Here is a 144,179-nt window from a genome sequence, read left to right on the forward strand (position 1 = left end):
CAAACAAAACTTTTGATAATTGGTATTTCCTGCTTATCTGCTGGCACGCGTCATTACGGAGTAAGAGCGAAGACTGGTACGCTCGGCGTCAGAATAATGGGTTCAAGAAGGGTGACATGTCTTCTTGTAAACTGATAGCTTGTGAACTGTTACGTAAGAAATTCCGGTTGAACGTGTCGTAATAGTACATATATAAGAATAAGTAGTATATCCAAAACACTACTATCCACCAGAGCCAAAATGATGTGAATGTAATAAGCTATAAAAGGTCATCTTACTGTCTTCAACAATGAACAAACACCATGTCTATCAGTTACCTACACAAGGTCCCGATATTACAAAAATGTGATACAATTCAAATGAGAAAACTAACGGGTTGATTTACGATTCAATTAACGAAAACAAATAAGACAGACAACCCCCTTAATTACAAGCTTCTGACTTGGGGCAGTCACATAAAGACATAATGAATGTGCCCGGGTTATACTTGTTTGTGGCCGCTCAACTCTACTCTAACCAGGGACAGCAGTGTTTCATAAGTCTGTCTGAAATAGCTTGACTCATAAGATTGACACAAAGCACAAACAACGAATAAAATTAAATGAATACTAAAGACACAAAGGGTAGTTCTAAGAGTTCTCACAGTTACTGAAAGCTAGTTCAAAGCCAATTACAATTTATGAATAAATCATGTTCTCTCGGGAGAAAAAGAGGATGTTTGGCTATATAAAATATGAAAACAACACTTTATATATGCGTCCGAAGCGCTGAAATAACCTTCTTCAGGAACGCACAACGCTGTATATTTAAAAGCCAATGATGTATTTGAAGAGCTTTAAGACCAAAAAGGACCTAGAAATAATAGCCATATCCCTCTAAGGTAAACTTTATCTCGAGGAGTTGAAACCTAAGAGACCAGAACTTGTTTCAAATTAAACACTGCATGTATTGATGAGAACCTAAAATGTTATGTTCTGTCTTTGATATTTTAAAAAGACTAACAACCAAGATCTCGTAGAAAGATATTCCACTTCTACGATTTAATATCGGAATGACAAGTTTTATCGGATTTTTTTTTTAAATGGACAAAAACTTTTGTGTTATTAATGTCGCAATACCAAGGAGATGCCTCGTTATGTGATCAACAAGCTGAATGTAATAATAATTATTAAAAACGAAGCAGGATGTAGCAATACATGCATCATGCTTTTAAGTTGTATTTGCCCCTTAAAATAATACTGGTTAAGAGATTGTTGCAATTATCGAGCCATTAGGCGAGGTTAATATGGCACAAGAATTTATTGCATGCCACTTAGGTACCGACCATTTATCGTTTGTATGAATGTTGGGGGCAGAAGTTTTGTCTTTGGACAAACAGGCTTTTCGACTTTTATAAAACTTCATTGTTGGATAACCAACAATTTATCTATTATTTAATTTAATTAGTGATTTTATAAATATTTGAAAAAATAAATCGTACTTATCTATTAATTTAAAAACCAATTTTGAACTTTGAAAATCTAAAAAAAAAAAAAAGAAAAAAATTCAAATACGTATTTGAAATATTGAGGCCCAATCAAACTCCAAAATAAAATAATTCACATCTGTATAAGGACTGTTTAACTCCTGCATTTGTGAACTGTTGTAAATAATATCATACAGAACCAAAAATTAAGCGCTCTAGAAATAACTCATTTGCTAAAAAAAATTAAAATCGTATTCATTTCTTAAACCTCTTTTATTCTGAAAGACTTCACTTTCGCACCAATAGGAGGATTAGAGTGCAAATATTTATCTCGATACTGCAAATCAGTAAAGTTGCCCGGATGTAAACCAAACTTTGTTCTTTATATGTAGGACACACATCTCCTAATCATATCACTGCCTCCGCCGAATTTCACAGCTTGTATCGTGCATTCTTGCGACGAAACATTCATTTCGAAGTCTGTATACACATATAATGGCATCTCTACATTGACACATAATACTATATTCATCACTGATTCAATCTTATGATCCAAAACGATAAATGTGTTTCCGTGTTGCTGTCTCAGGTTTGTGTCAACGTAAAGCAATCTGGATCCAAGTCTAGGTTTGATCAGGTGATTGTGAATTGTCTTAATGGTACTGCTTAAAAGGCGTGAAATTGTTCTGCGATGAACATTCCATCGTCAAGCATTTACATTCTTGGACTCCCTGACCGCAATAGCAAAATTCCATATAGCAGAGTAATACATAATATATAGTGATACGTCATTTGGATTCTAACACCGCAATAAAGTCAATCCGTTTCATAAAACCTGATGTTAATAGATTAAAAACTATCAACATGACCTTGATTTGCTCATGAACATCGTTTCATATATATATATATATATATATGTAGGCGCTCCACAGGCATTGTTCCAAATCATGAAAATGTTGCGGTTGACTGCATGCCAAGATTTAGCATTCAAAATCTTTCTACAGATACTAAATAATAAGCAATGATTTCCCTTTTTGAATTCAGTTTTTGTAAAAAAATAAAATATACATTGTTGCATAGTTATCATGTTGCGTTTCTTTGGTTTTTTTTAAGTTACTCAATCATCCAGAATTTTAATAACATTCATAAAATCTGAATGTGTTGTTCAGGATTTTATCGACCAAGGTTTTAATGTACATGTACCAAGCTTTTGAAGTTGTTATCAGCAATCAAGACAAGGGCGTCCTCCGACCTCTAAAAAAACGTTTGTAGTTTGAACCGACGTAGGATAAACGATTATCGATTTGTATTGTTCTTGATGTTGCCATAATGTATGCAAATAAGCTGGATTACTTCAACATTGTTTGACTGCCTAAAATCGTCGAAATATTTATTTTTATAGAAAATTATGCGTTTGGAAATATTCTTAATTTAAAAAAAAACAGAACACCGTATTCAATTGTTATCCTAAATACAAATATCATATAGTTTCGAAATTCGATTTTTTAAATCTTTTTCTGAATGTGAATTCGCGAAATTGGTATTTGAATAATATTTCTTTTTACTGTCTTATATCGATAGCTGCCAATGTTTCATCATACTTACAATTTAAAAAAGATCTTGAAACTAAATACGGATACAGAACTTAACATTAATTCAATGCTTACAGCAGTACTTATTATTTTTGAATGTTCAACTTCCTTTGCAGATCATTCATTACACGCGGTCACAGATAAAATTGCTACACTCTATGCACTACATTATTACATCAAATTATTTAGCAGGCGAACGGAATATATAGTACAGAAATGGAATAGGAGCCCATATCCACTGTGATGTCGGAATAAAAATCATATTATACATTTTGACCGGAGTACCCTGATTTCAACATTATTTACCATTCTGATCCTCGTCTTTTTTTCACAGGAGATAAGGGCTCATGTCCCCTGTCACTTTAACCAATCGAATTTCATGATTACAGATATAAGAAGATGCCTTGGCTCACGCCGAACAGCAAGATATAAAGGGCCCCAAAAATGACTAGTGTAAAACCATTCAAACAGGAAAACCAACGGTCTAATCTATATAAAAAACGAGAAACGAGAAACACTTATGAACCACATCAACAAACGACAACCACTGAACCTCATGTTCCTGAATTAGGACATGTGCAATCAATGCAGCAGGTTTAAACATTTTAATAGGCACCAACCTTCACCCTAACCTGAAACAATAGTGTAACATCACAACATAGAAAGACACATTATAAAATATCAATTGAAATGGCTTAACTCAATCAAAAAACATACTTAAAAAAACAAGTGAACATACACTGAACGCATAAATTTGATCTATGACACAATGTAAATACAAAATTAATAAAAAATGGGGTGAGATGTAAAACAATATCAGAAAGTCAACCATAACCTTGGACAAAATAGCCGAGATATTTCAATCCAGTTCAATACTGACGCGTATGCAACAATCCAGTTTATTCATGACACGATACATGTAGCTTAGTTAGAAGAATTGCCTTCCTATATATTACATGTATGTTTTCCCTTAAAATAAACTCATAACATTCATGTTACATAAACACTATAGAACCATTTGAAAACATCAAACATCAGTTCATGGCGTATTATAATGTTTTTATAGCAACCCAAACAAACATCAACATATTACATTTTCTATTCTAAAATACTAGAGAACAATTCATTTGATAAATGTGTGGACAAGAAAATAGATAATATGACATCTATGATATAACATATGACGACTTTAACAGTTAACTTAGGTATGATGCAAACGAACTGAAGTTTGCTCACCTGTATCAAGAACCATTTGAGCCAATAATAGTAACATTCATCAATTATCAGAATGACAACATACTTATTTTAACTTCATATTAATTTTTATCACATTTTACAAGCTTCAATAAGATTTTACATTGAATGAAATCTATCTTACTTAAAAAAACTGTCTCTAAGTCTTTCTACTTTAATTTAGGTTGTGTTATATATCAATATGTACATGTACGTCTTCCTTTTCATTGTCAAGATTCAATTAAACGCATCTTTTGTAATCACCATGTAATAACTTAAGATCTTTTATCACTTTACAGATCGAGAAATGATACAAAAGGAGCAATCAAAAGATGTCGAAGAAGGGGAGACAATACAATGAGCAAAAATGACGACGAAAAGTCAACACTTCATTGAAATAAAACAACGAGCAACACGAATCCTACCAAAAACTAGGTTTTTGGTGAAGCGGGCATACAATGATGTTCTCCAGAACTCCATGCGTCGCTTTAGTCACCCCACATGTTACTCATGTATGCATCCGATGAGAAACAAAACAAAACAATTCTGCATTTTATTTTAAACTGTAAAGGTACATTGTTCACTGTGAAACCCTGTGAGCAATTCATTGCATTCAGACCACAAGTGTGTAAGCATTTTACAGATACCTGGAATACTTCTAATGTTTGGATGTACATGTATATAAGCAGAAGATATCGTTTGGTACACAGCTTACAAATTAGTCAAAATGGAAACTTTTTTTGTTATAAGCCTTTGTGCTCTGTTTACTGACACTTTAAGTTTTACAATAAGTTCCGAGGCAGAAACAATGCTTACTTGTTCAAAATATCATTTTGGAAAAACTTATTCGGTTGGAGCATAAGATGGAAATTTTTAATGAGAAGATGAAAATATGGGAAGATTCAATTTCAACAAAGTTATCACAATTTGAAGATAAAATGGACTCAAACGACGAAACACTAAACATTTCAAAATACAGATCAATAACAAAGTTGCCATTTTTGAGGAACAGATGAGTAATATGTCCCAATCGTTGACGTCTAACGCGCAGCAACTTAAGGAAGCTGAACAAACAAGAGATAGTGAATTTAAATCAATGCAGACTACTATCTTGCGGGATCAAGAACAGTTCAATAATTCTTTCAATAATATTGTTGAACACTTCCAAACTATTTCCAATGAGACATTTCGAGACTTGATTGTACAACAGCGAGAAGGTAAGATTTATTTTTAATTCACGATTTGCAGGTCTTTATTTTATTTTGATATTAATAGATATAAGAAGATGTGGTATGAGTGCCAGTGAGACAACTCTCCATCCAAGTCAAAATGTGTAAAAGTAAACCATTATAGGTCAAAGTGCGGCCTTCAACACGGAGCCTTGGCTCTAACCGAACAGCAAGCTATAAAGGGCCCCAAAAATGACTAGTGTAAAACCATTCAAACAGGAAAACCAACAGTCTAATGAATATAAAAAACGAAAATGAAATAATCTTGCAAAATTTGACAGTATTTGTTGAATTTCTTAATTTATTGATACATATTTTCTTCTTTCTCTTTCATCTTTAAGTAAACTACATTGTATATAATTATGGTATATATTTAAATAGTAGTTGGAACAAATAACTAAGAATTCAATTAACGCGTGTGTTAACAAGACTCCAATGAACCCTCATTATCATGATTATAACTGATTGAAGGACATACAAATTAAAAATATTTGTTGCTGTCTAAAGGACCTCGTCCCTTTTTAAGACTCTGTCACAGTTAACCAAGTTTGCGACTCTTGACGTTACACTACATGCAGGCTCTATTGCGCCAGACATTTTCTCTTGCGACATCAAAACTTATCAGAAAGATTCTCATCCTTAGCTATTTGGCATAATTATAAACATTCTATATTGTGAAAAATAAAAGATTCCATCGATTTTCCTTCATTGTTTTAAACTATTAGTTAGTAACTGTATTTTTTCTTCTCAAAACAGATTTTAGCAAGATGATGGCGAATAATGACGTCATTGCTTTCTCAGCATACCGATCCGCATCGCAATCTTTATCTTCTGGTACAATTGTGCATTTCGACAAAGTATGGACAAATATAGGAAATGGATATAATTCAAATACTGGAGTATTTACAGCGCCACGATCCGGTCTTTATCATTTCACATCTGTAGTGGTGTCAGAAAGCAATACATTATACATTCGTTTATTTCACAACGGCTCTATAAAGTTTTCGAGTCTGATGCATACAAGTTATGATACTGGATCGTTTGACGTTTTGCTTAGCTTGGAAAAGAGAGATACTGTTTCAATGAAAAGTACTGGGAGTTATAGAATATTCAGCAATGATAACAATTATATTTCATTTTCGGGATATATCATTAAATGATATTTAAAGTTTGCTTATATTTGAAAAATGGAATTGTTTTATAAATATACAATTTGGTTTCTTTGAATTGGTATAATTCAGAAGTATGTATTTTGTAGAACGACATTGTACATGACACAATATAACATTATATGGAAGCATGAATATCTGTAATCATCAATATACCATTAAATGTATGCACAGGGGTCCAAGGCAATGAAGTGGTTTATAAATCACTGAATTTGTTTTTCAAAAGTATTTTTGTGCCAGTGTCGTAAATCCACACCATATTCCATATCCTAGTACACTTTGTAGCCACAATGATAAATTTGCCTTTCTTTTACTCATTCGTGTAGGCTCTATAAAATCAGTAAAAAAATCAAATATCTAAATTGAAAAATAAAATCTAATCAGTAAGATTATTCAACAAAAAGTGCAGTTTTGGAGTTCAAAACCAAAAAACCAAATATTAAAAAAATGCACTATTGGAACTTGTATTATTTAAGGAGTTAACTTTGCCAGAATATGTAAACCAATTTTTTTTCTATATCAATAAACTTTGACATCTTTGATGTCGGAATTTTGAAACTAAAAATTGTCCTGTCTTGAAAAAATATAGTAATGAAATATTCGATTACAAACACAAATAATAAAATTATGTTTTTCTTTTCTGTACCGATTTAATGCATTGACTTAATAAAAACAAAGATACGTATACACAATCAAATTTTTAGCTTTCATAACCGCCTTTACTGCTTATCCACTAAGGCAAGCACGCAGCATTTTGGAGTAAGAGCAAAAACTGGTCCGTTCGGAGTCAGAATAATTTGTTCGAGAAGGGCGACATGTCTTCTTGCAGACTGATAGCTTATGAATTAGTATGCTAGAAATTCGGCTCAATGTGACGGTCTAGTACATGTATAGATATAAGGAGAATTTCCAATGAGACATTTTTCTACCATAATCCAAATGATGTGAATGTAAGTATTAAAATCAGTCACAGTACGGCCTTCAACAATGGGCAAAACCCATGCCCTTTATCAGCTACATTATGATTCCGACATGACAAATGTTAAACAATTGAAAACAAACAGCCTGATTTATTACAAAACAACAAAGGAAAAAAAGATAAACAGACGGCAACAAACGACAACCACTAAATTACAAGATTCTGACTTTGGGCAGGCACCTACCTACCTTCCTAGTCCTTGTTAATCCCGGAGGCACATAGGGCAAGCTTGTTTCCGGAACCAGATGCCGTTTTATGAGTAGGGGATGCTACGCCCTAGCTCAACCTCCAACCTGGTCGACCAGGGTTATTTGCTTATGGTTTTCTATCCAACAGATAGATGCCTTCTAAGGCTAACGAGTCTGATCTACCCGTTAATTTTGATTTAAGAGTGTTCTTTTTTTTAAGAAAATTGCCTCAATCTGGCTGCGACTTTCTCCTGGCCGACTATTTGACCCATCGTTGAGAAGGCACATAGACATAAAGAATGTGCCTTGGTAAAACATGTTTACAGCATATCATAAGAATAAAATGTAAAACACGGTTGGTAAAAACTTGAATCATTAGATAGACACAAAGCATAAACAACGACTTACATAAATTTAAAAGACACAAAGGACACATCTAAGAGAACTCGCAGTTACTGAAAGCTAGTCTAAAGCCATTACAACTAATAAATGAATCATATTATCTCGTGAGAAAAAGAGACTGGTTGGCTGTATAAGAGACTATGTTTTATTCAGTTGAAACACTGTATGATCAGAAGCTGAAACGTTATGTCCTGTCTTTGCTGTAAAAAAGAATAATAATCACAGTAATAGGGACTCATAGACATTGATGATATTTGATTTCTACGCTTTGGTATCGGAATAACAGTTTTGATCGGAAGTTTTTCAAAGGACAAACACTTATGTTTTATTTAGTCTGCAGTACCAAGATGATGCCTTGTTATGTGGTCAACAAGCTGAATATAAACATTACTGATTAAAAAAAAGCCAAAAGAATCATGTAGCAATATGTTTCTAAGTTATCTTGCCCACCCCTTTTTTCCCCAAAAAGAGAGGCTGATACATTTCCCGAATCAGTAATCGAGGTTAATTTGAAACAAGAAATTAAGACAAATTCCACATAGATACCGACCATATATCTTTTGTGCGTGTGTGAAAGGGGTCAGGGCATGAGCTTTGTCTTTGGAAAACAGGTTTTTCGACTTTAATAAAAACAAACTATTTTTCAATAGGGGCAGAAGGGTTTTAAATTTAATATCTATTTATTTTCAAAAATCTTCATGCCAAAACATAAGATGACTTCTATAATTCTATCGAATATTTTCCCTTACGAAACTCACCAATGACAAGCAGTTTATAACTTATTTTAGTTGACTTTAAGATCTGTACTTTCACCTGAACGGTAAAAGATAAAAAAAAAAAAAAAGGATATACAACTTGACTTCCATTTTGTCATCAGTTACAACATATTAAAATTTGTAAAGCATTGACTTGACAGTTTATAAGTAATTGCACGGCGGAAACGCAAATTAGTGTAATTTTCATATCTACCAAGGACCATAACTCCTGAACAATAAATTTAAAGTGACAATCGGAAATATCAAACTTGACTAATGACTTGATTTTTTTTCTTCGGAAAACCTTGTTAAAAATGTAAATGTGATCTTAATTTATTAGATATATAAAATTTTGAAAAAAGGAGGATTCAGGTACATGTCGAAGAGACAGTAACCCAACAACATAAAAACATTAAACGTCTATATGTCAAAATATGTCTTTGAATACTTTTTAAACGAGAATACCAAGGTGTTATTTAAAACAGTTTTTGAAGTACTAGTGGTATAAATATATCATTGAAAGTTATTTGATTTAAGATCACAAAGAACAACATGTACTTTTATTAACTAATTTCTCTCTCATCTACAGATCAAACAACTGTTAATCAATTAAACAGTTACTAGTATTTGATCTTTAGATGAGTTTCTTATTTCTCTCAAATGGAAGTTATCATGATTTTTTTTACCGTTAATATGGAATATTTGTGTTACTGATGACAGCCGATATGTTCCAATTTTTGCATCCACAATTCTGTCCTCTTTTCCTCGATTGCTAAATCACCGAAAAGTAAATTACAAAGTCCATGAGCCATGAGAAACACGACGAGTGCTACTTGTAAAGCAGGACCTGCTTAATTTATTGTTTCATCAGCACATGGGATCACCCCCACTTTTTGGTTGGATTCGTGTTGCTCAGACTTTAGTTGTCCATGTAGAGTTTTGTTGATTTTTATGTGGGCTCTGATAGATAGTTCAACTTGTCTCATTGGCAATCATGCCACATTTTTTATTTTTCATTTTTTTTTACCTTTTCGTCGTTTTTCCTTTTTTTTGCCATGGTATTGTCGGTTTTTCTTATACTTTTTTTTTTATTGTTCCTGATTGAACCTTTCTTCGTCTAATTTACGGACAGACACTACACACAGAAGCTTGTAGCGAAAAGATCCTTTGGTTGATGTCTTGAACTCAGTGAATCATAATCAGATGAAAACTTGTTTATTTATACTGAATTTCTGTAACAAATTGAAACAATATTTTTCCCAAAGGTCGTCAAAATTTGACATTGCAGATTTACTGTATGTAAGAAGATACTGATACTATTTTATTATCTTCCCCACTATTTAATTCACGAGTGTGCATGTTGTCTTTCATTTCAATTACTAGTACCCACTATTTGTTTGATTGTCTTGTCCATGTGTTGAATGCGTTACATGTATCATGTATTTGTGGAAAACACAATGGTTGGATGTACACAACATTTTCAATATACTAAAGCAGAAACGGGGTTTGCATTGCTGCTGTACGTTTTATGTGGACAGATACTGAAAAATTTAGCAAACTACATTAAAAATTAGATATATTTGATATATATACCCCGCCACATTTGAATGAAAGTCAAATATTTCCAAAATATGACCTAAAATTACTGTCATGACTTTAGCACAAACTGTTTATTTACAAAATAAAAACCTTGGATTATTTAAACTTTATTAAAGGAAAGAGGAATAACTCAATGTCATATCTGCCTGTCCCAGGTCTGGAACCTTGTCGGTTGAAAACAAAAACTTTACGACAAAAGAGATGATTTCAGCTTCCCAATTGTGAACTTTCCATTTCTATGTAGCAACATTCTAACAGCGCCTGCATACGGCGTATATATCTCCCAATTGATACGATATTCCCGGGCTTGTATTTCCTATCATGATTTCCTCGATAGAGGATTGCTGCTCACAAGGAAGCTATTAAACCAAGAGTTCCAAATGGTGAAGTTGAAATCATCCCTTCGTAAATTTTACGGACGCTATCACGAGTTGGTTGACCGTTATGGAATAACCGTTTCACAGATGATATCGGATATGTTCCTTATGTCGTAACTACAATACCCTTCCTTTTTCACGAATGTGACCTACCGAATTAAGACTATTTACCGGATTTGTAATAACATAAGCAGCACGACGGGTGCATGTGGAGCAGGATCTGCTTACCCTTCCGGAGCACCTGCGATCACCGCCAGTTTTTGGTGGCGTTCGTGTTGCTTAGTCTTTAGTTTTCTATGTTGTGTCATCTGTACTATTATTTATCTGTTTGTCTTTTAATATTTGGCCATGGCGTTGTCAGTTTGTTTTCGATCTATGAGTTTGACTGTCCCTCTGGTATCTTTCGTCCCTCCTTTGTCAATAGTTGGCGACCAAAATGTATGTCATATGATCTTAATATTTGTTGTTATTTTGGCAACCGGATGTACATGTCAGATATTAAATTTAGTCACAAAACTCAAATATACTCGGGACGATTTAGAGCTTGACATATCATATTATATAGACATCTGTCTATTGTTAAAGACTGCATGCTTACCACTAGTTAATATTTAGCGGCAATTTATGTAGTTGGTTTCCTGTCTCATTGACCCATATAACCACATCTCCTTTTATTCCTATTTAAGTTCTATTTAGGCCATGCTACTATGAAATAAGTGAAAGGGTATTATTGCCACTGAAACAACTTTTCACCAGAGACAAAATGACGGGGAAGTTAGCAACTATAGGTCACCGTACTGCCTTACAATTTAACAATGAGCAAAACCCATACCGCATAGCAAGCTATAAAAGACCACGACATGAAGAAACCACAGAACAACTACAGGCTCCTGTCTTGTGACTGTTTTGGATTAATAGCTCCCGAAACTCTAGACCTTGAGAAAGGTCATGCCAGTGTCATGCGCGCAGAAATCGGCAGCAGACGTTTATATTATACCCACATCAATTCCAAGAAAATAAATGATTTGTCATTTTATAAGTACAATTCTTTCAAATACTAGTATTATACTAATTTGTAACAGCATTGTGGGGCCTCGGTGGATGAGTGGTTTAAGTAGTCAAACTACTGTATCAATAGCTTGTCAACACTGAGGTTGTGAGTTTGAATCCCGCACGGGGCAGGTGCACTCGACTCCAATCTTAATTGACTAGGATTGTTAGTTTTCCTACCGAAGGTCGGTGGTTCTCTCTGGGCACTCTGGCTTCCTCCTCCAATAAAAACTGACCGCCACGAAATAGCACAAAAGTGTTGAAAGTGGCGTTTAACACCAATCAATCAATCAATCAATGTTAAGGCATTGGCGATGTTAATAGTGGACTTTGATATTTTTTTCTTTTTGTGCATGTTTTTTTAAATTTTTTATTCAATAGTAAAATTTAACCACCAACGGTTCGAAAACATAAATCAAGTTGTAATTAACATAAATAAAACATCTTTAATTTCTGGAACATATGTATCACAACAAAAAGTTATTTTACAGTAAATATCAATAATAAAATAATAAAACGAAGCAAAAAGAAAATATAATTGGTAGTTGTCACTGTTTAAATCGGATATTTGATTTTTTCCTTTATAGCACATGTGTCCGGTACATAACTATCAGTCGTCTGCTGACGATTTTAGCGATGTATTTTCTGAAATGAATCCGTTCTCTTCCTTAAATTGTATCGGTCCAGCTGTAGCGAATCGGATATCTTTGTAGCTTGTAGGAAATCGGTCGATAATCGGGTTACCATGAAGAACAGCCTTTTCAACTACTCTGAAATACCTTTGAAAATACTTTGGTCTGTATCCGATTCCCGTCATAATGTATAGAACCTAAAATATACAAATACTTCTAAAATCATCTGTATACCAAAGTTGTGTTTTTGTTTTTGTTTGTATAAATTGTGTCTGGTTACAGAGTTTGATGTTCTGAGAAAAAGAACAATCATTTTTTTCTCCAGGAAATGTTTTTTTTAAATTAAAAACAATTGCACTTTTAAGGGGACATTTAAACTTTAGAGTCATTTGAATATCCTCAATTATCTATGTGTTCAATATTGATTTTGTTGTTAATTTGCGTCAAACTGTACTGTTTCAGGTTTAGTCCATTCTGGATTTGTTTTTATTCTTGTTTGTGATTTTCTTCCTGGTTCTCTTGTTGTCTTCAGTGAAAGGTCTTGTCCTTGTTAGTAGTTGTCGCTGTGATAGTTTTTTGTTTCTTTTTTTACCTTATTGCTTATATGAATGGTTTCATATATTGTAGACTGGTCTTCCGGTCTTTTTTACAGATGCAAGGATCGTCTATAGCTATTCATCAAACCATCATTTTCCTAATTGATTTCAATCAAAAAGGAAAACCTTTCTAAATTTTCAGAAAATCGTAACGTAAATATAGATATATGATTTAGTTGAACGAGCTTTAGAAGCAGGAAGGAAAGCAAGGCAGGTAGCAAGTACTAGTCTTATTATTTGATATTTCAGATAAATTCAGTTCATTGTTTTTATTCTGAAATTTAACATTGACGCAAAAACGTTTATTTTTTTAATTCCAATAGTTGTCTGATTTTTTGGAGTATTGAAATATGACCATTCTAAACTTCTCCCATCCGGCAGTAAACCGATGCTAAAAAGGGCGTTTGTTTGGCTTTGCAGGATGTTTAAATATTCAGCCACATCTGGTAAGCGGAATGGGGGGGATGTTTCGAGTAAGGAGCGTGCCAAGCTCTCTGCACGTTAAAGAATACTTGCAACAACTATGTGAACGGTTAGTTGATGACATGTAGCATGTTGCAAATCAAAATTTACTTATCCAACGTCCCTGATATTTTCCAGTGGCAGTCATATTCCCATTCTTTATCCCGATCGACCAATTTGCATAACTAACCAATTGGATTTGATGGTAGTTTGTTCTCGTCCTGAACATTAGACGATATTTACATATTATATTAATAGATCAAAGATGTGTTATTTGTACGATTATAGTTAGTTGATTGCAGGATAAGTAGTGTATCATGGTCTATCATGTGTATTGTCAACGTATATTGTTTGAAGGTGACCCGGATGTAGTGTGGAAAAGATGAAAAATCCTGTAAAAACCCGGTAAGGTTTAGAGCCGCCATTGACTCTTTTATTCTTTTTTATTGTATACTAGTCTTAGCTTAATTTGTTGGCATTAACGGGCGTTAGATGTCATGCAAGTATGTTTATCCTCCAACATTTATATTTCTTCTTTGGACATTATTGATTAATATCTTTATTTTTGTTAATAGAAGGTGTTGATTAGTCTAGTTTGTTCTTCACAATGAAGAGAAAGACAAAAATAAATAATTTAGCCAACATCACGTGCATTTATGTATTTAATAGTGTTTTCCAGTAATTGAATATGTTAAGATCTTACCTCAGTGCCTAACAAACGTGGTGATGAAACCCATTCATCAAAAACAAACAGTACCGGAAACAGAATTACAGAGAGGCATACGAATGATATGTGTTTGATTGTTGATTCTTTTGTCTTTCTCTTCATTGTGAAGAACAAACTAGATGATTCCCAGTAATGAGTGCCTGAAAGGAAAATGGATACTTATTATAAAATGAAAGGAAATCTTTTAAATTTCATGTGTCCGAAGCGCTTTTCTGGATTTACGTTAATCAGGAACGCCCAAAGCCGAATATTTGAAAGCCAAGGATGTATAAGAACCGAAACGTCGGATATCAATACAAATTATAAAGCTCGGCTCCTTTTTTTTCGGTCGGGGTACGCAATCTTTAGTTTTCGGAGTTTGCAGACTGTCTGACTGTCTGTCTGTTCGTCTTTTTTTCTTTTAGACACAGTGTTGTCTATCTTGTTTTTCTTTAACTTATGGTTTTATTGTCCCTAATTTCTCCCACTTTATTAAGGTCAAGTTTACAAATAAGATAGAAAACAAAATAAACAATAAATAATATATTAACTATGTTTGCAGCTGAAATTGAAAATGAAAACGTACATTTTGTATTTTCACTTCCATAAAAGTTGAAATAATGGATATTGTTCAAATATATCGCAAATCTTTAGAATATTCAAAATAATTTCGAATACATTCTGATATTAAACTAAAGTTTACAATGTACAAATATATGTAAATGCTGATCAAAGAGTTGATTTAATATGGAGTTTCTTTTTGCATTGTATCGGTAAAAATGTCTTTTGTGATAAACGATATTAAGAACTTTGTGGTAAACAAACCTTCTCTTTAACTGATCCTTTCTGGTATTTGAGAATAATAAAAATAATATTTGAGTTTGCATTCATAAGATACGAATACATGTTAACCAAAATCTATATCTATATCTATAAATAACACTTGCAAATAAAAATCATCTTGAATTTAATCTAGAAGATATAAACACAGACATACACATCTGATACTAAACCAGAGCGAACCTAATTGAAATAAAAAGGGTACGACTTTGTGTCTGAAAAAAATAGATATTTAATATGCCAGCCACAAGCCAGGAATATCGTCAGTGGTTGTCTTACGTTATATCTCATTGTATTTGGTCTTTAGGCACTTTGATGTAGATACCAGGTCTTTGATAGTGTCTGCTGAATTTGTCACAACTTTTCTTGATTTTGTGAGATTTAAAGATAGAATTATTATATAGACTTTTTTCATATTCTTTATTTTACTTCAGGTCATTTAAATTATATCTCTATTTCCTTTTTTCTTTTTTGGGTCATCCCTCCCTATTTCTCTCTATTTCTATAGTTTAGTACAGCTTTATTCACAATTATTAATATTTTTGCCTTTTTTCTCTATTCTTTATTTTTTTTACCAATTTTTCTCTATTCAGTAAACCTCATCCAGACCCTCATGGAATATTGTCTATGAAAAACGGCATAGTTACAGAAAGAATAGGTTTCGAGATATAAGCCTTTGAAAAATTGGCGGGAAATGATTTTCTCTAGAGTTTTCATACAAGGATTTTATAAGATTTTCATAATTTGGCTTTTTGGACTATATGTAATAAAATAATGAAAAGAAAAGTAGGGGTTAGCGGGCAAAATTTTTAATGGCATTACATGGATAAAACCAGAGGATTCCGAATATCTGGCAAAGATTCAAAAGCAAGAGGAGCGAACATCCTTAACTATGTAAAAATGTTGCATTTTGCTATTCAGTTGCACTATACGTAGCGACTTTATGATGATTTCATGTTTGATTGATGACTGATTAAATTTGCGCCCTCGCAAAAAGGCTATATCGCGACAAGAGCACCTTACATAGAAATAAGAAGATGTGGTATGAGTGCCAATGAGACAACTCTCTATCCAAGTCACAATGTGTAAAAAGTAAACAATTATAGGTCAAAGTACAGTCTTCAACACGGTGCCTTGGATTACACCAAACAGCAAGCTACAAAGGTCCTCAAAATGACTTGTGAAAAGCAATTCAAACAGGAAAACCAACGGTCTAATCTATATAAAAAACGAAAAACGAGAAACACTTGAGAACCACATCAACAAACGACAACCACTGAAACAGGTTCCTGACATGTACATTTTAAGCAAATTCAAAGATGAACAAAATGTAATTTTCGTCTATCAGTCAGAATTTTTGTTTGAGACGTCAATATTACGTATAATACATTATATAGATAAAAGTCGAGAATAAAATTAAAAAAAAATATAACTTAAAGAGCTTATAAAGTCAACACAAAATATATATATTTCTTAAATCACATTTCAGAAATTATATATTAAAATTGTAGAATATAATTATTATATATTCTGAATTGGAGTAATCATGAATATCATTAAGCCTAAAGAATGTCTTTCCAACATAAAATATATACATTCTAATTTAATTTTTTTTAAATTAGTATGGGGTATAAACAAAAAATGACAGAATTTTTTTCATAGATTGAACAAATGTAGGTTACATCGTGGTTTCTTCGTAAATATAATAAGAATTGCATAGTTATATGAGTTATCTCCTCTTATAAATTAGTTCGAGGTCTTTCTTTCTTGTAGTAGTACAAAATAAAAAAAAAATAATGTATATTCCTTTAAAAAATAAACTATCTGAGTTATTTCCCCTTTTAAGGCTAAGTAAACAAAAGAATTGAATTTCATATCCTTATTAGTAAAACCAGTCATACTAATATTGCAGTAGATACAGAACGCAAACTTTCCGAGTACTAAATAAAAAGACGTATGATATCGAGAGGATATTAAAAACTCATAAGTCGAAGAGAATCTGATAACCCATTTCTAAAAACGAAAGACGACGAAAAAAACAATCAAAAGTCCAGAAGACTGAGCAATGCGAACCCAACAATTTCAGGTGCTCAGGAAGGGTAAGCAGATCCTTATAGATAGTGACACCCGTCATGTTGCTCCTGGTAAGTATACATTCGGTGATAAGTCTCATTCGATGTATTGAGAAAAAGAGGACGGGATTGTCATTCGTATAATTTTCTAAAATCAATTTCAATATTATAAATGTTTCAAATGCGTTTAAGATAAACAGACTTAGAACAGCTGAAAATATCAATAGTTATCAAAGATACATTTGTATTCATAATATAAATAAAAACGATACTACAAAAAGACAATTTTAGTGTATTGACTAGACATAATAATGATTTAGGATGAGGCATAGAATTCACCGGGAAAAATGCGAGGCTCTGCCGGGAAATTTTTCGTTTCGTGTCGAATCCTTATACTATTACTAGTATATCGTATTACGTCTATTGCATTTTTGAAAGCTGAACTTGATTGATTTATAACTTAAAGGGTTTTCGATTTTCGAATTCAACAATGTTCAAGGTGTAATAAAAAGTGGCCGTATTATATCTTCTAATTTCTTTAAAAATAGCAAAACAATTGTATAATTTAAGATGAAATGTTCTTACCTGTAACATTTGGGGGCAACTGTGGGACCACCAAATGGGATGCAGTTTGCATGAAAGACACAATGTAACTCCATACCAACGGATTGCTGTAGATGTTTGTCGGGTTATACCACCGATTGCCAATGGTCCGATAGCTATAGTACCAAACATTTCCCGCCACATTAAGAACAGCAAGAACACCGAACGTTGCAACACCCCATTCCCAACTATTTTGACGGACACCTATGATGATGTAGGCCAAACCAAATATGCTAAATAAGACAAGAGCTAAGTTAACTGCAAAAATATTTCCGTACCGTAATTCTCCCAGGGCCGGGATGTTGAACTGAGCAAGAAACACCATCAGCAACAGCACATTTGTTGGTATGGTAAAGAAATGTACATATTTTGAGAAAAATCCTTGATGGAATATGTCAAACGTATACATCTGGTGAAGTACGTCAGAAATATCCCATTGTGTCCTTGGAACTATCAGCCAATAATTTAGGATTTTTTTCAAAAAGTTATCTCCTGGAATATTGGAGAACTCTGGCTTATCCCTGTAAGCAAGTGCGTCATTGCTAGTTGGGTCACGTTTAAAGGATGCCAGGGATTCCACCATTTTTTCTGACACAAGTCTTGCCGTCGTGACATTAGTTTGTAGTTTTTGAAAATATTTTTCCATTAGTTTTTTTCTTACATTTTTGTTCCAATATCGAAGAGACACAATTTGGAAATTTATCATGTACATGCGCGTAGAAACAACGTCGTCTTTTTCAATGTCGAGTCGTGCATCGTAGAACGGTAATTGTACGTTCGGATGACGCAAGCTGTTTAATGGATGGTCATTCAATGCATTCTGAATGTATGCATGAATATATGATTCGGTCTTCTCGATTTGATCATCAGTGCCTAGATTTTCCTTTCCAACTTGTATAATCTGTATAAAGGTATACGAATTTGCCAATTCATTACCCGTTAACTCGTCTTCATAACTTTTGGACGCCATCTGTTAACGTGGAGTGCTATCCTAAAACAGCATACGAAATCATTTGAAAGTATGTTACGTTATCAGGTTTTTATACTGCAATACAAACCCCTACAGATTATCTGTCTGAAATAATAAATCGCCTACTTTAATCAAGTTTCATGGAAAGGCGATCCTTAGAAAAAAGGCGGAGTTTAACTTCAGCTTCAACAAACTACAGACAGTTTTAATTTCTATCGCAAAGACATCCACTGTTTCGGATTACGATTAAAGTGGCATCATCTTGTTTATCTATTAAGATTTAAACTATCTGTTATTTATTGCTTATATATCAAACTAATTATTAGTCACATGGGAAATCCTCCTCCTCATTCGACACCCACAAACATTTATGCGATATATGTAAACAAAGACAACCTTTCATTTAAATTAACAAGAGTGTATTGCTCAATTAAAGATTAGGAATGGCGTTATATTATCAATCTAATTAAGTCATTTGCATGCATACATGCCTTTATGGTTTGAACATAAACATCGTGATGTTTTTAAAAGTAAATGACATTCAAATGAATTATTATTAAAAAACCAATACGCATGCATAAAACGAGGATTTTGATGGGGTCCTTTATTTCTTTATTTTTTTAATCTTTTATACCATGATTTTCTATTCTTTATTTATTTTGCCCATTGTTCTCTATTCTTTATATTTTGGATCCCCATTATTCTCTTTTATTTATCATTTTTGTCTATTTTGTCTATTCCTTTTATTCAGCACTTTTTGCCAATTATTCTGTATACTATGTAAACCCCATCAAGACCCTCATAAACGTCTGTATCTATTTTATCTGTAGTAGTTTATCGTGTCATGGATCCGTTGATATTTAAACAGAAGTCGTTATTTCTACGATCTTTTCCCAGAAAAAGTACTTTTGTTTTATCCGTTTTTTGACCAAAATGAAAATTAATTTCGAACTAAATATAGACATTCTATACAGCTATGCACATTTACTACATTCTGTCGATACTGATATTTTGGCATTGTATAAGACCCTGTTTTTCTCTCATTGTTTATGACGTCTTCACACAAAATCCATTGGATGTGTACTGATTGATATTAGAGTGTTGAATACATGATTATTTTTTAGAACATACTAACCCCTTCTCGTCCAATGGAAAATCGGTATTTTCCGTTCTATTTTTCATGGACATGTCTTTCCATGCACTATACATGCTATGCATAAATGACATTCCATTGTAGATTAATTATGAAAGTGGATTCTTAATAACTGCACGAACGAAGTGTACAAGCCCCTGAGGTAATTTCCATAGGAAAGGAGCAAATGAAAAAAGAATCAGGAGTACTGTTGTTTATAAATCTCTATTTTTTTTAACAATTTATCCTTTTTTAACTCACAAAACTCTTTTGGTGTTATTTCATTCCATCTGTTTAAATGATCATTAAAAAGGATTAACATCCATTATATAAAACATCTAAACATTTAAAATGAACTCATATTAAATGGGGCGAAAGACACCAACGGGACATTCAAACTCATTTGTCGAAAATAAACTGACAACGCCATGGCAAAAAAAAAAGAGAAAAAGACCAACAGGCAAACAACAGTACACAAAACACAACATAGAAAAATAAACACTTAGCAACACGAACCCCACAAAAAACCGAAGGTGATCTCAGGTGCTCCGGAAGGTAAGCAGATCCTGCTCCGCTCTACATGTGGTACCCGTCATGTTGCTCTAGTACACACTCGGTGATAAGTCTAATTAGGTAGGTCACATTTGGGAAAAGGGAACGGGATTAATTTTGGTTACGACAATTGGAACATATCCGTTGTCATCTGTGAAACAGATATTCCATAACGGTCAACCAACTCGTGATGGCATCCATAAAATTTACGAAGGGATCATTTCAACTTCACCACTTGGAACTCTTGGTTTGATAGATTCTTTTTGAGCAGCAACGCTCTATCATGGAAATCATGATAGGAAATACAAGCCGAGGCATATCGTGTCAACTGAGAGATACATTCTCCATATGCAGGCGCTGCTGGAATATTGCTAAATAGAAATGGAAAGTTCACAATTGGGACGCTAAAATCATCTCTTTTGTGGAAACGTTTTGTTCTCAACCGACTCTCATTGTCTTTTATGCATCGGGCTTCAAAACGTCCTAAATCGTGATCATGTATTGTCTTACCTATAAGTATAATCGAATCATTCGGTGATCATTGATTAAAAGCTTTGAAGACTAATTAACTTTTTTGACGCCGAATTTTACTTATTGTGACCTGTTATAGATAATGCATACTTGTAGGTGTTTCTTGTCGTACACCAAGAAAAAACCTTAAAATATGCGTTTTCTGACTTACATACAGTCACAAAAATATAATTTTCTGCAAAGATTTGCTGGAAATTGTATTCCATTTTACCGATCAAATTATAGCGGGATATTCTTCTCTATTGCGATTAGGTATAATCACGACAAACGGTTCAATCATAAGTTGCAATACTAATAATTATTCTAGATAAAAACGTTAGTGTAATCACTGTCCAGTTCAATTACAAAAATGTTTCTTTAAATACACGAATCAAAAAATAAATGAATTGTTACGTTTTATGAAAAATACAAGTCACTTTGTAAGTCGATCATTAACTATATTAACCGTATAAAAGGGTGCCATGTTTTCTCTTGTTTCGTAACATTTTTATCTGTAGAAAATGAGAATAATATGTAATTTGATAGTGTAAAAGATAACGATATATAAATAAATGTGTAATTCGAATATGACGTGCTTCTTTCGCTTTGTAAACAACACCGTGATAAAATTCTCGATATATCTATACTTAGCGCAGACTCAGAGATGTACATAATAATGGCTGTTAAAATATACCTCTCACGTAAATCCACATGTGTCGTAACCTATGTGCAAACGCTATGTCGATTTCGCTGTGTTAAAAATTACAATTGAAAAAAACCCTACAGAACCTTTATTCTTATTCTGAGGCATAACAAAAAAATAATGCATTAGAGGTCGGAAAAATGTACAAAATCAAAATAAATTACAATTTCGCGAAATTCCATTAACGTTTTTGGCGCAGTAACGTCATTTCAAAACATGACATCATACGAATCACTGGTGTCAACGTGATGATCGTAACTGCAATTACGATCATCCCAATATGGCGGACACAAATTTAGGGAAATTTTATAAGGCCGATTTCTCCATTTTAACAGCTTATTTTCAGATTTGCATTATGTCAAGAAATAGATTTATAAGTATTGCCAACAAAGGTTTTTTCCTTCATGATGGATAAGCAACAAGAAGAACGAAAATCGAGATACAAAAAAACACGATGATGATCGTAACTTTTATTTATTTTTATCAACGATGATCGTAATTTTTACTTAAGATGATCGTAACTGTCTGTTCCAACGAAGCATTTTCTAATAAACAGAGCTGTATGGTATGCGAAAAAGTGTACATAATCAGCTTATATTGTGATAATAATGAGAGAAGATTACTGTAGGGGAGGGCAACATCCTATTGATTGGTATACGTGTAAGTGCACAATAATGGTTATGATTTTGCGAGATTTCGTACTTTTTTTTTATCTAGTTCTATATGAAATTGCATTGGGGTAAATATCTTTATAATGATTTCATATATCTTATATAAATAAGGTATTGGAGATTTCATATTAATGACCAGTTTGGTAAAATTTAAGATTTTTTTTTCAATGGAACACTTCGTAAGAATAATATTACCTTTCGAGAACCTGATATTTTTAGGGGAATTTCGGACAGATATAGGATTAAGAAGTGTAACCATATCTGTTGAATGAAAATGAAATTGAAACCTTCGATAAAATAATTCATTGATATTTTTGGCTAAAACAACTTCTTTCGACTTACTACAATAACACGTGTCATATAACAGTAAGTGTAAGGATTAAAAGGTTTGAAAAACCTGGAAACTAATATGAACGTATATACCATTTATTTCAGCTTTTCCTTCATTACATGAATAGCCTACCCGTGATAAATATAGGCTACAGTGGCGGATCCAGAAATGTTCATAAAGGAGGGGGCACTGACTGCCTAAGAGGGGCCCCGCTCCAGTCATGCTTTAGTGATTCCCTATATAATCATCCAAGTTTTCCCACAAAAAGGGCGGGGACCCTGGCCCTCCCTCTAAATCCGCCTCTGTAGTCTACCAATGTGTTTATAGTCATAGTTTGATTAAGAAAATACAAAACCAGGCAACAAGCTAAAACCGAGGTGAACACATCAAAATAATGTAGCTTCATGCCTAACATGATTACTTATTTCTAAAATATTCAGTGAAAGTTTTGGCCTGCAATCTTAAACTGTATAATGAGGATAAAATTTATATTTCCTTCATACAAACGTATTCCATTTTGAATTTTAACTAAATTACTCATAAGAAAAAAATATTGATGACATTTGCAAATAAGCCTGTCAATTCCCCCTTATGTCATTTCGTTTTGACAAATTGCAGTGCTCATTTTGTTAAGTTTCAAAATCATACTGTTTTCAGTTATACCAATATATCGTGACTTCTAAATAGAATGCTCATTTAAAGAACGAAACACATCGTAAATTGTGAGTTACGATCATCTTTATATAATAACAAGTCTGAGTTACGATCATCCATAGCCGAAGTTAACTAGACTCAAGCTGGCAGCCACTTTTAGCAGCCAATCAAGATAGCAGCCACTTTTTTCCAGCAGCCAATTTTGATGATATGTCTAAAAACCTCAAAACTACAACAGACTCGAACGTTCCAAAAATCTCAAAATCTAAGTTAAATGTAATTTAAGAGCGGAATTCGACAATTTCACGACTTGTAGTGATTCTCAAAGGATTTTTTCGTTTTAAATACCAATAATGATAGCAGCCACTTCTTTTTCGAAATTCTAGCTACCAATACGATAAATGTATTATTTTTTAACGTCTAAATGACCACAGATGTTCAGCCTTAGAAGTGAACGTTGAACAAACCAACACAAATGACGTCAGTAACTGAAAGCACTCACTAGCTTGATTTCTAAATCCGGCATATTGGTGTCAATGTGTATAGAAATATCTAGTTTCTACATAACTAATATATGTGCAGTTAGTCGCCGGTTCGATATTCTATATCCAACTAGCTGTGAGCAGTCGGTTCAATATTCAAACTTATTTGAAAATCATAAATATTGAGAGTTAAAAGGAGTGAAAAAGTACGTAGGAAATCGTTTTATGACCCCTTCAAGCTGTCGAATATAATCCCTTATGTAAGTTGCATAATTGTCTTTATGTAAAATATAGTTTTTATCAATTAAACAACATTAAAGATGTATTTTATATACAATATTTCTTAAAACAATAGAAATATAACCTAAACGCTAGAAACATTTAAAAAATATCAATAGAAATATTTATGGAAAGCCCCCACCTGTCCCAAAAAATGTATAGTAAAAACCTACAAAATTTGAACCCCAACAATTTCCGAATGGGCCTAACTCCCAAAAATTCATTTCAGTGTGGCCTTCCCCAAGTTATTACCTTTCATTTGAGCCATGTCCGGTGGCGAACTTTACCGTACAGCGCTGGCGAGGCTTACCGAAAGAATATAGAGTGTATACATATTTTTTTCCTTACCAGCAACTTTGAACCCCAACAATTTCCGAATGGGCCTAACTCCCAAAAATTCATTTCAGTGTGGCCTTCCCCAAGTTATTACCTTTCATTTGAGCCATGTCCGGTGGCGAACTTTACCGTACAGCGCTGGCGAGGCTTACCGAAAGAATATAGAGTGTATACATATTTTTTTCCTTACCAGCAACTTTGAACCCCAACAATTTCCGAATGGGCCTAACTCCCAAAAATTCATTTCAGTGTGGCCTTCCCCAAGTTATTACCTTTCATTTGAGCCATGTCCGGTGGCGAACTTTACCGTACAGCGCTGGCGAGGCTTACCGAAAGAATATAGAGTGTATACATATTTTTTTCCTTACCAGCAACTTTGAACCCCAACAATTTCCGAATGGGCCTAACTCCCAAAAATTCATTTCAGTGTGGCCTTCCCCAAGTTATTACCTTTCATTTGAGCCATGTCCGGTGGCGAACTTTACCGTACAGCGCTGGCGAGGCTTACCGAAAGAATATAGAGTGTATACATATTTTTTTCCTTACCAGCAACTTTGAACCCCAACAATTTCCGAATGGGCCTAACTCCCAAAAATGCATTTCAGTGTGGCCTTCCCCAAGTTATTACCTTTCATTTGAGCCATGTCCGGTGGCGAACTTTACCGTACAGCGCTGGCGAGGCTTACCGAAAGAATATAGAGTGTATACATATTTTTTTCCTTACCAGCAACTTTGAACCCCAACAATTTCCGAATGGGCCTAACTCCCAAAAATTCATTTCAGTGTGGCCTTCCCCAAGTTATTACCTTTCATTTGAGCCATGTCCGGTGGCGAACTTTACCGTACAGCGCTGGCGAGGCTTACCGAAAGAATATAGAGTGTATACATATTTTTTTCCTTACCAGCAACTTTGAACCCCAACAATTTCCGAATGGGCCTAACTCCCAAAAAATCATTTCAGTGTGGCCTTCCCCAAGTTATTACCTTTCATTTGAGCCATGTCCGGTGGCGAACTTTACCGTACAGCGCTGGCGAGGCTTACCGAAAGAATATAGAGTGTATACATATTTTTTTCCTTACCAGCAACTTTGAACCCCAACAATTTCCGAATGGGCCTAACTCCCAAAAATTCATTTCAGTGTGGCCTTCCCCAAGTTATTACCTTTCATTTGAGCCATGTCAGGTGGCGAACTTTACCGTACAGCGCTGGCGAGGCTTACCGAAAGAATATAGAGTGTATACATATTTTTTTCCTTACCAGCAACATTGAACCCCAACAATTTCCGAATGGGCCTAACTCCCAAAAATTCATTTCAGTGTGGCCTTCCCCAAGTTATTACCTTTCATTTGAGCCATGTCCGGTGGCGAACTTTACCGTACAGCGCTGGCGAGGCTTACCGAAAGAATATAGAGTGTATACATATTTTTTTCCTTACCAGCAACTTTGAACCCCAACAATTTCCGAATGGGCCTAACTCCCAAAAATTCATTTCAGTGTGGCCTTCCCCAAGTTATTACCTTTCATTTGAGCCATGTCCGGTGGCGAACTTTACCGTACAGCGCTGGCGAGGCTTACCGAAAGAATATAGAGTGTATACATATTTTTTTCCTTACCAGCAACTTTGAACCCCAACAATTTCCGAATGGGCCTAACTCCCAAAAATGCATTTCAGTGTGGCCTTCCCCAAGTTATTACCTTTCATTTGAGCCATGTCCGGTGGCGAACTTTACCGTACAGCGCTGGCGAGGCTTACCGAAAGAATATAGAGTGTATACATATTGTTTTCCTTACCAGCAACTTTGAACCCCAACAATTTCCGAATGGGCCTAACTCCCAAAAATTCATTTCAGTGTGGCCTTCCCCAAGTTATTACCTTTCATTTGAGCCATGTCCGGTGGCGAACTTTACCGTACAGCGCTGGCGAGGCTTACCGAAAGAATATAGAGTGTATACATATTTTTTTCCTTACCAGCAACTTTGAACCCCAACAATTTCCGAATGGGCCTAACTCCCAAAAATTCATTTCAGTGTGGCCTTCCCCAAGTTATTACCTTTCATTTGAGCCATGTCCGGTGGCGAACTTTACCGTACAGCGCTGGCGAGGCTTACCGAAAGAATATAGAGTGTATACATATTTTTTTCCTTACCAGCAACTTTGAACCCCAACAATTTCCGAATGGGCCTAACTCCCAAAAATTCATTTCAGTGTGGCCTTCCCCAAGTTATTACCTTTCATTTGAGCCATGTCCGGTGGCGAACTTTACCGTACAGCGCTGGCGAGGCTTACCGAAAGAATATAGAGTGTATACATATTTTTTTCCTTACCAGCAACTTTGAACCCCAACAATTTCCGAATGGGCCTAACTCCCAAAAATTCATTTCAGTGTGGCCTTCCCCAAGTTATTACCTTTCATTTGAGCCATGTCCGGTGGCGAACTTTACCGTACAGCGCTGGCGAGGCTTACCGAAAGAATATAGAGTGTATACATATTTTTTTCCTTACCAGCAACTTTGAACCCCAACAATTTCCGAATGGGCCTAACTCCCAAAAATTCATTTCAGTGTGGCCTTCCCCAAGTTATTACCTTTCATTTGAGCCATGTCCGGTGGCGAACTTTACCGTACAGCGCTGGCGAGGCTTACCGAAAGAATATAGAGTGTATACATATTTTTTCCTTACCAGCAACTTTGAACCCCAACAATTTCCGAATGGGCCTAACTCCCAAAAATTCATTTCAGTGTGGCCTTCCCCAAGTTATTACCTTTCATTTGAGCCATGTCCGGTGGCGAACTTTACCGTACAGCGCTGGCGAGGCTTACCGAAAGAATATAGAGTGTATACATATTTTTTTCCTTACCAGCAACTTTGAACCCCAACAATTTCCGAATGGGCCTAACTCCCAAAAATTCATTTCAGTGTGGCCTTCCCCAAGTTATTACCTTTCATTTGAGCCATGTCCGGTGGCGAACTTTACCGTACAGCGCTGGCGAGGCTTACCGAAAGAATATAGAGTGTATACATATTTTTTTCCTTACCAGCAACTTTGAACCCCAACAATTTCCGAATGGGCCTAACTCCCAAAAATTCATTTCAGTGTGGCCTTCCCCAAGTTATTACCTTCATTTGAGCTATGTCCGGTGGCGAACTTTACCGTACAGCGCTGGCGAGGCTTACCGAAAGAATATAGAGTGTATACATATTTTTTTCCTTACCAGCAACTTTGAACCCCAACAATTTCCGAATGGGCCTAACTCCCAAAAATTCATTTCAGTGTGGCCTTCCCCAAGTTATTACCTTTCATTTGAGCCATGTCCGGTGGCGAACTTTACCGTACAGCGCTGGCGAGGCTTACCGAAAGAATATAGAGTGTATACATATTTTTTTCCTTACCAGCAACTTTGAACCCCAACAATTTCCGAATGGGCCTAACTCCCAAAAAATCATTTCAGTGTGGCCTTCCCCAAGTTATTACCTTTCATTTGAGCCATGTCCGGTGGCGAACTTTACCGTACAGCGCTGGCGAGGCTTACCGAAAGAATATAGAGTGTATACATATTTTTTTCCTTACCAGCAACTTTGAACCCCAACAATTTCCGAATGGGCCTAACTCCCAAAAATTCATTTCAGTGTGGCCTTCCCCAAGTTATTACCTTTCATTTGAGCCATGTCAGGTGGCGAACTTTACCGTACAGCGCTGGCGAGGCTTACCGAAAGAATATAGAGTGTATACATATTTTTTTCCTTACCAGCAACATTGAACCCCAACAATTTCCGAATGGGCCTAACTCCCAAAAATTCATTTCAGTGTGGCCTTCCCCAAGTTATTACCTTTCATTTGAGCCATGTCCGGTGGCGAACTTTACCGTACAGCGCTGGCGAGGCTTACCGAAAGAATATAGAGTGTATACATATTTTTTTCCTTACCAGCAACTTTGAACCCCAACAATTTCCGAATGGGCCTAACTCCCAAAAATTCATTTCAGTGTGGCCTTCCCCAAGTTATTACCTTTCATTTGAGCCATGTCCGGTGGCGAACTTTACCGTACAGCGCTGGCGAGGCTTACCGAAAGAATATAGAGTGTATACATATTTTTTTCCTTACCAGCAACTTTGAACCCCAACAATTTCCGAATGGGCCTAACTCCCAAAAATGCATTTCAGTGTGGCCTTCCCCAAGTTATTACCTTTCATTTGAGCCATGTCCGGTGGCGAACTTTACCGTACAGCGCTGGCGAGGCTTACCGAAAGAATATAGAGTGTATACATATTGTTTTCCTTACCAGCAACTTTGAACCCCAACAATTTCCGAATGGGCCTAACTCCCAAAAATTCATTTCAGTGTGGCCTTCCCCAAGTTATTACCTTTTATTTGAGCCATGTCCGGTGGCGAACTTTACCGTACAGCGCTGGCGAGGCTTACCGAAAGAATATAGAGTGTATACATATTTTTTTCCTTACCAGCAACTTTGAACCCCAACAATTTCCGAATGGGCCTAACTCCCAAAAATTCATTTCAGTGTGGCCTTCCCCAAGTTATTACCTTTCATTTGAGCCATGTCCGGTGGCGAACTTTACCGTACAGCGCTGGCGAGGCTTACCGAAAGAATATAGAGTGTATACATATTTTTTTCCTTACCAGCAACTTTGAACCCCAACAATTTCCGAATGGGCCTAACTCCCAAAAATTCATTTCAGTGTGGCCTTCCCCAAGTTATTACCTTTCATTTGAGCCATGTCCGGTGGCGAACTTTACCGTACAGCGCTGGCGAGGCTTACCGAAAGAATATAGAGTGTATACATATTTTTTTCCTTACCAGCAACTTTGAACCCCAACAATTTCCGAATGGGCCTAACTCCCAAAAATTCATTTCAGTGTGGCCTTCCCCAAGTTATTACCTTTCATTTGAGCCATGTCCGGTGGCGAACTTTACCGTACAGCGCTGGCGAGGCTTACCGAAAGAATATAGAGTGTATACATATTTTTTTCCTTACCAGCAACTTTGAACCCCAACAATTTCCGAATGGGCCTAACTCCCAAAAATTCATTTCAGTGTGGCCTTCCCCAAGTTATTACCTTTCATTTGAGCCATGTCCGGTGGCGAACTTTACCGTACAGCGCTGGCGAGGCTTACCGAAAGAATATAGAGTGTATACATATTTTTTCCTTACCAGCAACTTTGAACCCCAACAATTTCCGAATGGGCCTAACTCCCAAAAATTCATTTCAGTGTGGCCTTCCCCAAGTTATTACCTTTCATTTGAGCCATGTCCGGTGGCGAACTTTACCGTACAGCGCTGGCGAGGCTTACCGAAAGAATATAGAGTGTATACATATTTTTTTCCTTACCAGCAACTTTGAACCCCAACAATTTCCGAATGGGCCTAACTCCCAAAAATTCATTTCAGTGTGGCCTTCCCCAAGTTATTACCTTTCATTTGAGCCATGTCCGGTGGCGAACTTTACCGTACAGCGCTGGCGAGGCTTACCGAAAGAATATAGAGTGTATACATATTTTTTTCCTTACCAGCAACTTTGAACCCCAACAATTTCCGAATGGGCCTAACTCCCAAAAATTCATTTCAGTGTGGCCTTCCCCAAGTTATTACCTTCATTTGAGCTATGTCCGGTGGCGAACTTTACCGTACAGCGCTGGCGAGGCTTACCGAAAGAATATAGAGTGTATACATATTTTTTTCCTTACCAGCAACTTTGAACCCCAACAATTTCCGAATGGGCCTAACTCCCAAAAATTCATTTCAGTGTGGCCTTCCCCAAGTTATTACCTTTCATTTGAGCCATGTCCGGTGGCGAACTTTACCGTACAGCGCTGGCGAGGCTTACCGAAAGAATATAGAGTGTATACATATTTTTTTCCTTAACAGCAACTTTGAACCCCAACAATTTCCGAATGGGCCTAACTCCCAAAAATTCATTTCAGTGTGGCCTTCCCCAAGTTATACCTTTCATTTGAGCCATGTCCCGTGGCGAACTTTACCGTACAGCGCTGTCGAGGCTGACCGAAAGAATGTAGGGTGTATACGAATTTTCTTCTTCTTAAAAGCAACTTTGAATCCCAAGACACAATTGAACAGTTATGTACGGCAAAAGTCGCAACAGGACATGGCACATTTGAAAGGTCACACATCAGAGCAAGGTGCAAGGAAATATACGTTTGGGGGTTAGAACCTTCCTGAGATTGAGGTTCAAAGTTACTGTTAAATTATTTGTTTACGTGTCTACCGTTCATTATTTAGGAAATCCTCAAAAGGAAATAAATGATACGAAATCAGTACAGATCTAATGAATTATTTTTCGTGGGTTTGAACCTGAAACTACTGTAAAAAGGCGACCGACAGAAGAACTGTAACAAGATGTTGCTGAACTGAAATCTTTAACGGAGCTTATCAAAACAAATCAAAAGACATTATCTGATCCTAATGAAAAGACAATCGAAATTATTGAACAACAACAAGAAATCGACGAAGACATTAAAGAAGTTGACAGATACGAGTTAGAGATACAGATTGCTATCACGAAAATTGAGAAATACTCTCAAAGAAGTACGTCTGTCAAAAATCAATCCGCATTAAACAGTCAAGCACCATATTTCATATATACACTAACCCCAGCGTAGAAGAACATACAAATCCGATAAATTTCAACTCAAAACAAACGAGCGTAAGCTAATCAGACATGTCAAATCATGACAACAAATTGCCTAAACCCAACCTACCCACTTTGGCGGAAATGTACTAGTATTGTCAACCTTATGGGATACATATTATTCTGTCGTACATGAAAATCCTTCATTGAGTGGCGTACAAATATTGCGCTATCGGAAATTGCAACTTTACGGAGAAACTATCCACTGTATATCGGGAATGCAAATTACAAGTACAAATTATAACCAAGCAATACATATTCTACACGAGAGAATTGGCCAACAACACAAAATTGTACACGCATATACATGCAAAACTTGCTAAATTTGCCGGCACCATAGCACATAATTAAAGGACTAAAATTGTTCAGTGACACGATAGAAAGTTATAAACGTGAACTATGAGGAATTGCCGATATCAAGAATAGTACGGATGCCAATTGATACCAATAATACTGAAAAAAATTCCATGCTTGGTCAGAAAAAAACATTACTCAAGTCACGGTGATGATGATATCTCAAGATTACACAAAGCAGTAAAGAAAGAAATTTGTATACGAGAGGCCACTAATGCCAATCCTGTTGAAACCGACATTATCTCAACAGCATTGTTGGTAACAGGAAATCAAAGACAAGATGAAGGTCAACAGGGTCTAAAGAAAGTACCAGCATTTGCCGTAATAATTTACAAAATAGAAATTCCACTTCGAATGAAGATAAAACCTAATCAAACCTAACATAACCAGCGAATGGAGATTTTCTAAGTACAGAAACAAAGAGCATCGCTATTCATTCTGCTCTAACAGCACCTACCAAAGTCTATCAAAATTTGCCGTAGCGCCGGAGTGATACCATGACGAAAGTGGTTTGACTAACATATCATACTTGAATGAAGGCACACAAAACTCATTTATTTCACAATAAGTGGTGAAATGGTATAGTAAGTAATCCAATTTCTGCATTTCTTCAGGAAAGAAAATTAGGTATGCAACCTGGAGAAAGCGACAATATCAGTTGAGATCGAAAGAAAAGAAAGAATTCCAATGGAAGTAATAATTGTTCCAAAAACTGCCCTACCAATACATTTGAAGAAACGTGTAAATATCAACAACTTGACCTATTTACGAGGATTACAATTTTACCACCCAGTCACAAGCGAAAAAAAGTACAATATATCTTGCTTTTCCTTTAATGTATCAAGAATTGTTCCCAACTCGTCCTCTTCCGGTTTTTCTTCTGATTCACTCTTCTCGTCAAATCTTCTTAAAATGATAGAAACTGCGCTTCTGTGTCCCGCTCGAATAGATTTAAGCTTTGTACTCATCTTCTTCTGGTCACGGTACCAATATCGTAAAGTGGTTTTACTAAAACTGCATTTGTAATAAGAAAGACGTCTAAACTGTATGAATTTGTATTGATGACTAAAGAACAAGATAACGTCATAAGTTAACGACGTTGGATATACAATAATGCCGCGTTACGTTCACGTTTTCTTCTGTGCGTGATTTCCAAAATTCTCCGGCCCATGAAAAGTGAAAATTCTTAAATTTAGAAAATAATCATAGTCTCTCCCTTTAAATAAATAACATGAAATTAACTTTAAAGTCCATCATTAACACAGTTAGCACAGTTTTTTATAGTACGGTGTCACATTTATTTCACTTTCTTTTTTTCTGGTAAGTTTCTCCCTGTAATCCAATTCCTGATATAACGTAAGCTGTTTGAACGGAGATTTTGATATTCTCATGCCTTGTAAATCATCGTAAAAGTATTTGTTTTGGTTAGTGTCTCTTGTCCACATTAAATCTGATTTGTCTGTTTCATTTACTGTCAACGGACCAGTGGTTCTTTGTTTTGTCCTTGAAGTGTCCATAATTCTAGAAATATGTTCAATGTTAATAGTATTCCTCTCTGTTTTATCCTCGGTATTGTGCGTCTCTTCTTTTTCTCCTAAATTTGTAGCACGAACGTGTGCTTTGTTGATTGAACTGGTTCTTTTGAGTGGTCCTGAGAGCAGGTATCCTAGTTTGGACTTTACTGCTGTTTGCCCCTCGCCCCTTACGATTTCATCCTCGACCATATCCCAGTATTGGTCAGCTCTAACAAGCAGTCCAATTTCAAATGATGTATCCTCAGTTACAGCGTGTGCTAATCTTAAGTTTTGCAAATACGGCAACTATTTTTGCATTTTCAATATCAGCCTTAAATGGTGCGGCGATTTTCGGTACAATCAAAACATCGACTGGTATTTCTAAGCCATAGATAGTTTGTATCTTCACTGTTGCTTTATTTAGCTGTTCAGTAGAGTTGTTCTCATTATCGTCTCCAAATCTAGATAGGGTAATTGCTTCACTTCCTGTGGTTCTTAACTCCTTTTCTCTGCTAAATGTCTTGTATACGTAATAAATGACCTTGTGGCGATTCGTCAAAAAGGATCTTTGCATCAATCGATTGTTCTTTGTAGTTTAGTGGTGCTATTGCGGTCTTCAACAAAACATTAGGGCGATCACAGTTTAAAGATGAATAAAATTGTATCAGCTTCCTCCGCGTTGTGTGTTTTTACTGTATATGTACTACTTGTACTTAAAGTTTCCTTATCATGTTCTTTGCTGCATAGGCTTGTGTGGTGACGTCTATCACATTTCTTGCAGTTTGATTTAGATTTGCAATATACTACGCGGTGTCGCCTTAAGCAATTAAAGCACAATCTATCTTCTTTTACAATTTTCATGCGGTCGTTGTGGTCTGTATATTTGGTACATTCACACGAAAAGTGGGGTTCCTTGCAATATGCGCAGCTTATTTGATAAGATTTCTGTGGTGAATTGGTATTTGGCCAGATTTCGCGCGATTTTGAGTTTGTGTAGAAAGTACATGTAGCTGTTTCAAATGTTTCTGTACTTCTACCAGACTCTTAAATTGCTAGCTCCTAAAAAATAGATCTCCTAAGATCACCGATAAACCAATCCGTCGAACCATGTTCACGAGTCAAGTATTTGCGTATTTCACTGGGCATTTTGTTGAGAATGACTGGTACTAATAACAAGCCGTACGAGTCTTGAGCTTGTTCGAGAGATTCTAGTCCACGTATGTATGTTTCTGTCCTGTCGTAGTAACCTCTTAGATGTGTAAGCATATTCTTTGGTGTGGGTATGTCTAATAGTGCTTGCATGTACGATTGAATTATCTTATGCTTTTGTTCGAATCTTTCATGTATAAGTTCAATAGCTTTGTTGTAGTTTGTGTGCGTTAGAGCAAATCCTGCAATGGTGTATGACGCTTCTCCTTTTAGTAAAGAATTTAGGTAGTTGAATTTTTGATCAACGGTTAGTGTGTTGTTGTTGTGAATTGCTGAATCAAATGAATCCCAAAAAAATTGCCATTCAAGTACGTTTCCATCAAATGTAGGTAAGTTCAATTTCGGTAGTTTAGTAAAGTTGCTGATATTGACACTTGAATTTGAACGTAAAGACGTGAAGTTGAGGCCAGTATTTTGTGAGTCATCTCTAAAGTTATATGCGGGGCCAACATTTTGAATGGGTTGCAGTGTCTCATTTTGTGGCAAAAACTTCTAGCGGCTGCATTTAAATCAGATGTTTGAACGTGAATGAATTTACGAATTTTGCGTATTTTCGTCTCTAAGTTAAATTTATACTCATCTGTGTCAAGTTTCTCTTGCTCTATATCCTCCTCCTGTGCACTTTCTAAAATGTTTTAATCCAAATCCTTAAGAATATCTTGCTTTTCCTTTAATGTATCAAGAATTGTTTCCAACTCGTCCTCTTCCGGTTTTTCTTCTGATTCACTCTTCTCGTCAACTCTTCTTAAAATTATAGATACTACGCTTCTGTGTCCCGCTCGAATAGATTTAAGCTTTGTAGTCATCTTCTTCTGGTCACAGTACCAATATCGTAAAGTGGTTTTACTAAAACTGCATATGTAATAAGAAAGAGGTCTAAACTGTATGAATTTGTATTGATGATTGAAGTACAAGATAACGTCATAAGTTTACGACGTTGGATATACAATAATGCCACGTTACGTTAACGTTCTCTTCTGTGCGTGATTTCCAACAATATCACTACTCATTGGAGCAGATTACTGGTCTTTCGTATGAGATGAAATTATTCGCGGTGACGGACCAACAGCGGAATCCAGCAGTTTAACTCACTCGAGGACTGACTGCGGAACAGTTTTTCAGAACTCACTCTGGTTTAACGGATCCGAATGGCTAACCGATAAGGAAAAGGGCCGACATGAATTTAAACGCTCACAGATAGTACCGTATTATCATCATTCGTAGAACACGAAAACAACGACGACCCAACAACGAAAGAAGTAAGTAACAGACTAAATGAAGAAGGAATTGACATTTTTATGGATAATACTCGGTTAAACACTTTATTCAAAATAATCGGAGTTATCGCCTTTATTCTAAGGTTTGTAGCCCAATGTGAAATTCCAAAATCACAGAGAAAACCCGACTAACTTATAACAAGTAAATCACAACATGCCATGGAACTATGGATAATGAACTGTCAGCAGGACAATACTCGGAAGAAATTGGCAAGCTTGAAGTCACAGACCAGCAAAAGAGTGTCGCTCGTGAACAGTTAAGACTATTTCTTGATACAACTGGAACTATTCGTTGCGGATGGGGGATTCTCAAGGCTTCATAAACAGACTGCTAGATTCTCTTATTTATAAACAAAGAGGCCACCAACTTACTCGATTGTTTGTTCTGGGTGGACATGAAATATCAGATAAGACAAACATACTGTATATCGTGCATTCGCCAGTACGCGGAGAAGGTTCTACACAAATGTATAACTTGTCAAAAAGTCAGCTAACCATACATAGCACCTAATCGAACGCCATTACCGAAAATCAGATTGACAGAAGCTCCGCCTTTTACAGACAATGGAATCGACTTTCCAGGACCCATGCACACTACGAAAAGACATTGAAATGAGAAATAAGTATGGATTTTCCTGTTAACGTGTGCTTTAAAACGTGCCTTTCATCTTGATGTAGTACCTGACCTTACAGAAGAATTATTTGTACAGTCATTTAGAAGATTTACAAGCCTTAAATCTCTTCCTCGTACAGTGATTCCCGATAATGCGTCAACATACCTAGCAGCATCCGACACCATAGAGAAACTTACAAATTCATCATTTTTGAAGGACAGGCTTGAAAAAAACGGAACCTCATTGAAGTTCAAACCACGACGCGCACATTGGTATGGAGCATTTTGAGAGCGCTATACTGTAAACCAACCTATTTTCGCGGATACCTTATTTCGCGTAAAGTACTTCCTAGCCCATTTCGCGGCGATTTAATTTCGCGATTTTCAAATTTAGTAGATGTAGTTAAATACAGAAAGATCCAAGTTTTAAATATTCGCGACAATTTATATTCGCGTTATTTTTCTACTCGCGAAAGTCGCGAAAATAAATCGCTCGCGAAAATATGTTGGTTTACAGTATTTGTTTGACAAAACGTGTTTGAGAAGGACACTTGGTAGGTCATACGTCACTATGGAGACACTTCAAACCTATCAACACACAAATTGAAGTGATTATCAATGACCGACCAATGACATAAGTTTATTTCAGAGAAACATACTAGTACTTGACAATTTTAGAACCCTTGGAAAAGGAATATCTCTAGTCATTACAAGAATTTCATCGGACTACAGGAAAAAACGAGAGACCAATCAAGACTGGTGATGTCGTGCATATTCAAAATGACAAGTTTTAAGAAACAGATGGAAACTAGCAATTGTCGAGGAACTGGTGACGGAAAATGATGGACACGTCAGATCTGCCGTAGTGCGAACTAGAACAGGACATACAAAGCGACCCATTGTTCAACTCTATCCAATTGAAGTGGATGGAAAAACTGACTTTGTACTAACTAACGATTCTATCGATCACGATAATTTTGAAAAAAAGCACATGTCGTACTTTATCAGAAAAAGAAGCATCAGTACGGGCGAATGAAAGAATTCACAAGAGGATAAATGGGCAATATAATTTGTGAAAGTTACGTAAAATTTCAGTGATATAGTATTGAGGAGTTTAAAGTTATTGTCACTTTTAACCGCAACTACACATGGACAATGTTAAAAATTATTTCATTTTTAAAAGCAATTAAGTGGTAACTGGAAAATTGATTTTTTAATTATTAGATTTATTTTCTTTTGCGCGCCCAAAGAATAACGTGAATATAGCGCGAATTACTTTCCTATGTTAATGTACTTTTGTTTGTCTTCTTGGGAACGTCAATGACGTCGGTATGGGCGGAAGTCGAAACTATATGTTATTAAATTGTTGACTAGAACGGCTGTATTTCTATGTATCTCCTATCGCCACTACACAACTCTACAAGAAGACTTATATGTTGATAATGGACTTACTAGCATGGACTCCGAATAAGCAGCAGTTAAATAGAACCATTTTCATGACAGCGTGGACATGACTATTTCTTGGCGCGCTCAGGTTATCAATTGACTGGGTCAGATTAGGTGAACGTTCGACTGTAACGCCCAGTTGTCATACCGTACATGTTACTAGTAACCACATTTAAACTATGGGGTCGCCAGAAATTCTATACGCCTAATCAAATATAACAAGTAACTAGAGGACTAAATCGTGTGTGCGGATTTGAATGTTAAACTTCTTTTTTTTCCTCTCGTGCACCTGCATGTACTTTATTCTTTTATTCTGTTTACATCCCCACTGTAAGGCCTCTGACGGACTGAGTAAGCGTAGTATCACTGTTATTGATAGCCAATGCTACAAGTTTAAAGTAAATGATTCAGTTTTATTACCAACATAAGTATTGCAGTTGTCCACACTGATTCTACTTCAATGAATCGAGAGAATTACATAAAAAGGGAGGCTTTAACTTACGGCCATGGATGTCAAACAGCAAAAAGCTCGGATATTTTGCCGGAACTGAAAAGTACTAGATACAGACAAGGAGACGAACAATAGTAAGTATGCAATGGAATACAGAATCAGATACACTCAATGCTGCCGAAACGAAACAATTAAACAAAAACACACAAATGACAAAACGTATACTTTTGCGTGATCCGTTAGGACTACTCGTATCGATCACTATTAAAGCAAACATACTTATTCCAAAAATTGGGGAAAATGATAAGCATGGGACGAGACACTACCGAAAGAAATTGAAAACTCATAGATGATGTGAAGAATGACATCTTATAGATTACTTTGAACCCTAAATGACAGAGATACTATTTTGCAAACCATGACGAGGAAACTAGCGAAATTATTCTTCACATTTTTGTTGATGCAAATTAGAAAGCATATGGAGCTTCTGTTTACTTGAGTAAAGGGACAGTGTCGACAATTGTTATTGCAAAGGACCGTGCTGCGCCTCGCCTATGAAATTAATAACGTTACCGAATTGGAACTAATGGCTGCAGTGATCAAAACACGACCCTCAAAAGATGTAATCGAAAACATAGGAATAACAAGACCAGTATTTAAGAGCGATAGTAAAAGAGTTCTACATTGGCTTATCTCATCAAAACCGTAAAAGAAGTTTCTTAAAATCGTGTAAGTGAAATTAAAGATAAAACTGAAAATTACGAATGGAAATATGAACCCACACAAATGAACCAGGCTGAACAAAAAAAAAGGCGGAATAACTGTATCGCAATATAAAGATTCGATATTATGGATAAATGGACACCAGTGGATTACGGACGATCGTGAATGGCCTACTTTGACGAGACATGTGGATATAAGCACTCATCTATCCAATTTCACAGGAACAGAGAGACACACACGACAAAAACTATACGTAGCGAATTTCACAGATCAAAGATATGTCATGGTATTGCAATTTGCATAAAGTTTTAACTGTGACTGGATACGTCTTGAAATACGCAAATAACAGTCAGAAAAAAACGACCATATCAACAATTCGCAAGATGACAGAAGCTAAAACGAATTTGAATAAAGAGGAAATTTCAAAATAGCTATGATCGTATGGATATAAGAAAAAGTTCGGACATATTTCATTGGTTCCGAAAATTAAATCACTATCGCTTGTGCAACAGTGACGTTTATATCTTGATAAAGCAGTCGGACAGACAACAACACATGTAAGAAAATCATACTGGATACCACCAATTCGACAATGTGTGAACAGGGTTTTACGCAAATGCGTACAATTAATAAAAAAAAGGTTAGCCGTAGAACAGATCGGAACCACCATCGCTACCAAATAATCGAGTAAAAGACACCTTACCAGTTTGTGCAACTGGGATAGATTTTGCAAAGCCTCTTCACAACAAGGATTCATCAAAACAACCGCGGAAGGTATACATATGTTTATTCATATGTGCATTTATACGATGTATACATTTGGAAATTGTACCTGATTTGCCATTTTAACTCTTTTATCTAAGCATTTAGATTGGCACAAACTATTTATTCCGATAACGCACCTACATTTGTAGCCGTATCAAATGAACTGCAAAGTCGGCTGAATTTGTTCATCAACTGGAAATTCATGTCGGAAGGGGCCCCGTGGTATTGCAGAAGGTGAGAAACCCTAATTGGTTTAACGAAAATGACATTAAAGAAAGCTTTTGGTAAGGCACTCGTCAGCGAACATTCTTTGACAATAATACTCACGGAGATTGAAACTATAATTCACAATATTCAACTTACTTATGTATACAATTCGTCTAAACATCAACCCAACAATGTTAGATCTGTAAATTTGCTTTCGCAAATTTTTTGTTCTTCCCTCGCTGGGATTCGAACCCATGCTACTGATATATCGTGACACCAAATCGCCTGCACTGTATCCGGCGCGCTAGACCACACGACCACCTTGGCTTCACAATAATACAGCTTTCAGTTGCAGGGTGTTTCCTTTCCTCGTCAGTTTTAATCTAGCGTCGTAATACAGTACATGATATATAAGGCATGAAGATGTTATTGTTACAGATCAGCTAAATTATCTATAGTAAAGGATCCTACAAATTAATGCAAGGTACAGTCATAGAAATAATTATATTTATAAGTACGTCTGAACAAGTGACAACTCTACAACAGATTTTCATCGGATCACCAGCAGTGATGGTGATACATGGCTGTGTACATTCTGTATATACAACTCGTCTAAACATCAACCCAACAATGTTAGATCTGTAAATTTGCTTTCGAAAATTTTTTGTTCTTCCCTCGTCGGGATATATATAAGTCTGAAAATTACACCAAACAGTGTTAGAGTTAGATTTTCTACTTACAATGTTTTGTCCGTCCCTCAGCGGGATTCGAACTCACACCTTTGATACACTACAGCACTAATCGCTTAGCCTCATGTCCAGCGCTTTAGACCACTCGACCACATCCGCTATATCTAAATATAACTTCAATAGTCGTAGTGTAACCTTGTCACGGAAGGCTAATCTAGAGATAGACATGAGACACGTGTTTTTTAAGCGTGTGTAGATGTTATATTGTTATTTTTATACACAATGTATTTTTCGTTTGTCAGCAATCTAGCTCAACAATTTTTGTATATCATATGGAATCATGATTCATTCATTATACAGTCACTAGAAATAAGTATATATCATACAAACAAGTCTAAACAAGTGACAAACCATACAACATATATGCCCACTGGATCTCAGAGTGATAGAGATAAATGGTTAATACAAATATTTATATAAGTCTGAAAATTACACCAATCAGTGTTAGAGTTAGACTTTCTACTGACAATTTTTTGTCCGTCCCTCAGCGGGATTCGAACTCACACCTTTGATACACTACAGCACCAATCGCTTAGCCTCATGTCCAGCGCTGATATATATATATATATGCAAGTCTTAATTAAAAACTACGTTCAAATCTATGATTGCGTTGGATAAAAACCGCAATTTTTATACGTGTGCATGTAAAACAAATTTCGTTGTAGAAGGGTCTAAATACAGCACAGACAACATTTTCCAAAAGACAAAAAAGTGAAAAAGAATATTTTAACAAAACGCATTTGACTAATAGTATATAATAGTATATATATCTTCAGACAAAAGATATCCCCATTGACGCCATCTCATCTTTTACATAAAAGTATAATTTCGAAAACAGAGATGCACATCGACATTCACAACGCGAATATTCAAGAACTTGACACGATCACAGAAAACAAACTACAATGTATTTGAAAGAAAAAGACTTTTACTGAGTATTGGACAATTTTGGAAAACGTTGGTCTAACGAATATCCTTCCGAATTACGTGAATACCTTTGAGCCTCCGGAAAACTTAATGGTTAAGTTAACATCGGTGATGTAGTTCAACTAGAAAATGAACCACCACAACTTTAATGGAACAATTGAAGATTTCATTAAAGGAGGAGATGGACTTATTCGTGCGGCAAAAGTAAAGACTTCTAGATCACTAGTTACCACATGCACACAATTGTGGAGTGATATCCAATAGAGCTATAGTACTAGTAACTGTTAGGGTTGAACAAAACACAATCCTTTTCAGAAATGTAGATAGTTATATACTAGTATGCCATACAAAAAAGATTCTTTGATTAATATTGCTGTATCTTAAAGTGTACTCGTACCTAACTGTTACTGTTTGAACATAATATGTTTATTGTATTATATTTTTCATATTGTACTGAATTATACAATTGCTATCATCTTGAAATTTTGTATATTATTATATTATTTTTTAAAGTTTTTATAACTTGTATCCGATCCTATTGTATATTTAGACAATAAAATTTGTTTAAACTAACTGTTAAATGAATTTTGTGAAGAAAGTTAACGTACTATTAAATTTTACAAAAAAAAAATCCATTGTTATCTTTTTTATAGAACTTTAATAGTTTTAATAATGTATCACTTTAAAATAAGCTAATGTGTTTTTAATTTTGAAGCCCCCAGAATGTCGGCAATACTGGCAAAAAGACTTAAGAACAATATGTCATTTAATTGTTCCCGTACTTTCGCATATACTATTGTAAGTCCACACTGAAATTATTTTTTGGGTAAGCCTCGCCAGCGCTGTACGGTAAAGTTCGCCACCGGACATGGCTCAAATGAAAGGTAATAACTTGGGGAAGGCAACACTGAAATGAATTTTTGGGAGTTAGGCCAATTCGGAAATTGTTGGGGTTCAAAGTTGCTGTTAAGGAAAAAAATATGTATACACCCTATATTCTTTCGGTTAACCTCGCCAGCGCTGTACGGTAAAGTTCGCCACCGGACATGGCTCAAATGAAAGGTAATAACTTGGGGAAGGCCACACTGAAATGAATTTTTGGGAGTTAGGCCCATTCGGAAATTGTTGGGGTTCAAAGTTGCTGTTAAGGAAAAAAAAATGTATACACTCTATATTCTTTCGGTAAGCCTCGCCAGCGCTGTACGGTAAAGTTCGCCACCGGACATGGCTCAAATGAAAGGTAATAACTTGGGGAAGGCCACACTGAAATGAATTTTTGGGAGTTAGGCCCATTCGGAAATTGTTGGGGTTCAAAGTTGCTGTTAAGGAAAAAAATGTATACACCCTATATTCTTTCGGTTAACCTCGCCAGCGCTGTACGGTAAAGTTCGCCACCGGACATGGCTCAAATGAAAGGTAATAACTTGGGGAAGGCCACACTGAAATGAATTTTTGGGAGTTAGGCCCATTCGGAAATTGTTGGGGTTCAAAGTTGCTGGTAAGGAAAAAAATATGTATACACTCTATATTCTTTCGGTAAGCCTCGCCAGCGCTGTACGGTAAAGTTCGCCACCGGACATGGCTCAAATGAAAGGTAATAACTTGGGGAAGGCCACACTGAAATGAATTTTTGGGAGTTAGGCCCATTCGGAAATTGTTGGGGTTCAAAGTTGCTGTTAAGGAAAAAAATGTATACACCCTATATTCTTTCGGTTAACCTCGCCAGCGCTGTACGGTAAAGTTCGCCACCGGACATGGCTCAAATGAAAGGTAATAACTTGGGGAAGGCCACACTGAAATGAATTTTTGGGAGTTAGGCCCATTCGGAAATTGTTGGGGTTCAAAGTTGCTGTTAAGGAAAAAAATGTATACACCCTATATTCTTTCGGTTAACCTCGCCAGCGCTGTACGGTAAAGTTCGCCACCGGACATGGCTCAAATGAAAGGTAATAACTTGGGGAAGGCCACACTGAAATGAATTTTTGGGAGTTAGGCCCATTCGGAAATTGTTGGGGTTCAAAGTTGCTGTTAAGGAAAAAAATATGTATACACCCTATATTCTTTCGGTTAACCTCGCCAGCGCTGTACGGTAAAGTTCGCCACCGGACATGGCTCAAATGAAAGGTAATAACTTGGGGAAGGCCACACTGAAATGAATTTTTGGGAGTTAGGCCCATTCGGAAATTGTTGGGGTTCAAAGTTGCTGTTAAGGAAAAAAATATGTATACACCCTATATTCTTTCGGTTAACCTCGCCAGCGCTGTACGGTAAAGTTCGCCACCGGACATGGCTCAAATGAAAGGTAATAACTTGGGGAAGGCCACACTGAAATGAATTTTTGGGAGTTAGGCCCATTCGGAAATTGTTGGGGTTCAAAGTTGCTGTTAAGGAAAAAAATATGTATACACCCTATATTCTTTCGGTTAACCTCGCCAGCGCTGTACGGTAAAGTTCGCCACCGGACATGGCTCAAATGAAAGGTAATAACTTGGGGAAGGCCACACTGAAATGAATTTTTGGGAGTTAGGCCCATTCGGAAATTGTTGGGGTTCAAAGTTGCTGTTAAGGAAAAAAAAATGTATACACTCTATATTCTTTCGGTAAGCCTCGCCAGCGCTGTACGGTAAAGTTCGCCACCGGACATGGCTCAAATGAAAGGTAATAACTTGGGGAAGGCCACACTGAAATGAATTTTTGGGAGTTAGGCCCATTCGGAAATTGTTGGGGTTCAAAGTTGCTGTTAAGGAAAAAAATGTATACACCCTATATTCTTTCGGTTAACCTCGCCAGCGCTGTACGGTAAAGTTCGCCACCGGACATGGCTCAAATGAAAGGTAATAACTTGGGGAAGGCCACACTGAAATGAATTTTTGGGAGTTAGGCCCATTCGGAAATTGTTGGGGTTCAAAGTTGCTGGTAAGGAAAAAAATATGTATACACTCTATATTCTTTCGGTAAGCCTCGCCAGCGCTGTACGGTAAAGTTCGCCACCGGACATGGCTCAAATGAAAGGTAATAACTTGGGGAAGGCCACACTGAAATGAATTTTTGGGAGTTAGGCCCATTCGGAAATTGTTGGGGTTCAAAGTTGCTGTTAAGGAAAAAAATGTATACACCCTATATTCTTTCGGTTAACCTCGCCAGCGCTGTACGGTAAAGTTCGCCACCGGACATGGCTCAAATGAAAGGTAATAACTTGGGGAAGGCCACACTGAAATGAATTTTTGGGAGTTAGGCCCATTCGGAAATTGTTGGGGTTCAAAGTTGCTGTTAAGGAAAAAAATGTATACACCCTATATTCTTTCGGTTAACCTCGCCAGCGCTGTACGGTAAAGTTCGCCACCGGACATGGCTCAAATGAAAGGTAATAACTTGGGGAAGGCCACACTGAAATGAATTTTTGGGAGTTAGGCCCATTCGGAAATTGTTGGGGTTCAAAGTTGCTGTTAAGGAAAAAAATATGTATACACCCTATATTCTTTCGGTTAACCTCGCCAGCGCTGTACGGTAAAGTTCGCCACCGGACATGGCTCAAATGAAAGGTAATAACTTGGGGAAGGCCACACTGAAATGAATTTTTGGGAGTTAGGCCCATTCGGAAATTGTTGGGGTTCAAAGTTGCTGTTAAGGAAAAAAATATGTATACACCCTATATTCTTTCGGTTAACCTCGCCAGCGCTGTACGGTAAAGTTCGCCACCGGACATGGCTCAAATGAAAGGTAATAACTTGGGGAAGGCCACACTGAAATGAATTTTTGGGAGTTAGGCCCATTCGGAAATTGTTGGGGTTCAAAGTTGCTGTTAAGGAAAAAAATATGTATACACCCTATATTCTTTCGGTTAACCTCGCCAGCGCTGTACGGTAAAGTTCGCCACCGGACATGGCTCAAATGAAAGGTAATAACTTGGGGAAGGCCACACTGAAATGAATTTTTGGGAGTTAGGCCCATTCGGAAATTGTTGGGGTTCAAAGTTGCTGTTAAGGAAAAAAAAATGTATACACTCTATATTCTTTCGGTAAGCCTCGCCAGCGCTGTACGGTAAAGTTCGCCACCGGACATGGCTCAAATGAAAGGTAATAACTTGGGGAAGGCCACACTGAAATGAATTTTTGGGAGTTAGGCCCATTCGGAAATTGTTGGGGTTCAAAGTTGCTGTTAAGGAAAAAAATGTATACACCCTATATTCTTTCGGTTAACCTCGCCAGCGCTGTACGGTAAAGTTCGCCACCGGACATGGCTCAAATGAAAGGTAATAACTTGGGGAAGGCCACACTGAAATGAATTTTTGGGAGTTAGGCCCATTCGGAAATTGTTGGGGTTCAAAGTTGCTGTTAAGGAAAAAAATATGTATACACCCTATATTCTTTCGGTTAACCTCGCCAGCGCTGTACGGTAAAGTTCGCCACCGGACATGGCTCAAATGAAAGGTAATAACTTGGGGAAGGCCACACTGAAATGAATTTTTGGGAGTTAGGCCCATTCGGAAATTGTTGGGGTTCAAAGTTGCTGTTAAGGAAAAAAATATGTATACACCCTATATTCTTTCGGTTAACCTCGCCAGCGCTGTACGGTAAAGTTCGCCACCGGACATGGCTCAAATGAAAGGTAATAACTTGGGGAAGGCCACACTGAAATGAATTTTTGGGAGTTAGGCCCATTCGGAAATTGTTGGGGTTCAAAGTTGCTGTTAAGGAAAAAAATATGTATACACCCTATATTCTTTCGGTTAACCTCGCCAGCGCTGTACGGTAAAGTTCGCCACCGGACATGGCTCAAATGAAAGGTAATAACTTGGGGAAGGCCACACTGAAATGAATTTTTGGGAGTTAGGCCCATTCGGAAATTGTTGGGGTTCAAAGTTGCTGTTAAGGAAAAAAAAATGTATACACTCTATATTCTTTCGGTAAGCCTCGCCAGCGCTGTACGGTAAAGTTCGCCACCGGACATGGCTCAAATGAAAGGTAATAACTTGGGGAAGGCCACACTGAAATGAATTTTTGGGAGTTAGGCCCATTCGGAAATTGTTGGGGTTCAAAGTTGCTGTTAAGGAAAAAAATGTATACACCCTATATTCTTTCGGTTAACCTCGCCAGCGCTGTACGGTAAAGTTCGCCACCGGACATGGCTCAAATGAAAGGTAATAACTTGGGGAAGGCCACACTGAAATGAATTTTTGGGAGTTAGGCCCATTCGGAAATTGTTGGGGTTCAAAGTTGCTGTTAAGGAAAAAAATATGTATACACCCTATATTCTTTCGGTTAACCTCGCCAGCGCTGTACGGTAAAGTTCGCCACCGGACATGGCTCAAATGAAAGGTAATAACTTGGGGAAGGCCACACTGAAATGAATTTTTGGGAGTTAGGCCCATTCGGAAATTGTTGGGGTTCAAAGTTGCTGTTAAGGAAAAAAATATGTATACACCCTATATTCTTTCGGTTAACCTCGCCAGCGCTGTACGGTAAAGTTCGCCACCGGACATGGCTCAAATGAAAGGTAATAACTTGGGGAAGGCCACACTGAAATGAATTTTTGGGAGTTAGGCCCATTCGGAAATTGTTGGGGTTCAAAGTTGCTGTTAAGGAAAAAAATATGTATACACCCTATATTCTTTCGGTTAACCTCGCCAGCGCTGTACGGTAAAGTTCGCCACCGGACATGGCTCAAATGAAAGGTAATAACTTGGGGAAGGCCACACTGAAATGAATTTTTGGGAGTTAGGCCCATTCGGAAATTGTTGGGGTTCAAAGTTGCTGTTAAGGAAAAAAAAATGTATACACTCTATATTCTTTCGGTAAGCCTCGCCAGCGCTGTACGGTAAAGTTCGCCACCGGACATGGCTCAAATGAAAGGTAATAACTTGGGGAAGGCCACACTGAAATGAATTTTTGGGAGTTAGGCCCATTCGGAAATTGTTGGGGTTCAAAGTTGCTGTTAAGGAAAAAAATGTATACACCCTATATTCTTTCGGTTAACCTCGCCAGCGCTGTACGGTAAAGTTCGCCACCGGACATGGCTCAAATGAAAGGTAATAACTTGGGGAAGGCCACACTGAAATGAATTTTTGGGAGTTAGGCCCATTCGGAAATTGTTGGGGTTCAAAGTTGCTGGTAAGGAAAAAAATATGTATACACTCTATATTCTTTCGGTAAGCCTCGCCAGCGCTGTACGGTAAAGTTCGCCACCGGACATGGCTCAAATGAAAGGTAATAACTTGGGGAAGGCCACACTGAAATGAATTTTTGGGAGTTAGGCCCATTCGGAAATTGTTGGGGTTCAAAGTTGCTGTTAAGGAAAAAAATGTATACACCCTATATTCTTTCGGTTAACCTCGCCAGCGCTGTACGGTAAAGTTCGCCACCGGACATGGCTCAAATGAAAGGTAATAACTTGGGGAAGGCCACACTGAAATGAATTTTTGGGAGTTAGGCCCATTCGGAAATTGTTGGGGTTCAAAGTTGCTGTTAAGGAAAAAAATGTATACACCCTATATTCTTTCGGTTAACCTCGCCAGCGCTGTACGGTAAAGTTCGCCACCGGACATGGCTCAAATGAAAGGTAATAACTTGGGGAAGGCCACACTGAAATGAATTTTTGGGAGTTAGGCCCATTCGGAAATTGTTGGGGTTCAAAGTTGCTGTTAAGGAAAAAAATATGTATACACCCTATATTCTTTCGGTTAACCTCGCCAGCGCTGTACGGTAAAGTTCGCCACCGGACATGGCTCAAATGAAAGGTAATAACTTGGGGAAGGCCACACTGAAATGAATTTTTGGGAGTTAGGCCCATTCGGAAATTGTTGGGGTTCAAAGTTGCTGTTAAGGAAAAAAATATGTATACACCCTATATTCTTTCGGTTAACCTCGCCAGCGCTGTACGGTAAAGTTCGCCACCGGACATGGCTCAAATGAAAGGTAATAACTTGGGGAAGGCCACACTGAAATGAATTTTTGGGAGTTAGGCCCATTCGGAAATTGTTGGGGTTCAAAGTTGCTGTTAAGGAAAAAAATATGTATACACCCTATATTCTTTCGGTTAACCTCGCCAGCGCTGTACGGTAAAGTTCGCCACCGGACATGGCTCAAATGAAAGGTAATAACTTGGGGAAGGCCACACTGAAATGAATTTTTGGGAGTTAGGCCCATTCGGAAATTGTTGGGGTTCAAAGTTGCTGTTAAGGAAAAAAATGTATACACCCTATATTCTTTCGGTTAACCTCGCCAGCGCTGTACGGTAAAGTTCGCCACCGGACATGGCTCAAATGAAAGGTAATAACTTGGGGAAGGCCACACTGAAATGAATTTTTGGGAGTTAGGCCCATTCGGAAATTGTTGGGGTTCAAAGTTGCTGTTAAGGAAAAAAATATGTATACACCCTATATTCTTTCGGTTAACCTCGCCAGCGCTGTACGGTAAAGTTCGCCACCGGACATGGCTCAAATGAAAGGTAATAACTTGGGGAAGGCCACACTGAAATGAATTTTTGGGAGTTAGGCCCATTCGGAAATTGTTGGGGTTCAAAGTTGCTGTTAAGGAAAAAAATATGTATACACCCTATATTCTTTCGGTTAACCTCGCCAGCGCTGTACGGTAAAGTTCGCCACCGGACATGGCTCAAATGAAAGGTAATAACTTGGGGAAGGCCACACTGAAATGAATTTTTGGGAGTTAGGCCCATTCGGAAATTGTTGGGGTTCAAAGTTGCTGTTAAGGAAAAAAATATGTATACACCCTATATTCTTTCGGTTAACCTCGCCAGCGCTGTACGGTAAAGTTCGCCACCGGACATGGCTCAAATGAAAGGTAATAACTTGGGGAAGGCCACACTGAAATGAATTTTTGGGAGTTAGGCCCATTCGGAAATTGTTGGGGTTCAAAGTTGCTGTTAAGGAAAAAAAAATGTATACACTCTATATTCTTTCGGTAAGCCTCGCCAGCGCTGTACGGTAAAGTTCGCCACCGGACATGGCTCAAATGAAAGGTAATAACTTGGGGAAGGCCACACTGAAATGAATTTTTGGGAGTTAGGCCCATTCGGAAATTGTTGGGGTTCAAAGTTGCTGTTAAGGAAAAAAATGTATACACCCTATATTCTTTCGGTTAACCTCGCCAGCGCTGTACGGTAAAGTTCGCCACCGGACATGGCTCAAATGAAAGGTAATAACTTGGGGAAGGCCACACTGAAATGAATTTTTGGGAGTTAGGCCCATTCGGAAATTGTTGGGGTTCAAAGTTGCTGTTAAGGAAAAAAATATGTATACACCCTATATTCTTTCGGTTAACCTCGCCAGCGCTGTACGGTAAAGTTCGCCACCGGACATGGCTCAAATGAAAGGTAATAACTTGGGGAAGGCCACACTGAAATGAATTTTTGGGAGTTAGGCCCATTCGGAAATTGTTGGGGTTCAAAGTTGCTGTTAAGGAAAAAAATATGTATACACCCTATATTCTTTCGGTTAACCTCGCCAGCGCTGTACGGTAAAGTTCGCCACCGGACATGGCTCAAATGAAAGGTAATAACTTGGGGAAGGCCACACTGAAATGAATTTTTGGGAGTTAGGCCCATTCGGAAATTGTTGGGGTTCAAAGTTGCTGTTAAGGAAAAAAATATGTATACACCCTATATTCTTTCGGTTAACCTCGCCAGCGCTGTACGGTAAAGTTCGCCACCGGACATGGCTCAAATGAAAGGTAATAACTTGGGGAAGGCCACACTGAAATGAATTTTTGGGAGTTAGGCCCATTCGGAAATTGTTGGGGTTCAAAGTTGCTGTTAAGGAAAAAAAAATGTATACACTCTATATTCTTTCGGTAAGCCTCGCCAGCGCTGTACGGTAAAGTTCGCCACCGGACATGGCTCAAATGAAAGGTAATAACTTGGGGAAGGCCACACTGAAATGAATTTTTGGGAGTTAGGCCCATTCGGAAATTGTTGGGGTTCAAAGTTGCTGTTAAGGAAAAAAATGTATACACCCTATATTCTTTCGGTTAACCTCGCCAGCGCTGTACGGTAAAGTTCGCCACCGGACATGGCTCAAATGAAAGGTAATAACTTGGGGAAGGCCACACTGAAATGAATTTTTGGGAGTTAGGCCCATTCGGAAATTGTTGGGGTTCAAAGTTGCTGTTAAGGAAAAAAATATGTATACACCCTATATTCTTTCGGTTAACCTCGCCAGCGCTGTACGGTAAAGTTCGCCACCGGACATGGCTCAAATGAAAGGTAATAACTTGGGGAAGGCCACACTGAAATGAATTTTTGGGAGTTAGGCCCATTCGGAAATTGTTGGGGTTCAAAGTTGCTGTTAAGGAAAAAAATATGTATACACCCTATATTCTTTCGGTTAACCTCGCCAGCGCTGTACGGTAAAGTTCGCCACCGGACATGGCTCAAATGAAAGGTAATAACTTGGGGAAGGCCACACTGAAATGAATTTTTGGGAGTTAGGCCCATTCGGAAATTGTTGGGGTTCAAAGTTGCTGTTAAGGAAAAAAATATGTATACACCCTATATTCTTTCGGTTAACCTCGCCAGCGCTGTACGGTAAAGTTCGCCACCGGACATGGCTCAAATGAAAGGTAATAACTTGGGGAAGGCCACACTGAAATGAATTTTTGGGAGTTAGGCCCATTCGGAAATTGTTGGGGTTCAAATTTTGTAGGTTTTTACTATACATTTTTTGGGACAGGTGGGGGCTTTCCATAAATATTTCTATTGATATTTTTTAAATGTTTCTAGCGTTTAGGTTATATTTCTATTGTTTTAAGAAATATTGTATATAAAATACATCTTTAATGTTGTTTAATTGATAAAAACTATATTTTACATAAAGACAATTATGCAACTTACATAAGGGATTATATTCGAGGACAACGAGAATTTACGACAGCTTGAAGGGGTCATAAAACGATTTCCTACGTACTTTTTCACTCCTTTTAACTCTCAATATTTATGATTTTCAAATAAGTTTGAATATTGAACCGACTGCTCACAGCTAGTTGGATATAGAATATCGAACCGGCGACTAACTGCACATATATTAGTTATGTAGAAACTAGATATTTCTATACACATTGACACCAATATGCCGGATTTAGAAATCAAGCTAGTGAGTGCTTTCAGTTACTGACGTCATTTGTGTTGGTTTGTTCAACGTTCACTTCTAAGGCTGAACATCTGTGGTCATTTAGACGTTAAAAAATAATACATTTATCGTATTGGTATCGAAAAAGAAGTGGCTGCTATCATTATTGGTATTTAAAACGAAAAAATCCTTTAAGAATCACTACAAGCCGCGAAATTGTCGAATTCCGCTCTTAAATTACGTTTAACTTAGATTTTGAGATTTTTGGAACGTTCGAGTCTGTTATAGTTTTTGGGTTTTTAGACATATCATCAAAATTGGCTGCTGGAAAAAAGTGGCTGCTATCTTGATTGGCTGCTAAAAGTGGCTGCCAGCTTGAGTCTAGTGGCAAAAGTCCGAAGTTACGATCATCATCGTGTTTTTTTTGTATAGCGATTTTCCTTCTTCTGGTTGTTTTTCCATCCTTTTAGAAAAATACATTCAATGGCAATGCTTATAAAGATTTATTGACATACAACATATCTAAATACAAGCTGTTAAAGTGGAGAAATCGGCCATATAAAATTTCCCTAAATTTGTGACCGCCATATTGGGATGATCGTAATTGCAGTTACGATCATCACGTTGACACCAGTGACGAATGAAAACGCCAAAGCTGAAGGTTTTTCCATTGCGTTTACCTTCTAAACTCGGATAATATTGCATTAAAATAAAGTTTTGAGGTAGGTGTTGTTTTTTTTCTATTCTATTGCATTATTCCCACATTTACTGATTTCAGCAAGTCAACATGGCGGCTCCATGGTTACAAAATGTCAACAGTGAATTTGACGGTAGCTTACGAGAAAAAAATGTAAATAAAAAATGGCAAATGTTGGGTTTGAGCATTAAAAGAATCAATCACATTTTTTCTAGCGGTTATTTAAGAAATGATTCACGAAAGCTACAGATTTATTAGATTTTGTTTACATTTATCTAACAGTGGGTAAAATAGAACAGCCACACACATGGCATACCCACCCTCGCTTCAGTTTTTTAATGACCGTATTTGTCCTATTCGAATCGAAATAATTCATGGAAGCCATAGATTTGTTGTAAATTTACACATGTCCTGGGCCGTGATATTCGTTAGTTTTATCCCTCGCTAACGCTCAGGATAAAATTCGAATATCACGGCCCAGGCCATGTGTAAATTTCCAACAAATCTATGGCTTCAATGAATTATTTCTTAATTAATCACTAACGCAAACCATGATATACGTGTAACACGGAAAAAGGATATCAATGATAGGCCATAGTACGGTTTTTAGTACAATGTGAATCAACAAGATTGTATAATTTTTTTCAATGATCCGACACAAAAAATGTGATACAATTTGGCTTGTTTTAAAAGTTTTATGAAATAGCATTATTAAATTTATTAAGTAATTACTTATATGTTTTCTGTCTATGAAGAAATAACAACAGAAATGTGGTGCACACTGAATAACCCGCGTTTTACATTTGTTATGTCGGAGCCTTTTATTTCGAAAAGACAGAAAAAATATTACATGCAGTCATTCCTTATAATTTAATTCTAAATTCCATTTTAAGGAGTAAATCATGAAAAAAACGTTGATGACGTCACGGTCACATGACAAAATTATGTCTATGAGCTGATAGACAACAAACTTTCAGATCTGTACTTTGTGTCTTTTTTGTTGTTACAGTAAGAGATTTATAAATACCCTGCCACGTCCGGTCTGTGTTTTTGTTAGATGCTTTTCTGCTTTGTATCGATCTGATGAGTTCAGCCCTTTTCAACTGATTTTTATAGTTTGTTCTTAATATGTAACACCACTGCCCAGGTCATGGGAGGGTTGAGCGCTCACAAACATGTTTAACCCCACCATATTGTTTATGTGTCTGTCCCAAGTCAGGAGCCTATAATTCAGTGGTTGTCGTTTGTTTCTGTATTTCATATTTGTTTTTCGTGTGTTGTTTTGTTCATGAATAATGCCATTAGTTTTCTCGTTTGAAATGTTTTACATTTATTATGTCGGAGCCTTTTATAGCTTGCTTAATGCGGTATGAGTTTTGCTCATTGTTGAAAGACGAACCGTGACCGATAATTGCTTACTCCTATGTCATTTAGATTCCGGTGGAGAGTTGTCTTCATTGGCAATTATACCACATCTTTCTGTTTTCATACTCGGTGGCCGAGTGGTCTAAGTAGTCGAACTACTGTATCACTTGCCAGTCAACACTGAGATTGTGAGTTCGAATCCCGCACGGGGCAGATGCACTCGACTCCAATCTAAATTGACTAGGATTGTCAGTTTTCCTACCGAAGGTCAGTGGTTCTCTCCGGGCACTCCGGCTTCTTTCACCAATAAAAACTTACCGCCACGAAATAGCACAATAGTGTTGAAAGTGCCGTTAAACACCAATCAATCAATCAATCAATAAAGCAATCCTGTTTTCATATACACATAATAATAAAATTATAATGTTTATATATGTTTTTATCATATTTTAAGTTAAATTGCATGATGTCTTGTAATGTGATATAATACACATGTACTATAAATTACGCAGTTAACTCTATGTACCTCATGTATTTCATATTTTAGATAAAACGTTCTTACCAATTTTGTACCTTTTTCAGATTTTAAAATCATTTAAAACTTGAGGAAAATAGTAATTCCTCTCCATAGATCTTGAAAATGCGAAATACTTTTAATGTAACATGTGGACACTTTTAAACGAAGCGAAATGGTCTACGAGTTTTAAAAAACAGTTTCCATCTGAAATTGATATGTTTTAATTTAGATTTGTACAGTGTAAATACAAGTTCTTATTTTCAAATTTTACTCTTAACGTATTTAAATAAACTTTTATAGTCAACTATACGGTATGTTTTTTTTTTCACTGTTATAGGCCGTATGGTTGCCTATTATTGCTTACATCCACTTCATTTGGACTTTGGTGGATAGTTGTCTCATTGGCAATCATATCACATCTCCTTATTTTTATATTAGCATAGTAAATTAAAAATAAACCAACGCATTTAGCTTTTTAATGTGGTGGCCCCTGAAAATATGATGGATAACTTGTTCACAACGTTAATCATTGCCGGATTAACAAACCGTTATGTACTTTTTTTTATAAAACCGCTCTAATTAAAAGTCAGTAGTTAACTCACCTTAGTTACTCAAGTCACGTAGTTTTGCTCCCATTACATAAACATTGGTGCAATCATTCTTCTGATAACTGTTAAGAAATGACGTCAACGGTATTGTTATCTACAACCAACCATGGCGACAATTAAGGCACAATATTATCACATCTCCTTTTTTTGTCAAACAAGCAGCTCTTCTTATGAAAACTGAATTCTAAAAAGAGAAAAATATATGAAGTTGAATGACATTGCCATATATGGGTAAAACGTATGATATCTATTCCAGATCATTTCAGTACGCTAAATAAATGCTTCTGGAATTACCTTCAGATCCTATAAAAAAAGACGGATATACTAATACTGAGGTATTGGAGACAAAATGACGTAAAACAGACATGCAACATTTCAAATCTAAGAACAAACATTATTTAACAGGTGCGATCAATGATTTGAGGTTAAAAGATTTGGGCGAACCTGATACTGTCAAAGAGCGTAGGGAGGCAAAATATTTTACCGATTTGTATGCCAAAAAAAAAAAAATAATAAATAAAGACGATTTTCCCGATTCAAGCGGGCTGGGGCCCAACTAACATCCCCTCCATTCCCCATCATTAACTCAATTTTCTGGTGATTTAACCTTGGATTTAATACCATACATAGTTCTAACACTAAAAAATTAAAGTTAAAACGTATCATTGTCATATAAAGTAAAATATGGCTATATAATTATGATAAATAAATGAGATGCGGGGTATATGCCAACGAGACAGCAACTCAACGACAAAATTAACCAAAAAAAACATATCTATAGGGCAACAACAGAAAGTGACATATAAAACATCTCGATTCTATATACCTGTAAACAAATTAAACAGACACAATCAAAGATCTACCATCAAACCAAACAACAAAAAACAAAAACTATTAAGGATGTACTTAAAATAAAATTGATACTATAAGCCCGAAGAGCATAAGTTAAGGAACAAAATAAGCTAAAAATATTGATAGGTTATGGAACTCCTTTTCGAGATATTTAATTTTTTAAAAATGGCGGGAAAAGGCTGACTCGGACTTTTACCTTATATTTCCATTGGTATTATTTGGGTCTCAAATCGAAAGAAAAGAAATCTAAAAACTGATTAAATTTTGGTAAATGATCTTTTATGATCATGAGCTATTGAAGTCTTATATAAAAAGAAAAAAATGGGTGTTATGGAGCAAAATATTTTTTTCTGTTTCGTAGGGAAAAAAACACAAGGAGTCCAAACATTTGACAAAAATTCCTGTTTTTACTCCTTGAAAATGAGAAACTCTTTTTAATAAATTTTCTCGCAACAAACATCGATTCGACTTTCTCTGAGTTTTACTTTAGTGTATCACCTGATCTGACTGTTGACTTATGAGACAAATTAAGAAAAAATTAAAAGTCAACAGTGAGAGCAGGTGTGTTTATAGGTAAAAGTTATTAAAAGGTTTATCATTTTCAAAGAAACCGTTTAGGTTCAGTCTGTGGTTAACGTTTTTAAGTCATCAATAACTTTGTCAAACCTTCCTTGAAATTCGATAAATTTTGACAGAACCCTTTTCTACGACTGAAAGCATCATAAAAAAAGCTACATTTTCCTTAAAATTTATCGTTAGGGAAAAGTATGTTTATAGCATATCATGGAATATTGCCAAATTCCACAAATCGTAATTGATGTTTGATGTCACGATCCCGCTTCCCCACCCACCATCCCCAGCTCATACGCCATTGCATAGGCATATGCTGATGATGTTTTGTTCAGATAGAATGTGAAATATAAATTATAACACTATCATATTAAGGATGTTCGCTACTCTGTTTTAAAATAACAAGCTTTTTAAAAGACTGTTATAGATTGATAGTATATAAATAAAGGAACTAAAAAGGCAGAAAAAAATGAAGGGTCTGTGTGCTTGTTTTCGAGATATAAGCCATTGAAAATTTGGCGGGAAATGATTCTCTCTAGATTTTTCATACATTTAACATTGGCCCCTTTTTTCTGTCGAAAAGTATGAAAAAATAACAAGGATTTAATAAGATTTTCAAAGATGGCATTTCAAACTATATTTAATCAAATAATGAAAAGAAAAGTAGGGGTTAGTGGGCAAAATTTTTTAATGGCACTACATGGATAAAACCAGAGGATTCCGAATATCTGGCAAAAATTCAAAAACAAGAGGAGCAAACATCCTTAAGCCACGTGTTATGAAAAAATGAATACATTTTATGAATAAAGTGTTGATAAAATGAGATTTTGAAAATAACCAGATGTCCCTGTCATACGTATCAAATCATCAAAAGAAGCATTTGAATATTACTGTAAATGAAAAAAAAAGAAAATCGAAGGAGAGACATTTTTGAAATAACAACAACATAAAAAAAACGTAAATTGTAGAATCAAACAGAAACAAGGAGACTTATTTACAACTTCAAGAGCCAAGAGGTCTTACGGCAAGAGAACATTATAAACAAACATGTTTAACCCCGCCGATTTTTGCGCCTGTCCCAAGTCAGGAGCCTCTGGCTTTTGTTAGTCTTGTATGTTTTTTAATTTTAGTTCATTTATATGTTTAGGAGTTTACTAGTATGACGTCCATTTAACTGAACTAGTACACATTTTTATTTAGGGGCCAGCTGAGGACCACCTCCGGGTGCGGGATTTTCTCGCTGCGTTGAAGACCCATTGGTGGCCTTCGGCTGTTATCTGCTCTTTGGTCGGGTTGTTGTCTCTTTGACATATTCCCCATTTCCATTCTCAATTTTATTATTAACAACTTCAATAGCCAATAAGTCTTACGGCAAGAGAACATTGCCTAATTATAAGGGAAAAAAAAGAAACTGAAAATACACACAACAAAATAAAGTAGAAAAAAATGGCAAAGAGAGAATAGAACAGAAAATAAAGATATCAAGACATCGAAGGATAGTATGTCAGTTTTGTTATAAAAGAAGACATTCATTGTGATACTTTTGAAGCACGTTCGTCCTAAAAATTATCAGTTTCCCTCTGCAGTTGTTTCACTTCGTAGGATTAAAATCAGTTTTAAAGTTTCAAACATTCTGGAATTTTCAAATGTATGGCTAAATGATTTACTCAAAGTATTTTAAATCATTTTAGATAAATTCGTGACATCAAATTTGTATTCAGTGCTAGGCCATTGCTGTTGGAGACAATTTTGACACTCAACTACAAATTTTGCATGCGTTTTTTAAATTTTGCGTGGTAGTCAATTTCCTTATAAACTTTTCGAAAAAAATACTAACAATAACCCATCAGAAGTTCAGTTTTTAGTCATTTAAAGCCTTTTTGATTTGTTGAAATGATTATATTATGCACTAATGTTGTAAAAAACGTACAAACACAAATCTAAGATACTGTGAAGTTTAGCAAAGAACCAAAGACATTTTCCAAATGTGCCTGGTGTTTAATAAATGAATTCAAGGGAAACTGATTCAACCTCTTGATGACTTTAAAAATATTCTATGGAAATTCGGATATTTTATTTATTGTTTGCTTTTATTACTTATGCCAACCGATGATCAAAGGAAAAATTGAAATATTTAACGAAGGAACTTCGAAAGTCTCTGCAAAATAAATATTTATAACATGTGAAAGAATGTTAATGCTACGGTCTCTGTTAGGAACATTTACGCATTAAACTACAAAACATGAAAAAAAGTGTACGCTTGAAACGATCCAGGTAAACTTATCAATCCTTTAAACAAACTTATTCTAAAAGGTTACCAATTCAATACTGAAATTACATCTTTGAATATTGTTTTTATTAGTATAAATAATGATTTTGTTATCAGTAATTAAAACCATACTAAATAATATTGTTATACACATATGCCCTTTCACGGTACTACAATCTGTCGATACCTATATTTTGGCATTGTACAAGGTCATCTTTTTCTCTGACTGTTAATGACGTTTTTACACTAAATATATTGGATGTTGGCTATGTACTGATTGATATTTTGTTTTAGATATGCATGATTTTTTATTAGTTGTTATTGGCTTTGAAATAGCTGTCAGTAGCTGTGAGTTCTCTAAGATCTGTACTTTGTGTCTTTTTTGTTGTTGTAAGAGATTTATAAATACCCTGCCACGTCCGATCTGTGTTTTTGTTAGATGCTTTTCTGCTTTGTATCGATCTGATGAGTTCATCCCTTTTCAACTGATTTTTAGTTTGTTCTTAATATGTAACACCACTGTTCTGATCATGGGAGGGTTGAGCGATCACAGACATGTTTAACCCCGCCACATTATGTATGTGCCTGTCCCAAGTCAGGAGCCTGTAGTTCAGTGGTGGTCATTGGTTCATGTCCGTCATATTTGTTTTACGAAAATTGTTTTGTTATAAATCAGGCCGTTAGTTTTCTCAATTAAATGATTTCATATTTTTCATGTCAGGGCCTTTTATAGCCAACTATACGGTATGGGTTTTTCTCATTGTTGAAGGCCGTTCGGTTGCCTACAATTGCTTACATCCACTCCATTTGGACTTTGGTGGATAGTTGTCTCATTGGCAATCATACCACATCTCCTTAGTTTTATATTTTGAACAACGTCAAAATCCTTATTTCTAGCGGGAAAGTTGTGTAGCGCTCATTGATACCAACGTCTACTCAATCTTAACTTTACTTACATTTTAACATTTAAATCTTTTCCAAATAATTCCTAGGAAAAGTCCAGAGAACATAATGTTCAAGCCAAAACTTGATTTTTTTCAAACACTTTCATTTTAAAAATAGCTTTAAGGGACAAAAACCATTTATTTTTCCTCAATTAAATGAATAAGACATGTACAGGTTTATTAACTATTTGTCCTGTCATTTTAAATATCTGTTGCCATTTTCATTTTTTGTGACGAACAATTCAGTTTAAACTGTAGTAAATTTTTCTTACCTTAAATCTTAATTATTCCCGAATGAATAATAGTTTTGAAGCTTATTCTCGAATATATATGCTTGAATATAAAAAAAATACCTCTATATATAGACATTTAATTTTGTTCATTAATGATATTTCACGGCAAAACAAAAATATTTCTCCTCAATCATTTATATCTATAACTATGCTGTCCGATTTTCTTAGGTCAATCTTATTTACAAACCAGTTTGTTCCAGTGTAGTACATCAGTACTATGGTAAAAAAAACTTCCGCTTATAGATATAAATTACGAACGTCCATGAACTATTATACCGATAATTAAGTCTATTATTTCCTAATATTATCACTTAAAGATTAAAAAACAAACTAATGATATCACATGAAGACCTAACACGATCCGTATCTTATGAGGGTCTGGATGGTGTTTACAGAATAGAGAATAATGGCCCAAATGTACAGAAAAATCACCCAAAATAATAAAGAGTAGAGAAAAATACGATAAAAAAATAAAGAATAGAGAATAATGGGGTGCTAGATTATAAAGAATAATGGGCAAAAAATTATAAAGAATAGAGAAAATTACCTTAGAAATATTAAAGAATGAATGAAGCCGCCCCCATCCCCATCCAGACCCTCTCCAATTATTTCCATCGGTAATGTAACATCTAAAAAAATATTTATCTATATTTAATTTGTAACGATACATGTATCTATTTCATATTTCATATACGTCAAACTGATCTAAAAAGTGGCTAGTTATTCTGTACTAGCATGTAAATATACTGGTCAAAATTTAAAATAGAAATGATAAACACGACTTAAGAAAATAAAGGTCTGGATGGCGTATTGTAACTATTCGAGCGTTTCCGGTGCGTCGTTTACTACCAGAACTTCTACAACTGGCGGTTTGGTCAGATTTGCAGCGATCAATGAACTGGACATATAAAAATAAAAAGATATGGTATAATTGCCAATGAAACAACTCTCCATCAGACATCAAATGACGTAGAAGTTAATAACTATAGGTCACTGTACGGTCTTCAACAATGAGCAAAACCCACACCACATAATAAGCTATAAAAGGCCCCGAAATGACAAATGCAAAACAATTCAATCGAGAAAACTAACGGCCTGATTTATGTACAATATAGTAAAGAGAAAGAAAGAAGGATATACAGAAATAAACGACAACCACTAAATTACAGGCTTCTGACTTGGAACAGGCACATACAGAATGTGGCGGAGTTGAACATGTTTGTTGGAGCCATCCCCTAACCTGGGACAGTGATTTGACAGTACAACATAAGAACGAACTACAAAATTTTTACCTACGTAATATATGAGGTAACAGAACCCCAGCAGTACCCCTATCAATTAAGTATTGAAGTGCACCCTCCCCCCCCCCCCCCCCCCCCCCCCCGGAGTAAAAATCAGTTGAAAATTCCTGTATTGTCGCTGTGACGTCACACTTGGAAAACCAGTATGCATGGCTATCGAAATCTTAGAAAATAACACGTAATTCGATGCACCGGATACTTGAAAGAAATGTGAAACGCTCGGCAGGTACGATTCAGTCATATATGCGATATGAAAACGGTGTGTACATCATTCGCAATAGACCAACTACAGTCCATGAATGATGTAAACTTACCACTCATACTATACACCATGCATCATGTACTTTTACATCATACACAATAGACCAACTACAGTCCATGAAAGGTGTAAACTTTCCACTCATACCATACACCATGCACCATAAACCATTACATCATACACAAAACACCATACACCATACACCATTTCACATTTCACATGCACCGTATACCATACACTCATCCCTTTCGCCTTTCGCATTTAATTTAAAAAAAAATGCCCATTCAAAATTACAATTTCAATATTAAATAAACAGCTGCGCCATAAGCGCATGATACGCCCGTCGCTTTTTCAAAGAATAAAGTTCAATAACTCCTCACTGTCATATCAGAAATTTATAAAAACTAAAGGGAGGTTGTTTTAATAGATATAAACCAGTCACCAAAGCACTTTTGAGTTATTGTTCGAAAACTGGAAAATCACCCCTTTTTGAATAAAATCCCATAACAAGGAAACGTAAAATCTAAAATTTATAAAAATCGAAAGGGAGCTCACGTCAGTAGATATAAACAATTCACCAAAGTTTCATGCAAAAAGCGTTTTTGAGTTATTGTCCGACATGTTGACGACGGACAGACAGACAGACAGACAGACAGACAGACAGACAGACAGACAGACAGACAGACAGACAGACGGACGGACGGACGGACGGACGGACGGACGGACAACAGTATATCCAATACGTCCCGTAAACGGGCGTATAAAAAGGGAAGAACATGCTTGAAATTACATTATAAAAAAAGAATATGTGATATGATTGCCCATGAGACAACTACCCACCAAAGTTCAAATTACGTTGAACAGCCTTCAACATTGAGAAAACCCCATACACTATAGTCAGCTATAAAAGGCCCCGACATGAAAAATGTAAAACAATTCAAACGAAAACACTAATGGCATAATTAAAAAAAAACCAAGCATTTTAATTTATATGAGTCGTGAACCAACGACAACCACTATATTACAGGCTTCTGACTTGGGACAGACACATTCAAAATGAGGCGGGATTAAACATATTTGTGACGGCTCAATCCTCCTTAAACCTGATACATATGGTAAACAGCACAATGATGGTTTTATAATATTCTTAGTTGTAAATACAAATAAATTGTATGTGAAATGGCAAAGGGTAATCAAACCCCAAATCTGTATTATATCATTTTCAATATCACACACCAGCAGAGCTCTTGGGATTATATTGGTCCCGGGTTGATACGGATGTGATATTGAAAAAGTCCAATGATATTCTACATATAAAATACACGAACAAATATCTCAGAAGATCAAAGAGAGATATTCAAAAACTAGATTCTGTTGACTTGTAGTAGTAACTGAACAAAGTTGAAACTTAAATATCAATTGTACGACGTATGACTTTATAATGAACCTTGTCTGGTTTTTTGAAATAGCTAAACCCAATATTTCTGATGAAACGCGGTACAGATTATCCCTGAATAAATCTTCCTTTTCTCAGAGTTCAAGTGTCACTGATTATTATCAGAAAGGACAATAGAATAGGTAGCTACAAGCTACATGTAAATACGGTCTTGATGATTCTGGAAAAAAATCACATCTGTGAATGCTGATTTAAATACCGTGCTGCTTTGTCTATTGTTATCACTTTGTTTATCATGATCTTACTGGTTTGTTAGTTGTTGCTAGGAATAATGTACTTCGTTTAATTTATTAGTCTGTTTCTTAATTGTTGTTATTGAATGTTAAGAAAAAAAAAGTTTTATTCTATCTGACGCACATAATATCGAGCTTATTAAACAAAGAACTTCTAAGTTGATGTCTGTGAGTCTTATATTTCCGCTCCCTTTTTTCTCTTTTTTTCTCTTCCATGTAGAATAAATACAAGGCAAATATTTTTACAAATAAAACCCTGTATTCTGGACGAGATTCAGCTTGATTTCATGCGTAACACTTGATTGTGGGATATGTCAGTTTTAACCCGTTCTGGTTTCCAAATATAACTATTTTATAAAAAAAAAGTTTCCAATGAAAAAGGAAAGTCGCTTCTAAATGCAAAATAATAATGTCTGTGTCTAGGCTTTCGGTATGAACACCTGGCCACCATAAAGAAAAAAAGCACCCCATAACCCATTTTGGAATGTACTTGACACCCTCCTTAGTTTGATCTCTTTGAAAAGCAACAAAAACCCCTGCAGGAATTGATTTGAATTACCTCAGAAATAGCGATTTTAGTTTATAAATTCTTACCTTAAAATATGGAACGCCGACACTGTCTTATTATGACATTTCTCATTATATGATGTTCATTTGCCATTATATGATGTCATTTTACCCTTATATGATGTGCAAATGACATTATATGATGTGCACTTATCCTTATATGATGTACACTTGTCATTATGTGATGTGAACTTGTCCTTATATGATGTACACTTGTCATTTATATGATGTGAAGTTGTCCTTATATGCTGTCCAAACACATTTATATGAGGTGCAAACATCTTTATATCATGTCCACAATTCATTAAATGATGTGCTTTTTCCATTATGTTATGTGATTGAGTCCTTATATTATGTGATGCTTTCCTTATACGATGTAGAAACGGCATTATGTGATGTACAATCACCTTTATACGATATGCAATCACCTTTATATGATGACAATTTGACATTATCTGTTGTGTAAATTATATTATATGATGTGCAAATTATATTATATGATGTGCAAATTATCTTATATGATGTGCAAATGGTCTTATATGATGTGCAAATAATCTTATATCATGTACAGATGTCTTTATATTATGTCCAAACTTCTTTATATGATGTGAACTTATCCTTATGTTATGTGCTAACATCGTTATATAGTGTGTTTCGGTTTACATCTTTATATGATGTCAGAACATCATATCATGATGTCGAAACATCATTATGATGATGTGCATTCATCGTCCTGATGGTCAATGAACATGATTACGATTAAAGCGATTACTCACTACGTCAGAACTGATTCCGATCTGCTTCTGCGGAGTAACAATTAATCAGGCTCAAATTTTTAGCTGTCGTTTGGAAAATGGTTGAGATTTAAAAAGAGATAAACCTTGGCATATTAGTACCTCGTTTTAAGATGTAAAAAATCACACCTGATATTGTTGGAAAAATGTCAAAATATATGAATTGCAACGTTTTGTTTTAATCGATTGGTCTAAATAATAAACATACGGAATCTGCAATAATGAACATACGGTTAAAATTATCAAATTTAAGAAAGAATTCTTTTATTTCATGCTCTATGCTCATTTTAACAAGGGAGGGCATTATATTTGTCAATTTCTGTACACCATAAAAAAAATAATCTATAAGAAGTTAATACTCGAATTTCTAGTATGTACATTAATGTAAAGTTTGCCTTGCTGATTATTTTAGCTGTTCGAGTTTCTCTTTATATATTCTCAAGATAGACACAAAAGAATGGGAAAAAATCGGACTTTGATAGGGTAATGGCTTATATAAGGGACCAGTCATTTGTAACCCCAAAAAAAGGGATAGGAAGAAATAAAAGGGGCCTTTAATTTCATCATTTTTTTAATGGAAAGGTGCATTCAATTTTATATAGTTATAGATTTGCGGTATAATGTTATGGCGATGTCTTCAAAATCAGTAGGCATCAATTTTTACGCCTGGATCCGCTCGCCTCAATTGTTAAAACCTGAATCCTTAGTTTCAACAATTTCACTAGCAGAAAATTTTTCATCTGAAGCTAATATCGAATGAAGGTGTGGTAAATATTAATGAGACCATAACCGGCAAATCCAAATTATTATAAGTTCGTGAAGTTGCAAACAACTTCCACACTTGAAGTTCTAGATTCACTACTGACGCAATATTTTAAACTTATAATGCATTTAGAAACTTAATACGATTTTTTTGTTATTACGAACAAAAGTATTGAAAATGTGTGTATGTGCGTTTGTATGTAATTGTCCGATGGTGGCTTTTTTTTTGGGAAGAAGGGGGGGGGGGGGGCGGGTTGAAATTTGTAGGTCTTTGGAAAAGGGGGTATTTATTGACTGTTTTTCCTTCTTCAAGGTGTAGACTTGAAAAAAAAATAAGAGAAATTCCACTGTTTCCTCACACGTCCCCACCCCAATGAAAGAAAATTACCATAATTACTACTTATTTATTTATCTTAATATTCCGATGTATTGTTACCAAAGAGATTTCTACTTACGTAGCTTTCGTTTTTGACTGGTAACCGATTTATAAATACGGACATTATAGAGTGCAAAATAACATTCCTTATCGCTTGTTATAAGTTTATTTCTTCAATACTCATAAAAATATTTTTTTTTAGATCACAGATTAATAATATATAATTTGTACCACTACAATATAATAGTTATTACGGTGAGGTTGAATTCCCGAACATTTATTCATCATCCACGAACTTGTCTCAGAAAAAAAATATATCTCTGTACATTAACATTACTTTCAGGTACAGATACGATTTTTTTCTGGGACAAGTGCTTGTGACCATCCACAAGAATTTGCGGTCATCCGATGATCATTACTTCACTACTTTGATTATATCTGTTCTTGTCTATACCAGTTTTCAAGAAAAGGTTTCTCTATAGATACGTTATCAAGATAATAGCCAATAAAACAACAAAACTCTGAAGAGCCAAAATTGCCCAAAAAGGACCTTTACTATAGAGTTTACTCAGACACATTGCACTATTTGTTTTTTTAAATCTATTATAGTTTCCAGGATAAACGCAAAATATTAAAAGCCGCTGCCGTAAATCTTCACTTTGAAAAATTCAAAATACAACTCTCTATCTGTAAGAGAACAACAGGTCTCGGTAAACAATAAATAAATGCAGTGTTTAAGTTCATTTAGACACCAATCTGATTAGATTACAGGTATTGTGTGTTCAAGCTTTGCTTACGCCGATCTGAAAACGCTCAATTCAAGACCATTGGGATTCTCTGGTTTTGTCGGATTGATCCACACCTTCAAAAATATGAAGGCTGAAATTTTATTGGCTGATGTAATATTAACCAGGACAGAAAGTAAAACGAAGTGTTGTCAGATCCTTGTAACCAAAGCTTAGACAGATGATCTGTACATTATATATTAATCATTTGTTAGACACCGACTGTAGTGTGAGTAGGAACACGTGTATTTCCTTGATGGACTTTAATAAAAAAGAACATGGTTATTTTTTTTTTAATTTCATTATTGTTTTATTTTTCCCTGATTTAGAATGGAAACAAACTATTTTCCAAAAATGTTGATATTTGCTGCTTCCCTGCTAAGCCCGCGAAATTAAGGAATAAGAGCAAAAGCTGGTCGGCTCGGAATCAGAAGAATTTGTCCGGGTAAGGTGACATGTCTTCCTTCGGAAAGTTACCTTGTGAACTAGCATGTTAAAAATCCGGCTCAGGGTGTCGGTCTAGTACAAAGCAGGGTTAATATTCATATCACATTACAGCTATTTTCCTAATGCATGTAGTTTAAAGGTTTGATTGGCTTGATTGCTTTGTTTTTATAACTGTTTGCTCATGCATTTTAATTAAGTTTTACAACTCTAATCAACAGATAGGCTGGGTTTCAGCTTGTATGATGTTATTGAATGCTTGAACACACTTTTATACAAACAAAGCAAGCAAGCCAACCAAACCTGTAAATTACATCCATCAGGAAAATAGCTGTAACATGTTCTTGTACGAATATGCATATCAATTTGCCGCTGCACATCAAGCATCCATCCATAACCATCTATATTGAAGTTGTGAAATATATGCACGAAAACATAATAAAAAGCTGAAAGCAAATGAAAAACACCGAGTTGAAGTTCATTCCATATCTCCTTTAAAGCATTTCGGATGAAAGAGATGGGCGCTCGCTGGTCGAGTGGTGTGAATAGTCGAACTACTGTATCACTTGTCTGTCGACACTTAGGTGTGTGAGTTCGAATACCGCATGTGGCAGGTAAGCTCGACTCCTATCTTAATTGACCAGAATTGTCAGTTTTCCAAACGAAGGTTGGGTGGTCTCTCTGGGAACTTCGGCTTTCCCCAACAATATAAACTCACCGCCACGAAATAGCATGAAAGTGTTGAAAGTGCATGGCGGTAAATATAAATCAATCAACAAATTAATCAATCAATCATCCATACCGGTAAAATTATGGCCTCTAAATCTATATCTTTATTCTCATAAAGTCAATGTATGACATCAGTACAGAGATAACAATAATAACTTTACAATATATACAAAACAAGAGAGAGAGAGGTTTCGAAAGTCTTTAGTCAGGAGGTATAAAAAATTTATGATATATTTCTAATTCTCTTTCCAGATCTTCTGGTATAGTTCTGTTAAGTCCTGTAATATTTTTACTCACTAAGAATTTTTTTTTAGTCAATCAAAAGTAAAGAAAATAGAAAAGGTAATAAGTTTACTCCTTGTCGAACACCATTGTCACAAGCAAGCCAAGTATTTCGAATTATAATTACTAGAAGATGCCAGCGAAAGCGCGGAACAATTGGGCAAGTGTTGAAACAAAGAGTGTGGACACAGTAAGGATTTGGACACGTTTAATGCATTTTATTCTTTTTCTTTAAAGAGACGAAAACGAGGAACATAATGCAAAAGACAGGCATCACCCCATTCATCTCTGTTGGAAAATAAAAATATCAAATACCCTAAATTGAAAAAGTGTGGCAAAGTGTGATTTTCAGTGTTTTTTTTTTCCTTTTAACTAAATAACCGTATGAACTACGTAAAATCCTTTGACATTACCGAAAAGGATCAAAATTAGTACACAATGAAAAAAATCCCATCTAATCGGATGAAAAATAAAATCCAAAACACTTCACCAGGAATCAACCCCTCTGTATCTCAGAAACCGTTGACGCCACTCCAAATCTGTTGTCATACTCAAGTTGCAGAATTTTATTAGCAATTAAAAAAATCTCCATTAAAATAAGTTGAAAATAAACAATCTGTATATACAAAATATGTGAACATTACCCAACCTGACCATTTCGCATTTCGCGGGCAGTACGTGGACTAAGCATGCGGTCTCCAAATTTGGATATTTTGGCTTTTTCTGTGGAAAAAAGATTGTTTCAAATACAAATTAAGGAAGTACAAAACACTACATGTATACGTAATATCACAAATATTTCCGACTTTGTATGGTTTTGTAGGAGTAACACTACATTATACATCTTACCATTTATATTATTCAATAACATTTTATAAAACAAACCATCTCGCCATATTATGCACGAGTAGATAATTTTATAGCTATTGTTGTGAAATATATTTAAAACTGACTGTGAGTTCAATGGTGCATTTTGCAATGAATAGTAATAAGAAGATGTGGTAGGAGAGCCAATGAGAAAACTCTCCATCCAAGTCATAATTATAAGAGTAAACAATCATAGGTCAAAGTACGACCTTCAACACGTAACATTTGCTTAACCCAAATAGCAAGCTATAAAGAGCCTCAAAGTTTGTTTTATCATATTTTCGCTACAGCCGCGAATTTCTCCAATTAGCTCCTGTATAAATTGATCTTAATCTCCCACCGAAATGTTTGAAACGTTGATTTTGTTAAATTGCATTGTCTCATTTTTCCTATTAATTGCACTCTCGCTAGCGATAGACACATATTTGAGCTGAGTTTATAGTTTACAGAAGCAGATCGGAATCAGTTATGACGTAGACAGTAATCATTCTAATCGTAATCATGTTCATTGACCATAACGACGATGAAAGCACATCATATAATGACGTTTCGACATCATATAATGAAGTAAACCAAACCACATCATATAAGATAACAAGCACATAATATAATGACACAACCACATCATGTAAAGATATTTGCACATAATATAATGGTAACTGCACATCATATAATGATATGTACACATCATATAAGTATATCTGCACATCATATAAGTATATTTGCACATCATATAAGGATCTTTGCACATAATATAAGTACATTTGCACATCATATAAGAATGTTTTCACATCATATAAGAATGTTTGCACATCTGTATTCATATCATATAAGTATATAAGCACATCATATAAGTATATATGCACATCATATAAGGATGTTTGCACATCAAATAAGGATGTTTGCACATCATATAAGGATGTTTGCACATCATATAAAGATGTTTGCACATCATATAATGACAAGTGCACATCATATAAAGGTAAATGCACATCATATAATGAAAATGGTCATAACAAGACAGTGTTGGCGTTCCATATTAAAACAAACGCAACATTGTTAAGGAAGCAAAAAGTAACGCCCCTCTAATCATTTAATGGGAACAAACAAATTCGAATGTGTCATATTCAAGCTGTAAATTTTAAGTATTTACCTTTAAACCATCAATTATTTTTCAAACTTATATATTTTGTATTCAGTCTTACTGTGAAACAATTCAATTGTAAAATTTTAATTGTGACTAGGAATTCATTACGAATCAGTTCTAGTTTTTGACCCTGCGGACACAGGGGTTTTGTTTCCATTTCGTTTGAATTAAGGGATTTCCCCTGTGTTAAATATTATATAAACAACACATAGCTGAGAGGGTAATAGAGCAGATTGTTACCACGAGAAAATATTGTCAAATGAGGCGAAGCCAAGGTTGACAATGTCTTTTCGAGGGGTAACAATCTGCTCTATCACCCTCTCAGATATGTGTTATTTAATTTATTATACTGAATGTTCTGTTATTACTGTCTATTAAATTTCAAATTCAAAGTAATAAACTATGTCGTCTTGTACATAACAATCATATTTATTAAAGCGCACACTTGAGCAAGCGTCTCCGTGAAGGGTAATAGAGTATTTGCCATGGGATAGAGTAAATTGTCTCCCTCGTATTCACCAATCAAAATCTAGCATTTTGACATGAAGTATAATAAAAGTGTTTTGTTTCCCTTTCGTTTGAATTGAGGAATTTCCCCTGTGTTAAATATAATAGCTATATATATTCTAAACTAGTTTGAGAAGTTGTAAAACGGGTGATCGTTATTTTGGATTTAGATAAATGGGTAATATATATATATATATACACGTATAAAAATTGCGGTTTTTATCCAACGCAATCATAGGTTTGAACGTTGTTTTCAATTTAGACTTGTTTATATTTTTTCGTTTGGGCTTGTATTATATTTGCCTTCGGGTTTATATGATCCGTTCATCCTAATTTGACTCCTCAAAATTCGAGAGTCAAACCTAAATTGAGGTAAATTACACGGCCTTCCAAATACTGTTTCGATTCCTAACATCACTGAAGAGACATTAATTGTCGAAATCCGGATATGGTGTACAAAAATCTTTGCACCTTTGTTTGCGGTATACCATCTTTGCCGCAAGTTTATTGTTTTCTGTTTGGTATTAAATTTTTAATTAAGATCCATTTATTACACCTTGTGATCCGTTTATTTGGCAATCGCCAATGGCAGTCAGCAGGGTTTAAGAACATTTGTTGTTCGACCTGTTAGTCAAATGCGTTTTGTTAAAATATACTTTTTCACTTTTTTGGTCTTTTGGAAAATGTTGTTTGTGCTGTATTTAGACCCCTCTAACAAGAAATTTGTTTTTGCATGCACACGTATAAAAATTGCGGTTTTTATCCAACGCAATCATAGGTTTGAACGTTGTTTTCAATTTAGACTTGTATATATATATATATATATATATATATATATATATATATATGCATGTGAAATCCTTTGGCGGTTTTCCACATAATTAATATTACCAAAAATTAACAAGTTCCGGGTCGAATCCGATACCGATACCAATAGTACCTGTTACCTAATCTGTACGTTCCGCCTAGTCAGGCGCACAACCAAACGGTGTATTTGGGATGGTCATAATCACACCTGAACTTCGTCATTATACAAGGATTCATACTTTAATTCAGTCAAGAACCCACGATGTCGCGGGTGTGTTCTAGTATTATATAAACGCCTGTCTATTGTTAAAGACTGCATGTTACCCTGTATATGTCTTTTGGATATTTTTATCTATTAGTTGCTCTCTGGTAGATGTATATCCTAAATCTCTTTATTTTCATGTTCTTTTTAATTCAGTCATTATTGAGTTTTTTGATACATTAACAAGTCTCTGATTTTAAACAAGGTGGTCATATTGGTTGGTCGACGGGGACATAATCCACAAACTTCATATAATATCCCTAAAGTTTATTAATTAAATGCAGTATATATATATATTTTTTTTAAATTCAGTCCACTGATTCCAGAAGAGAAGATATTTGAAAAATTGCAACGACTTTGGACGCTGACAGACGCCAAGTGATGGTAATAGCGCACATGGCCAAAAAGGACCGGATGAGCTGTATGAGAGAGTGAAAGTACAAATTTATTATTTTAAACATAGAAAGTTCTCAATCTCTCTGTCGGTGCGTTACGCTTGCGCGAAAAAATGTCGAAGTTTGAGCGATATTTACCCGTGAAAAGGTGAATACGTTTACACGGATTTGTCAAATTTCCGCAAACCCTATATTGACGGCTGTTCCAAATGAGAGCACAAAACGTTTTAACATTATCCAGATTGTTTTCAAAGCCATTATATCGAATAGTTTTATTCAACTCATCCCGCCATCTGCAACTTCATCCATTGATAGATTCGCTTTATGTCCAGTGGCAATTATTTCATGCATGTTCAGGACGAGAACAAATTAACAAAAAATAAGATAGGTAGGTCCTGTAAGAGGGGTCCACCAGGATGAACGAAAGGAAATTTGGACTAAAATCGGTAAATGAGGGTATATTAGATAGGGCAGACATTTATCCTCGCAAAAGGCAACCAACGGAGTTCTCAAAGTGTTGATGCAAGGGTTGGTAGCGTGCTGAGAGCGTGGTACTCACTACACCCATTCTGAATGGACGTGGCTGTGTATGTATACATCCCGCACATCAGCTCATCGACGCTTTACGATTTTTACAAAATTTCAAACTGGGAAATTTTACGTCTATGTTATCTAAAATTGCAAGTACCAGGAAAGGACTGACTTGCAGATGGTTTCTATCATCACAATACATGCATGTACTTTGTTTTATTCCACCCCTTGTTTTATATATAAAGAATGTTTCTTTCCAGGGAAAATGCACCGTGTTTTATTCAAGACTGTTTTTACATACATTAAGTGCTTTTTAATGTTTATACAAACGAATAAAGACTTCTGTAATTATATATTAATCCATTTTTTAACAAAATTCCGTTAAATTCAGGTTAACCCCAGGATTAAAACACAAGTAAACGAACAGGTGAATTACAGATAATTTGGGCAAACGTAATACCTTTTTGTTCGCGCAAATAAATGTAATACCGGTCAAAGTATAAATTTGTGCAAATGTAGACAATATTTGTGTAACAGATACTTTACTTAATATGTGTTTTAGAATCTTAAAAAATGAAAACAACACTTATAAATGTCATACGTCCGAAGCGCTTTTCCGGATTTTCCTTTATCAGGAACGCTCAAAGTCGATTACTGGTATTCGGCAGCCTAAGATGTATAAGAACCGAAACAGTTGAGCTATACTACCAAAATGGACCTAAAATAAAACGGTAAACTTCGCCTAAGTAAATTGAAACGTTAGTTTCTTAATAATTTCTAAATTTCTTACCGGACAAGGAAAGAGAGGTTTGTTATAAATCATGTCAGTACCGAAGTACTAATTATATAACTACTGAGCTGATAAGAACTGTGAAACAAATGATGATTTTTTTTCAAATCTTATGTGATCTAGATAAACTTACCACACAATCTAATTCCAAATCGAATGGTCAAGAAAAGAGATCTGGTGAATTTATAATGTGACGTCTGTTTTTTTTTTAACAATAATTACAATCTCCTATACACTAATTTCGGAAAATAACAAACATATTCAAGATTTAGTAAATAACGTTGGTTAACCTGGGCGGTATTACTGATCGTCATTGTAATATATTGTAATTGGATTATTATTATAATTATAATTTAATATTATGATTGAGAGCCATTGAGAACATTAAATACACTACAAATTAAACTACCAACGATTATAAAGGATGGCCAGGATAAACTGTATGGTTAATTGCACATATAGACATTTTTACGTTTCGCTGTAGAAACCATTTAATTTTTCCAATTTCCTATGTTGGGTTTTAATGTTTTTTCCCAATTATTAATTGAAAAGAAACTGTTTTAGTAACAATATGACTTTAAATTGATCAAAATCAAAATATTGTTATTGGATATATCCAGTAAAATGATTTGTTACACTCTATCATTGAATATGTTATCGCGTATAATACAAATATTTGCATGATAATACATAAAAAGATAATAGAAAGTACCAACTATATGGAATAGTACAACAGACCAACTAGTGCGAAAAAGACGAACGAAGAAAAACAACAACGAACCACATATCGTCCTGATAGCTAGACTTGGTCTTCCTCAAGTTCTTATAATAATTTTTTTCTACAGTAAAGATGGCCTTCAGAAATATTGTGGTGAGGTATATTCAACCAGTGGTGTGTAAGGAAAACGAACAAAGGAAAACTACAACGAATCACACAGCATCCTGATTGTTAGACTTGGTCTTTCAAAAGTTGTAACTTCCATTCTTTTTACAGTACTAAACAAGAGTGTGTCCATAGTACACGGATGCCCCACTCGCACTATCATTTTCTATGTTCGGTGGACAGTGAAATTGGGGTCAAAGCTCTAATTGGCATTAGAATTAGAAAGATCATAACATAGGGAACGTCTGTACTAAGTTTCAAGTTGATTGGACTTCAACTTCATCAAAAACTACCTTGACCAAAAACTTTAACCTGAACCGGGACAGACGGAAGAACGGACGGACGAACGGACGTACGAACGAACGGACGCACAGATCGAAAAACATTATGCCCCGCTACTGTCGTAGGTGGGGCATAAAAATGGCCTCCAGAAATATTGTGATGGGGTATATTCAACCAGCGGTCTCATTCAGAAGTGGATTCTTAAACACTCTGAAGATCTACTGCAAAACCTTCAATCACAATCTATATTTTTGTAGTATATTAATATCAAAACTTTTAATTTTTCTACGATGAACACGAACTGATTAAAAAAGAAACAAATAAACGGAGGATGTGTATCAAAATGTTGGACTTTAGATCGACAACATGTTGGTTGAGTTTCATGGATTGATATTTCAACAGACAACCGATATTCTAATTGGTACTAATTGTGCATCACTACTAGCAGACTTTTTTATACTCATTTGAAGTAGAATTCTTACAAGACCTTTTCAAAGGCAGAAAGAAAATTGACACAGATGGACGACTTTAAACTATAAATATATAGGACAAGCGATAATTTTAACGTTCAAATCGTCAATTTTATATTTCTCAGCGGTAACATAGATAGATGATTACTCGATGCCCCATCGTATGGGGTTTTCATATCTCAATTGATACATTAAGCTCGAGCATGTCACACTGTACAAACTTCATTATCAGAGGTGTGATACTGTGATCCTTACACAGAAACTGAGCTAATAGAGAAATAAAGAAGAACGATTGAAATTGACCTATTTTTTTAACGGTATTTTTAACGACCATTCTGTTAAAGAACAAATTCCTGGATATTTTGATAATACTGAACTCCCTCTTATTTGTTATATTTACAAGAAATCTACCCGGAAATTTGTGTTTAATTATAGCCAAGTCTGTAAAGATGTAAATATCAGTGAAAATACACCTACGTCATGTAATTGTAGTAAATCCGAATACACTTATGGCCCCATTTCCCATGTTATAACAGGAGACCTTAACATTGTTCGCGACCGAAAGTTAAAATCATTCCTCAGTAAAGGACCTAAATATCGTTCCCCGTCAATTATTAATTGGAATGAGTGTCGTTATATCATCCACGACTCACTTCGTGCTTACTGTTTGAAATGGATAAAACGGGAAAAGCTGACAAAAAATTTTTGGACTCTTTTTTCGATTCAGTAATGAAGATAGTTGATATACGTATACAATATTTTAAAGAACATTTTACTCTTAACAACAACCATAAAAATCCTATTTCTCGTATCAAACATAAACTAAAAGAACTAGCCAAGGAATTTGTTTTTGTCCCGGCTGATAAAGCTGCTAATAATATCATTATAGTTTGACGTAAATTTTACATTGAGGTTCTGCAAAAGGAAATCACCAATTCACCAACATTCCAACTGACTTCATTTTCAGAAAACGATATCTGTAACAAACATAAATTATTAGCTACTTCTTTACAAGCAGAACCAAATAACAATGAAAGTCCCAACTATGTACTGGCTTCCGAAGCTACACAAATCACCTTACAAATATAGATTTATTTCGTCTTCAAGCCATTGTTCCACTACCTAATTGTCTATTCTACTTACTAGTACACTTGGTACAATCAAAAACCTGATAATAAAAAGTTCAAATAAGGCCTTTGAAAATAGTAGAATTAATTACTTTTGGAGTGTCAAAAACTTGTTGGAAGTACTTGATAAATTGCATGCATATATTGGTGATTTTGAATCTGTTCAAAGTTTTGATTTTTCTACCCTATATACCACTTTGCCTCATATTCTTATTAAGAAAAATTTCACACACCTAATTAATTGGGCATTTAAAAAGTCGGAATGCGAATACATATGTTCAAACTCTTTTAGGTCATTTTTTAGTAGCAAAAAACAAAAGAACTATGTCAATTGGACATGCTTTGATACTATATCTGCCCTTGAATTTTTACTTGATAACATTTTTGTTCGCTTTGGAGATTCCGTATATCGTCAAGTTATCGGAATTCCAATGGGGACTAACCGTGCACCACTTATTGCGGACCTATTTTTGTATTGTTATGAGTTACAATTTGTGACTAAAATCAGCAAAGACCCATCGAAACAACATCTTATACAAAAATTTAACAATACTTTTAGATATTTGGATGATATATTGGCTCTCAATAATGAAGACTTCAGTATGTATACTAAAGAAATTTATCCTGTTGAACTTACTTTAGATAAAGCTAATACTAACAATAACCACTGTCCTTTATTCGATCTTGATATATATATGTCATTAACGGGAAGCTTAATACAAAAATTTATGATAAAAGAGATGATTTTTCATTTCCTATCGTTAATTATCAATTTTTAGATGGTGACGTTCCCTTGTCACCATCTTATGGTGTTTATATATCTCAACTTGTGCGATTCGCTCGTGTATGTAACAACGTATTAGATTTTAGCGAGAGAAATTTATGTATTACTGAAAAATTATTACACCAGGGTTTTCGATATCATAAACTAGTCAAAACATTTACTAAATTTATCATCGGTATAAGGACATCATTCGTAAATATAACTCAACATGCAGACATCTTATACGTTCGGGTATTTTTCATCCAATCTTTTATGGTAATATTCTTTACAAATCACAAAAACGTCAGTACTCACCTCAAAAGCTAACAGACTTATTAAGAAGGGATATAGTTACGATACTGTTGTTAGGTCATTAAAGATTGTATATTTTGGCTTTATTTTTGATTCACTTATAGGGTCTTTGCATCGGAATTAACACATTTATTCTAAAACCAGTTGTTGGCATGACACGGGTTATGTTCTTCTCATATATTTTATGACGGTATAATACTAAACCCCTAACAGGAGGGATTGTGCCTGATATTCATATGATGAAGACATAATCTTTCAATCAGTTTAATTGAGGTCTGGAGCTGGCATGTCAGTAACTGCTAGTAGTCTGTTGTTATTTATGTATTATTGTCATTTTGTTTATTTTCTTTTGTTTCCTATTCTGACATCGGACTCGGACTTCTCTTACACTGAGTTTTACTGTGCGTACTGTTGTGCGTTTGTTTTTTCTACATTGGCTAGAGGTATAGGGGGGGAGGGGGGGGAGATCTCAAAAAACATGTTTAACCCCGCCGCATTTTTGCGCCTGTCCCAAGTCAGGAGCCTCTGGCCTTTGTTAGTCTTGTATCATTTTTAATTTTAGTTTCCTGTGTATAATTTGGAGTTTAGTATGACGTCCATTATCACTGAACTAGTATGCTTATTTGTTTAGGGGCCAGCTGAAGGACGCCTACGGGTGCGAGAGTTTCTCGCTGCATTGAAGACCCATTGGTGGCCCTCAGCTGTTGTCTGCTCTATGGTCGGGTTGTTGTCTCTTTGACACATTCCCAATTTCCATTCTCAATTTTACTACATATGTCTTACAGTCACCACTACTAATTGGTTGACCGATACGATAGGTATGTGTCTCAACTCACTATATATTAATATATAGCGACATGTTTTCACAGTCCTAGATCTTTAGATACCGGAATAGTCCTATTCCCGATTGTGACATTTAATCGCATTTTGTTTGATCTTTGAATTGATTTCTTTATCGATTTATGAAGTTTGAACATCCGTAAACCTCTGTTGCCTTAAGTTCATACAAGAACATATGTCGTAAAAGTATAGTCGTAAAACATACAATAAAAACATGCACATGATACACGTTTTGAAATAGTATGATATTATTGGTTAAGATGTTACAATATGTATCATAGTAATATAAAAAAAAATGATGTTTTCTATATCGATGAAAGACAAGTGTACGCGTATCCTTGGTGGTCCTTAAGTATAACGTTAGTATAAAATTGAAATATGTTGCAATACATGATGTATTATTGTAAACAGATAAAACATGTTACTACATGTACATATACATTCAATACAGTCTTTAGTAATTTAAACTACTGTTGAAAAGCAGCTCAATACTCCTTAGAAAACGTTATCAAAATTTGACTTAAAATTTTCCCTGGTATTACATGCAGTGCAAATTGCTTAAAATATGAAAACAAAAGATGAAGAGCTGCGCCGTCGTCCTTTAAGCTCGTGTTTATGCTTTAAATAAATTTATATGATCAACTAGAAATACTGTGACCACTGCTCAAAACAAAAACCAAACAAACAAACCAAAAAAAACAACATGCACACACAGTGATTCCCATTGACACAAAACACGGATAATTTGGACCTACAAAGGCTACCATAAGTTTAACGAAGTTTGTGGTATCGATTTTTGAACGCATAAAATTCTATAACCTTCTAAAGTGTGGAAAATGGACAATTTTCGGCGATAAAAAAAAAACAAAAAACAACAAAAAACAAAAGGGAGCTTATTTCAATAGACATAAGCAAGCCACCAAAGTTTCATGAAAACTGCTCAAAGCGTTTTTGAGTTTATGTTCGAAAACTGGAAAATCTCCCCTTTTTATGCATAAAGTCCCAGTACTCCAAAAAGTAAAAAAAAATCAGAAATTTTAAAAAATCGAAGGGGAACTTACGTCAATATATATATAAGCAATTAACCAAAGTTTCATGAAAATTAATCAAAGTATCTTTGAGTTATAGTCAGAAAACTGAAAAATTACCCATTCTTTTATGAATAAAATCCAATAACTCGGAAATGTCAAATCTAAAATTTATAAAAATCTAAAAAGGAACTTACGTCAATAAATATAAACAATATACCCAAGTTTCATGAAAATTGGTGAAACGATTTTGAGCTATTTTCTGAAGTGTCAAGTTGACGACGGACGGATGGACATACGGACAACGGTATACCACAAAACGTCCCGTAAATGAGCGTATAAAAATTGGTAATACTTACTGAAAAGAATCCAAAAGAACTTAAGATGAAGTCCTACACTTATATATAGGTGGAAGTTCCCATTTCAGGAAATTACATGCAGCATCGTCATAGACAGTACAAGAAGACACGATATTGTATATGCCAGCAATAAATTGACCGAATTTCAATTTTTAATTTGTTTTAGCCATGAATATGTATGGAATATTCGTCACTGTACATTGGACAAACAATATGCGTCCAACCAATCATAACAACAATTCCAATGAGAACTATAAGGTCATCATGATTACCCAAGGTTATTTAATTTGACACCTTCAAGTAACCATTGTGATCATAAACCTATAAGAATACACTGTGACTAAAGCGTTTCCATTTTTAGAACAAAACAGACATTAACGACCACAATACATGCATAAATTAAACGTTCAATCAGCTGCATTTAGATTATTAAATTTTCTTGACATATGGGAGGGTCTTAATTGGGGGGTTCCTCATTTCTTTATTCTTTCATTTATAAACCCTTTTCCTCTATTCTTTTATTATCTTGCCTATTATTCTCTATTCTTTATCTATTTTTGCCTATTTTAGTCTATTTTTCCTTTATTCTGCACATTTTGTCCATTATTCTCTATTTTGTAAACCCCATTCAGACCCTTATTAAGACATGACATAAATTTCTATGAAATGAAATGGTTAGATATCAGCCTAATCATAACCTCTATAAAAACAATATTCCCGATGTCTTTTTGTTTTATGTCGTTAGGTTATAACCTCTTGTTGACGAAAACGTCACCTCTTCTTATATGTATACTAATTTCTAAGAAATTTAAACCGTTTACACAACTTTGAATTGTTCGTATTACTAAGGATTTTCGACCCCAGAATTTATCATATAATAGCTAACCATAGTTGTATTTAGCTAAATCTTTCGGAATTATTGGTTCTCAATGCTCGTCAAGCTCGCGTACTTTATTTTACCTTTTAACTTTTTAAATTATAGCGTCACTGATCAGTCATTTGCAGTAACTGTGGCGGATCTAGAAATTTTCATAAGTGGGGGCCCACTGAATGCCTAAGAGGGGCCCCGCTCCAGTCATGCTTCAGTGATTTCCTATATAATCAACCAGATTTTTCCCCAAAAAAGGGGGGGCGGGCCCCCTGCCCCCCCCCTAAATCCGCCTCTGATTTGTAGACGAAACGCGCGTCTGGCGTACAAACATTTAAGCCTTTTATCATTGATGAGTTTTTCAGATTATTTTATTCGTAATTTGACGTTATTAGACTTAATATCTAAACGTGCAAAAATTAATACATGAGTTTAATACATATTGTAAGCAAAAATAGATTCTGATATAAATACGATAGGTATATCGTAATTGATATTCAGCTCAGTCACCCATGTGTACTAAGTGAAATAATCAGACCAGAATTGATTAACGAAAGATCATGAATGAAACTGAATCAAATTATTGAATAAATGATGCTGCGCATGTACAACACTAACACAAAAAGTTCCAGACGGGTAAAAGTACTTCTTTTAATTAGGAAAGGATATTATTTAGAACTTCGTGACAAACGCCGTCTGCAATAGTTAATTATAGATTGATTTCTAATTAATATCTAAACAAATATTGTTTGCACCACCAGTTATATAAAACTTAATTTTATGCTTTAATACTTTTAATTGATAGGAATATTTAAGTTTTTTCCATATAGTATTCTTGGATCCATCGGTTAACAACACATAATACCTGCCCCCACATTCAAGCGACACTTTAAAGATATCATTCAACTAATTAAATCATAATGGAAGAATACATAAAATGTCTCATTGGCAACCATACTACATATTCTTATTTGTATATAACATACAATCAGATAAAATAAAACAAATATATAAATATGAATTGACTTATATTTCGCGTCTTTTGCTAACTTAGGGAGCTACCATTTGATTTTTTTTAGGGGGGGGGGGGGGGGGGGGGTAGGATGAAATTTGAAAAAAATAGGCAGGACAGGAGTTTTGAGTAAAAAAAGAGGCAGGATGAGAGTATTTGCAAAAAAAAGGCAGGATGACAATTTATGTAAAAAAAAAAAGTCAGGATAAACTGAAAAAAAAGGCAGGACTGAATAGAGGGAAAAATAAATAGGCAGGACCGAATAGAGGGAAAAATAAATAGGCAGGACCGAATAGAGTAAAAAATAAATAGGCAGGACCGAATAGAGGGAAAAATAAAAAGGCAGGACAAAATTTTTCATCCTAGCCCCCCATAAAAATCAAATGGTAGCTCCCTTACCTTCTTTTGTGGTACAATGAGTGTTTATAGCTTCAATTATTTTAACATAATCATGGCCATGATGGCATTTATCATTTAAAAAAAAATTCTACCGCACATACTATTCACATATTCTACCATGATACATATTACTGCAAACACTTTTCATATATCCTACTGATCGCACTATTCATATATCCCACTGATCGCACTATTCATATATCCTACAGATCGCACTATTCATATACTACCTAATTAATTAATTTATTTTATTTCATGATGTGATTTATTGACTGTAGCTTACTTAACTTCCAGTGGCAAATATTTCACACACAATCAGGACGAGAATAAATTAACAAATAATACAATAGGTGTTAGTCGATCAGGCCAAGATTAAGGGCGAGAAATTTTGATTGATTGATTGGTTGTTGGTTGCTTCACGTCTAGTGACAAATATTTCATGCATAGTCAAGACGAGAACAAATTAACAATACAGTAGGTGCTGTAATCAAGGCCGTCCGGGATGAAGGTCGGGCAAATTTGGATTGCCAAATAGAAATCAGTATATGTTGGATAGGGAAAAAACATTGCCTGACAACAACTCATTTACGGACCCCTCGGAGCGTTGATGCAAGGGTTCTTTAACTTACAAACAGCTTGGCACTCACCAAACACGAGGTATCAGATTAAGCGTGTCCGTTCGTGGCTGCGTATTTATAAATCCCGCATAGCCAAATGAGCGCTCCCTTTTTATACCGTTGTCCGTCCGACCCGGTCCATCGTCAACATTTTGGACAATAACTTAAAAAACGCATTAACAAATATTCATGAACTTTGGTGAATCGATTATATCTATTGACGTAAACTCCTTTTCGATTTTTATAAATTTTAGATTTACGTTGTCGAGTTATGGGATTTTATTTTTATAGTTTTCGGACAATAACTCAAAAATGCTTTTATCGGTTTTAATGAAACGTTGGTGACTGGTTTCTATCTATTAAAATAACCTCCCTTTAATATTTTTTTTTAAATATCTGAAATGACATTGAGGAGTTATGGAACTTTATTTGTTGAAAAAGCGACGGGCGTATATTGCGCTCATGGCGCAGCTCTTTATTTTTAGTATGAGTTTACCTGATTAAAGGGGTTCAAAATATGAGATAATCACTAGGCTATATTCAACGGATAATGTAGTTACAAAAATAATATTTCCGATTTACTTTTGATACCGTGTTAGTTTAAATATATTTCATAAACTAACGTATAAGTAGGGTTTCATTTTGTTTAGTTTAAGCGTCCGTGATGAAAGTATACGTAATAAAAAAAAAGAAAAAAAAGAAATCTAAAAGAAAAATATAAATCAATTGCTTTACAAAAGCAATTGTAAACGGTCTTTCCCCTTTGAAACATGATTGATGGCTATGTTTCTTTCTTTCTTTCTTTCTTTCTTTCTTTCTTTCTTTCTTTCTTTCTTTCTTTCTTTTATTTGTTCAATGAATGTCTTAACGTCTACCAGTCAATTGTTCTCATTACATGTAGAAAGAAAAAAAAGAAAGAAAAAAAAAGAGTAAAATAAAGAAACAGGTTAATGACACTCCCCTAAATATTAAGAGGGGCGGGACCCAAGTTCACATTTTCATACAAGGGTCCACATTCTTGATTTGGTTAAGTTTCTATATTTTTATTCTATTTCAGGTCCCGCGCGCGTCTCTCGCGCCAGATTGTGACGTCACGAGGCTGGTTCATATTAGCGAAAACTTAGCATATTTCTATCTTTTTAGGTGGAGATGTTGGACATGCAGACAACATGTATATCGACGGAATAACAAGTAACGTATTTCTTTTGTCACTGTAGGTGATTGATGTGTCGATCGGAGTTCACGAGCAGTGCATGCTTTTGATTTAATTGATCCTATGTACTTTTAAAACACGTTTATCGATTATTTTCATAAAATATACATTTTTCAGCAGCACTTTGTAACACAGATTTGTATTCTAATCTAGGAGTAGACATTTTATTTTAGGATTTCACTGATATTAACGGAGCTCGAAAGCGATTTTTACGGCATTGACATTTGTTTTCTCTACGAAAATTCTTGGGAGGTAGCTGCACAACGTTGTCATAGTTAGATGAAATACATGTATACCCTGGTGGCTGCAAAGTTTGGGGTCAATTAAACAAGTAGTTTTAGTGGAGAAGCGCACACAAGAATTTGGAACATGTTTTCCGAGAAGAATTGTAATAACAATATTAAAAACCAATTGTTCAGAGAACAATTGAAGGTCTTTCCACATTACATTTCTAAGTAATTGATGAGAAGCTTCTTCCAGTTTCTCAAAATTACTATTGGCGTCCAATCATAGATTTCTTCATACTGATTCAAAAAATAAATGGTTTCTATATACTTTTAAATTAAATGTTGGAGATATTTTGCTACTTCCGGTTAAGAAAATGTCATTTCCGTTCTCATATGATAGCTTTCTTTGCACTGATTCCAAAAATATATGGTTTTATGTACTTTTTCCTGAAAAATGGGAGATAATTTGCTACTTCGGGTTAAGAAAATGTCGTTTCCGGTTTCATAAGATCGCTTACTTTTCAATGACTCCGAATATATGGTTTCTACATATTTTTCTTTAAACTAAGGGAGATAATTAGCTACTTCCAGTTTCCAGAAGGTGACTTCCGGTATCATTAAAAGGTTATTGTATGCTGATTCTAAAAGTATATAGTTTCTAAGTATTTTTCCCTTAAATTACTGCAAAAATAGCTACTTCCGGTTTGCATCAGGTCACTTTCGGTTGATATTTTTCAAGGTCATGTGTCACTAAAGCCTTTGCAAAAGACACTATGGCTTTATCATGTACCAGAATGAAGTAATATTCGATTTACCTTAAATTATAACATTTTAGGGGCAATAACTCCAATAAGATATCATCGGATCGCTTCGGACTGAATACATCATTTCTTCGTCTCAACAATCCAAACAATTAGCATCAGTTCTTTTACATCTAGCTTGTATAGTATAAGATAGGATGCACACACAAGCAAAGGGCAAAATTTTGAAAATGATCTTGACCTTTGACCTTGACACCATTTTCTTTTCGGTGGACCAAGGACCTCAAATCAAGATACCCTAGGTCTCTGTTACTTATGGTTTACCAGTTACAATTACATTTCATTTATTTTGAATACAAAAGGGGAAATAACTCTCATAAGGAGTCCCCGGAACGCTTCGGTCAAAATTATTCTTAAGATCCTGAGGATATAACGAGCAAATTGGTGAAATAATTTTGTCGTAATCTTTTACGTTTGCAAAGGAGATGCGCACACAAGAAAAACAGTGTTTGGGGGATAACTCTTACAATAAAAAGTGTTTGGTTAAACAGGGTAATTTTCAAAAGAGCAATAACTGTTCGATATCATATGCAAAAAATCTAAACGACATCTTCTGAAACACCGCAAGAAAAAAATGTGGCGGAAGAAGAAAAAAAAAAAATTTCAGAGAACAATTGAAGGTTTTTCCACCCGAAACGATATATTTTGATATGAAAATATTCAAATCTGGTTTAAAATGTCATTTCTAATATCAAATGAACGCTTACTGTACGCTGATTCAAAAATATATGGTTTCCATACACTTTTGTTTGAAATAAGGAAGATAATTTGTTACTTCCGGTTTGAAAAATGTCCCTTCTAGTATCATATGATAGTTTACTTGACACTGATTCCAAAAATATATGGTTATATATACTTTTACATTAAATAAGTACAAAAAATAGCTACTTCCGATTTACACGATCATTTCCGATTGGATTTTTCAAGGCCATAAGGCTTGCAACCTAATACAAAAAGTCCCATGACTTTGAGATATATAAATTTGAAGTTAAATTAAGGGTCAAAATCTAGAACGTCAAATTTACCTATGACCTTGAGCTCAATTTCAAGGTAATCAACCAAGGACTTCCTATCAAAAGACCTTAGGTCTGAACTATGTATTGTTAATAAGTTATATTACCATACATCTTATTTTTAACATTCCAGGGGAGAAAATTCCAAGTAAATGTTACCGCACACCTTCAAAGAAAAATTTCCTATTACGACAGATCGCGACTAACAATTTAGTGAAAATATTTTGTCTACTATATATTACAGTTTCTTATGAATAGCATGCACAAACAAAATCAAAAATTTAGAACTTGACCTTTGACCCTGACCTCATTTTCTTTTTGGTGGACCCAGGACCTCAAATCAAAAGACCCTAGGTCTCTATCACTTATGGTTTATGAGTTACTATTACATTTCACCCATGTCGAATACATAAAGGGAAATAACTCTCATATGGAATCTTCAGATCTCTTCGATCAAAATTATTTTCAACAACCTGAGGATCTCAAGAGCAATTTGGTAAAATAGTTTTGTAGTAATCTTTTTTGTACGGTTGCGAAGAATTAGTCTGCACAAGAAAAACAGTGTTCGGGGAGATAACTCTTACAAAGAAAAGTGTTTGGTTAAGCAGTAAAAGTTTTAAAAGCGAAAAAAACTGTTCGATAACATATACCAAAATCTGAGCGACATCTTTTGAAACAAAAATACCCTACAAAAAAAAAATTAGGAGGAAAAAAAAAAAAAAATCAGAACAAACTCAAAAGGTCTTTCCACCTTATTATCAGAACAAAATCAATAGGTCTTTCACAGAAAAGTGGAAATACCTAATAAAAGGAACTAACATGCCAAAATAAAATTGTATTAAGGGAAATTTACATACAAATATGAATAGTAATAAAGGGGAAATAACAAACTAAAATGAATATTGTTAAGGGAAAATAATATCCAAAAATAAATAGAAATAAGGGGGAAATAACTAGTATCAAGGGGAAAATAACATTCAAAAAGAATAACAATTAGGGTAAAATAAAATACAAACATTTATAGTTATAAGCGGAAATTAACAAACTAAACTTTATTGTCGCCAGAAAATTTTTGCTGTATATTTATATATCCCATACAAAGGAAAGAATAGTCACCTTCCTTATCATGACTTTTACTGTCAGATGGGAAGAGTCAATGTAAATATATTTGTAGAGCATGTATCCATGGGGTTCACACTTGTTTGTCTGAAGCACAGACCAAAATGGTCAATAATGTTCTGAATTAACAATAATACGGAGAAACAGATTATCATTCAGTATTATATAAAACACAATTTAGCATTAAAAAATGTCACTAGATTATACAATGCATTATATGAGAAGTAAAGAATATTGAACTCTATTAAAAATTTACAAAATTTCAACGAACTAACATACAAAAATAAAATAGAATTAAGGGAAATTTACATACAAATATGAATAGTAATAAAGGGGAAATAACAAACTAAAGTGAATATTGTTAAGGGAAAATAATATTCAAAAATAAATAGTAATAAGGGGAAAATTTCTAATATCAAGAGGTAAATAACATTCAGAAAGAATAACAATTAGGGGAAAATAAAATACGGACAAAATGTCTTATCAGAAGTGTATTTGAGATGCAACTAAAAAATACTGCAAATTAGAGATATTGCTGATCAAAAATGATTATTCAAAACTAATGAAAAACCAGACGGGCTATTAAATGTTAAGGTTAAGTGGAAAATGTGGTTATTGAACATCCTTACATATTAATACCGGGTCACTTAAGTCACGGTCTAAAAGTGCATTCGCTGCACGTCACAATAAGGTAAATCTGTTAAGGGATTCTCATTGGAAAATTTTAGCTCATTCTATGAATGTATGAAGTAAGGACTTTTTAAATGTCTGATTGGGTAATATTAGGGTGCATCTATTTTAAGTGAGCGTAAGTGAGGCCGGAAAACAATCATGATACATGTAGTAGGTTATGGAAATGACAGTGAAGTGTTCAATCAAGTTGAAAGTGAAGTGTTGAATCGATATTGTAAGATCAAACGCAAAAGTGATTAAAATTAATTGAGTTTTATTCTGTTTTTTTTAATTGCGTTTGCATCAGATATAAATATGATTTTAAATTTTATAATTTAAATACGATGGATAAACATTGGTTAGTTAAAAAGGAACCATGAATCTGGAGGGTAAATGGTTTCTTTTTATCTATCCAAAGCTGATCCATTGTGTCTGTTATTTAAACCTTTGTCTATACGTCTTTTCAAAATTACAGTTCTTTCATCAATTAGACCCTTTTATCAGTGAGATCAAATAACTACCCAATTCACTTAAATGATTCACAAGAAACAACCACACATTAAAAGTATACAGGTAGCGGATACAATGATGAAAAATTATTAAAACAAATTCACACGCACTTGTATTCTGTACTGAAAAGTGGAAAGACCTAATTATCAGAACAAAATCAACAGGTCTTTCACAGAAAAGTGGAACTAACATACCAAAATAAAATAGTATTAAGAGAAATTTACATACAAATATGAATAGTTATAAAGGGGAAATAACAAACTAAAATGAATATTGTTAAGGGAAAATAATATCCAAAAATAAATAGTAATAAGGGGGAAATAACTAGTATCAAGGGGAAAATAACAAACAAACATTTATAGTTATAAGCGGAAATTAACAAACTAAACTTTATTGTCGCTAGAAAATTTTTGCTGTATATTTATACATCCCATACAAAGGAAAGGATAGTCACCTTACTTATCATGACTTTTACTGTCAGATGGGAAGAGTCAATGTAAATATATTTGTAGAGCATTTATACATGGGGTTCACACTTGTTTGTCTGAAGCACAGACCAAAATGGTCAATAATGTTCTGAATTAACTATTATACGGGGAAACAGATGCTCATTCAGTATCATATAAAACACAATTTAGCATTAAAAAATGTCACTAGATTATATAATGCATTATATGAGAAGAAAAGAATATTTAGCTCTATTCAAAATGTCTTATTAGAAGTGTATTTGAGATGCAACTAAAAAATACTGCAAATTAGAGATATTGCTGAGCAAAAATGATTATTCAAAACTAAGGAAAAAACCAGACGGGCTATTAAATGTTAAGGTTAAGTGGAAAATGTGGTTATTGAACATCCTTACATGTTAATACGGGGTCACTTAAGTCATGGTCTAAAAGTGCATTCGCTGCACGTCACAATAGGGTAAATCTGTTAAGGGATTCTCCTTGGTGAATTTTAGCTAATTCTATGAATGTATGAAGTAAGGTCTTTCTAAATGTCTGATTGGGTAATATTAGGGTGCATCTATTTTAAGTGAGCGTAAGTGAGGCCGGAAAACAATCATGATACATGTAGTAGGTTATGGAAATGACAGTGAAGTGTTCAATCAAGTTGAAAGTGAAGTGTTGAATCGATATTGTAAGATGAGTTTTGTTCCGTTTTTTTTTTAATTGCGTTTGCATCAGATATAAATATGATTTTGAATTTTATAATTTAAATACGATGGATAAACATTGGTTAGTTAAAAAGGAACCATGAATCTGGAGGGTAAATGGTTTATTTTTATCTATCCAAAGCTGATCCATTGTGTCTGTTATTTAAACCTTTGTCTATACGTCTTTTCAAAATTACAGTTCTTTCATCAATTAGACCCTTTTGTTAGTGAGATCAAATAACTACCCAATTCACTTAAATGATTCACAAGAAACAAACATAAATTAAAAGTATACAGGTAGTGGATACAACGATGAAAAAGTATTAAAACAAATTCACACGCACTTGCAGTATTCTGTACTGAAATTTCCCATCAATTATTATGCATCTGAATATTATCCGTAATTTACAAATTAAGACATATTCAAACTAATTTCTAAGTATATGTATGATATATGTTACCAAGATTTCTAGCAAGAAACCTAATTCTAGATACATTACGATTTACTCGCAAAGAGATTTGCGAATAAACATTTGTAAATATATGTATTTAAACAGATGAAATTATGAATATTATTGCAGGCTGGCCTCATGAATATTAACGCTGGCTGTTATCGACGGCTACAAATGTAGCTTCACACTAGTCATTTGACAATTAGAAAAACTCATACTGCATTGCAAGCTATAAAGGATTCGACATGACAAAAGTAAAAAAAATCAAACGACAAAACCAACGGCATGTCATTGATTTATCTACAAAACAATTATAAACGAAAAGCAAATATCATCACGGGTGTCATTCGGTATATCGAGAACAACGATCGTGAAAGAATAAGTAACGGTGTTCAAGTATTGCGATTGGATCGTGAAAGATCTAGTATAGGATCGTGAACAGAATCTTATCGAGAAGACATGTAACGCCAGTAAATTTAATTAAATCAATAATAATGATACATATTGGAAAAATAAAACTGTCTGTCAAAATGGTTCAACATTATGCTCAGTATCCGAGAAAAATCAAGGTTTAAAAGTTTTACAAAAATACAAAGGGCAAATTGCTCCTCGAAATTTCAAAGACATAAAAATGTAAACAAACATGATTATTTTTCATATTTTGGATGCATAAACTACTCTTCTTCTAAAATTACCATTCCATATTACTGTTTAAATGGTTCTTAACGTTATTCAGATTAAGTTAATCAGAAACATTAAAAGAAATGGGAATATTTGTAAAAATTTGATATTTCGGATCGTGATGATCGTAAACAAGATGGCGAAAGATTTGTTGCCACTTATTCGTCATTGCAAAAATCCACGAAACGATCAAATCATTTTTCTTAACACATGATAATATTTATTTGGAATTGTTATTGCAAAAGGTTGGATTTGCATTACCTATTCTGCTTCACTTTTGTTTGATAATAGGGCTATGATAGTTTGATTCCATTGGATCTGATAATTTGGTAATACAACATCGACTTGTTGCCTTATATCAATATAAATCCGCCTGTCCGTCCTGTATAAGTTTTATGAAAAGTCTAGATTGTCTAATCTAATTTCCTTTAATCTTTATGCACAGTAATATCAATAAAACAAAGATCCTTGTGGATTTTTGTGAAAATTGGAAAAATAACATTCATTTGTTTAAATAAAACGCAGGAAAACAAATGTCATATTCCTGACCTGTCACAGGCATTTTCCTAAAAAAAATGGTGGTTTAAACCTGGTTTTGTAGCTAGCTAAAACTTACACTTGTATGACAGTAGGTTTATGTTCCATAATATTGCCAAATTGGGGGAGCAACCCAAACAGACGTAAAGAAATGGTTGAAGACCCATTGGTGGTCTTTTGGCTGTTTTCTGATCTTTGGTCGGGTTGTTGTCTCTTTGACACATTCCCCGTTTCAATCTCAATTTTATAATTGGTTGACGTGGCCAAAACTGTGATCCAGAAGCCAAAACTGTGTAAATATGCATAGCAGACATACAACACAACTGAATTAAATATTCAAACATAATTACAATTAAATCAAACAAAGACGCCTATTAAAAATGTTTTGTTGTGTTGTAGTTATGACGATTTTTAAAATTTAGAAAATTCTGACTCTGGTTACCAGGCTAAAATGATTATGTACAGAAAACTATCATTCCCTTTCTTTTCAACAATGAAATGATCATATTTTACCAACCTTTCCTGTCTGTGTTGTACGATGTATCTTATTTAATGCAAACACTGACTGTCAGTAATAATAAAGTGATATATATATGTTGTGAGATGAAAAACTTCCTCAATCGATCAATAACTTAAATCTACTTTGACTTTATTTTATCGGGGGACTTATATTTTATTAATTACAAACATAATGTATGGTTCATTAGAATCCGTAATTTTTAATTGGCTGACAACAATCGAAAAGCACTTCAATATCATATTTTTTCCCCGTATAAAATACAACAGCTATGACACTGCACTTGCTATTCGTGACTATTTTGAATTTTTATACTTCATGTCAAAATACCAGATTTTGAGTGGTTGATACGAGGGAGTCAATTTACTCGATCCTATGGTAAATACTCTATTACCCTTCACGGAGTCGCTTGATCAAGTGTGCGCTTTATTAAATACGGATGGTTGTTATGTGCAAGACGTCATAGTTTATTACTTTGAATTTGAAATTTAATCGACAGTAATAACAGAACATTCAGTATAATAAATTAAATAACACATATCTGAGAGGTGATAGAGCAGATTGTTGCCCTTCGAAAAGACAATGTCAACCTTGGCTTCTTTTCACTAGACTCAAGCTGGCAGCCACTTTAAGCAGCCAATCAAGATAGCAGCCACTTTTTTCCAGCAGCCAATTTTGATGATATGTCTAAGAACCCAAAAACTATAACAGACTCGAACGTTCCAAAAATCTCAAAATCTAAGTTAAATGTAATTTAAGAGCGGAATTCGACAATTTCACGGCTTGTAGTGATTCTCAAAGGATTTTTTCGTTTTAAATACTAATAATGATAGCAGCCACTTTTTTTTCAAAATTCTAGCTACAAATACGATATATGTATTATTTTTTAAATGTCTAAATGACCACAGATGTTCAGCCTTAGAAGTGAACGTTAAACAAACCAACACAAATGACGTCAGTAACTGAAAGCACTCACTAGCTTGATTTCTAAATTCGGCATATTGGTGTCAATGTGTATAGAAATATCTAGTTTGTACATAACTAATATATGTGCAGTTAGCCGCCGGTTCGATATTCTATATCCAACTAGCTGTGAGCAGTCGGTTCAATATTCAAACTTATTTGAAAATCATAAAAAATTGAGAGTTAAGAGGAGTGAAAAAATACGTAGGAAATCGTTTTATGACCCCTTCAAGCTGTCGTAAATTATCGTTGTCCTCGAATATAATCCCTTATGCAAGTTGCATAATTGTCTTTATGTAAAATATAGTTTTTATCAATAAAACAACATCAAAGATGTATTTTATATACAATATTTCTTAAAACAATAGAAATATAACCTTAACGCTAGAAACATTTAAAAAATATCAATAGAAATATTTATGGAAAGCCCCCACCTGTCCCAAAAAATGTATAGTAAAAACCTACCAACTTTGAACCCCAACAATTTCCGAATGGGCATAACTCCCAAAAATTCATTTCAGTGTGGCCTTCCCCAAGTTATTACCTTTCATTTGAGGCATGTCCGGTGGCGAATTTTACCGTACAGCGCTGGCGAGGCTTACCGAAAGAATGTAGGGTGTATACATATTTTTTTCCTTAACAGCAATTTTGAACCACAACAATTTCCGAATGGGACTAACTCCTTAAAATTCATTTCAGTGTGGCCTTTCCCAAGTTATTACCTTTCATTTGAGCCATGTCCGGTGGCGAACTTTACCATACAGCGCTGGCGAGGCTAACCGAAAGAATGTAGGGTGTCTACATATTTTTTTCCTTAACAGCAACTTTGAACCCCAACAATTTCCGAATGGGCCTAACTCCCAAAAATTCATTTCAGTGTGGCCTTCCCCAATTTATTGCCTTTCATTTGAGGCATGTCCGGTGGCGAACTTTACCGTACAGCGCTGGCGAGGCTTACCGAAAGAATGTAGGGTGTATACATATTTTTTTCCTTAACAGCAACTTTGAACCCCAACAATTTCCGAATGGGCCTAACTCCTTAAAATTCATTTCAGTGTGGCCTTCCCCAATTTATTACCTTTCATTTGAGGCATGTCCGGTGGCGAACTTTACCGTACAGCGCTGGCGAGGCTTACCGAAAGAATGTAGGGTGTATACATATTTTTTTCCTTAACAGCAACTTTGAACCACAACAATTTCCGAATGGGCCTAACTCCCAAAAATTCATTTCAGTGTGGCCTTCCCCAAATTATTACCTTTCATTTGAGGCATGTCCGGTGGCGAACTTTGACGTACAGCGCTGGCGAGGCTTACCGAAAGAATGTAGGGTGTATACATATTGTTTTCCTTAACAGCAACTTTGAACCACAACAATTTCCGAATGGGACTAACTCCTTAAAATTCATTTCAGTGTGGCCTTTCCCAAGTTATTACCTTTCATTTGAGCCATGTCCGGTGGCGAACTTTACCATACAGCGCTGACGAGGCTAACCGAAAGAATGTAGGGTGTATACATATTGTTTTCCTTAACAGCAACTTTGAACCCCAACAATTTCCGAATGGGCCTAACTCCCAAAAATTCATTTCAGTGTGGCCTTCCCCAAATTATTACCTTTCATTTGAGGCATGTCCGGTGGCGAACTTTGACGTACAGCGCTGGCGAGGCTTACCGAAAGAATCTAGGGTGTATACATATTGTTTTCCTTAACAGCAACTTTGAACCCCAACAATTTCCGAATGGGCCTAACTCCCAAAAATTCATTTCAGTGTGGACTTCCCCAAGTTATTACCTTTCATTTGAGGCATAACCAGTGGCGAACTTTACCGTACAGCGCTGGCGAGGCTTACCGAAAGAATGTAGGGTGTATACATATTGTTTTCCTTAACAGCAACTTTGAACCCCAACAATTTCCGAATGGGCCTAACTCCCAAAAATTCATTTCAGTGTGGCCTTCCCCAAGTTATTACCTTTCATTTGAGGCATGTCCGGTGGCGAATTTTACCGTACAGCGCTGGCGAGGCTTACCAAAAGAATGTAGGGTGTATGCATATTTTTTTCCTTAACAGCAACTTTGAACCACAACAATTTCCGAATGGGCCTAACTCCCAAAAATTCATTTCAGTGTGGCCTTTCCCAAGTTATTACCTTTCATTTGAGCCATGTCCGGTGGCGAACTTTACCATACAGCGCTGGCGAGGCTAACCGAAAGAATGTAGGGTGTCTACATATTTTTTTCCTTAACAGCAACTTTGAACCCCAACAATTTCCGAATGGGCATAACTCCCAAAAATTCATTTCAGTGTGGCCTTTCCCAATTTATTACCTTTCATTTGAGGCATGTCCGGTGGCGAACTTTACCGTACAGCGCTGGCGAGGCTTACCGAAAGAATGTAGGGTGTATACATATTTTTTTCCTTAACAGCAACTTTGAACCCCAACAATTTCCGAATGGGCCTAACTCCCAAAAATTCATTTCAGTGTGGCCTTCCCCAAGTTATTACCTTTCATTTGAGCCATGTCCGGTGGCGAATTTTACCATACAGCGCTGGCGAGGCTAACCGAAAGAATGTAGGGTGTCTACATATTTTTTTCCTTAACAGCAACTTTGAACCCCAACAATTTCCGAAGGGGCCTAACTCCTTAAAATTCATTTCAGTGTGGCCTTCCCCAATTTATTACCTTTCATTTGAGGCATGTCCGGTGGCGAACTTTACCGTACAGCGCTGGCGAGGCTTACCGAAAGAATGTAGGGTGTATACATATTTTTTTCCTTAACAGCAACTTTGAACCCCAACAATTTCCGAATGGGCCTAACTCCCAAAAATTCATTTCAGTGTGGCCTTCCCCAAGTTATTACCTTTCATTTGAGGCATGTCCGGTGGCGAATTTTACCGTACAGCGCTAGCGAGGCTTACCGAAAGAATGTAGGGTGTATACATATTTTTTTCCTTAACTGCAACTTTGAACCACAACAATTTCCGAATAGGCCTAACTCCTTAAAATTCATTTCAGTGTGGCCTTCCCCAAGTTATTACCTTTCATTTGAGCCATGTCCGGTGGCGAACTTTACCGTACAGCGCTGGCGAGGCTTACCGAAAGAATGTAGGGTGTCTACATATTTTTTTCCTTAACAGCAACTTTGAACCCCAACAATTTCCGAATGGGCCTAACTCCCAAAAATTCATTTCAGTGTGGCCTTCCCCAATTTATTACCTTTCATTTGAGGCATGTTCGGTGGCGAACTTTACCGTACAGCGCTGGCGAGGCTTACCGAAAGAATGTAGGATGTATACATATTTTTTTCCTTAACAGCAACTTTGAACCCCAACAATTTCCGAATGGGCCTAACTCCCAAAAATTCATTTCAGTGTGGCCTTCCCCAAGTTATTACCTTTCATTTGAGGCATGTCCGGTGGCGAATTTTACCGTACAGCGCTGGCGAGGCTTACCGAAAGAATGTAGGGTGTATACATATTTTTTGCTTAAAAGCAACTTTGAACCACAACAATTTCCGAATGGGCCTAACTCCCAAAAATTCATTTCAGTGTGGCCTTTCCCAAGTTATTACCTTTCATTTGAGCCATGTCCGGTGGCGAACTTTACCATACAGCGCTGGCGAGGCTAACCGAAAGAATTTAGGGTGTCTACATATTTTTTTCCTTAACAGCAACTTTGAACCCCAACAATTTCCGAATGGGCCTAACTCCCAAAAATTCATTTCAGTGTGGCCTACCCCAATTTATTACCTTTCATTTGAGGCATGTCTGGTGGCGAACTTTACCGTACAGCGCTGGCGAGGCTTACCGAAAGAATGTAGGGTGTATACATATTTTTTCCTTAACAGCAACTTTGAACCCCAACAATTTCCGAATGGGCCTAACTCCCAAAAATTCATTTCAGTGTGGCCTTCCCCAAGTTATTACCTTTCATTTGAGGCATGTCCGGTGGCGATTTTTACCGTACAGCGCTGGCGAGGCTTACCGAAAGAATGTAGGGTGTATACATATTTTTTTCCTTAACAGCAACTTTGAACCACAACAATTTCCGAATGGGCCTAACTCCCAAAAATTCATTTCAGTGTGGCCTTTCCCAATTTATTACCTTTCATTTGAGGCATGTCTGGTGGCGAACTTTACCGTACAGCGCTGGCGAGGCTTACCGAAAGAATGTAGGGTGTATACATATTTTTTTCCTTAACAGCAACTTTGAACCACAACAATTTCCGAATGGGCCTAACTCCCAAAAATTCATTTCAGTGTGGCCTTCCCCAAGTTATTACCTTTCATTTGAGGCATGTCCGGTGGCGATTTTACCGTACAGCGCTGGCGAGGCTTACCGAAAGAATGTAGGGTGTATACATATTTTTTTCCTTAACAGCAACTTTGAACCACAACAATTTCCGAATGGGCCTAACTCCCAAAAATTCATTTCAGTGTGGCCTTTCCCAAGTTATTACCTTTCATTTGAGCCATGTCCGGTGGCGAACTTTACCATACAGCGCTGGCGAGGCTAACCGAAAGAATTTAGGGTGTCTACATATTTTTTTCCTTAACAGCAACTTTGAACCCCAACAATTTCCGAATGGGCCTAACTCCCAAAAATTCATTTCAGTGTGGCCTACCCCAATTTATTACCTTTCATTTGAGGCATGTCCGGTGGCGAACTTTACCGTACAGCGCTGGCGAGGCTTACCGAAAGAATGTAGGGTGTATACATATTTTTTCCTTAACAGCAATTTTGAACCCCAACAATTTCCGAATGGGCCTAACTCCCAAAAATTCATTTCAGTGTGGCCTTCCCCAAGTTATTACCTTTCATTTGAGGCATGTCCGGGTGGCGAATTTTACCGTACAGCGCTGGCGAGGCTTACCGAAAGAATGTAGCGTGTATACATATTTTTTTCCTTAACAGCAACTTTGAACCACAACAATTTCCGAATGGGCCTAACTCCCAAAAATTCATTTCAGTGTGGCCTTTCCCAAGTTATTACCTTTCATTTGAGCCATGTCCTGTGGCGAACTTTACCATACAGCGCTGGCGAGGCTAACCGAAAGAATGTTGGGTGTCTACATATTTTTTTCCTTAACAGCAACTTTGAACCCCAACAATTTCCGAATGGGCCTAACTCCCAAAAATTCATTTCAGTGTGGCCTTCCCCAATTTATTACCTTCATTTGAGGCATGTCCGGTGGCGAACTTTATCGTACAGCGCTGGCGAGGCTTACCGAAAGAATGTAGGGTGTATACATATTTTTTTCCTTAACAGCAACTTTGAACCCCAACAATTTCCGAATGGGCCTAACTCCCAAAAATTCATTTCAGTGTAGCCTTCCCCAAGTTATTACCTTTCATTTGAGGCATGTCCGGTGGCGAATTTTACCGTACAGCGCTGGCAAGGCTTACCGAAAGAATGTAGGGTGTATACATATTTTTTTCCTTAACAGCAACTTTTAACCACCACAATTTCCGAATGGGCCTAACTCCCAAAAATTCATTTCAGTGTGGCCTTTCCCAAGTTATTACCTTTCATTTAAGCCATGTCCGGTGGCGAACTTTACCAAACATCGATGGCGAGGCTAACCGAAAGAATGTAGGGTGTTTACATATTTTTTTCCTTAACAGCAACTTTTAACCCCAACAATTTCCGAATGGGCCTAACTCCCAAAAATTCATTTCAGTGTGGCCTTCCCCAAGTTATTACCTTTCATTTGAGGCATGTCCGGTGGCGAACTTTACCGTACAGCGCTGGCGAGGCTTACCGAAAGAATGTAGGGTGTATACATATTTTTTCCTTAACAGCAATTTTGAACCCCAACAATTTCCGAATGGGCCTAACTCCCAAAAATTCATTTCAGTGTGGCCTTCCCCAATTTATTACCTTTCATTTGAGGCATGTTCGGTGGCGAACTTTACCGTACAGCGCTGGCGAGGCTTACCGAAAGAATGTAGGATGTATACATATTTTTTTCCTTAACAGCAACTTTGAACCCCAACAATTTCCGAATGGGCCTAACTCCCAAAAATTCATTTCAGTGTGGCCTTCCCCAAGTTATTACCTTTCATTTGAGGCATGTCCGGTGGCGAATTTTACCGTACAGCGCTGGCGAGGCTTACCGAAAGAATGTAGGGTGTATACATATTTTTTGCTTAAAAGCAACTTTGAACCACAACAATTTCCGAATGGGCCTAACTCCCAAAAATTCATTTCAGTGTGGCCTTTCCCAAGTTATTACCTTTCATTTGAGCCATGTCCGGTGGCGAACTTTACCATACAGCGCTGGCGAGGCTAACCGAAAGAATTTAGGGTGTCTACATATTTTTTTCCTTAACAGCAACTTTGAACCCCAACAATTTCCGAATGGGCCTAACTCCCAAAAATTCATTTCAGTGTGGCCTACCCCAATTTATTACCTTTCATTTGAGGCATGTCTGGTGGCGAACTTTACCGTACAGCGCTGGCGAGGCTTACCGAAAGAATGTAGGGTGTATACATATTTTTTCCTTAACAGCAACTTTGAACCCCAACAATTTCCGAATGGGCCTAACTCCCAAAAATTCATTTCAGTGTGGCCTTCCCCAAGTTATTACCTTTCATTTGAGGCATGTCCGGTGGCGATTTTTACCGTACAGCGCTGGCGAGGCTTACCGAAAGAATGTAGGGTGTATACATATTTTTTTCCTTAACAGCAACTTTGAACCACAACAATTTCCGAATGGGCCTAACTCCCAAAAATTCATTTCAGTGTGGCCTTTCCCAATTTATTACCTTTCATTTGAGGCATGTCCGGTGGCGAACTTTACCGTACAGCGCTGGCGAGGCTTACCGAAAGAATGTAGGGTGTATACATATTTTTTTCCTTAACAGCAACTTTGAACCACAACAATTTCCGAATGGGCCTAACTCCCAAAAATTCATTTCAGTGTGGCCTTCCCCAAGTTATTACCTTTCATTTGAGGCATGTCCGGTGGCGATTTTACCGTACAGCGCTGGCGAGGCTTACCGAAAGAATGTAGGGTGTATACATATTTTTTTCCTTAACAGCAACTTTGAACCACAACAATTTCCGAATGGGCCTAACTCCCAAAAATTCATTTCAGTGTGGCCTTTCCCAAGTTATTACCTTTCATTTGAGCCATGTCCGGTGGCGAACTTTACCATACAGCGCTGGCGAGGCTAACCGAAAGAATTTAGGGTGTCTACATATTTTTTTCCTTAACAGCAACTTTGAACCCCAACAATTTCCGAATGGGCCTAACTCCCAAAAATTCATTTCAGTGTGGCCTACCCCAATTTATTACCTTTCATTTGAGGCATGTCCGGTGGCGAACTTTACCGTACAGCGCTGGCGAGGCTTACCGAAAGAATGTAGGGTGTATACATATTTTTTCCTTAACAGCAATTTTGAACCCCAACAATTTCCGAATGGGCCTAACTCCCAAAAATTCATTTCAGTGTGGCCTTCCCCAAGTTATTACCTTTCATTTGAGGCATGTCCGGTGGCGAATTTTACCGTACAGCGCTGGCGAGGCTTACCGAAAGAATGTAGCGTGTATACATATTTTTTTCCTTAACAGCAACTTTGAACCACAACAATTTCCGAATGGGCCTAACTCCCAAAAATTCATTTCAGTGTGGCCTTTCCCAAGTTATTACCTTTCATTTGAGCCATGTCCTGTGGCGAACTTTACCATACAGCGCTGGCGAGGCTAACCGAAAGAATGTTGGGTGTCTACATATTTTTTTCCTTAACAGCAACTTTGAACCCCAACAATTTCCGAATGGGCCTAACTCCCAAAAATTCATTTCAGTGTGGCCTTCCCCAAGTTATTACCTTTCATTTGAGGCATGTCCGGTGGCGAATTTTACCGTACAGCGCTGGCGAGGCTTACCGAAAGAATGTAGGGTGTATACATATTTTTTTCCTTAACAGCAATTTTGAACCACAACAATTTCCGAATGGGACTAACTCCTTAAAATTCATTTCAGTGTGGCCTTTCCCAAGTTATTACCTTTCATTTGAGCCATGTCCGGTGGCGAACTTTACCATACAGCGCTGGCGAGGCTAACCGAAAGAATGTAGGGTGTCTACATATTTTTTTCCTTAACAGCAACTTTGAACCCCAACAATTTCCGAATGGGCCTAACTCCCAAAAATTCATTTCAGTGTGGCCTTCCCCAATTTATTGCCTTTCATTTGAGGCATGTCCGGTGGCGAACTTTACCGTACAGCGCTGGCGAGGCTTACCGAAAGAATGTAGGGTGTATACATATTTTTTTCCTTAACAGCAACTTTGAACCCCAACAATTTCCGAATGGGCCTAACTCCTTAAAATTCATTTCAGTGTGGCCTTCCCCAATTTATTACCTTTCATTTGAGGCATGTCCGGTGGCGAACTTTACCGTACAGCGCTGGCGAGGCTTACCGAAAGAATGTAGGGTGTATACATATTTTTTTCCTTAACAGCAACTTTGAACCACAACAATTTCCGAATGGGCCTAACTCCCAAAAATTCATTTCAGTGTGGCCTTCCCCAAATTATTACCTTTCATTTGAGGCATGTCCGGTGGCGAACTTTGACGTACAGCGCTGGCGAGGCTTACCGAAAGAATGTAGGGTGTATACATATTGTTTTCCTTAACAGCAACTTTGAACCACAACAATTTCCGAATGGGACTAACTCCTTAAAATTCATTTCAGTGTGGCCTTTCCCAAGTTATTACCTTTCATTTGAGCCATGTCCGGTGGCGAACTTTACCATACAGCGCTGACGAGGCTAACCGAAAGAATGTAGGGTGTATACATATTGTTTTCCTTAACAGCAACTTTGAACCCCAACAATTTCCGAATGGGCCTAACTCCCAAAAATTCATTTCAGTGTGGCCTTCCCCAAATTATTACCTTTCATTTGAGGCATGTCCGGTGGCGAACTTTGACGTACAGCGCTGGCGAGGCTTACCGAAAGAATCTAGGGTGTATACATATTGTTTTCCTTAACAGCAACTTTGAACCCCAACAATTTCCGAATGGGCCTAACTCCCAAAAATTCATTTCAGTGTGGACTTCCCCAAGTTATTACCTTTCATTTGAGGCATAACCAGTGGCGAACTTTACCGTACAGCGCTGGCGAGGCTTACCGAAAGAATGTAGGGTGTATACATATTGTTTTCCTTAACAGCAACTTTGAACCCCAACAATTTCCGAATGGGCCTAACTCCCAAAAATTCATTTCAGTGTGGCCTTCCCCAAGTTATTACCTTTCATTTGAGGCATGTCCGGTGGCGAATTTTACCGTACAGCGCTGGCGAGGCTTACCAAAAGAATGTAGGGTGTATGCATATTTTTTTCCTTAACAGCAACTTTGAACCACAACAATTTCCGAATGGGCCTAACTCCCAAAAATTCATTTCAGTGTGGCCTTTCCCAAGTTATTACCTTTCATTTGAGCCATGTCCGGTGGCGAACTTTACCATACAGCGCTGGCGAGGCTAACCGAAAGAATGTAGGGTGTCTACATATTTTTTTCCTTAACAGCAACTTTGAACCCCAACAATTTCCGAATGGGCCTAACTCCCAAAAATTCATTTCAGTGTGGCCTTTCCCAATTTATTACCTTTCATTTGAGGCATGTCCGGTGGCGAACTTTACCGTACAGCGCTGGCGAGGCTTACCGAAAGAATGTAGGGTGTATACATATTTTTTTCCTTAACAGCAACTTTGAACCCCAACAATTTCCGAATGGGCCTAACTCCCAAAAATTCATTTCAGTGTGGCCTTCCCCAAGTTATTACCTTTCATTTGAGCCATGTCCGGTGGCGAATTTTACCATACAGCGCTGGCGAGGCTAACCGAAAGAATGTAGGGTGTCTACATATTTTTTTCCTTAACAGCAACTTTGAACCCCAACAATTTCCGAAGGGGCCTAACTCCTTAAAATTCATTTCAGTGTGGCCTTCCCCAATTTATTACCTTTCATTTGAGGCATGTCCGGTGGCGAACTTTACCGTACAGCGCTGGCGAGGCTTACCGAAAGAATGTAGGGTGTATACATATTTTTTTCCTTAACAGCAACTTTGAACCCCAACAATTTCCGAATGGGCCTAACTCCCAAAAATTCATTTCAGTGTGGCCTTCCCCAAGTTATTACCTTTCATTTGAGGCATGTCCGGTGGCGAATTTTACCGTACAGCGCTAGCGAGGCTTACCGAAAGAATGTAGGGTGTATACATATTTTTTTCCTTAACTGCAACTTTGAACCACAACAATTTCCGAATAGGCCTAACTCCTTAAAATTCATTTCAGTGTGGCCTTCCCCAATTTATTACCTTTCATTTGAGGCATGTCCGGTGGCGAACTTTACCGTACAGCGCTGGCGAGGCTTACCGAAAGAATGTAGGGTGTCTACATATTTTTTTCCTTAACAGCAACTTTGAACCCCAACAATTTCCGAATGGGCCTAACTCCCAAAAATTCATTTCAGTGTGGCCTTCCCCAATTTATTACCTTTCATTTGAGGCATGTTCGGTGGCGAACTTTACCGTACAGCGCTGGCGAGGCTTACCGAAAGAATGTAGGATGTATACATATTTTTTTCCTTAACAGCAACTTTGAACCCCAACAATTTCCGAATGGGCCTAACTCCCAAAAATTCATTTCAGTGTGGCCTTCCCCAAGTTATTACCTTTCATTTGAGGCATGTCCGGTGGCGAATTTTACCGTACAGCGCTGGCGAGGCTTACCGAAAGAATGTAGGGTGTATACATATTTTTTGCTTAAAAGCAACTTTGAACCACAACAATTTCCGAATGGGCCTAACTCCCAAAAATTCATTTCAGTGTGGCCTTTCCCAAGTTATTACCTTTCATTTGAGCCATGTCCGGTGGCGAACTTTACCATACAGCGCTGGCGAGGCTAACCGAAAGAATTTAGGGTGTCTACATATTTTTTTCCTTAACAGCAACTTTGAACCCCAACAATTTCCGAATGGGCCTAACTCCCAAAAATTCATTTCAGTGTGGCCTACCCCAATTTATTACCTTTCATTTGAGGCATGTCTGGTGGCGAACTTTACCGTACAGCGCTGGCGAGGCTTACCGAAAGAATGTAGGGTGTATACATATTTTTTCCTTAACAGCAACTTTGAACCCCAACAATTTCCGAATGGGCCTAACTCCCAAAAATTCATTTCAGTGTGGCCTTCCCCAAGTTATTACCTTTCATTTGAGGCATGTCCGGTGGCGATTTTTACCGTACAGCGCTGGCGAGGCTTACCGAAAGAATGTAGGGTGTATACATATTTTTTTCCTTAACAGCAACTTTGAACCACAACAATTTCCGAATGGGCCTAACTCCCAAAAATTCATTTCAGTGTGGCCTTTCCCAATTTATTACCTTTCATTTGAGGCATGTCTGGTGGCGAACTTTACCGTACAGCGCTGGCGAGGCTTACCGAAAGAATGTAGGGTGTATACATATTTTTTTCCTTAACAGCAACTTTGAACCACAACAATTTCCGAATGGGCCTAACTCCCAAAAATTCATTTCAGTGTGGCCTTCCCCAAGTTATTACCTTTCATTTGAGGCATGTCCGGTGGCGATTTTACCGTACAGCGCTGGCGAGGCTTACCGAAAGAATGTAGGGTGTCTACATATTTTTTTCCTTAACAGCAACTTTGAACCACAACAATTTCCGAATGGGCCTAACTCCCAAAAATTCATTTCAGTGTGGCCTTTCCCAAGTTATTACCTTTCATTTGAGCCATGTCCGGTGGCGAACTTTACCATACAGCGCTGGCGAGGCTAACCGAAAGAATTTAGGGTGTCTACATATTTTTTTCCTTAACAGCAACTTTGAACCCCAACAATTTCCGAATGGGCCTAACTCCCAAAAATTCATTTCAGTGTGGCCTACCCCAATTTATTACCTTTCATTTGAGGCATGTCCGGTGGCGAACTTTACCGTACAGCGCTGGCGAGGCTTACCGAAAGAATGTAGGGTGTATACATATTTTTTCCTTAACAGCAATTTTGAACCCCAACAATTTCCGAATGGGCCTAACTCCCAAAAATTCATTTCAGTGTGGCCTTCCCCAAGTTATTACCTTTCATTTGAGGCATGTCCGGTGGCGAATTTTACCGTACAGCGCTGGCGAGGCTTACCGAAAGAATGTAGCGTGTATACATATTTTTTTCCTTAACAGCAACTTTGAACCACAACAATTTCCGAATGGGCCTAACTCCCAAAAATTCATTTCAGTGTGGCCTTTCCCAAGTTATTACCTTTCATTTGAGCCATGTCCTGTGGCGAACTTTACCATACAGCGCTGGCGAGGCTAACCGAAAGAATGTTGGGTGTCTACATATTTTTTTCCTTAACAGCAACTTTGAACCCCAACAATTTCCGAATGGGCCTAACTCCCAAAAATTCATTTCAGTGTGGCCTTCCCCAATTTATTACCTTCATTTGAGGCATGTCCGGTGGCGAACTTTATCGTACAGCGCTGGCGAGGCTTACCGAAAGAATGTAGGGTGTATACATATTTTTTTCCTTAACAGCAACTTTGAACCCCAACAATTTCCGAATGGGCCTAACTCCCAAAAATTCATTTCAGTGTAGCCTTCCCCAAGTTATTACCTTTCATTTGAGGCATGTCCGGTGGCGAATTTTACCGTACAGCGCTGGCAAGGCTTACCGAAAGAATGTAGGGTGTATACATATTTTTTTCCTTAACAGCAACTTTGAACCACCACAATTTCCGAATGGGCCTAACTCCCAAAAATTCATTTCAGTGTGGCCTTTCCCAAGTTATTACCTTTCATTTGAGCCATGTCCGGTGGCGAACTTTACCAAACATCGATGGCGAGGCTAACCGAAAGAATGTAGGGTGTTTACATATTTTTTTCCTTAACAGCAACTTTTAACCCCAACAATTTCCGAATGGGCCTAACTCCCAAAAATTCATTTCAGTGTGGCCTTCCCCAAGTTATTACCTTTCATTTGAGGCATGTCCGGTGGCGAACTTTACCGTACAGCGCTGGCGAGGCTTACCGAAAGAATGTAGGGTGTATACATATTTTTTCCTTAACAGCAATTTTGAACCCCAACAATTTCCGAATGGGCCTAACTCCCAAAAATTCATTTCAGTGTGGCCTTCCCCAATTTATTACCTTTCATTTGAGGCATGTTCGGTGGCGAACTTTACCGTACAGCGCTGGCGAGGCTTACCGAAAGAATGTAGGATGTATACATATTTTTTTCCTTAACAGCAACTTTGAACCCCAACAATTTCCGAATGGGCCTAACTCCCAAAAATTCATTTCAGTGTGGCCTTCCCCAAGTTATTACCTTTCATTTGAGGCATGTCCGGTGGCGAATTTTACCGTACAGCGCTGGCGAGGCTTACCGAAAGAATGTAGGGTGTATACATATTTTTTGCTTAAAAGCAACTTTGAACCACAACAATTTCCGAATGGGCCTAACTCCCAAAAATTCATTTCAGTGTGGCCTTTCCCAAGTTATTACCTTTCATTTGAGCCATGTCCGGTGGCGAACTTTACCATACAGCGCTGGCGAGGCTAACCGAAAGAATTTAGGGTGTCTACATATTTTTTTCCTTAACAGCAACTTTGAACCCCAACAATTTCCGAATGGGCCTAACTCCCAAAAATTCATTTCAGTGTGGCCTACCCCAATTTATTACCTTTCATTTGAGGCATGTCTGGTGGCGAACTTTACCGTACAGCGCTGGCGAGGCTTACCGAAAGAATGTAGGGTGTATACATATTTTTTCCTTAACAGCAACTTTGAACCCCAACAATTTCCGAATGGGCCTAACTCCCAAAAATTCATTTCAGTGTGGCCTTCCCCAAGTTATTACCTTTCATTTGAGGCATGTCCGGTGGCGATTTTTACCGTACAGCGCTGGCGAGGCTTACCGAAAGAATGTAGGGTGTATACATATTTTTTTCCTTAACAGCAACTTTGAACCACAACAATTTCCGAATGGGCCTAACTCCCAAAAATTCATTTCAGTGTGGCCTTTCCCAATTTATTACCTTTCATTTGAGGCATGTCCGGTGGCGAACTTTACCGTACAGCGCTGGCGAGGCTTACCGAAAGAATGTAGGGTGTATACATATTTTTTTCCTTAACAGCAACTTTGAACCACAACAATTTCCGAATGGGCCTAACTCCCAAAAATTCATTTCAGTGTGGCCTTCCCCAAGTTATTACCTTTCATTTGAGGCATGTCCGGTGGCGATTTTACCGTACAGCGCTGGCGAGGCTTACCGAAAGAATGTAGGGTGTATACATATTTTTTTCCTTAACAGCAACTTTGAACCACAACAATTTCCGAATGGGCCTAACTCCCAAAAATTCATTTCAGTGTGGCCTTTCCCAAGTTATTACCTTTCATTTGAGCCATGTCCGGTGGCGAACTTTACCATACAGCGCTGGCGAGGCTAACCGAAAGAATTTAGGGTGTCTACATATTTTTTTCCTTAACAGCAACTTTGAACCCCAACAATTTCCGAATGGGCCTAACTCCCAAAAATTCATTTCAGTGTGGCCTACCCCAATTTATTACCTTTCATTTGAGGCATGTCCGGTGGCGAACTTTACCGTACAGCGCTGGCGAGGCTTACCGAAAGAATGTAGGGTGTATACATATTTTTTCCTTAACAGCAATTTTGAACCCCAACAATTTCCGAATGGGCCTAACTCCCAAAAATTCATTTCAGTGTGGCCTTCCCCAAGTTATTACCTTTCATTTGAGGCATGTCCGGTGGCGAATTTTACCGTACAGCGCTGGCGAGGCTTACCGAAAGAATGTAGCGTGTATACATATTTTTTTCCTTAACAGCAACTTTGAACCACAACAATTTCCGAATGGGCCTAACTCCCAAAAATTCATTTCAGTGTGGCCTTTCCCAAGTTATTACCTTTCATTTGAGCCATGTCCTGTGGCGAACTTTACCATACAGCGCTGGCGAGGCTAACCGAAAGAATGTTGGGTGTCTACATATTTTTTTCCTTAACAGCAACTTTGAACCCCAACAATTTCCGAATGGGCCTAACTCCCAAAAATTCATTTCAGTGTGGCCTTCCCCAATTTATTACCTTCATTTGAGGCATGTCCGGTGGCGAACTTTATCGTACAGCGCTGGCGAGGCTTACCGAAAGAATGTAGGGTGTATACATATTTTTTTCCTTAACAGCAACTTTGAACCCCAACAATTTCCGAATGGGCCTAACTCCCAAAAATTCATTTCAGTGTAGCCTTCCCCAAGTTATTACCTTTCATTTGAGCCATGTCCGGTGGCGAACTTTACCGTACAGCGCTGGCGAGGCTTACCGAAAGAATGTAGGGTGTATACATATTTTTTCCTTAACAGCAATTTTGAACCCCAACAATTTCCGAATGGGCCTAACTCCCAAAAATTCATTTCAGTGTGGCCTTCCCCAAGTTATTACCTTTCATTTGAGGCATGTCCGGTGGCGAATTTTACCGTACAGCGCTGGCGAGGCTTACCGAAAGAATGTAGCGTGTATACATATTTTTTTCCTTAACAGCAACTTTGAACCACAACAATTTCCGAATGGGCCTAACTCCCAAAAATTCATTTCAGTGTGGCCTTTCCCAAGTTATTACCTTTCATTTGAGCCATGTCCTGTGGCGAACTTTACCATACAGCGCTGGCGAGGCTAACCGAAAGAATGTTGGGTGTCTACATATTTTTTTCCTTAACAGCAACTTTGAACCCCAACAATTTCCGAATGGGCCTAACTCCCAAAAATTCATTTCAGTGTGGCCTTCCCCAATTTATTACCTTCATTTGAGGCATGTCCGGTGGCGAACTTTATCGTACAGCGCTGGCGAGGCTTACCGAAAGAATGTAGGGTGTATACATATTTTTTTCCTTAACAGCAACTTTGAACCCCAACAATTTCCGAATGGGCCTAACTCCCAAAAATTCATTTCAGTGTAGCCTTCCCCAAGTTATTACCTTTCATTTGAGGCATGTCCGGTGGCGAATTTTACCGTACAGCGCTGGCAAGGCTTACCGAAAGAATGTAGGGTGTATACATATTTTTTTCCTTAACAGCAACTTTGAACCACCACAATTTCCGAATGGGCCTAACTCCCAAAAATTCATTTCAGTGTGGCCTTTCCCAAGTTATTACCTTTCATTTGAGCCATGTCCGGTGGCGAACTTTACCAAACATCGATGGCGAGGCTAACCGAAAGAATGTAGGGTGTTTACATATTTTTTTCCTTAACAGCAACTTTTAACCCCAACAATTTCCGAATGGGCCTAACTCCCAAAAATTCATTTCAGTGTGGCCTTCCCCAAGTTATTACCTTTCATTTGAGGCATGTCCGGTGGCGAACTTTACCGTACAGCGCTGGCGAGGCTTACCGAAAGAATGTAGGGTGTATACATATTTTTTCCTTAACAGCAATTTTGAACCCCAACAATTTCCGAATGGGCCTAACTCCCAAAAATTCATTTCAGTGTGGCCTTCCCCAATTTATTACCTTTCATTTGAGGCATGTTCGGTGGCGAACTTTACCGTACAGCGCTGGCGAGGCTTACCGAAAGAATGTAGGATGTATACATATTTTTTTCCTTAACAGCAACTTTGAACCCCAACAATTTCCGAATGGGCCTAACTCCCAAAAATTCATTTCAGTGTGGCCTTCCCCAAGTTATTACCTTTCATTTGAGGCATGTCCGGTGGCGAATTTTACCGTACAGCGCTGGCGAGGCTTACCGAAAGAATGTAGGGTGTATACATATTTTTTGCTTAAAAGCAACTTTGAACCACAACAATTTCCGAATGGGCCTAACTCCCAAAAATTCATTTCAGTGTGGCCTTTCCCAAGTTATTACCTTTCATTTGAGCCATGTCCGGTGGCGAACTTTACCATACAGCGCTGGCGAGGCTAACCGAAAGAATTTAGGGTGTCTACATATTTTTTTCCTTAACAGCAACTTTGAACCCCAACAATTTCCGAATGGGCCTAACTCCCAAAAATTCATTTCAGTGTGGCCTACCCCAATTTATTACCTTTCATTTGAGGCATGTCTGGTGGCGAACTTTACCGTACAGCGCTGGCGAGGCTTACCGAAAGAATGTAGGGTGTATACATATTTTTTCCTTAACAGCAACTTTGAACCCCAACAATTTCCGAATGGGCCTAACTCCCAAAAATTCATTTCAGTGTGGCCTTCCCCAAGTTATTACCTTTCATTTGAGGCATGTCCGGTGGCGATTTTTACCGTACAGCGCTGGCGAGGCTTACCGAAAGAATGTAGGGTGTATACATATTTTTTTCCTTAACAGCAACTTTGAACCACAACAATTTCCGAATGGGCCTAACTCCCAAAAATTCATTTCAGTGTGGCCTTTCCCAATTTATTACCTTTCATTTGAGGCATGTCCGGTGGCGAACTTTACCGTACAGCGCTGGCGAGGCTTACCGAAAGAATGTAGGGTGTATACATATTTTTTTCCTTAACAGCAACTTTGAACCACAACAATTTCCGAATGGGCCTAACTCCCAAAAATTCATTTCAGTGTGGCCTTCCCCAAGTTATTACCTTTCATTTGAGGCATGTCCGGTGGCGATTTTACCGTACAGCGCTGGCGAGGCTTACCGAAAGAATGTAGGGTGTATACATATTTTTTTCCTTAACAGCAACTTTGAACCACAACAATTTCCGAATGGGCCTAACTCCCAAAAATTCATTTCAGTGTGGCCTTTCCCAAGTTATTACCTTTCATTTGAGCCATGTCCGGTGGCGAACTTTACCATACAGCGCTGGCGAGGCTAACCGAAAGAATTTAGGGTGTCTACATATTTTTTTCCTTAACAGCAACTTTGAACCCCAACAATTTCCGAATGGGCCTAACTCCCAAAAATTCATTTCAGTGTGGCCTACCCCAATTTATTACCTTTCATTTGAGGCATGTCCGGTGGCGAACTTTACCGTACAGCGCTGGCGAGGCTTACCGAAAGAATGTAGGGTGTATACATATTTTTTCCTTAACAGCAATTTTGAACCCCAACAATTTCCGAATGGGCCTAACTCCCAAAAATTCATTTCAGTGTGGCCTTCCCCAAGTTATTACCTTTCATTTGAGGCATGTCCGGTGGCGAATTTTACCGTACAGCGCTGGCGAGGCTTACCGAAAGAATGTAGCGTGTATACATATTTTTTTCCTTAACAGCAACTTTGAACCACAACAATTTCCGAATGGGCCTAACTCCCAAAAATTCATTTCAGTGTGGCCTTTCCCAAGTTATTACCTTTCATTTGAGCCATGTCCTGTGGCGAACTTTACCATACAGCGCTGGCGAGGCTAACCGAAAGAATGTTGGGTGTCTACATATTTTTTTCCTTAACAGCAACTTTGAACCCCAACAATTTCCGAATGGGCCTAACTCCCAAAAATTCATTTCAGTGTGGCCTTCCCCAATTTATTACCTTCATTTGAGGCATGTCCGGTGGCGAACTTTATCGTACAGCGCTGGCGAGGCTTACCGAAAGAATGTAGGGTGTATACATATTTTTTTCCTTAACAGCAACTTTGAACCCCAACAATTTCCGAATGGGCCTAACTCCCAAAAATTCATTTCAGTGTAGCCTTCCCCAAGTTATTACCTTTCATTTGAGGCATGTCCGGTGGCGAATTTTACCGTACAGCGCTGGCAAGGCTTACCGAAAGAATGTAGGGTGTATACATATTTTTTTCCTTAACAGCAACTTTGAACCACCACAATTTCCGAATGGGCCTAACTCCCAAAAATTCATTTCAGTGTGGCCTTTCCCAAGTTATTACCTTTCATTTGAGCCATGTCCGGTGGCGAACTTTACCAAACATCGATGGCGAGGCTAACCGAAAGAATGTAGGGTGTTTACATATTTTTTTCCTTAACAGCAACTTTTAACCCCAACAATTTCCGAATGGGCCTAACTCCCAAAAATTCATTTCAGTGTGGCCTTCCCCAAGTTATTACCTTTCATTTGAGGCATGTCCGGTGGCGAACTTTACCGTACAGCGCTGGCGAGGCTTACCGAAAGAATGTAGGGTGTATACATATTTTTTCCTTAACAGCAATTTTGAACCCCAACAATTTCCGAATGGGCCTAACTCCCAAAAATTCATTTCAGTGTGGCCTTCCCCAAGTTATTACCTTTCATTTGAGGCATGTCCGGTGGCGAATTTTACCGTACAGCGCTGGCGAGACTTACCGAAAGAATGTAGCGTGTATACATATTTTTTTCCTTAACAGCAACTTTGAACCACAACAATTTCCGAATGGGCCTAACTCCCAAAAATTCATTTCAGTGTGGCCTTTCCCAAGTTATTACCTTTCATTTGAGCCATGTCCTGTGGCGAACTTTACCATACAGCGCTGGCGAGGCTAACCGAAAGAATGTTGGGTGTCTACATATTTTTTTCCTTAACAGCAACTTTGAACCCCAACAATTTCCGAATGGGCCTAACTCCCAAAAATTCATTTCAGTGTGGCCTTCCCCAATTTATTACCTTCATTTGAGGCATGTCCGGTGGCGAACTTTACCGTACAGCGCTGGCGAGGCTTACCGAAAGAATGTAGGGTGTATACATATTTTTTTCCTTAACAGCAACTTTGAACCCCAACAATTTCCGAATGGGCCTAACTCCCAAAAATTCATTTCAGTGTAGCCTTCCCCAAGTTATTACCTTTCATTTGAGGCATGTCCGGTGGCGAATTTTACCGTACAGCGCTGGCGAGGCTTACCGAAAGAATGTAGGGTGTATACATATTTTTTTCCTTAACAGCAACTTTGAACCACCACAATTTCCGAATGGGCCTAACTCCCAAAAATTCATTTCAGTGTGGCCTTTCCCAAGTTATTACCTTTCATTTGAGCCATGTCTGGTGGCGAACTTTACCATACAGCGCTGGCGAGGCTAACCGAAAGAATGTAGGGTGTCTACATATTTTTTTCCTTAACAGCAACTTTGAACCCCAACAATTTCCGAATGGGCCTAACTCCCAAAAATTCATTTCAGTGTGGCCTTCCCCAAGTTATTACCTTTCATTTGAGGCATGTCCGGTGGCGAACTTTACCGTACAGCGCTGGCGAGGCTTACCGAAAGAATGTAGGGTGTATACATATTTTTTTCCTTAACAGCAACTTTGAACCCCAACAATTTCCGAATGGGCCTAACTTCCAAAAATTCATTTCAGTGTGGCCTTCCCCAAGTTATTACCTTTTATTTGAGGCATGTCCGGTGGCGAATTTTACCGTACAGCGCTGGCGAGGCTTACCGAAAGAATGTAGGGTGTATACATATTTTTTTCCTTAACAGCAACTTTGAACCACAACAATTTCCGAATGGGCCTAACTCCCAAAAATTCATTTCAGTGTGGCCTTTCCCAAGTTATTACCTTTCATTTGAGCCATGTCCTGTGGCGAACTTTACCATACAGCGCTGGCGAGGCTAACCGAAAGAATGTTGGGTGTCTACATATTTTTTTCCTTAACAGCAACTTTGAACCCCAACAATTTCCGAATGGGCCTAACTCCCAAAAATTCATTTCAGTGTGGCCTTCCCCAATTTATTACCTTCATTTGAGGCATGTCCGGTGGCGAACTTTACCGTACAGCGCTGGCGAGGCTTACCGAAAGAATGTAGGGTGTATACATATTTTTTTCCTTAACAGCAACTTTGAACCCCAACAATTTCCGAATGGGCCTAACTCCCAAAAATTCATTTCAGTGTAGCCTTCCCCAAGTTATTACCTTTCATTTGAGGCATGTCCGGTGGCGAATTTTACCGTACAGCGCTGGCGAGGCTTACCGAAAGAATGTAGGGTGTATACATATTTTTTTCCTTAACAGCAACTTTGAACCACCACAATTTCCGAATGGGCCTAACTCCCAAAAATTCATTTCAGTGTGGCCTTTCCCAAGTTATTACCTTTCATTTGAGCCATGTCTGGTGGCGAACTTTACCATACAGCGCTGGCGAGGCTAACCGAAAGAATGTAGGGTGTCTACATATTTTTTTCCTTAACAGCAACTTTGAACCCCAACAATTTCCGAATGGGCCTAACTCCCAAAAATTCATTTCAGTGTGGCCTTCCCCAAGTTATTACCTTTCATTTGAGGCATGTCCGGTGGCGAACTTTACCGTACAGCGCTGGCGAGGCTTACCGAAAGAATGTAGGGTGTATACATATTTTTTTCCTTAACAGCAACTTTGAACCCCAACAATTTCCGAATGGGCCTAACTTCCAAAAATTCATTTCAGTGTGGCCTTCCCCAAGTTATTACCTTTTATTTGAGGCATGTCCGGTGGCGAATTTTACCGTACAGCGCTGGCGAGGCTTACCGAAAGAATGTAGGGTGTATACATATTTTTTTCCTTAACAGCAACTTTGAACCACAACAATTTCCGAATGGGCCTAACTCCCAAAAATTCATTTCAGTGTGGCCTTCCCCAAGTTATTACCTTTCATTTGAGGCATGTCCGGTGGCGAACTTTACCGTACAGCGCTGGCGAGGCTTACCGAAAGAATGTAGGGTGTATACATATTTTTTTCCTTAACAGCAACTTTGAACCCCAACAATTTCCGAATGGGCCTAACTTCCAAAAATTCATTTCAATTTGGCCTTCCCCAAGTTATTACCTTTTATTTGAGGCATGTCCGGTGGCGAATTTTACCGTACAGCGCTGGCGAGGCTTACCGAAAGAATGTAGGGTGTATACATATTTTTTTCCTTAACAGCAACTTTGAACCACAACAATTTCCGAATGGGCCTAACTCCCAAAAATTCATTTCAGTGTGGCCTTTCCCAAGTTATTACCTTTCATTTGAGCCATGTCCGGTGGCGAACTTTACCATACAGCGCTGGCGAGGCTTACCGAAAGAATGTAGGGTGTCTACATATTTTTTTCCTTAACAGCAACTTTGAACCCCAACAATTTCCGAATGGGCCTAACTCCCAAAAATTCATTTCAGTGTGGCCTTCCCCAATTTATTACCTTTCATTTGAGGCATGTCCGGTGGCGAACTTTACCGTACAGCGCTGGCGAGGCTTACCGAAAGATTGTAGGGTGTATACATATTTTTTTCCTTAACAGCAACTTTGAACCCCAACAATTTCCGAATGGGCCTAACTCCCAAAAATTCATTTCAGTGTGGCCTTCCCCAAGTTATTACCTTTCATTTGAGGCATGTCCGGTGGCGAATTTTACCGTACAGCGCTGGCGAGGCTTACCGAAAGAATGTAGGGTGTATACATATTTTTTTCCTTAACAGCAACTTTGAACCACAACAATTTCCGAATGGGCCTAACTCCCAAAAATTCATTTCAGTGTGGCCTTTCCCAAGTTATTACCCTTCATTTGAGCCATGTCTGGTGGCGAACTTTACCATACAGCGCTGGCGAGGCTAACCGAAAGAATGTAGGGTGTCTACATATTTTTTTCCTTAACAGCAACTTTGAACCCCAACAATTTTCGAATGGGACTAACTCCCAAAAATTCATTTCAGTGTGGCCTTCCCCAATTTATTACCTTTCATTTGAGGCATGTCCGGTGGCGAACTTTACCGTACAGCGCTGGCGAGGCTTACCGAAAGAATGTAGGGTGTATACATATTTTTTTCCTTAACAGCAACTTTGAACCCCAACAATTTCCGAATGGGCCTAACTCCCAAAAATTCATTTCAGTGTGGCCTTCCCCAAGTTATTACCTTTCATTTGAGGCATGTCCGGTGGCGAACTTTACCGTACAGCGCTGGCGAGGCTTACCGAAAGAATGTAGGGTGTCTACATATTTTTGTCCTTAACAGCAACTTTGAACCCCAACAATTTCCGAATGGGCCTAACTCCCAAAAATTCATTTCAGTGTGGCCTTCCCCAAGTTATTACCTTTCATTTGAGGCATGTCCGGTGGCGAATTTTACCGTACAGCACTAGCGAGGCTTACCGAAAGAATGTAGGGTGTATACATATTTTTTTCCTTAACAGCAACTTTGAACCCCAACAATTTCCGAATGGGACTAACTCCCAAAAATTCATTTCAGTGTGGACTTCCCCAAGTTATTACCTTTCATTTGAGGCATGTCCGGTGGCGAACTTTACCGTACAGCGCTGGCGAGGCTTACCGAAAGAATGTAGGGTGTCTACATATTTTTGTCCTTAACAGCAACTTTGAACCCCAACAATTTCCGAATGGGCCTAACTCCCAAAAATTCCTTTCAGTGTGGCCTTCCCCAATTTATTACCTTTCATTTGAGGCATGTCCGGTGGCGAACTTTACCGTACAGCGCTGGCGAGGCTTACCGAAAGAATGTAGGGTTCTACATATTTTTTTCCTTAACAGCAACTTTGAACCCTAACAATTTCCGAATGGGCCTTACTCCCAAAAATTCATTTCAGTGTGGACTTACAATAGTATACACGAAAGTACGGGAACAATTATATGACATATTGTTCTTAAGTCTTTTTGCCAGTATTGCCGACATTCTGGGGGCTTCAAAATTCAAAACACGTTAGCTTATGTTAAAGTGATACATTATTAAAACTATTAAAGTTCTATAAAAAAGATAACAATGGATTTTTTTTTTGTAAAATTTATTAGTACGTTAACTTTTTTCACAAAATTCATTTAACAGTTAGTTTAAACAAATTTTATTGTCTAAATATACAATAGGATTGGATGCAAGTTATAAAAACTTAAAATAATATAATAATATACAAAATTTCAAGATGATAGCAATTGTATAATTCAGTACAATATGAAAAGTATAATACAATAAATATATTATGTTCAAAAAGTAACAGTTGGGTACGAGTACACTTTAAGATACAGCAATATTAGCATACTAGTATATAACTATGTACATTTCTGAAAAGGATTGTGTTTTGTTCAACCATAACAGTTACTAGTACTATAGCTCTATTGGATATCACTCCACAATTGTGTGCATGTGATAACTAGTGATCTAGAAGTCTTTACTTTTGCTGCACGAATACGTTCATCTCCTCAATCTTCAATTGTTCCATTAAAGTCGTAGTGGTTCATTTTCTAGTTGAACTACATCACCGATGTTAACTTAATCATTAATCTTCCGGAGGCTCGAAGGTATTCACGTAATTCGGAAGGATATTCGTTAGACCAACGTTTTCCAAAATTGTCCAATACTCAGTAAAAGTCTTTTTCTTTCAAATACATAGTAGTTTGTTTTCTGTGATCGTGTCAAGTTCTTGAATATTCGCGTTGTGAATGTCGATGTTCATCTCTGTTTTCGAAATTATACTTTCATGTAAAAGATGAGATGGCGTCAATGGGGATATCTTTTGTCTGAAGATATATATACTATTATATACTATTAGTCAAATGCGTTTTGTTAAAATATACTTTTTCACTTTTTTTGGTCTTTTGGAAAATGTTGTCTGTGCTGTATTTAGACCCTTCTACAACGAAATTTGTTTTACATGCACACGTATAAAAATTGCGGTTTTTATCCAACGCAATTATAGATTTGAACGTAGTTTTTAATTAAGACTTGCATATATATATATATATATATATATATGAGCGCTGGACATGAGGCTAAGCGATTGGTGATGTAGTGTATCAAAGGTGTGAGTTCGAATCCCGCTGAGGGACGGACAAAAAATTGTCAGTAGAAAATCTAACTCTAACACTGTTTGGTGTAATTTTCAGACTTATATATATATCCCGACGAGGGAAGAACAAAAAATTTGCGAAAGCAAATTTACAGATATAACATTGTTGAGCTGATGTTTAGACGAGTTGTATATACAGAATGTACACAGCCATGTATCACCATCACTGCTGGTGATCCGATGAAAATCTGTTGTAGAGTTGTCACTTGTTCAGACGTACTAATAAATATAATTATTTCTATGACTGTACCTTGCATTAATTTGTAGGATCCTTTACTATAGATAATTTAGCTGATCTGTAACAATAACATCTTCATGCCTTATATATCATGTACTGTATTACGACGCTATATTAAAACTGACAAGGAAAGGTAACACCCAGCCACCGAAAACCATATTATTGTGAAGCCAAGGTGGTCATGTGGTCTAGCGCGCCGGATACAGTGCAGGCGATTTGGTGTCACGATATCTCAGTAGCATGGGTTCGAATCCCAGCGTGGGAAGAACAAAAAATTTGCGAAAGCAGATTTATAGATCTAACATTGTTGGGTTGATGTTTAGACGAATTGTATATACAAAATGTACACAGCCATGTATCACCATCACTGCTGGTGATCCGATGGATAAAACTGTTGTAGAGTTGTCACTGGTTCAGACGTACTTATAAATATAATTATTTCTGTGACTGTATCTTACATTAATTTGTAGGATCCTGTTCTAAAGATAATTCAGCTGATCTGAAACAATAACATCTTCATGCCTTATATATCATGTACTGTATTACGACGCTAGATTAAAACTGACGAGGAAAGGTAACACCCGGCCACCGAAAGCTGTATTATTGTGAAGCCAAGGTGGTCGTGTGGTCTAGCGCGCCGGATACAGTGCAGGCGATTTGGTGTCACGATATCTCAGTAGCATGGGTTCGAACAAATTTACAGATCTAACATTGTTGGGTTGATGTTTAGACGAATTGTATACATAAGTAAGTTGAAAATTGTGAATTATAGTTTCAATCTCCGTGAGTATTATTATCAAAGAATGTTTGCTGACGAGTGCCTTACCAAAAGCTTTCTTTAATGTCATTTTCGTTAAACCAATTAGGGTTTCTCACCTTCTGCAATACCACGGGGCCCCTTCCGAAATGAATTTCCAGTTGATGAACAAATTCAGCCGACTTTGCAGTTCATTTGATACGGCTACACATGTAGGTGCGTTATCGGAATAAATAGTTTGTGCCAATCTAAATGCTTAAATAAAAGAGTTAAAATGGCAAATCAGGTACAATTTCCAAATGTATAAATCGTATAAATGCACATTTGAATAAACATATGTATACCTTCCGCGGTTGTGTTGATAAATCCTTGTTGTGAAGAGGCTTTGCAAAATCTATCCCAGCTGCACAAACTGGTAAGGTGTCTTTTACTCGATTATTTGGTAGCGATGGTGGTTCCGGTGTGTTATACGGCTAACCTTTTTTTTTTAATTGTACGCATTTGCGTAAAACCCTGTTCACACATTGTCGAATTGGTGGTATCCAGTATGATTTTCTTACATGTGTTGTTGTCTGTCCGACTCCTGTATGGAGATTTCTTAGATGTGCGTCCCTAACAAAAAAGAAATCTGTAAGTTTGCGGTTCTTGGGTATGGAATATATAGGAAACTTAGCGTTTTCTTGAAGTCAGTCTGTATTCTGCTTTTAAATCGTATGATTCAATTTCATCAAGATATAAACGCTACTGTTGCACAAGCGGTAGTGATTTAATTTTCGGAACCAATGAAAAATGTCCGAACTTTTTCTTATATCCATACGATCATAGCTATTTTGAAATTTCTTCTTTATTCAAATTCGTTTTAGCTCCTGTCACCTTGTGAATTGTTAATATGGTCGTTTTTTCTGACAGTTATTTGCGTATTTCAAGACGTATCCAGTCACAGTTAAAACTTTATGCAAATTTCAATACCATGACATATTTTTGATCTGTGAAATTCGCTACGTATAGTTTTTGTCGTGTGTGTCTCTCTGTTCCTGTGAAATTGGATAGATGAGTGCTTATATCCACATGTCTCGTCAAGGTAGGCCATTCACGATCGTCCGTAATCCACTGGTGTCCATTTATCCATAATATCGAATCTTTATATTGCGATACAGTTATTCCGCCTTTTTTTTTGTTCAGCCTGGTTCATTTGTGTGGGTTCATATTTCCATTCGTAATTTTCAGTTATATCTTTAATTTCACTTACACGATTTTAAGAAACTTCTTTTACAGTTTTGATGAGATAAGCCAATGTAGAACTCTTTTACTATCGCTCTTAAATACTGGTCTTGTTATTCGATTTCATCTTTTGAGGGTCGTGTTTTGATCACTGGGCCATTAGTTTAAATTCGGTAACGTTATTAATTTCAAAGGCGAGGCGCAGCACGGTCCTTTGCGATAACAATTGTGGACACTGTCCCTTTACTCAAGTAAACAGAAGCTCCATATGCTTTCTAATTTGCATCAACAAAAATGTGAAGAATAATTTCGCTAGTTTCCTCGTCATGGTTTGCAAAATAGTATCTCTGTCATTTAGGGTTCAAAGTAATCTATAAGATGTCATTCTTCACATCATCTATGAGTTTTCAATTTCTTTCGGTAGTGTCTCGTCCCATGCTTATCATTTTCCCCAATTTTTGGAATAAGTATGTTTACTTTAATAGTGATCGATACGAGTAGTCCTTACGGATCACGCAAAAGTATACGTTTTGTCATTTGTGTGTTTTTGTTTAATTGTTTCGTTTAGGCAGCATTGAGTGTATCTGATTCTGTCTTCCATTGCATACTTAATATTGTTCGTCTCCTTGTCTGTATCTAGTACTTTTCAGTTCCGGCAAAATATCCGAGCTTTTTGCTGTTTGACATCCATGGCCGTAAGTTAAAGCCTCCCTTTTTATGTGATTCTCTCGATTCATTGAAGTAGAATCAGTGTGGACAACTGCAATACTTATGTTGGTAATAAAACTGAATCATTTACTTTAAACTTGTAGCATTGGCTATCAATAACAGTGATACTACGCTTCACTCGGTCCGTCAGAGGCCTTACAGTGGGGATGTAAACAGAATAAAAGAATAAAGTACATGCAGGTGCGCGAGAGGAAAAAAAAGAAGTTTAACATTCAAATCCGCACACACGATTTAGTCCTCTAGTTATTTGTTATATTTGATTAAGCGTATAGAATTTCTGGCGACCCCATAGTTTAAATGTGTATACTAGTAACAAGTACGGTATGACAACTGGGCGTTACAGTCGAACGTTCACCTAATCTGACCCAGTCAATTGATAACCTGAGCGCGCCAAGAAATAGTCATGTCCACGCTGTCATGAAAATGGTTCTATTTAACTGCTGCTTATTCGGAGTCCATGCTAGTAAGTCCATTATCAACATATAAGTCTTCTTGTAGAGTTGTGTAGTGGCGATAGGAGATACATAGAAATACAGCCGTTCTAGTCAACAATTTAATAACATATAGTTTCGACTTCCGCCCATACCGACGTCAGTGACGTTCCCAAGTAGACAAACAAAAGTACATTAACATAGGAAAGTAATTCGCGCTATATTCACGTTATTCTTTGGGCGGGCAAAAGAAAATAAATCTAATAATTAAAAAATCAATTTCCAGTTACCACTTAATTGCTTTTAAAAATGAAATAATTCTTAACATTGCCCATGTGTAGTTGCGGTTAAAAGTGACAATAACTTTAAACTCCTCAATACTATATCACTGAAATTTTACGTAACTTTCACAAGTTATATTGCCCATTTATCCTCTTGTGAATTCTTTCATTCGCTCGTACTGATGCTTCTTTTTCTGATAAAGTACGACATGTGCTTTTTTTCAAAAGTAACGTGATCGATAGAATCGTTAGTTAGTACAAAGTCAGTTTTTCCATCCACTTCAATTGGATAGAGTTGAACAATGGGTCGCTTTGTATGTCCTGTGCTAGTTCGCACTACGGCAGATCTGACGTGTCCATCGTTTTCCGTCACCAGTTCCTCGACAATTGCTAGTTTCCATCTATTTCTTAAAACTTGTCATCATGAATATGCACGACATCACCAGTCTTGATTGCTCTCTCGTTTTTTCCTGTAGTCCGATGAAATTCTTGTAATGACTTGAGATATTCCTTTTCCAAGGGTTCTAAAATTGTCAAGTACTAGTATGTTTCTCTGTAGTTAACTTATGTCATTGGTCGGTCATTGATAATCACTTCAATTTGTGTGTTGATAGGTTGAAGTGTCTCCATAGTGACCTACCAAGTGTCCTTCTCAAACACGTTTTGTCAAACAAATACTGTAAACCAACATATTTTCGCGAGCGATTTATTTTCGCGACTTTCGCGAGTAGAAAAATAACGCGAATATAAATTGTCGCGAATATTTAAAACTTGGATCTTTCTGTATTTAACTACATTTACGAAATTTGAAAATCGCGAAATTAAATCGCTGCGAAATAGGCTAGGAAGTACTTTACGCGAAATAAGGTATCCGCGAAAATAAGTTGGTTTACAGTATAGCGCTCTTAAAATGCTCCATACCAATGTGCGCGTCGTGGTTTGAACTTCAATGAGGTTCCGTTTTTTTCAAGCCTGTCCTTCAAAAATGATGAATTTGTAAGTTTCTATATTGTGTCGGGTGCTGCTAGGTATGTTGACGCATTATCGGGAATCACTGTACGAGGAAGAGATTTAAGGCTTGTAAATCTTCTCAATGACTGTACAAATGATTCTTCTGTAAGGTCAGGTACTACATCAAGATGAAAGGCACGTGTTAAAGCACACGTAAACAGGCAAATCCATACTTATTTTTTCATTTCAATGTCTTTTCGTAGTGTGCATGGGTCCTGGAAAGTCGATTCTAGTGTGTGTAAAAGGCGGAGCTTCTGTCAATCTGATTTTCGGTAATGGCGTTCGATTAGGTGCTATGTATGGTTAGCTGACTTTTTGACAAGTTATACATTTGTGTAGAACCTTCTCCGCGTACTGGCGAATGCACGATATACAGTATGTTTGTCTTTTCTGATATTTCATGTCCACCCAGAACAAACAATCGAGTAAGTTGGTGGCCTCTTTGTTTATAAATAAGAGAATCTAGCAGTCTGTTTATGAAGCGTTGAGAATCCCCCATCCGCAACGAATAGTTCCAGTTGTATCAAGAAATAGTCTTAACTGTTCACGAGCGACAATCTTTTGCTGGTCTGTGACTTCAAGCTTGCCAATTTCTTCCGAGTATTGTCCTGCTGACAGTTCATTATCCAAAGTTCCATGGTATGTTGTGATTTACTTGTTATAAGTTAGTCGGGTTTTCTCTGTGATTTTGGAATTTCTTATTGGGCTACAAATCTTAGAATAAAGGCGATAACTCCGATTATTTTGAATAAAGTGTTTAACCGAGTATTATCCATAATAATGTCAATTCCTTCTCCATTTAGTCTGCTACTTACTTCTTTCGTTGTTGGGTCGTCGATGTTTTCGTGTTCTACGAATGATGATAATACGGTACTATCTGTGAGCTTTTACATTCATGTCGGCCCTTTTCCTTATCGGTTAGCCATTCGGGTCCGTTAAACCAGAGTGAGTTCTGAAAAACTGTTCCGCAGTCAGTCCTCGAGTGAGTTAATCTGCTGGATTCCGTTGTTGGTCCGTCACCTCGAATAATTTCATCACATACTAAAGACCAGTAATCTGCTCCAATGAGTAGTGATATTGTTGGAAATCACGCACAGAAGAGAACGTTAACGTAACGTGGCATTATTGTATATCCAACGTCGTAAACTTATGACGTTATCTTGTACTTCAATCATCAATAAAAATTCATACAGTTTAGACCTCTTTCTTATTACATATGCAGTTTTAGTAAAACCACTTTACGATATTGGTACTGTGACCAGAAGAAGATGACTACAAAGCTTAAATATATTCGAGCGGGACACAGAAGCGTAGTTTATATAATTTTAAGAAGAGTTGACGAAAAGAGTGAATCAGAAGAAAAACCGGAAGAGGACGAGTTGGAAACAATTCTTGATACATTAAAGGAAAAGCAAGATATTCTTAAGGATTTGGATTAAAACATTTTAGAAAGTGCACAGGATGAGGATATAGAGCAAGAGAAACTTGACACAGATGAGTATAAATTTAACTTAGAGACGAAAATACGCAAAATTCGTAAATTCATTCACGTTCAAACATCTTATTTAAATGCAGCCGCTAGAAGTTTTTGCCACACAATGAGACACAGCAACCCATTCAAAATGTTGGCCCCGCATATAATTTTAGAGATGACTCACAAAATACTGGCCTCAACTTCACGTCTTTACGTTCAAATTCAAGTGTCAATATCAGCAACTTTACTAAACTACCGAAACTGAACTTACCTACATTTGATGGAAACGTACTTGAATGGCATTTTTTGGGGGATTCATTTGATTCAGCAATTCACAACAACAACACACTAACCGTCGTTCAAAAATTCAACTACCTACATTCTTTACTAAAAGGAGAAGCGTCATACACCATTGCAGGATTTGCTCTAACGCACACAAACTACAACAAAGCTATTTAACTTATACATGAAAGATTCGAACAAAAGCATTAGATAATTCAATCGTACATGCAAGAACTACTAGACATACCCACACCAAAGAATATGCTTACACATCTAAGTGGTTACTACGACAGGACAGAAACATACATACGTGGACTAGAATCTCTCGAACAAGCTCAAGACTCGTACGGCTCGTTATAAGTACCAGTCATTCTCAACAAAATGCCCAGTGAAATACGCAAACACTTGACTCGTGAACATGGTTCGACGGATCGGTTTATCGGTGATCTAATGAGATCTATTTTTAAGGAGCTAGCAATTTTAGAGTCTGGTAGAAGTACAGAAACATTTGAAGCAGCCACATCAAAATCGCGCGAAATCTGGCCAAATACCAATTCACCACAGAAATCTTATCAAATAAGCTGCGCATTCTGCAAGGAACCCCACTTTTCGTCTGAATGTACCAAATATACAGACTACAACGACCGCAGGAAAATTGTAAAAGAAGATAGATTGTGCTTTAATTGCTTAAGGCGACACCGCGTAGTATATTGCAAATCTAAATCAAACTGCAAGAAATGTGATAGACGTCACCACACAAGCCTATGCAGCAAAGAACAAGATAAGGAAACTTTAAGTACAAGTAGTACATATACAGTAAAAACACACAACGCGGAGGAAGCTGATACAATTTTATTCATCTTTAAACTGTGATCGCCCTAATGTTTTGTTGAAGACCGCAATAGCACCACTAAACTACAAAGAACAATCGATTGATGCAAAGATCCTTTTTGACGAATCGCCACAAGGTCATTTATTACGTATACAAGACATTTAGCAGAGAAAAGGAGTTAAGAACCACAGGAAGTGAAGCAATTACCCTATCTAGATTTGGAGACGATAATGAGAACAACTCTATTGAACAGATAAATAAAGCAACAGTGAAGATACAAACTATCTATGGCTAAGAAATACCAGTCGATGTTTTGATTGTACCGAACATCGCCGCACCATTTAAGGCTGATATTGAAAATGCAAAAACAGTTGCCGTATTTGCAAAACTTAAGATTAGCACACGCTGTAACTGAGGATACATCATTTGAAATTGGACTGCTTGTTAGAGCTGACAAATGCTGGGATATGGTCGAAGATGAAATCGTAAGGGGCGAGGGGCAAACAGCAGTAAAGTCCAAACTAGGATACCTGCTCTCAGGACCACTCAAAAGAACCAGTTCAATCAACAAAGCACACTTTCGTGCTACAAATTTAGGAGAAAAAGAAGAGACGCACAATACCGAGGATAAAACAGAGAGGAATACTATTAACCTTGAACATATTTCTAGAATTATGGACACTTCAAGGACAAAACAAAGAACCACTAGTCCGTTGACAGTAAATGAAACAGACAAATCAGATTTAATGTGGACAAGAGACACTAACCAAAACAAATACTTTTACGATAATTTACAAGGCATGAGAATATCAAAATCTCCGTTCAAACAGCTTACGTTATATCAGGAATTGGATTACAGGGAGAAACTTACCAGAAAAAAAGTGAAATAAATGTGACACCGTACTATAAAAAACTGTGGTAAACGTTTTAATGTTAATGATGGACTTTAAAGTTAATTTCATGTTATTTATTGAAAGGGAAAGACTTTGATTATTTTCTAAATTTAAGAATTTTCACTTTTCATGGGCCAGAGAATGTTGGAAATCACGCACAGAAGAAAACGTGAACGTAACGCGGCATTATTGTATATCCAACGTCGTTAACTTATGACGTTATCTTGTTCTTCAATCATCAATACAAATTCATACAGTTTAGACGTCTTTCTTATTACAAATGCAGTTTTAGTAAAACCACTTTACGATATTGGTACCGTGACCAGAAGAAGATGGCTGCAAAGCTTAAATATATTCGAGCGGGACACAGAAGCGCAGTTTCTATGATTTTAAGAAGATTTGACGAGAAGAGTGAATCAGAAGAAAAACCGGAAAAGGACGAGTTGGAAACAATTCTTGATACATTAAAGGACAAGCAAGATATATTGTACTTTTTTTCGCTTGTGACTGGGTGGTAAAATTGTAATCCTCGTAAATAGGTCAAGTTGTTGATATTTACACGTTTCTTCAAATGTATTGGTAGGGCAGTTTTTGGAACAATTATTACATCCATTGGAATTCTTTCTTTTCTTTCAATCTCAACCAATATTGTCGCTTTCTCCAGGTTTCATACCTAATCTTCTTTCCTGAAGAAATGCAGAAATTGGATTACTTACTATACCATTTCACTACTTATTGTGAAATAAATGAGTTTTGTGTGCCTTCATTCAAGTATGATATGTTAGTCAAACCACTTTCGTCATGGTATCACTCGGGCGCTACGGCAAATTTTGATAGACTTTGGTAGGTGCTGTTAGAGCAGAATGAATAGCGATGCTCTTTGTTTCTGTACTTAGAAAATCTCCATTCGCCGGTTATGTTAGGTTTGATTAGGTTTCATCTTCATTCGAAGTGGAATTTCTATTTTGTAAATTATTACGGCAAATGCTGGTATGGCGTGTCTTACTTATCGGCAACTATATTGTAACTTACATTCCGAAACTTTATACTGTAAATTCAGAAATTATTGAGATGGTTTTTATTATTGCGACAAATGCGACAGAGTTGTAAACGCAATAATTTAAACTCGCATTTTGAAATATTTTATATGAACTAAACAGGATTTTTCTCGAAATCGTAAAAATTAAAATCGCATTTAAGTCTAAAATGACAAAATCGCAATAACAAATGCACGCAATAATTTCTGAATTTACAGTAATTATCGAAACTTTTAATTTTATTCCTTGAAGATTTTTGTGCGGGCCTTAATATTAGTGACTTTAAATTCATTTGGAAAACACAGTCTGAAATGTACTATTGTCGTAACTTTCTTTAGACCATGTTGACCTTCATCTTGTGTTTGATTTCCTGTTACCAACAATGCTTTTGAGATAATGTCGGTTTCAATAGGATTGGCATTAGTGGCCTCTCGTATACAAATTTCTTTCTTTACTGCTTTGTGTAATCTTGAGATATCATCATCACCGTGACTTGAGTAATGTTTTTTTCTGACCAAACATGGAATTTTTTTCAGTATTATTGGTATCAATTGGCATCCGTACTATTCTTGATATCGGCAATTCCTCATAGTTCACGTTTATAACTTTCTATCGTGTCACTGAACAATTTTAGTCCTTTAATTTTGTGCTATAAAGCCGGCAAATTTAGCAAGTTTTGCATGTATATGCGTGTACAATTTTGTGTTGTTGGCCAATTCTCTCGTGTAGAATATGTATTGCTTGGTTATAATTTGTACTTGTAATTTGCATTCCCGATATGCAGTGGATAGTTTCTCCGTAAAGTTGCAATTTCCGATAGCTCAATATTTGTACGCCACTCAATGAAGGATTTTCATGTACGACAGAGTAATATGTATCCCATAAGGTTGACAATTCTAGTACATTTCCGCCAAAAGTGGGTAGGTTGGGTTTAGGCAATTTGTTGTCATGATTTGACATGTCTGATTGGCTTACGCTCGTTTGTTTTGAGTTGAAATTTATCGGATTTGTATGTTCTTCTACGCTGGGGTTAGTGTATATATGAAATATGGTGCTTGAGTGTTTAATGCGGATTGATTTTTGACAAACGTTCTTCTTTGAGAGTACTTCTCAATTTTCGTGATAGCAATCTGTATCTCTAACTCGTATCTGTCAACTTCTTTAATGTCTTCGTCGATTTCTTCTTGTTGTTCAATAATTTCGAATGTCTTTTCATTAAGATCAGATAATGTCTTTTGATTTGTTTTGATAAGCTCCGTTAAAGATTTCAGTTCAGCAACATCTTGTTACAGTTCTTCTGTCGGTCGCCTTTTTACAGTAGTTTCAGGTTCTAACCCCCGAAAAAGAATACATTTCATCTGTACTGATTTCGTATCATTTATTTCCTTTTGAGGATTTCCTAAATAATGAACGGTAGACACGTAAACAAACAATTTAACAGCAACTTTGAACCTCAATTCCCAGAAGGTTCTAATCCCCAAACATATATTTCCTTGCACCTTGCTCTGATGTATGACCTTTCAATTGTTCCATGTCCTGTTGCGACTTTTGCCGTACATAACTGTTCAATTGTGTCTTGGGGTTCAAAGTTGCTTTTAAGAAGAAGAAAATACGTATACACCCTACATTCTTTCGGTAAGCCTCGCAAGCGCTGTACCGTAAAGTTCGCCACCGGGCATGCCTCAAATGAAAGGTAATAACTTGGGGAAGGCCACACTGAAATGAATTTTAAGGAGTTAGGCCCATTCGGAAATTGTTGGGGTTCAAAGTAGTTGTTAAGGAAAACAATATGTATACACCCTACATTCTTTCGGTAAGCCTCACCAGCGCTGTACGGTAAAGTTCGCCACCGGACATGCCTCAAATGAAAGGTAATAACTTGGGGAAGGCCACACTGAAATGAATTTTTGGGAGTTAGGCACATTCGGAAATTGTTGGGGTTCAAAATTGCTGTTAAGGAAAACAATATGTATACACCCTACATTCTTTCGGTAATCCTCGCCAGCGCTGTTCGGTAAATTTCGCCACCGGACATAGCTCAAATGAAAGGTAATAACTCGAGAAAGGCCACACTGAAAAGAATTTTTGGGAGTTAGGCCCATTCGGAAATTGTTGGGGTTCAAATTTGCTGTTAAGGAAAAAAATATGTATACACCCTACATTCTTTCGGTAAGCCTCGCCAGCGCTGTACGGTAAATTTCGCCACCGGACATGGCTCAAATGAAAGGTAATAACTTGAGAAAGGCCACACTGAAATGAATTTTTGGGAGTTAGGCCCATTCGGAAATTGTTGGGGTTCAAAGTTGCTGTTAAGGAAAAAAATATGTATACACCCTACATTCTTTCGGTAAGCCTCGCCAGCGCTGTACGGTAAAATTCTCCACCGAACATGCCTCAAATGAAAGGTAATAACTTGGGGAAGGCCACACTGAAATGAATTTTTGGGAGTTAGGCACATTCGGAAATTGTTGGGGTTCAAAGTTGCTGTTAAGGAAAAAAATATGTATACACCCTACATTCTTTCGGTAAGGCTCGCCAGCGCTGTACGGTAAAGTTCGCCACCGGACATGCCTCAAATGAAAGGTAATAACTTGGGGAAGGCCACACTGAAATGAATTTTTGGGAGTTAGGCCCATTCGGAAATTGTTGGGGTTCAAAGTTGCTGTTAAGGAAAACAATATGTATACACCCTACATTCTTTCGGTAAGCCTCGCCAGCGCTGTACGGTAAAATTCGCCACTGGTTATGCCTCAAATGAAAGGTAATAACTTGGGGAAGTCCACACTGAAATGAATTTTTGGGAGTTAGGCCCATTCGGAAATTGTTGGGGTTCAAAGTTGCTGTTAAGGAAAACAATATGTATACACCCTACATTCTTTCGGTAAGCCTCGCCAGCGCTGTACGGTAAATTTCGCCACCGGACATAGCTCAAATGAAAGGTAATAACTCGAGAAAGGCCACACTGAAATGAATTTTTGGGAGTTAGGCCCATTCGGAAATTGTTGGGGTTCAAAGTTGCTGTTAAGGAAAAAAATATGTATACACCCTACATTCTTTCGGTAAGCCTCGCCAGCGCTGTACGGTAAAATTCGCCACTGAACATGCCTCAAATGAAAGGTAATAACTTGGGGAAGGCCACACTGAAATGAATTTTTGGGAGTTAGGCACATTCGGAAATTATTTGGGTTCAAAGTTGCTGTTAAGGAAAAAAATATGTATACACCCTACATTCTTTCGGTAAGCCTCGCCAGCGCTGTACGGTAAAGTTCGCCACCGGACATGCCTCAAATGAAAGGTAATAACTTGGGGAAGGCCACACTGAAATGAATTTTTGGGAGTTAGGCCCATTCGGAAATTGTTGGGGTTCAAATTTGCTGTTAAGGAAAAAAATATGTATACACCCTACATTCTTTCGGTAAGCCTCGCCAGCGCTGTACGGTAAATTTCGCCACCGGACATGGCTCAAATGAAAGGTAATAACTTGAGAAAGGCCACACTGAAATGAATTTTTGGGAGTTAGGCCCATTCGGAAATTGTTGGGGTTCAAAGTTGCTGTTAAGGAAAAAAATATGTATACACCCTACATTCTTTCGGTAAGCCTCGCCAGCGCTGTACGGTAAAATTCTCCACCGAACATGCCTCAAATGAAAGGTAATAACTTGGGGAAGGCCACACTGAAAGGAATTTTTGGGAGTTAGGCACATTCGGAAATTGTTGGGGTTCAAAGTTGCTGTTAAGGAAAAAAATATGTATACACCCTACATTCTTTCGGTAAGGCTCGCCAGCGCTGTACGGTAAAGTTCGCCACCGGATATGCCTCAAATAAAAGGTAATAACTTGGGGAAGGCCACACTGAAATGAATTTTTGGGAGTTAGGCCCATTCGGAAATTGTTGGGGTTCAAAGTTGCTGTTAAGGAAAACAATATGTATACACCCTACATTCTTTCGGTAAGCCTCGCCAGCGCTGTACGGTAAAATTCGCCACTGGTTATGCCTCAAATGAAAGGTAATAACTTGGGGAAGTCCACACTGAAATGAATTTTTGGGAGTTAGGCCCATTCGGAAATTGTTGGGGTTCAAAGTTGCTGTTAAGGAAAACAATATGTATACACCCTACATTCTTTCGGTAAGCCTCGCCAGCGCTGTACGGTAAATTTCGCCACCGGACATAGCTCAAATGAAAGGTAATAACTCGAGAAAGGCCACACTGAAATGAATTTTTGGGAGTTAGGCCCATTCGGAAATTGTTGGGGTTCAAAGTAGTTGTTAAGGAAAACAATATGTATACACCCTACATTCTTTCGGTAAGCCTCACCAGCGCTGTACGGTAAAGTTCGCCACCGGACATGCCTCAAATGAAAGGTAATAACTTGGGGAAGGCCACACTGAAATGGATTTTAGGGAGTTAGGCACATTCGGAAATTGTTGGGGTTCAAAATTGCTGTTAAGGAAAACAATATGTATACACCCTACATTCTTTCGGTAAGCCTCGCCAGCGCTGTTCGGTAAATTTCGCCACCGGACATAGCTCAAATGAAAGGTAATAACTCGAGAAAGGCCACACTGAAATGAATTTTTGGGAGTTAGGCCCATTCGGAAATTGTTGGGGTTCAAATTTGCTGTTAAGGAAAAAAATATGTATACACCCTACATTCTTTCGGTAAGCCTCGCCAGCGCTGTACGGTAAATTTCGCCACCGGACATGGCTCAAATGAAAGGTAATAACTTGAGAAAGGCCACACTGAAATGAATTTTTGGGAGTTAGGCCCATTCGGAAATTGTTGGGGTTCAAAGTTGCTGTTAATGAAAATAATATGTATACACCCTACATTCTTTCGGTAAGCCTCGCCAGCGCTGTACGGTAAAGTTCGCCACCGGAAATGCCTCAAATGAAAGGTAATAACTTGGGGAAGGCCACACTGAAATGAATTTTTGGGAGTTAGGCCCATTCTGAAATTGTTGGGGTTCAAAATTGCTGTTAAGGAAAACAATATGTATACACCCTACATTCTTTCGGTAAGCCTCGCCAGCGCTGTACGGTAAAGTTCGCCACCGGACATGCCTCAAATGAAAGGTAATAACTTGGGAAAGGCCACACTGAAATGAATTTTTGGGAGTTAGGCCCATTCGGAAATTGTTGGAGTTCAAAGTTGCTGTTAAGGAAAACGATATGTATACACCCTACATTCTTTCGGTAAGCCTCGCCAGCGCTGTACGATAAAATTCGCCACCGGACATGCCTCAAATGAAAGGTAATAACTTGGGGAAGGCCACACTGAAATGAATTTTTGGGAGTTAGGCCCATTCGGAAATTGTTGGGGTTCAAAGTTGCTGTTAAGGAAAACAATATGTATACACCCTACATTCTTTCGGTAAGCCTCGCCAGCGCTGTACGGTAAAGTTCGCCACCGGACATGCCTCAAATGAAAGGTAATAACTTGAGAAAGGCCACACTAAAATGAATTTTTGGGAGTTATGCCCATTCGGAAATTGTTGGGGTTTAAAGTTGGTAGGTTTTTACTATACATTTTTTGGGACAGGTGGCGCTTTCCATAAATATTTCTATTGATATTTTTTAAATGTTTCTAGCGTTAAGGTTATATTTCTATTGTTTTAAGAAATATTGTATATAAAATACATCTTTTATGTTGTTTTATTGATAACAACTATATTTTACATAAAGACAAGTATGCAACTTACATAAGGGATTATATTCAGAATTTACGACAGCTTGAAGGGGTCATAAAACGATTTCCTACGTATTTTTTCACTCCTCTTAACTCTCAATTTTTTATGATCTTCAAATAAGTTTGAATATTGAACCGACTGCTCACAGCTAGTTGGATATAGAATATCGAACCGGCGGCTAACTGCACATATATTAGTTATGTACAAACTAGATATTTCTATACACATTGACACCAATATGCCGAATTTAGAAATCAAGGTAGTGAGTGCTTTCAGTTACTGACGTCATTTGTTTTGGTTTGTTCAACGTTCACTTCTAAGGCTGAACATCTGTGGTCATTTAGACGTTAAAAAATAATACATATATCGTATTTGTAGCTAGAATTTCGAAAAAAAGTGGCTGCTATCATTATTAGTATTTAAAACGAAAAAATCCTTTGAGAATCACTACAAGCCGTGAAATTGTCGAATTCCGCTCTTATATTACATTTAACTTAGATTTTGAGATTTTTGGAACGTTCGAGTCTGTTATAGTTTTGGGGTTTTTAGACATATCATCAAAATTGGCTGCTGGAAAAAAAAGTGGCTGCTATCTTGATTGGCTGCTAAAAGTGGCTGCCAGCTTGAGTCTAGTTACTTATACCGGTAAAAAGGAGGAAAACAAATATATTTCAAACCTGAAATATGAAATCAAACAGACCTACAAAAATACAAGTAAATACATTTGCAGGTTTTCGTTATCTTTATCTATATTTATTTTTTATACGGGTAATATAACAAGTTTAATAAGTCAATACCGACGTTAATACACTACATTTATAAAATTCAAACAGTAATATCCGAGGTTCTTGTATCAATACTGACTGTAATACTTTACATATCTATCAATTATTTTTTCTCTTCATCCAGTAATAAAAATAGTTTATACATGTTCAACACGAATAAGAAGAAACGATTTCATGAATTAGGGTCCGAAAGACCTAAAGGGAGATACATTTAATTGAAAAGTAACATATGGACCACCAATTAAATCCCCTCTATGATTTTAAATTTCAACATCCGGGCCAGCCAAATGAAGTGTTTTTTGGCAATTACAATTTAACAAGTCATCACATAGAATAATGAAAAATACGAATTTTTTCTGGGAAAGAATCTGAAACATTTTAACAGTCTTTCATTTATGACGATTATACTGTTGTGATCCTAAACTTTTTTTTTCAATTTCTGTATTGCTGACTAACAGAAGAAGGAAGTTGCATGGTAGAACATAAGTTAACCTGTGCAAGAAATGACCAAAATCCGACTTAGGATCTCAGAATACTTAACACATTCGATCTTTAAGATTCAAAAATGCAACAATGTCGTTCTCTTAATATTTTGCAATGTGTGCAACCTAAATACTATGATGTCAAACACAGGAACATGTCTATACATATAGTGTTTTCTCCATGAACATGGGAAATAACATATAAATCATCTATTGAATATACATTTTGTACATCACTGCGGTATTTTTTTCTTATTTTTACTAATTTTACTACTGCATTGCAATTCTTTTTATCTATGACTGTTGAATTTAGTTCTGCATTGATATCTAGGAAGGATCTCATATATGCATTCAGTGGTTGATTGGTCTCTTATTCTTATTCCCATGGCTGAAGTTTCGCCCCCTTTATTTTTTTTAAAGATATCCGCCTCTTAAATATTTCAAATTGAAAAACGTAAAAGGTCATGAACAATATATTTGTTTTAACCTTATAACAAAAATCAATAAATCATTTGTACCACATCTCAAGAAACCTTTTTCAAACAAAACAGGATTGTTACAACCTCCCGTCATTTTGGAAAACATCCTAAAAGTTTCTTCTTTCAGTTCTGAAAAATTCAATATTAGTACCATTTTCTTTTCGAAAACTCAAATAAATTTCGATTCAGGGGGAAGAGGGGGTGTGGTAACTCCCGGAAAAGTAATTAATATCCGCTAGCGGGGCAAGACAAAAACACAGTTTTGGACGATTTGTTTATTTATTCAAATTCATTTTATTTGTGAAAAAAAACATATTTTTTTTCTTTGCGATCACATATAAGAACGTACACTTTCTACGCTCCCTGGATCCACCAATGTTTAGTGTTTCTTCATTAAAATTGAGCTTCAATAGATATTCGAACTATCGAATTAATGAAAGATGGGAAGTAAAGTAGTTTGTACGAAAACTTTAAAAGTATAAATATCCATTTTATTCACAATGAGACAAACAACCTGTAAAATGTAATTTATTTGTATGATATAAAATAAACCCAAAATTTACCTTCATTAGATTATTTGATTCTTGCTGCTGGTATCCGACATTTTTATTTGTTTACCGATGGCATAATGAAATTATTTACGCAAAAGATAATACATAGGGCGCAAAACTTTATTGCGCGAGTTTTCATCTCATCGGATAAAACGGTTACATGATCAATTTCTAACATTAGTTCCAGCTGTCAATAGTGTTATTTATATTACAAATGATATATACCACGTGTACCGCCTAACTCATTTACATATTTGAACGAACTCACCCTTCCGATTTGTTTGTTTAAATATGTTAACTCGTAAGAACCATAGTGTATAAAGTACATTCCATCCTCGAATCAGTTGCCGGGTGCTTCCGAGAGGTCCGCGTTTGAACAATATAAATAGCTGCGTCTAACTCAATATTTCCCGCCAAACAGAAAAAGAAGAACAAAGTAGTGGTTGTTTGTAAATTCAATGTATTTTCAATTCATAGATTACTGTTTGATATAGACACTTGGTAAAGGATTTTTTATTTGTGATTCTATCAGATTTTCAATTCTTATGGATGTATCTAAAGCAGTCGGGTAAAAAAGAACAACAATGTTAGTTAAATTTCTTTATTTTATACCTGTAATATGTGTTTTTAGGTGTATTTTATTGTTTTTATTTCAGTCCGTCTATTTGTTTTGCAGTCAGTTATGCTATGTCTTATTTTGTCGTTTATATTTACAAACTTATAATGCCAATTTTGTACCTGTCATTGACATTGTTTTCTTCAATTCTACATTAAAAAAGAATTTGCTTGATTTTAACTAAAATTAAATATTCATGTTTTTTTTTCTCTTGGCTGAATATAACCACATTGTCAGATTTGGGATCCGACCATTCTATGTAAATTAAATGTGATATTTCAATGTTTTAATATCGTTAACCACATTTGTTCAATATCATGAACCTAAATTATGTCAAAATTTGATCCCAATCCGAATTCAGACAGTATCAACCATACATATTGTGTCCAAAATTAAACCCACTGTTCAGGGTTCGACCTATGCGGTAGTATCAAGCTGCCCTCAGCGAAGCATTTAATAAGGAAATAATATTATTATAAATATTGACGACAGTCTTCTTTGTCGAAAATGATCACTATTTTTATGGCCCCGCAACAAAGTTGTCGGGGCCATATAGTTTTACCCTTGTCCGAAATCCGTCATTCCGTCATTCCGCAACAAACCATTTTACGGTGTTTTTTTTTCTAAACGCCTTCAGATATTGGACTGATTTTTGGTATGTAAGTTAACCATGATGAGTTACAGATCAAGTTTGAGTTTCGTTCCGCTCCACTAATTTTTGTCGAAATTAAGGGCTTTGGACTTCGATAAATTGTGGAAAATCACAGTTATATGGGTTTTTTTCTAAACGCCTTCAGATATTGGACTGATTTTTTGTATGTGAGTTAACCATGATGAGTTGCAGATCAAGTTTGAGTTTTGTTCCGCTCCACTAATTTTTGCCGAAATTACGGGCTTTGGACTTTGATAAATTGTTGAAAATATCTGTTACATTTGTATATGGAGTTTTTTAAGCCATTAGGTTTTGAGCAGATTTTTTATATGTGAGACTACCTTCTGGTTTGTGTCCACATGCGGTGTTGAAATTGCAGATTTTTCAAATATTTGAGACGGGGCCATTCGTGTCATTTTGACACATCTAGTTTCTCATGTGTTAGCCCTATCTGACTTGTTTTATATCTGTTTTCTTTTTTTTTCTTTTTTTACCATAACTTTTCCATATATGTAAATCATGACAGAAAACTGTTATAAGAAGCAACGTTATAATAGACATTTGCGGAAACTGGCATACATCTACGATTAAGATTACAATTACACTCACAGGTAACATTGAAATCTGGGGCTTTCTCGAAGTGTAAAAATAAACCGTCGATCCAAAACACTGTAACGATAGTGATGTTTTTCTGTAGTTGAACAACGAGTTTATGCACGGCCGTCATTCGGCTAACCGAGAGATTGGATGGTTAATCTACGTTGAGTCTGAGGCTATTTGGGCGGTTAGTCTGTTAATCGGGTCGGTTATACGTCTGTTAAGAGTAAAAGCACAATTTAATGTTTAAATATACAGATTTTAAACATACTATAAGAACCAAATTTTTAAAAAAGGCTGCCTAAATGATATCCATTGTAGAACATTTTCCTGTAAAAACATTTCATAGTCTGCGCAGTTTTCAGCAAAACTCAGTAAAAGGCGTCGCGCAAATATTTGGTATTTATGCTTATACGCATAGCAATATGTTTGGATAAAGGCAAAAAAAAAACAAAACATTTTTTTATTACATTTTAAAGACACAAAATAGTACTTTGGTTCTAAACAAATAATTGACATTAGTAAATATATTACGTGAGTAAATACCACATTTAAATGAATATTAGGGGAATAAAGTCTGTTTATGGGTTGGACAATTTAAATTGTGTCAATAAAAATATTTAGCCACGACAACAGTTTTGCTACTTTTATATTTTCCAATTCAAAAAGTTAAGAATGAGATTTTCAAGTAGAAAAAATGACAATACGGGGCAACAGTATCCTACAAGGATTTTATATTTTGACTTTCTATGCATTTTCGCCGCTTGAATATGCATGAATTTATTATTAACTTTTTCATTCAGCCTTATTTTTTGAATCTGTTAAAAGTCTGCAACATCTATAAATCTGTCAAGTGTTGCAATGCAGCTGGTTAAATTCCATGAGTTTTCCAATATGCATTGTCCTTTCTACCTAGTCATCGTTGTCATTTTCTGCCAAAGGAAGTGTCTTAACCAAGTAAGGAATATGACCCGTATTTTCTATTCGTTTGTAAGACGTGGTTCTAAACAAGAAGTTGACATTAATACGTTTTTAGCTCACCGGGGTCCACAGGGCCCCATGTGAGCTTATGCCAGCACTTGGCGTCCGTCGTCTTACGTCGTCTGTCGTCGTCGTCGTCTGTCGTCGTAAACTGTTTAAAAAATCTTCTCCTCTGAAACTACTGGTCCAAATACCTTCAAACTTTTACTAAATGTTTCTTTGGGTATTTACTTTATAAATTGTATCCGAAGTTTTGATCCATTGATAAACATGGCCACCATGGCTAAAAATAGAACATAGCAGTCAAATGCAGTTTTTGGCTTATATCTCAAAAACTAAAGCTTTAGAGCCAATCCAAAATGAGATAAAATTGTTCAATTGGTCAAGATCTATCAGCCCTGAAATTTTCAGACGAATCGAACAACCCATTGTTGGGTTGCTGCCACTAAATTGGTAGTTTTAAGGAAATTTTGCAGTTTTTTGTTATTATCTTGATTATTATTATAGATAGATATAAACTGTAAACAACAATAATGTTCAGCAAAGTAAGATCTACAAAAAAGTTTATATGACCAAATTTGTTAATTGACCCCTTAAGGAGTTATTGCCCTTTAAAGACAATTTTACACAATTTGTTCATCAAGTTTGCTAACATTTAAAAATCTTCTCCTCTGAAACTACTGGACCAATTACCTTCCAAACTTTAACTGAATGTTCCTTGTGGTATCTTGTTTATAAATTGTGTCCGAAGTTTTGATCCATTGACAAACATGGCCGCCATGGCTAAAATAGAACATAAGGGTCAAATGCAGTTTTCAGCTTATATCTCAAAAACTAAAGCTTTTAGAGCAAAACTGACATGGGGTAAAATCGTTCAATTGGTCAAAATCTATCGGCCCTGAAATTATCAGACGAATCGAACAACCATTTGTTGGGTTGCTGCCACCGAGTTGGTAGTTTTAAGGAAATTTTGCAGTTTTTTGTTATTATCTTGAATATTATTATAGATAGATATAAACTGTAAGCAGCAATAATGTTCAGCAAAGTAAGATCTACAAAAAAGTTTGATGACCAAAATTGTCAATTGACCCCTTAAAGAGTTATTGTCCTTTAAAGACAATTTTACACAATTTGTTAATCAAGTTTGCTAACATTTAAAAATCTTTTCCTCTGAAATACTGGTGAGCGATTCAGGCTCTTGGGAGCCTCTTGTTTTAGATCAATATTTGTGTATGGTGCTGATTAACAATCAAGATTTTTAATAAAATGTCACCAAATACTAGTACTGTGAATTCATTAATATTCGTTGGATACCAATTTCCGAGGATTTCTTGGATGTCAGTTAACCAAAAATTTAAATGTTCAACAAAGTGTATATTGTCCATTGGCATGTATGTAGACTTTGGAAAAACCAAGCAATTAAATATCCACAAAAGTGTCAGTTTTCATCGTTTCACGAAAATTGGTTTCCACGAAAATAAATGAACCCACAGTAAAGATTTTCGTGTAGATTTTTCCATATTTATATTAATAAGGTTAACAACCTATTTGCTTTGTTCAAACGGAAACGAATGCATCGAATGCCAGTGTATATTTACATTATCATATAGGTAAATGTCCTCTTGAAGCAAACAAATTTGGGTCTTTTGGAAATTGTTGTTTGTGCTGTATTTTTTTGGTCTTTTGGAAATTGTTTTCACTTTTGTTTTGGTCTTTTGGAAATTGTTGTTTGTGCTGTATTTAGACCCCTCTACCACGAAATTTGTTTTACATGCACACGTATAAAAATTGCGGTTTTTATCCAACGCTATCATAGGTTTGAACTTTGTTTTCAATTTAGACTTTTATATATTTTTTCGTTTGGGCTTGTATTATATTTTCCTTCGGGTTTATATGATCCGTTCATCCTATTTCGACTCTTTAAAATTCAACAGTCTTTCTTAAATTGAGGTAAATTATATGGCCTTCCAAATACCGTTTCGATCCCTAACATCACTGAAGAGACATTAATTGTCGAAATCCGGATATGGTGTACAAATTTTTGCACCTCATGTTTGTGGAATACCATCTTTTCCACAAGTTTATTGTTTTCTGTTTGGTATTAAATTAATATTAAGATCCATTTTGTTAGATCTGGTGATCAATTTATTTGGCAATCGCCAATGGCAGTCAGCAGGGTTTAAGAACATCAGTTGTTCGACCTGTTAGTCAAATGCGTTTTGTTAAAATAGGCTTTTTCACTTTTTTTGGTCTTTTGGAAATTGTTGTTTGTGCTGTATTTAGACCCATCTACCACGAAATTTGTTTTACATGCACACGTATAAAAATTGCGGTTTTTATCCAACGCTATCATAGGTTTGAACGTTGTTTTCAATTTAGACTTTTATATATATATATATATATATTTAAGCACCTAATGTTTGTGGTTCACCATCTTTGCCGCAAGTTTATTGTTTTCTGTTTGGTATTGATTTGATATAAAGGTCCATTTTGTTACATCTTTGTGATCAATTTTCTTGGCAATCGTTAATGGCTGTCATCAGGGTTTAAGAATATGAGTAGCTCGACATCGTTTTGTTAAATTATACTTTTTCACTCTTCAGGTCTTTTTTTGGAAAATGTTGTTTGTGCTGTATTTAGACCCTTGTACAACGAAATTTGTTTTACATGGACACGTATAAAAATTGCGGTTTATATCCAATGCAATCATAGGTTTGAACGTTGTTTTTAATTTAGACTTGTATATATATTATTAAAAAAATGCATCCACTGACCTCGCCTTCAAACCAAGATGGCCAACATGGCTAAAAATAGAACAAAAGAAAAGGGTGGGGGTAAAAGGCAAGTTATGCATATTATTTTAAAAACCGTATACTAGATAGATAATCTGATTATGATATATATGTTCAAAATGTTGAGGTCTACAAATTGTTCTTTAGCAGCAAAACTGTTCAACGACTTCTTGTAGAAACTTTTCCCCTTAATTGATGCATTATTTACCTCACCGACCCAAAAAGGCCAAGTAATCGTTTCTAATCACTTAGCGTCCGTCGTAGTGGTCGTCTGTCGTGGTCGTCGTCCGTTAACTTATACAAAAATATGTGTGCCTTACAATTTTCAGACGCATCGGACAAACGGTTGTTGATTTGCTGCCCCTAAATTGGTGATTATAAGGACATTTTGCAGTGTTTGGATATTATTTTGAATATTATAATGAGATAGAGATAAACTGTAAGCAGCAAAATTGTTAAGCAAAGTTATATCTACAAATATGTCAGCCTGACCAAAACGGTCTATTGACTCCTTTTCTGAGTTATTGCCCATTGAAGTCAATTTTTCAAAAAATTTTGTAATTTTGGATAAGTTTTCACAAATATTTTCATATCTGAAACTGCAAGGCCAAATTGAACCAAACTTTACCTAAATTATATTCATTGTATCTAGTTTTAAAAATGTATCCTATGACACTGCCCATCAATCATTTACAGGAAATTTTACAGGAATTGATATGTTCATCAGGTCAACACCTATCTGCCCTGAAATTTCAGAAGTATCAGACAATCTGTTGATACGTTGCTGCCCCTTTCTTGGTAACTTTAAGGTTATTTTGTAGTTTTGGTAATTATCTTGAATATTGGAATAGATAAAGGTAAACTGAAGACAGCAAAATTGTTCGGCAAAGTAAGATCTACAAATTAGTCAACATGACCAAAATAGTCAATTGATCCTTTAACGTTATTGTCCTAATTGTCAATTTTAACAGTTGTTTGTAAATTTTTATATTCCTTTACAAAAATCTTCTTTTCTGAAACTACTCAGACAAATTTAATCAAACTTGGCCACAATCATTATTAGAGTATCTAGTTAAAAAATGTCCGATGATCCTGGCTACCAGCCAGCATGGCTGACAAGGCTACAAATAGAACCTACGGGTAAAATCCAACTTTTGTCTCTTTATTTTAAACTTTATTTTTTAACCTTCATAAATAGAGTTAATCTGAAAGGAACAAATAAATATGTTCAGAATAATGAGCTCCACCAATTGTCCATTTATGTCAAAATTGCGATGAAATTCCTGTATAAGTAATTGCCCATAACAGACAAAATGGTTTTTTTTGGGGGTCATTTTTCTCTATTATCATGATAACTATGATATTAAGAGATACCATTTCTTTACTGTTATGCCTTACACGATTAAAATCATAATAGAATATTGAACACTTTTTTAGTTCACCTGGCCCAAAGGGCCAAGTGAGATTTTCTCATCACTTGGCGTCCGTCGTCCGTCGTCGTTAACTTTTACAAAAATCTTCTCCTCTGAAACTACTGGAACAAATTTAACCAAACTTGGCCACAATCATCATTGGGGTATCTAGCAGGCAGATTAAGTTAAACATAGGACCCTATGGGAAATACAAAAACACATGTTTTCTTTTAAGTAACCAAATACATACAACTAGTTTCTTTAAGAGAGCCACTGAATAAAATGAAACCAAATATGGCATGAATGTCCCGAGAGAGGTACTAACCAAGTGTTGTTTCGTTGTGGCCGGACCATCTTTATGGAATGAAACGAAACATGACCTATATGTTCCTTATGAGGTGCATTAAACGCTTTTATTATTAAGTCTTTTCATTTGTTTTCTTCTGATTATCATCATTAGACCTATTGTATTTGTTCTGATTATTAAGTTTTCCACTTTTCTGTGGGAAGACTTATTGTATTTGTTCTGATTATAATTAGGTCTTTCCACTTTTCTGTGGAAAGACCTTTTGTATTTGATCTGATTATTATCATTATTATTATTTTTCCGCCAAATTTTTAGATTTTAGTGTTGCAATATGTTGCTTAGATATTTCTTATATTGTATCGTACAGTTTATGCGCTTTTAAATTTCACCCTGCTAAGACGAACAATTTTCTTTGTAAGCGTTATCTCCTCAAACCCTGTTTTCTTGTGTACAAATCTCCTTCGCAACCGTCAAAGATTACAAGAAAATTAATTCACCAATATGGTCGTTATATCCGCAGGATCTTAAAAATAATTTTGACCAAAGCGGTCCGAAGACTACATTTGGGAGTTATTTCCCCTTTTATATTTTTAATGAGAATAATGTTGTTGTAGCTTATAAAACAATAAGTGATGAAACTAGGGTATTTTGATTTTAGGTCCTTGGTAAAAAATAGATAAAATAGGGTCAAGGTCTAATGTCACGGTTATTTCTTAATTTTGATTTTGGCTTAATTTCACCTCTTTTCAAACACGATTTAAGATATCGACAACATACATTTACTATATTGTTAGTTCGGACATGTCGTAACACATACATATTGGTTTAAAGGGTACACTCACATCAAATTAGAGTTTTCTCCCCTCTTTTATTTATCTTGTTATTTCACTTTTCGCTGTTTATCCAATGTGTGCAGCTCCTTCGTAACAAAAAAAATATCGACAAAATTCGTTTTACAAATCATTTGTTACATCTTCTGGAATTTTTGGCTAATTTGGATCGAGACGATTCCATGAAATTTTATAGGAGTTATCTATCTTCACCAAATAAATTTGTCGGTATGTTTTTTTTTACTTATAAACCGTTAACCGTATAACCCTGGAATGTTTTATTTGAGGCCCCTAGGTCCTAACATAGAAAATGAGGTCAAGGTCAAAGGTCAGGGTTAAATTTACAATTTTGACTTTTCCTTGTTTTTGCATTTTCTCCTACACATTAAAATATATATATAAAAGAACAAGTGCTAAATGTTAACTTTATTGTAATGAAGATCTGTTACATTTGGTCTGAATCAATCTAAAGGCTTCTTATAGGAGTAAGTGCCCCTGAAATGTCTAAATATCAGGTTAATTGATTATAACTTCAACTTGGTTCAATATATAGCCATAAGACCTTAAACAAAAAGGTTGGGTGACATATGCCCTTGAAAATGACAACCGGAAGTGACCTTGACAAAACCGGAAGTAACGATTTCTGCACTTTTTTCATGAAAATGTACAAAAAATCCATATATTCTGTAATCTTAATACATAAACTTATCACTAATGACTAGATGTGACTTTTGATAAACCGGAAGTAGCCAATTATCCCCTAGTTAACAGGCAAAAGTATACAGAACTATATATTTTTATAATCAGTGTGAAAAAGCTACCAAATTAGACCGGAAGTGGCATTCACCACACCGGAACTAGCTAATTAACTTCCTTATTTAAACTCAAAAGTAAATGATAACCACTTTTTTTTAGTACGAAGAATCTTATAGTTGGATGCAAATTTTAACTTTGAGTAAACAGGAACTATCTTCTTATCAATTACTTTGAAAATGTATGTGGAAAGAATTTCATAAACAATTGGTTTAAAAAAATTATCGTTTTTTTATTCTTCCGCCACAACGGTGCATTGTGGTTTTGCAAGATGTCGATTAGATTTTTTGCATATGGTATTGAACAGTTATTGCGCTTTTGACATTGACCCTGTTTAGCTGAACACTTTTTATTGAAAGAGTTATCTCATCAAACACGACTCCTTCGCACCAGTTTAAGATAACAACAAAATTATTTAACCAATTTGCACGTTATATCCTTATGATCTTAAATATAATTTTGACCGAAGCGATCCGGAAACTCCATATGAGAGTTATTTCCCCTTCTGTATTTAAAATAAGTGAAATGTAAATGTCATTGGTACCATAGGTTATAGACACCTAGGCCCTTTGATCTGAGGTCCTTGGTAAAAAAAAAGAAAATAGGGTCAAGGTCAAAGGTCATTTCTAAATTTGGATTTTGGTTTATTTTTACCTCTTTTCAAACACCATATAAGATATCGACAACATATGTTTACTTACTTGTTAGTTGTGACATGTCGTAACACAAACATGATGGTTTAAAGGGTACGCGAAAATTACATAAGAGTTATTCCACTCTTGTATTTAAAGATACGCGTATGGTGATATAACTCATCAACCATATATAACTAAAGGCTAGGGTCTTTTGAAAGCCATTCAATCTTGGAACATCCAATCGGAAGTGACCTTGTGTAAAACGAACGTACCTATTTTTTGTACTTTATTCATGTAATTATATTTAGAACCAGATATTTTAGGTATTTCAGGTATCATTTTCAAGTTAACATTGAAATGATACTGAAAAAAACATTTTTTCCATCCGGAAGTAACAAATTATCTCCCTTATTTAAAAAATATTGCATTGAAACCATATATTTTTGGAATCATCGTACAGTTAACTATCATTGACGCTGGAAATGACATTTTAAACCGAATTTAGGGTCAAGGTCAAAGATCAATGTCATTTCTTAATATGGATTTTGGCTTAATTTCACCTCTTTACAAACACGATATAACATATCGACAACATATATTTACTTAATTGTTACTTGCGACGTGTCGCAACACATACATATTGGTTTAAATTAGAGTTTTCTCCCCTCTTTTATTAAAATATATGCATATGTTGATATAACTCATGAACCAAATATATTTAAGACCTAAGGTCTTTTCACTGAGATCCTTGGTTGATGACCTTGAAATTGTACTCAAGGTCAAATTGACGTTCTAGATTTTGACTTTTGCTTTTACCTCATATGTTCGCATGATTAAGCCATGGAACTTTTCGCATTAAGTTG

General features: G+C 36.4%; 1 protein-coding gene across 2 annotated transcripts; it reads right to left on the bottom strand.

The window, feature by feature from the left end:
- Positions 1 to 12,464: 12,464 nt before the first annotated feature.
- LOC127720489 (uncharacterized) lies at positions 12,465 to 90,878 on the bottom strand. 2 transcript variants are annotated; one of them, XM_052227076.1, is made up of 5 exons: positions 90,842 to 90,878; positions 54,736 to 54,925; positions 17,932 to 18,940; positions 14,432 to 14,595; positions 12,465 to 12,867 (listed from the first exon to the last, which is right to left on the bottom strand). In XM_052227076.1, exons 3-5 carry the CDS (start codon positions 18,917 to 18,919, stop codon positions 12,649 to 12,651), a joined length of 1,371 nt encoding a protein of 456 aa, XP_052083036.1. In that variant the 5' UTR covers positions 18,920 to 18,940; positions 54,736 to 54,925; positions 90,842 to 90,878; the 3' UTR covers positions 12,465 to 12,648. The 2 variants fall into 2 exon arrangements, with proteins under 2 accessions (XP_052083036.1, XP_052083035.1); XM_052227075.1 differs by lacking the exon at positions 90,842 to 90,878 and adding an exon at positions 79,028 to 79,064.
- Positions 90,879 to 144,179: the final 53,301 nt, after the last annotated feature.

This window comes from Mytilus californianus, unplaced genomic scaffold, assembly GCF_021869535.1.
Source record: "Mytilus californianus isolate M0D057914Y unplaced genomic scaffold, xbMytCali1.0.p SCAF_11, whole genome shotgun sequence".
Classification (NCBI taxonomy): domain Eukaryota; kingdom Metazoa; phylum Mollusca; class Bivalvia; order Mytilida; family Mytilidae; genus Mytilus; species Mytilus californianus.

Bases quoted from the DNA above. Each gene is read 5' to 3' on its own strand.
- LOC127720489 (XM_052227076.1), bottom strand. From the start codon at position 18,919: ATGGCGTCCAAAAGTTATGAAGACGAGTTAACGGGTAATGAATTGGCA. The intron at 14,596-17,931 runs GTAAGAACATTT...TTTTCCTTTCAG, and splicing joins GTTGCCCCCAAATGTTACAG to GCACTCATTACTGGGAATCA. The intron at 12,868-14,431 runs GTAAGATCTTAA...TGTATATTTTAG, and splicing joins CACGTTTGTTAGGCACTGAG to GTTCTATACATTATGACGGG.